Raw genomic sequence first — 144,179 nt, 5'->3', positions numbered from 1 at the left:
TTTAAATATCATAAGTGATTAATAAATAAATAAACAATTTATAAAAAAAATCAATATCATATTTTCTTTTTGTCATTTCATTCACTTTGACGGAAACTTAACACAGCCATTCCTTAACTGTCACTTAACAAAACTTCCTTAACAAAATAAAATACACTTGCCTTAAAATTTCAAATTCCAATATAAAATTAGTTGTGAACAAAACTGTTTGTGTACTGTAAAAGAACTTCAAAATGCAAAAATTCCACAAAAAACAGCAAAAAATTCAACAACCACAAAAGTAAACAAACCAGAAACGTCACAAATTGTACTTAAAATCTGAAAACATTCCTAAGCGTCTTTTTTTGTAAGTCTCTCTTTGCAATATACTGAGTCTAGAGCGTTCACAAAAATAACATGTGTTTTTACTTAAAGGGGAAAGGCGCAAAATGTCGCCTGTCAAAATTTTCAATGTGTTTTAAATGTATTTATTTTATTTTTTCGAATCCTGAGAAAACTAATAAATATTTTTGAAAAATTTAAACGCGGAATGAAAGATTACATTATTAGTGGGGGTCGAAAGTCCCTGAAAACTTCTATGTTTATTTAAGTTACAGGGGTGAAAATAAAAAAGAAAATTTAGTGTGATTTTTATTTCAAATATTTCATTCAAAAGAAACTTTTTATTTATTCTAAGGGACTTTCGGCCCTCTGTAATAATGTAGTCTTTAATTCTGCGTTTAAATTTTTCAAAAATAATGTTGAATGGGTTGCATATGTGAGTTCATATTAAATGAAGTAAATGATTGTGAGTACGTCTTTCTTTTACTTCATTTTTCAAAAATACTTATTAGTTTTCTCAGGAAACTAAAAAAAATGCATACATTTAAAACACATTGAACATTTTGACAGGCGAAATTTTGCGCCTTTTTCCTTAATAACAGGCGGTAGCTGGTTCGTCTTTAGTTTCATGCGTGGAAGATAATGATATTAGAGAAAAAGGATGTTTTATCCCGCCAGGTATTAATCACGCACGAGTAAACAACCCTGGACTCAAGTGTACATTATTTTATATTGATGTTAAATTTTCATGTAGGTACCTAAATCAGAACTACTTAATGAATGGTTTGAATGTGTCGTCCTTTTTTAACATTTTCAGTTAGGTGTTATACTAATAATGCATGCTCACGACTAAGAACCGAAAGCTCATTAGGCCTACCACATAGACGTCCCATTCACTTTTTAGTGTGGGTGAAAGGTTATCGATAAAATTATTATTATTAAGGTCTATTTCATAGTGAATGTTCTACTCGACGCGTTTAGATTAATATCAAATCTCGGCAGGAGACACTAGGCGAGTGTTCAAACTAAAATGAAGTGCAATGTGGTTTCGGTCCGACAGGAGTACCTATGCTGAGCGCGACCTATATATCATCATCACGTAGCGCTACAAACTTGGGTGGGTAATGGCTGACTGTACAACTTTTTTCCAATTTGTTCGGTCTTCCATCAACCTATAGGGTCAAATGGAATGTTCATTTTCCGGAGATCTGCTTGTACTGGATTTTATCTCTCAATATATTGCTATATTGGATGTTATCTCTCCATGGCATTCTGGGACGTCCGAGTGGTCTTTTGCCTGTAGGAGTCTCCTCCCATACCAGTTTTACAAGTTTCTCATCGTTATGAAGTATGTGCACGTGGCCTGTCCATCTTAGTCGCTGTGATTTAATTTCTTGGACAATATCGGTGTCATTGTAGAGTGCTTTTATATATACTGGTTTGTGTTAATGTCGTGGTGAGGACCGAAAATTTTTCTAAGTATTTTTCGTTCAAAACGTCTGAGTTTTTCTTCGTTTGCTTTGGTCATGGTCCATGTTTCGCATCCATATGTTAGTACCGGTCTGACGATGGATTTATAGATTTTGATCTTGGAACTTCTTGTAAGATTTTTGATTTTATAAGCTTATCCAGTGCGAATAGACAGCGATTTGCCGATTGGATTCTGTCTTTTATTTCTTCAGTAACATCGTTGTCAGCTGTGATTACGGCCCCTAGATACCTAAAACGTTGCACTCTTTCGAAATTGAAGGTGTTGACCGTCACATTTTGTCCTATCCTGTCTCTTCGTGTTGTTCTATTTAGACACATATATTTCGTCTTATCTTCATTAATCTTTAGCCCTACTTCACTTGTTGCTCCTTCCACCTTGTTGAAAATGTCTTTTATGGATAGGATGGAGTCTCCAACGAGATCAATGTCATCTGCGTATGCTAGTAATAGCTTGGAACCTTGAACCGATAGCAGCTCTGTTTTTATTTCGGCCGACCTCATGGCATTCTCTTATACAAGGTTAAAAAGTAGTGGAGATAACGCATCACCCTGTTTCGAGTCCACTATTGATTTCAAAGCTGCCAGACAGTTTATTATTTACACCTACTATATATGCAAAACGAGAAAAAATAATTATCCTCTTGGTAGCCCGGTCAATTGAAAATTCAAGCTTAACAGAAAGCGATGAAAGGAAACCTTTCGTCCGACAATACATCAGAAATTCACCATTCGATGCTACCGAATTCGTTCCTTCCTGGAGAATACAGTGAAATGAGAAATAGACGATTGCATTTAAATTCAGTTCGAATCTCACCGGTGCTCTACGCGATGCATTTCGATTAATATCAAATCTCCTCAGGAGAGACACTAGGTGAGTGAAATGAAATGCAATGCCGTTTTGGTGGTTTTATAAATATACAAGATATATTATATTATTATATTACAATAAATAGAAACAATATATATTAAGATGTCCGTCTTAATAAAGAAACAAGATGGACACATAGGCCATACAGTGTATCGGAAACCGACACATACCGACAGGTATCTACATGCTGCTTCACATCACAGTCATCAAAACCTTAATTACAAGATCCGAAAGACTGACAGACGAAGAACATAAAAAATGAATACATCCATAATGTGAAAACAGCGTAAGAAAAAACGGCTTCTCAACATTTACCATCGAAAAAGCTCAGAATGCTCGAAGAAGAATTAAGGACCCAATAGAAGACGAAAAACCGATTGCCAAAACCATTTTACCATATGTGAAGGTTACAACAGAAAAAATAGGGAGAGTGCTGAGAAAACACAAAATAGAAACGGTATTTAGCACGGATAGAAAAATTTTGACTATTTTACCAACAGCAAAAACCAAATTATCGTTAGAAAATTCCATGTGGCAATTGTGAAAAGTCGTACATCGGACAGAGTAACCGAAGAATCCAAGTTAGACGAGAAGAACATCGAAATGCCATCGAAAGGAGATAAACAACTATTGCACATCATGTCGCAAATACAGGACATACAATAAAACTGAACCAAACGACGATACTAGCTAACATAGAAATCAAAAGAAAACGTGCAATCAGAGAATCGATAGAAATAGAAAAAAATCCCAACGGTCTTAACCAAAGAGCTGATGCTTAAAGGCTTCCTACAACATGAAAAACGGTACTGAAGAAAAAGTCCAGAATAAATCAGGCAACGGCATCGGTGAGTATCACCCTTCCTGCCCCTTCAAGCTATACGTGGCCAACAACAAGAGCCAGAAACAGCGCGTGCGGGGAAAGCGCGTCAAGATCGACTATATATGTGACCGTATCGAGGATGGAAAGTGGAAAGTCAGTTTACTTCAAGCAGCAGCGAGAGGCGGAACTACCTGACTTGACAATGGCAAGCGTGATCTTGCCGAAACGTCGTCAGAATAATAATGACATACTAACATTATAATGTCATTCGAAAAGCCCTAGAAAGCACATATATATCGTTCTTAAATGGAATCTTTTTAAGTAAACAGAAACAGCCCAAGTAGCACCGAACGGGTTTATTAAGTCTTTTAAGGATGCTTTAAAACCGTAGAATAAAACTAAAATTAAAACCATTTGGTTTTTAAGTAAACCTTAAGGTTACAATAAAACCACTTTCAGCATAAAAGGACCCACTCTGAAAGAGGTCAATAAAACCAAAAATAAAATCTTTCTTAAAACTTAGTTTTCTTAGGCAACTGGTTTTAAAGCTGCTGTGAAGGTGCTTTTAAAACCATGTTAAAAGACACTTTAAGTGCAGGTAGTTTTATAGCAAACTTAAAAAGGTTTCTTAAATGGACACTTTTAAAGACAATTTAAATGATTCTTTAAACCCATATACCTACTCCATATAGGCCAACAAATTTTTACATGTGTTATGATAGGTAGATACCTACGTATTTGTAACCATAAAATAATAAAAAGTACTTGGTTATTTCAGACTGTCAATGTAGAAAAACACTTGCGCATTACTACGACTGTTTCGCTTTAAAACAAATGGCCGACCCTTTTGGACATGAAAGATAAGAGGGATGAGTTCAGTTTTATTGTTTCTAACAAGAAGCATAGTTTAGTCTTTACGATACCCAAATTGATTCAGTTAAGAGCGTTTGGTTTTAATATAGCCTACTAACTGCTTTTAAGAAAGCAACTTTAAAGAAAACTAAAAAAATAGTTTTAAGGCACATGTTTTACTGACATAATAGTCTTGAGATCAAGTAGTTTTAATAAAAGGTTTTATTAGTCAGATTAGGAGAATCTTTAAAACTGCAATAAAACTAATAAAAGTTCACAAACTAGAATCTAATAAAACCAAACAGTCCGGAAATTCTTCATAAAACTGATTAATTTTAAAGGGAACTGAGAATAGACCATTTTAAAACTACAATAAGACAAATTATCTATTAAGATTAATTGGCCTCATTTCATACTCTTATTAGATACTTTAAAACTAGTGACAAATGCTTAACAGGTTTATAGTTCTGGCAGTACATCTACAAGGTAACTTTAAAATCATTATCTTCTTATTTACCACAATAAAACCTTTATAAACCTTAAGTAAAACTAAAATGTTTTTATTGTGCTACTTGGGTACATAAAACAGTATGTAATACCGGGTGCTTACTTATATTTTCCCCCATTTTAACTGCTTATAACTTCTAAACGATTCAAGATAGAAATATGAGGATTTCGTTGAAATGTTTTATTTTAGTAAAAGTTTTGTTTGAATAGATTGAATGGCGGATTTTTGAAAAAAAAAACATTGTTGACTTTTTTTGAAACACTCAGTATATTTTTTTGTAAATTGAACGGTCATTTACCTATCCAGCGATATAAAGTTTTTTTAAATCGGTTGTCAAATGACTGAGCAATTAATTTTTAAAGGAGAGATGCAATGTGGACATCACATAATATCAAGTTATGTTATTTAGTTATGTGATATCCACGTTGCACCTCTCATTTTAAAAATTAATTACTCAGTCATTTGACAACCGATTTTAAAAAACTTTATATCGCTGGATAGGTGAATGACCGTTCTTCCAATTTACAAAAAAAAAATATACTGGGTGTTCCGTTAAAAAAAAGTCAACAAAGTTTATTTGAAAAACCCGCCATTTTTTTTTTCGTAATTGTAAGCGATATAAAAAACTCAATACATTCAGACAAAACTTTTACTAAAATAAAACATTTCAGCGAAAACCGCATATTTCTATCTTGAGCCGTTTAGAAGTTATAGGCAGTTAAAATGGGGGAAAATATAAGTGGACACCCGGTATATCTTTTAGGAATATCAACATCTTATTCATTACCTTACTCACAGACACGGGCGACATTTTACAATTTGACCTGGAAACAAAGAAATAAAAATATCATTAAATTCTGATTCAGTTTCTTTGCGAATTTCTGTTCAAAAATGTCCCCTTTTAACAAATCAGAAGAGTGTCACGCGAAATTTTTGGGGGGAAATTGTTCTGAAGCTATTTCTTTGTGGCATTAAAAAATGATTTTATTGACGTTTCGACTTTCACCTCGGACGTCGTTTTAAAAATACAAAATATTACTAAATTAAACAAAAATGGTGTTGCTTAGTAAAAAAATTCTTCTTATAATTTAATTTAATCTGACTCATTCATATCGGCAATTCAGACATATATTATACATTTTAAAGTAGAAGACTTGATTGATATTGCCAATATTTATGAGTTGCGTTCCTGGGACGACTTTACTGAAAGATAGTTCATTAGATTAGGTACAAGAAATCAATTTTAACTCAAGACTATTAGTCACAAAAAAATCATAGCATGTAATTTGTCTTTAAAAAGACAACCACAAAACGCTCGGACAGGTCGATTTTTAAAATAACCATAGTATATTATAGCATCAATATTTCGAACTTTACGCGATCCCTCTTCAGGTGACAGGCATAACTTTGATTTTTTTAAATGGGAAAGTACATCATGTAACACCTCATTTAAAAGCTTTTAAAATACTGATTACAAAAATGTATAATACTTTAATCCTGTTTGAGAGCGTAGGCGCAAAATTTCGGTCGAATTCTTTCTAAATGCAATAATTTTTTTCGAATCCTGAAAAAACTCTTAAATATTTTTGAAAATTTTAAACGCACAATGAAATATTACAGTATTCTCGATGGTCGAAAGTCCCTGAGAACTTCTATAGTGTTTATTTTAATAAGTCACAAGGGTGAAAAAAAGAGAAAATTTAGACTGATTTTTAATTTCAAATATATCACTCAAAAGAAACTTTTTGTTTACTCTAAGGGACTGTCAGCCCTCGGTAATACTGTAATCTTTTATTCTGCGTTTATATTTTTCAAAAATACGTATTAGTTTTCTCAGGATACGAAAAAAATTAATTTTTTTTTTTTGTAAGCATTTATTAACAATCAGAATTACATATTCTATGAGTTAATTTGATAACAAGTACAATAACTTATATCAATGTAGTATTGTACACTAAAATGGCGTTATGAGGTACATCACCCAGCGGTTTCACCTCAGTTTCAGCGAAGATCTATGGGCCATAATCTTCGCAATCTTCTGTTGTTTAGAAAAAAATTAAAAGAGTTCGACCGAAATTTTGCGTCTACGCTCTCAAAAAGGATTAAAGTATTATACATTTTTGTAATCACTATTTCAAAAGGTTTAAATGAGGTGTCACATGATGTACTTTCACATTAAAAAAAAACAAAATTATTCCTGTCACCTGAAGAGGGATCGCGTAAAGTTCGAAACATTGATGCTATAATATACTATGATTATTTTAAAAATCTACCTGTCCGAGCGTTTTGCTTATGTGCTAAAAATAAATAAGTTATTAAGGGGGGGGGGGGGTAACACTTATTCCAGCGCACTGTATAATATATGAAAAAATGTTTGTCCGAGAAATATGTTGGGCATTTTAATAAGTCCGAAATGTAGAACACGTCAAATGACAGGAATTAGGTATGTTGGTGATAAATAGCAGTCTGATTTTTGCATGAGAGTTTAATGAAAGGGTAACAAATCAATTGGAAGTTCTGTCCGACAAAATACATGGGACAATTTCGTAGTCTGACGTTCGAAACCTGTAACCTGTTCAACAATTAAAACTTCCCCTGTTCCAGTGTTCTCGTACATCAAAGTTTGCCCCACTAGACACCGTTAAGCTATTAACAAATTTTCAGCTTACTATAAATAACTTTTTTTAGTACCCAGGATCCAGGCCTAATAGGTAATATGTAAGTATGTATAAGTATGAAAAGATTTTCCGGAGCAAAAAAGGTGATCTTTTGAATTTCTTTAAAAAAATTGTGTAAATAATTTATGAAATGAGTGAAAAATAATTTCGACCACGAATCAAGTAATCTGTTAACCGAGGTACACAGTACCAAGCGGCGCCGCTAGGAGAACACTCAAATAATGCATCGCAGATTACTTATATGAAACGTGGGGTGTAAAGCTAGTTCGCGTCCGTAGTAGAATACTACACGTGCACCCTGGGTAATGCTAAATGAACTAGCACAATAGGCAGCCAGACAATCTAGAATCTCTAGATCTCCTGGCAAGGAACACATTAAAATAATTAAAATAATAAGATATGCCTCCAACCAACAACTTAAAGGGACATTCTCAGGACCAAGCAACAAAACGACTCGGACCAAGCGTCCGAATATGCCATTTAAATATAGAAGGTATTAGTAAATGTGAGTACCTTCAAAAGGTACTCATTGAAAATAATATGGACGTAGTCGCAATTCAGGAAACCCATGTAGAAAACGAGGAACAAATTCTCGCTAGAGGAAGAATTCATGGTTACGATTTACTGGGTGCAACTTACCATCCAACTTATGGAGTAGCAACCTATGTCCGAAAGAAACATAATAGAAAATGCACACATATGTTCTACATCAGATATAAATAACATTCATACGGTTACCATACAAATTGGCGAAATTACTGTCAGCAATATTTATAAACCCCCGGCAGTCCTGTGGCCTCCGCATGTTATTCACGCCCACCCACACCCCTCAGTGTATGTTGGAGATTTCAACAGCCATCACGAACTCTGGAAGTATAGACAAAGTGATCAAAACGGCGAGGCTTTGATAAACTGGAGCGAAGGGGCTGGCACGTATTTAGTCGTTGACGCTAAAGATAGGGGAACTTTTCGATCTGCAGCCTGGAGGCGAGAATACAACCCAGACCTATGCTTTGTCTCCACAAACGAAAACAATCAACCCCTGGCAGCTTCACGTACAGTGCACCCAGATTTTCCACATAGCCAACATAGACCAGTTGTAATAGAAGTTGGCATCAAAATACCAATAATAACATCTTTCCCTCGACCTAGGTGGAACTTTAAAAAAGCAGACTGGGCGACTTTTACTGCGAGATTGGACAAATGTCTCGGATGGATAACCCCAACACGTACAAACTATATGAGATTTGTTGGCGCGGTTATATCTACAGCGAAGAAAACTATATCCAGAGGATATCGTAGAGATTATGTCCCAGGATGGGATGAAAAATGCGAAAAATTGTATCAAGAATACAACGAAAACCAAGACCGAGAAATTGCAGACGAAATGCTGCACAATTTGGATGCAGCCAGACGGCAAAAATGGATGGAAACTGTGGAAAAACTAGACTTTAGTAAATCAAGCAGAAAAGCGTGGTCCTTACTTAGAAAACTTGGTAGTAGCAGACACTCAACTAGAGACAAAGTACCAATAGTTCCCAACAGAGTGGCCTCCCACATTGTAGCAAACTCAAGGGCACCTGGAGATCGTGACCACACCACCAAAGTAAAACAAGAACTAGCAATACTAAAGTCTGCATGCCCACCTACATCTGAATACTCTGACGAGTTTACTCCAGACGAAATTACCTCAGCAATATCAGAATTTAAGTCTGGAAAGGCACCCGGCTCCGATAAAATACATCCAGAATTTTTACTCCATTGTGCCAAATATGCTAGGAAATGGCTGGCTGATTTCTACACAGATATATTAAAATCAGGAGAAATCCCCCATTCCCTTAAAAAGGCCTCCATTATAGCCATATTGAAACCAGGAAAAGCAAATGATCAACCCCAAAACTACCGACCAATTGCACTGCTGAGCTGTGTCTATAAACTGTTGGAACGCTTAATCCACAACAGAATTAGTAACTACATATTGGGGGTGATACCTATTGAGCAAGCAGGACTCAGACCTAACCGCAGCTGCACAGATCAGATCCTATCCCTAACAACACATATTGAAGCAGGTTTTCAAAGAAAGCAAAAAACATCGGTTGCTTTCATTGACCTATCAGCTGCATACGACACCGTCTGGAGACAAGGACTAATCTGCAAACTGATCCGTGCCATCCCATGCCAAAAGGTAACCAAACTCATTGATAGCATGCTCACCGACATACCTTTTCACGTCACAATGGGCAACTTAAGAAGTGTCCAAATGAAGCTCAGCAATGGACTGTCACAGGGATCTGCTTTGGCACCCTTACTCTTTAATTTATACATCGCGGACCTACCTAGGACAACTTCGCAGAAATTTGGCTACTATGACGATTGGGCCATTGCAGCAAGACATAATAACATGAACGTTACAGAAACAATACTGACGGATGACCTTGCTGTTATGGGTGAATATTTTCGCAAATGGAGGCTACGGCCCAATGCAACGAAAACTGAAGTGTGCTGTTTCCATCTGAATAATGCCCAAGCCAACAAAAAACTCTCCGTTCACTTTGAAAACAGACTACTCACTCATAACTCAACACCAAAATATCTTGGAGTGACTCTTGACAGAACTTTAAGTTTTAAGGAACACCTACAAAGAACGGCAGAAAAACTGAAGACGCGAAATAATATAATCCAAAAGCTATGTGATACCACATGGGGGTCCTCAGCCTCCGTACTCAGATCATCCGCTCTCGGACTCGTATACTCGGCGGCTGAATATGCTTCGCCGGTATGGCTCAATAGCAAACACACGAAGATCATTGACATCCAATTAAACCAGACAATGTGAATGATCTCAGGTACAATTCGACCAACACCGAACTATTGGCTTCCCATTCTGAGTCATATTCCACCGCCGAAACTAAGAAGAAGTCATTCTCTTCTCAGAGAATATCGAAAAATCGAGGCTAACCATCAACTACCCATCCACCATGATAAGCTTGATATAGAACTAACAGACTGCGCTCCAGATATCCCCCATTGTTAAGGGCCACCTCCCTACGTCAGGAACATTTCGACCTCACCAACGCTTGGAGAAGACAATGGGAGAGCGACTCACCACAGGAATCACACCAAATGGCCTGTATCGATCAGAAACCGCCAGGCTTTGAATTGCCCCGCTATACATGGACGGCGCTGAACAGAATAAGAACAGGTACCGGTAGATGTGCTGACAGCTTGCATAGATGGGGAAAGGCCCTTACTCCTGAATGTCACTGTGGTGCGCAACGGCAGACCGTCCGCCACATTATTGAGGAATGCCCCCGAAGGCGGTACCCTGGAGTTTTCGATGAGTTCCTGAATACGACCGAAAATGTTTTACATTATATTAATACATTAGAATTGGGAACTTTAATAAACGAAACTGGAGACCAAAACAATGAAATAAAAAGACGTATCGAAATTGCCAGGGCCACCTTCATAAAGATGAGAAAATTCTTCTGCAACAGAGATATAAGCATCCCTCTAAGATTAAGAATGCTAAGAGGCTACGTATTTAACACGCTACTATACGGTGTAGAGGCCTGGACTCTCAAACAGAACAACATAAAAAATATTGAAAGTTTCGAGATGTGGTGCTACCGTCGAATGCTGAAGATAAGTTGGGTTGAAAGAATCACAAATTTTGAAGTAATACGAAGGATAGGAAGAGACCCAGAAATTTTGTTAACGAGAAAACGAAGAAAACTCGAGTATTTGGGTCATCTGATGAGAGGTCATAAATACGCATTACTTCGGAATATAATGCAAGGAAAAATAGAAGGAAAACGGAATCCAGGCCGTAGAAGAATGTCATGGTTACGGAATTTGAGAGAGTGGTTTGGCTGCACCACTAATGAACTTTTTAGGTCAGCTGTAAACAAAGTCAGGGTAGCCTTGATGATTCCCAATCTCCGATAGGAGTGGCACAAGAAGAAGAAGAATACATTAGATGTTCGTTTGTGATACTTTATGTAATGTTTTATATACTTTTTTTTAAATTATGTGTTCTTATTGTATATATGCCATACGATAAATAAATATATGAAACGTGGTCATTTTGTACTCTAAAACCGAGTAAGGTATGACAAAAAAGAAAATAATCGTTTCGTTTTGATTCAATTCGAGTCTCTTGCCATCCTCTGACACCTGATGTTTCGGAATCTATTCCTTGTCAAAGAGGCTTTGCAAGTAGACTGAATTGGACCATAACGAAACGAAGAAGTGCACATATTCAAATATTTGCACCGGAGTATGGTTAAACTATCCTCTAACGGGGAATGATGAAATGAGTGAAAAATAATTTCGACCACGATAATTTATGCCCAAAAATTTCGCCCAGCACCCTTTTGATTTGTTTCGAATCAGAAATTTTTTTCGTACGCGAGCGACCTCAACATGGACTATAGGTATGCATTGAATATAATAATTTGATAATACAAAAGCTAAAATGATGAAACAGTAAAATACATTTAAATGCAGAAAATAATTAACAATACTTTTTATTAATAAATTATGTTTATCAGAAATGTCATAAATAAAATAACTAAAAACGAAATTAAACTCATTATATGTCTTTTGCTTTTGTTTCTATTTTTGTAACATTAAAAAATATTTAAAAATATGCAAAATTCTTACCAATTCGTCTCAAAAATTATCAAAACTGGAACACAGACACTTCAATGAAGGTTCATAGGCAGAGAAGGCCTATGTTCAGCAGTAGGTAGCTGTATTACGATAAATGTTATCCTCATCGATAAATATCACGCATTTAATAGCAGAAGAAAACAGCGACCGCGCTATGGAAAGTAGAGGATATACCTAAGCTTTATTCCGTTAATAACATAAAATGAGTGCAAATTGAGAGAAATATTAAAGAAAAGTGTTACACTAAATTTATGTAACCCACGAGAGCCAATGTAGACAAAAAACTGTTATTTTAGCAACAATATGAGGAAATTACGTTAATCAGCATAGTGAGTAAACCCACAAAATAAAAAAGAGTGCTTATCAACAGAGAAAAGATAGCTAAAATACCAGAAGTGGGTCACATCCTATGAAATAGGACGTGTTTCGTATAGGTGTGAAATATTTGCCAAAAATATGAAATACAAACAAAAAAAACTTTATGGAATCATCTGACACTGTTTTCAACCAATTTTGAAAAAATGTGAAAACGTTGAATTATCCACGTCCGTCTGTCCTTCCGTCCATAAACACAACTCCTCCGTCAATATACCAGGTAGAATGACAAATGAGGTGTCGAATGAAAGCTCATAACCCAAGGATGGTAATAAAAGTGTGAAATTTGACCTAGCACTTCCGGTTTTAGACATGCAACCGGAAGTACTGTTTTAAAGTCGCCGGAATAGTACAAGCAATGTATTATTCGACGCACCTTAGCAAGACGGTAACAAATAATATACTTCCGGTTTCATGACTGTTACTTCCTGATAGAATGACAAATGAGGTGTCGAATGAAAGCTTATAATCCAAGGATGGTAATAAAGATAAGACATTTGACCGCAGACTTCCGGTTTTAGAGTTGCAACCGAAAGTACAGTTTTAAAGTCACCGAAATAGTCTTCTTTTTCTTCTGGTGGAGATCTTTCGATCTGTTTAATTCTGAAGTGCCGCTGGTTAATTTCCTGGGAGGTAGATTGCCAACTATCCCTCAATCTTTTAGGGGGTCTTCCGGAGGGTCTTGAACCGGGCGGGTTGTTTTCTAGGGCAATTTTTGGGAGTCTATTAGCATCCATTCGTCTTACATGGCACCGAAATAGTATAAGTGATATATTATTCGACGTGCCTTAACAAGATGAGAACAAATGTATACTCTTGGTTTTTATATCATTTCCGGGTAAAAAGTTCTAACCGGAAATGTCATATTATAGTCGCAGAAATAGTACATGTTACATTATCAATCAAAGCGTATTGAAAAGTCGAGCTTGAATCTTTCGTTTCAAGTGTAGAAATAGTATAAGTGCTATATTATTCGACGTGCCTTAGCAAGATGAGAACAAATGTATACCCTTGGTTTTTATGTCTGTATCTCGCGTACTAAAAAAATGTTTATTAATAGCAAGCTGAAAACTCCCATTAATTTTGTCGGACAAAGCTTCCAATTGATTTGTTACCCTTTCATTAAACTCTCATGCACAAATCAGACTGCTATGATCGTTTTATGAGTTCTTAAAAGGTTTTTTTAAATTTTTTTTCTCTCTTTTTGACTCTAATGACCTCTAGGTATAGACATTTTATTATTTAGTATTAAGTAAATTACTAGAATAATATGTATTTTAATAATTTGTATTAGCTTTAATAGTTTGTTTTTTGTATTAGTATTAATTATTATTATCAACATGATTGTACCTATCTGGCTAAATAGCTAAGTCCTAAAGCCACAAATAAAAAAAAATCAGACTGCTATTTACCACCAATATAATTCTTGTCATTTTGCATGTTCTACATGCTAAACATGCTGGACTTATTAAAATGGCCAACATATTTATCGGACAAATTTTTTTTCATATATTAGGTATTACTTGTCAAATATAGGAAAGAGTTTGAAAATCTTACAATCGCCATGCGGTTATGGCGATTGTCAGATTATCAAACTCTTTCCTATATTTGACAAGTAATATATAAAGTTAGCTATTGAATATAAACTTAAAAACAACCTGCTAGTTTTCACAATCATAAACTTGTCAGGATTACACGTTCCATATTTAAAACTTCCAGTGTTCCCATTCAAAGTTTGTCCGACTAGGCATAGTTAAGCTATTAACAAATTTTCAGCTTGCTATTAACTTTTTTAGTACGCGGGATCCAGGCCTAATACCAATTGAAGCGTATTAAAAAGTCGAGCTTGAATCTTCAGTTTCGGTTTTGAAGTCATTTCCGTTTAAACAGTTATGACCGAAAGTTTATAGGGTTGTGACCACCCCTAAGCCAGCTGTAGGACTGGATAGGTATAGTAAGGGTAAAACTTTTGGGTAAATGTATCTCAGGTTCAAATAGAGACAGGAAAATCGCAAATACACCACAAATCAATAGTGCTTGAGTTCAGCATTCTAAAGGGTCAGGATTGGACATACACAGCTCAGTAGCTCAGAATAGCCGAAGACAATATTTATCGTGGCTACCTAGAGTTCGAAGCCGAAAACTTCAACCTATCTATCATTATGTTCATTACATTACAGTCTTTTAACACCTATTTTTAATTTAGTTACGCCAAAACACTAAAAGACAACTACTTATAATTTATTTTTATTTATTACTTGACAATATAAACTTATACCTAATACACACTTCCTAACATCTAAACCGGTCCTAGATCCCCGTAGAAATTTCTGAATCTGCTTTGAGGCTGCTGTTAAATTCTCTACACTTCAAGAATGATTGGTCGTCGAACGCCAGACAGATATTTCGGTAGACAGGGCCGGAATTGGCAATATGGTTTTTCTCATTTTATGGTTTTTTTCAGTGCGTCACAGTTCTTCGATTTATTTCTAACGCATTAAATTGTATATGACAGAAAAAAAGGCACGTCGGTGATTACTTTGGTAATTATTCTAGTTCGGTGATTATTCTAGTTGTCGATAGATGGCGCTATAATAGAAAAAAAATTATTTACTAATTATATAATATATCTACGAATATAATCTGTACAATTTATAAGACTATACAAATAAAAGAAAATACCATTTTATAAATGCAATAAAGACAATTGATTTGTTTTTATGCCCAATTGCAAATAAAATTTGACAACTGTCAGATTTAACTAAAATGTGATGTTAGAATAAATGTTATAAAAATGTATATTATCACGGACTTACCTTTTTTTCTATCATTTGTGACGCACTGAAAAATCCTCATGAAAAGAACCATAGTACCACACAAGCTAATAAGACTCATGAAAGCCACAATGGATGAAACTCAGGCATGTGTACGAATACAAAACCACCGGACAGACTTTTTCAAAATTTCGCAGGGACTGAAGCAGGGAGATGGGCTGGCCCCAACATTGTTTAACCTGGCACTGGGGTATGCGGTTAAGCAAATGCAAACTGGACGAGTAAACCTACTGACCAACCGAACGTTCAACTGGCCGCTTATGCCGATGATATTAATATTATGAGTAGAACATCAACATAGGAGTACAGGAAACATAGGCAGAGTTAAAAACACAATCAAAAATGCTAGGTCTGGAAAACAAAAATAATGACTCAGACCAGAAGAAATATAGTTCCACAAAACATTATACATGAAGATGACATTGAAACGGTTGGAAAGTTTACATACCTCGGAGTAGAAATATATGCCGACGGATCAGAAGATGGAGAAATACGGAAGAGAATAACGCAGGCAAACAGAGGATTGCCTCTCGCATATATTTCGGTCTAAAAGTTTCCACCGAAATACAAAGATGAGAATCTATAAAACTTTAATTCGACCCATAACATGTTATGGCAGTGAAGCCTGGGTCCTGAAAAAAACATCCAAAAACAAACTCGACACATTCGAAAGAAAAGTACTGACGAGAATACTAGGACCTGTGAGGGAAAACGGAATCTTCAGAAGTCGATAAAACAACGAACTTTATCAACTTTATAAGGAAGCACCCCTGTCAGACTTCATTAGAATACAAAGATTGCAATGGGCCGGACATGTGATAAGAATGGGAGAGGATAGGCTACCAAAAAGAGCACTGAGTGCTAGAATGCAGGGAAAGACCAAAGGTTGGAAAGCCAAGAAACCGCTGGGAAGACACAGTAAACAGCGACGCACAAGCCCTTTTAGGAGTCCGAGTAACGAGAAGAGCAGCCACAGACAAGCAAGAGTGGAGGCTAAAAATAAAGGAGGCCAAGGCTCAATTTGAGCTGTAGTGCCTTAGAAGAAGAAGGGCCTGAGTAACAATTACTTGCCTATGTATAGGTCATTCAAGATAATCCCCTAAATGTGAAACTTGTGACGAAACAAAATTTAGAGTTAACATTGCTTCTGAGGATAAAAAAATTCACCTCACTATAATCACACCACACTAAAAAACACTTATTTGACTACGATGCTTCAAGGTTGAATCAAACTTTACGTTTTTTGCTCTATTATGATTAGGGAGCGGATTTATATGCGAGCAATTTTGATGAAATATGCGCATACATATGCAGTAAAAAAGTATGAAATATGCAAAAGATATGCACAAAAATTTTTAAAAATGCGCATATTGAGAAACCAAGTATTTATCTACAATGAAATGAACGTATCGATTTTCCACCATCTTGATTTTTTTATGGTATCGTTGTAAATTTCGGGTACATAATTTTTTTCAATGAACTTTCATCGGGCACCCTTTCCTTGCAATATATTTCCAAAAAACCTTTAATCATAGGATTTTCCAGTTTTTTTAAATCCGACTTAAATTTATATTGTTCATTGGATGAAGTCATCAACGATTGTCTACTGTCAATGGGTAACTGATCAAAACTACTTTCGATTTGCTCATCTTCTTGCATTTTGACTTATGTAGTTCTGTCCCGACCTGTTGTGTAACCGAAAATTTTCGCTAAGGTGGTATCTGCGACAATAACACATACTTTTTCAAATTGTTTAAACTTAAAATATTGAGGAATCAGAAAAATATTATTTATTAAAGAAAAAAGAGGAAGTAAGTAATCTTAAACTCACCATTCTATTATATGCTTTGCAGAATAATTTCCATTGGTGTAAAGAAGCTGGGGATTGATCCTGATCTGGGAATAAACCAGGATATTTCGGCATATTGCACTATTCACAAACAAAAGTACTTTTAAACAAAAACTAAAACATTCTCATTGACTGACTAAAGGTGACTAATCGTACTGATTTAAGAGATCTGCTTTAAATCTTATTTAAATTTCCGTTAGAGAATCGTAAAACTATGTTTAGAGGTGTAAATATTCTCTTAACAATAGGGTATTTAACATCCTACAATCATTTTATGACAGCGTACTAAACGCACATTGTGGGAAAGTGCGGTGTCACATTATGCGTTTTGATCGGATGCGGTCTAAACGCATCCGTTTCCAACGCAACCGGACCTATCTGTTACACTATGCGTTTAGTCTGGTGCAGTTTGTAAGCGCGTGGCGATGTCTCAAAACGCATCCGTTTCCAACGCAAGCGGACCGACCTGTCCCACTATGCGTTTTGACTGGATGCGGTGGAGACGCATCCGGTCAAAACGCATAATGTGGCATCGCACTAAAGATCAGGAGTTTTCTAAGAAAAACCGAAAAGATAGTGAATGAGCCGACTTCAGGTAGTTCTCGAAAAAATATGGCAGCATGTGCGAGAGAATATTTTGTTTCGATTTAAAAATTTTTAAAATTTTTTCGTTTGGACAAAAATGTTTTCAAAAAAGGCACATAGTATGCAAGTTTCTTTGAAAATATGCAAAATTTGGTAAAGTTCTCAAATATGCGAAATATGCAAGCAATATGCATTTAGCATAAAATCCGCTCCCTAATTATGATCATTATGCTGATTTAGTTTTTTGGACAAATTCCACAATACAAATTTGACATTGATAACTTTTTCCCCACTGTGTGTTCTAACGTGGTAGGCGAGGCAACGAAGCATTCTCTTCTTCTTCTTCTTCACGTGCCATATCAGAATTATCCGACGTTGGCGATCACCATTGCGAAGGTTTTTGGATCTTCTGCAATATGGAATATTTGTCCTGCATTTGATATCCGAGTCCATGTTTTTTAACCAAGAAACTTGTTTTCTTCCTACACCTCTACGGCCCTCTATTTTGCCTTTAAGGATTAGTTGTAATATTTTATATCGACTTCCCCTCACTATATGTCCCAGATAAGACATTTTTCGATGTTTAACAGTCTATAGCAGTTCTCTGTCTTTGTTGATCTTCCTTAGTACTTCTTCATTAGTTTTTCTTGCTGTCCAGGGTATCTTCAGCATCCGTCTATGAATCCACATTTCCAATGCTTCAATTCTGTTCATGATCCATACTTTTAGCGTCCACACTTCTGCACTATACAAAAGTACGGACCAAACATAACACTTGACCATTCTTTGTCTTAGTTCTAAACTGAGATGATTATTATTGCAAAGAAATGACTTCATTTTCATAAAAGTAGTTTTAGTCATTGCTATTCTACGTTTTATTTCTATGTCTGGATCTAGTTGGTCCGTTATCACAGTTCCCAAATATGTCATTTTGTGAACTTTCTCAACTTGGACTCCGTTTAATTGAAGCTTTGCACCGGGATGTGGGTCACGACTAAACACTAAAAATTTGGTTTTGTTTGAGTTTATTTTAATGCCAAAACGAAGCATTACACCTTGGAATTTTGTGCAGTAAGATGAATCGGCATGCAACTTTTTGCATTCGATTCGGGAGAGTGTCAGGAAATTTTGTGATCTCTAAATTCATCTCTGGGAGGTAAAAATTGCATTTTGGGCATAAGAAAAATGCATATTTAATGTGCATCTTGAAGTGATGAAAAATGAAAAATTTCGGGAAATATTGACGGAAATGAGTTCAGTTTTCATACACGGGACTCTTGATGTCGCTGAACACGAATTTTATGTCGACGATGGTGTCCAATGTACCTGGTGCCCACGGTGGAGCTTGGCACCTGGAGTTTTATGTTATAATCATTTAAAATCAGTCAATAACCATTACTCGGGGGGTTTTGAGGTCGCTGAGCACGAATTTTATGATGACGATGGTCTACGAGGTACCTGGTGTCCATGGTAGAACTTGTCGCCTGGAGTTTTACGTTATAATCATTCAAAATCAATCAATACCTAACCATTACTCGGGGGGTTTTGGGTGTCGCTGAGCACGAATTAATGTCGTGGATAGTCTCTAAAGGCGTAATTCCATTGAGGCAACACTGAACGACATGAAGCAAGATACACGTATCCACTTGCCGCCTGCTTCAAGGTTTCGACTTTGAGCCACAAATTTTAAAAGGTCGCATGCGTCATTTGTCTCCCTAGATCGCATGCGTCATTTGTCTCCCTAGATCGCATGCGTCTTGTCGCATGAGCTTGTAGCATGCGTCTAGACATGATTTCATTCAGGCGACTTCAGTTTAGTATGCTATGTCTTTGCAAAGAGTCGCAGCAACAACATATTTAGTAATTTATTTGAATGGTAAAAAGAAAAGAAGTAAACTTTTAGCTTATGTTATTGTCGTTAATAACTAGGAAAAATGAATATTCACGACAATGTTCGGTCTTTAACGCTAATGTTCAATTTACATTATTATCCGTAACATATACAGGGTGTAACAAAAATACAGGTTATAAATCTAATCACATATTCTGGGACCAAAAATAGTTCGATTGAACCTAACTTACCTTAGTACAAATATGCACATAAAAAAAGTTATAGCCCTTTGAAGTTACAAAATGAAAATCGATTTTTTCCAATATATCGAAAACTATTAGAGATATTTTATTGAAAATAGACATGTGGCATTCTTATGGTAGTAGTATCTTAAGAAAAAATTATAGTGAAATTTGGACACCCATAAAAATTTTATGGGGGTTTTGTTCCTTTAAACCCCCCCAAACTTTTGTGTACGTTCCAATTTAATTATTATTGTAGTATCATTAGTTAAACACAATATTTTGAAAACTTTTTTGCCTCTTAGTACTTTTTCGAAAAGTCAGTTTTTATCGAGATATTTTGAATACTTGTCAAATCCACCACATATTTGTATATGGCTAAGTAGGATTATGGAGACTTGGTAATAATATGAAAATTTATTTATGATTTACATTTTTAGGTATATTTTGAACCATTTTAAAAAAGAAGTAATATCTCGATAAAAAATGCCTTCTCGAAAAAATACAAAGAGGCAAAAAAGTTTTAAAAACACTGTGTTTAACTAATGGTACCGCAGTAAAAGTTTAATTGGAACATACACAAACATTTGGGGGGTTTAAAGGAACAAAGCCCCCATAAAATTTTTATGTAAACATATTAAAAAAGAAGCCGCAACTCGATAAAAACTGCCTTATCGAAAAAATACTAAGAGGCAAAAAAGTTTTAAAAATATTAAATTTAACTAATGGTACCACAATAATAATTTAATTGGAACGTACACAAAAGTTTGGGGGGTTTAAGGGAACAAAACCCCCATCAAATTTTTATGGGGTGTCCAAATTTCACTATAATTTTTTCTTAAGATACTACTACCATAAGAATGCCACATGTCTATTTTCAATAAAATATCTCTAATAATTTTCGATATATTGGAAAAAATCGATTTCCATTTTGTAACTTCAAAGGGCTGTAACTTTTTTTATGTGCATATTTGTACTAAGGTAAATTAGATTCATTCGAACTATTTTTGGTCTCAGAATATGTGATTTAATTTATGACCTGTATTTTCGTTACACCCTGTATACACATATTCATGTAATCGAATGAACTATATCTTTCAGTAAAGTCGTCCCAGAACTCAACTCATAAATATTGGCAATACCAGTTTAGAGTCTTCTACTTTAAAATGTATAATATAAATATGTCCGAATTGCCGATATAAATGAGTCAGATTAAATAAATTATTAGAATTTTTTACTAAGCAACAACATTTTTGTTTAATTTATTAATATTTTTTGTTATTTTGACAACGGCATCCGATTTGGACGTCGAAACGTTAATAAAATCATTTTTTAGTAAAATTGTAGCTCATTTCCCATTAAAAATAGTTAATTACAAAAATGCCACAAGAAAATAACTTCAGAACAACATACATACACTGGTTGGCCTAAGTCAGGCATTTTGCATTAAAAGAAAAAATGTAGCGTCAAAATGAATTTATTCAAAGAAATTAAAAAGGGATTCGAAAAAAGGTTACTGTAAGTGTCCATCTTAATTAATGCATTTACTGCAATGTTTCGCAACGGAGAGGCAGGTCCGGCGAAGCACGACAAGCTGTCCGCGAATATTTTCAAAAATTCTTCTTCAATTGCAATTCGGAGGTCAGGAACGGTGCGTTATTCCTCTTGCAAAAACGCGATTCTTGAGAAGGTCCAACGGGAAGAAATCACAGGGTGTCAGGTCACCGAACGTCAGGTCACATGACCGTGCGGGCCATTGAACGATTCCACGTCTGCGCATATCCATTCTCCAAAATGAACATTAAGGTACTCCCGAACATTATGCCTCGTAGCTCGACGCCTACGTGATACAACTGTCTGAAGCACGAACATGCTTCGCTCTAATCTTTTTCGACGGCTTTGCCACACTTATGAACGTTGCCGGATTTATGCCGATTTTTCGAGAGAGTTGCCTGATTTATGCCGACCCCCGCATCAGCTGGCATTTTATCTATGTTACAAATTTCTTTAAAAGCGTCAAATTTTAAAAATAATTTTTGGATTATTTTTTTTTAGATTTACTATAAACGCATTTTGAGAAAGTTTACTAATGAAAAATTTATATTCAGCTACCTCCAAAATCCCGAGTAATGATTATCGACTTATTCTGAATGATTGTGAATTGTGACATAAAACTCCAGGCGACGAGTTTCACCCTGTGCACCAGGTACCTCGGAATCCATCGCGGTCATGAAATTCGTGCTCAGCGACTTCCAAAACCCCCCGAGTAATGATTATTGACTGATTTTGAATAAGTATAACATAAACCTCCTGGCAACGAGTACCACCCTGAGTACCAGCTACCTCGGAGACCATCGTTGTCATGAAATTCGTGCTCAGTGACCCCCAAAACCCACGAGCAATGGTTATTGACGGATTTTAAATTATTATAACATAAAACTCCAAGCGATGAGTTCCACCCTGGGCACCAACTACTTCAGAGAACATCTCCGTCATGAAATTCGTGTTCAGCGACCCCCAAAACCCTGAGTATAAAAATTGAACTCATTTTCGTCAATATTTCCCGAGTTCTAAATTTTTCATTTTCCATCTCTTCGAGATGTACTTTGAAAATGCATATTTCTTATGCACAAAATGCAATTTTCATCTCCCGGAGATCAATTTAGTTCATAAAATTTCCTGACACTCTTTCGAATCGAATGCAAAAAGTTTTTTTTATTTATTTTAAAGTATTTCGCAATCTGTTGAGTGTCAAAAATAGACAAAATAATGACATTGACCAAGGACAAGAAGGATTTTACCCACTGGTAAAATCAAAGTACAATTTTTATAAAGTTGTATAGGAAATAATTACATTTTATAACTATAGTCGGTTCGCTAAACTCAGACAAAACTGGCTAGTGACTTTAGTCGGTAATTTTTTTGTTTTTGGCAAATTTTGCTAAAATTGGCAAAATTACTAACTATTTAGTAATTACTTTTTTGCCAATTTAGCAAATTGGCAAAGTTACTTACTAAAATCACTAGCCATTTGTGTCTGAGTTTAGCGAACAGACATACTAACTAATTAGTTCACAAGTTTACTCTAAATATCAAGTCCAGTGGTTCGAATCTCTTTAAAATACGTTGTTCTTGGGAATCGTCTAGGAGGTTAAGTGCAAACTGGTTTTCATGATCCTCCAACTTGGCAATGTATGCAGCGCTACGTTTTTTGATAACTTCTTGTACCATATCCATTTGATCTCGATGAATAATTCTGTTGTTGATGTACCATGGTGCATTAGCGATGGTTCTGAGACTTTTTGAATGGAAGCGTTGGGTTGGATGATTTCGATGTTGCGAGTGCCTGGCTGTCCCTCTTAGTTCCAACTCATATGTACAGATTGGCATAAGTATTGCCTTATAAAGAATACCACTAACCAATATATATTTCTGTATTGGAGACCTAGTTGCTTTCTCTTGATCCAGATATGTTTCCTCCATGTGAGACTTCTGTCTAAATGAATACCAAGATATTTTACCTCGTTGGCTGATGGTAATTGATGATTGTTTAAAGTTACAGGAGGACTGGTTCCTCTTCGTGTTGTAAATGTAACATGAACAGATTTTCTTCTTTAATTTTCCATTCCAAAAACCAATCTTGTATTCTGTCTAGATACGCTTGAAGGAGTTGCGAGGCATAAACAGGGTCAGTATGTGAGGCTAGGATTGCAGTATCGTCGGCAAAATTTTCCTAGCATGATTTATTTTGTAGGTAATTTCTCCTCTAGTGGTTCCTGGAGAGTTAAGTATAAAATGCAGAAAGTTGCATGACGATTCATCTTACTGCACACAATTCCGAAGTTTTGGACTTTTTAGAGCTTCGTTGATTCGCCTATGCTATCACATCACCTGCCTGAATAGTTGAACAGTTTAAAACAAAATAAAAATGTGTACCAGTTTTATTCAGTTGCAATGCGATGCCAAAACTGTCTTAATTTCTACTTAGTTCAGAGAGCACAACCGCAACTCCTATCGACGATTTCGTCTCTTATTAGGGGCTCATCAGAGAATGCATAGGCTATCTCTGCTACTTATAACAAATTTTAGAATTTGTGAGATTTTTGTCCAGTATGCAATTTCGTACCTTTTACAGTAAAGTGCTTACTACAAATTTCACATTTGTGAGGTTTTTCACCAGTGTTAATTCTCATATGATCCTTCAAATTACTTACATTAGTAAATTGCTTATTGCAAATTTCACATTTATAAGGTTTTTCACCAGTGTGAATTCTCATATGATCCTTTAAATGATGTAGTTTATTAAACTGCTTACTATATACAAATTTCACATTTATAAGGTTTTTCGCCGGTGTGAACTATCATATGACTATTTAAGTTGCTTAAGTGAGTAAACTGCTTACTACAAATTTCACATTTATAAGGTTTTTCACCAGTGTGAACTCTCATATGAACATTTAAATAACATTTTTGGCTAAACAACTTAGAACAAATTTCACATTTTTCCCTTCTCTTGGGACCAGAAGGGAACATGTCACTAAACAATATTTTTGAGAAAACATCATTTTAAACTTATTTTCAAATCCTGAAATCCAATTTTTACATTTTTCTCTGAAGTAAGGTCCACAATCGGTTGGAAATATGTTATTAAATACACAATAAAAGTAGCACACATGTTTATTTAACGGTTTTTGAGTTTTTGAACATTTTTTGAAAAAATATGAGGCTTATCCCCTTTTGTATAAAAAAATTATATTCTAAAAAGTGAACATAAAATGCAACAATAAAATAATTCAGTTGTGAATTTGTCTTTGTCATTTTCGCTTTTATTTAAAAGCGGATCTTGGTCACTGTGTTCAGAATCAAACTCAGAAAAGTCTATTTTCCGTTTACATGCACACTAGTGTTCCGTCGCCATGTTGGTTACTAATGTGGCTTGTCTCCTTCTGTTGCAATATAAAGCAATGGCGACACAACGGGACCTACTACAACGGCGCCATCTATAAGAAAACAGCTAAAATTTTCTGTTTGGGACATTAATATGGTCTTAAAGTGTGAGATTTCTACTTTAACTCATTTTTGACGAAATTGTGGTTTGTCCCCTTCTGGTCCCAAGGTCTTCATTTGTGAGGTTTTCACCAGTGTGAATTCTCATATGATCCCTTAAATTACTTAACTAAACTAACTCAGTAAAATAAAGAAAAAAAAATAAAACAAAACAAGAAACTGAAAAACAATTCAACATAGAACTATTAAAAGATAATAACACACAGAAAAAGTATGAACAGGAATATCCAACAGATTAATCAGGAACAAGAGACGTCAGACCCAGACAAACAATGGGGAAACATAATAGAAGCATAATCCTGAACACAAGTAAAGTAATCCTAGCGAAAGCCAAGAAAAACACAAAACAAAAGATTGCTATGATGAAGAATGTCAAGAAGTAGCAGAAGCAATAAGAAAGGTAAGACTTAAAAATCTCACAAATAACGAAGATATCAATAGAGAAGAATATAGAGAATTGAAAAAAATCATAAAAAGAAAATGTAGAAGCGAAAAAAGAAAATACACCGAGAACAAACTGAAAGAAAAAAGAGGATATCAGAAAAACAACCCATACATGAGAGATTATAAAGGGATACTGCTAAATGAGCCCGAAAAATAATGAGAAACTATCAAAGCTATTTCACAGAACTGCTAAATAAGAGCGAAGTATAAAATGAAACAAACCATGAAATTTAAAATGATCAGATAGCAATAGAAATACCCGCAGAGCAAGAAATAGAAACCGAAATAAAGAGCCTGAAAAATAACAAAAGTCCAGGAATAACAGAAATATCGGCCGAAATGATAAAATCAGGAGAGAAAAGATTACAAAAAGAGATATATGAACTGATAAAGAGAATATGGGAAGTAGAAAAAATGCCATAAGAGTGGACTATAGTAAGGGTATGCTCTATACACAAAAAAGGTGATAGAATGCTATGCGAAAACTCGAGGCATAGAGGCATCGCACTACTAGAAATAGTTTACAAAATCTTGGCACAAAGTATAAGAAAAAGGCTAAATCAATATTAGGAAATATATTGGCAGAATATCAGGCAGGATTCCGAAACAACAGATCAACGACGGACCAAATATTTGCCTTAAAATAAATACAGACTACCTGTTATGAACATAAAACAGTACTAGGTATATGCTTTGTTCATCGACTTTAAGCAGGACTACGATACAGTAAACAGACAGCAGATGTACGAACTGATGAAAGAATTTATTGGGATACCAAGTAAAATTGTCAGGATGGTAAAGATGACGATGGAAAACACAACAAATTAAATAGCATGGAAAGGGTATACATCCAAAAAGTTTGAAACCAAGAAAGGATTACGACAAGGAAACCTACTATCAACAACTGAATTCAATCTAACAATCAGGAAAAGCAGAATAAACATACAAGGATCGATATTTAAAAACGTCCACCAATGCATAGCATTTGCAGATGATCTGACAATATTAACAACAAGCAAGAAAGAACTACAAAGTTAATGAAAAACATAATAACAGAAGCCAAAAAATTGAGACTAAAAATAAATGAAGAAAAGACAAAATATATGATAATGGGAGAGATCCAAAACAAAAAACATACTCGTTCAAAAGAGCAAAAGATATTATTTACTTGGGAGCCAAAATAGATGAAAATGGTCATGAGAAAGGGGAGATAAAGGCAAGAATAGCTAAAGGAAATAAAAAGTATGGAGCATTACGCACATTAATGAAATCCAAATACGTATCAAAAAAAATAAAAATCAGAATTTATAAGACTTATCAAACCTACAGTAACACACGCATGCGAAACATGGGTGTTGAAAAAGTCAGAAACAGACGTTTTAGAAAGATGGAAGAGAAAAAACCAAAGAGCAATATATGGTGTGAAAATAGGTCAGTGAAGAAGAAGACAAAATAAAAAACTGGAAAAACTATATAAATAGCCAACGATCACAACGATCAAAGTACAGAGAATACATTTGGGGCACATCGAGAGAATAAGAAGTAAAAGAATGCCAAAAATGGTACTCTCACGAAGACCAATACAAAAGAAAAGGAACGACAGGCCAAGCAAAATATAGAAGGACAGTGTGTACGAAGACCTGAAGAAAAGTAACATTGAGAAATGGAATGAACTAGCATTGGACAGAAGGAGATGGAGGGAGGTGGTGAAGGATATAACGTTTACGTTTTCCCAGTGTAGATTTTGGTCTAGTCCCCCTCATTTCACGCTTTTATCTTAACTGATTAGATCTTAGAGTCCCTATCGGCGTTGTTTTTCTTAGAAACACATATGTGCTATCGATAGAGTCGAACATTAGACTTTAATAGCTTTCTGGTGAATGATATGGGCCTTGCATCCCATAACTCGTCTTAAGTATTAGGTTCGCTAAGCCCTTTTACGAGTGGTAAGGAAATCTGTTCTTGAATATCTCTCACAGTTTCCCATAATTTTCATTGGTTAAAACCCCACCACTCTCAAAGGACGCCAAAGATTCATAAAAACCACAAATTCTTAAAATTCTGCATCATTTGTGAGTTGAGTTAATATAGTCATTATGTGAGATCAAGTTTGTTCGTGTATTGTGGGCCCCGCCGATTAGGCAGGTAAGAGTATTAATGATTGTTTATTGGTATGTACAATAATTGTACAATTGCGTTTTCTATTTTTTTAAAGGGTCCACCTTTCACCTTTCACCTTCCACCTATGCATTATGTTGTCCAGCTGCTATTTTATGAACACTGTTAAATACTATTATTCTTTCGACTGTGTCGTAAAGTTGAATTTCTTCATGGCCATCTTCCACACCTTGAGAGCCTGCCGGCTTACAAAGGGCCATCCTACCCTCTAACAGATGTTTTAAGTAAGTCACTCATCTTTTACTTATTGAAGAAATTAGTAGAGACGCCTTTGTTATGTCCAGGGCAAGGACAATTTTGTGTTCTTTCGTGAAATAAGTTCAAAAACCAAAAGTTTTCGCCCAGTTTGTGATAGTGACATTCTGAAAAGTAGGTCATACTTTTAGTATGAAGTTGATGATTATCTTTTTATTTTTAAATGGGTGATCATTTAAACTATAAACATTTACATTATGTAGATATTTTTCTGAGTATTATTAGAGTGTTATTAAGTATTGTTAGATAGGTATAAATATAAACAAAGAGCTCTTTCTTTTTTTGTTGTAAGTGAACGGTAAAATTTCTAGTTTTTATTTAGAGTATGGATTTTTTATTGTTTCGAGTAACTACAGTTCATTTTTTTCTTGAGTTAATAATTAATAGTTATATTCGTTCACTTACATTCCATTTTTTTAGTATTACTGTGTTGGTGAATACACCAATTTATATGCAGTGATTGTTATTATGTCGCCAACTTTTGTCTTATAGATTAACGGTTTAGGTATTTTTTGGTTTCTTAATTTTGTTGTTGGCGATCTTATACTGCGTATACACTGTACGTATTGTGTAAATATTGAGATTTGGTGGAGTATTTTAATAAATGTTACATTGAAACTTACGATGTCGTATTTTATTTAATTTTTTTACAGCTCAAGATTAGTACATTGATGTCTTATCGTAGCATTCTTGCTAATTTGTTATTGTTGTGTTATGTTTCGTTAATTATTGTTCCTTTGAGTATTTTTTGGTCAAAATACCTGGCGCCCTATATTTTCGTTTGAGTATTAAGTATTTCCGTTTCCTTAGAGTCCAAGTGTCAAACCATCAGTTAATGTTATCTATTTACCTTTTGTCTATCTTCGTTTCATTAGCTCTATTCACATACCATTGTTTATTCATTTAACACCTTTCATTGTAACAGAAGCCCAACCCAAAGAACCATGCCCACATCTCTTCCGACTGAGCAACGTGGCCTTTGTTTCGTCAATGTAAGCGATTGGACCTTTCCATCTTCGGTCATTCCTTATTCCATCCAAGGATAATATCGTCTTGATCCTTCTGGTTCAGCCTTCGTGACCTCTTGTCCATCTGATCGTTATACAAAATGGCGCCCCTCTCGTGGAGCCTTATACAAATTACGTGGGACTTCTTCTGTTACCTATGGTTGCCTTATACATAATTTCGTAGAGCTTTGTCAATTGCCTTTTCGCGGGCTATACAAATTTTCATGTCTATGCGTGAAGCATGATTTTCTTTTTTATCATGTTCCTATTAGACCTGATTTTCTTCTTTTTTTGTTTTGTTTAAGTTTGGCTAATTTGTAGCTATTTTTATTGATAAAATATTTTTTGAGTTATTTTTCGCTAATAGATAATAATATTTTGACACATTTTAGTTTGTTTATTTCCGTTTTTAGTATTTAAATGTCAGTGTAGTACCTTACACTTTCATTCCTGCCTTTTCGCATTCTAGAGTACCATTCTGTGAAGTATATAGTATAGTATCGATCTTTTTTCTTTAGATATGTTTTTAGTTGAGTAGATTTGAGCATTTTTATTACTTTTCCTTATGTCAAAGGGATACGTCTTTTGTTATGTATCTAATTAAGGTAAAGGTATCTAGATCTTGAGCTGTGTATTTTTTGTAGCAAATCACAAAGAAGTTGTAATTGTTTAACTTTTTGATTTTTACGTTTATTTTGTGCCGTACTTTGCAACTTTTGTGATTTATTGTAGTTTGCTTTATATCGTTTTATTGTGCATTTTACTTTTTATATTTTTTGTATATGTATTGTGTTGCGGTATATTTTTTGTACTGTATTGCGTTTATTTTATTGCATTTAGGTACCGTTTTTGAGTTATGAAATGCTTTGTAACTGTTTTTAGAGGTAGCAACTATCGCTATTATTATTGCGTTGTCTTCTAAATTTTCGGGTACATGCTTCTTCGTCGTTCAACGATATTGTTCTGTCTGGTTTTATGACCAATCTTTTCTGACCTTGTAGAATAGTATTGTTGTAATGATTTCTGTGCAGTATATTTTTGGATTTTTATGTGGTTATGTATTTTTGATGATATCCTATTTGGTTGATATCGTATGTTTTTCAGTACCAGAATGTTTTGAGTGGTTTTAGAGAGTTTTTAGTCATGGCGTGGTGTTAGTCTGGAGAATGAAAGAGTCCTGCAGCTTTCCGTCATGCTATTGTTTTAGGTTTGTGATTTAAGTCTTAAATGAAAGAAGTTAAGCTGTCCATTCCAGGAATTGTTTTTTTACAATTAGCTATTAGTCGCGAGTGAAAGACCTCGGCGCATGCTGTTGTGAAATATGTTTGAGAAATTATGTTTTACCATTCCAATATCAGCATTCTAAAATCTATTCGGTACAAAACTACTTCCAGTCCAGAAAATATTCCTTTTTTCAGTGTAGAGTCTTCGTTTACCGTTACGTAATCTTAATATTTTTCGACTAGCCTACGATAAGGTGGTTGACATTTCAAAATTCTTGTCCCACCCCCAATAACATCTGTCAGGGCTAGAGGTATTTAAGTGTGTTTTTGACCCTAATTTCAGATAAAGAGGCGTAATGTTTTTATTAGCTTTTATTTAGCATTTGTCGCAACCGCAAAAGCTTGTAACATACACTTATTTTGATAGTAGATATTTTTAAAGGGCTATGACCCTATTTTAGATATTAATGAGATGTAAAAAGTAGCATCTTATTGCTTGTTTATATTTCACAAGTAGTTTGACTCGTGAATATAAATTTTCTATGTTTAGTTAGCAGATAATGCAAATATTTTTGTTTAGAGTTTAGAGTACAATAATTCGAGTAATGGTTTAATTGTTCTGTCGATAGCTTGGGTGAATTAGGATAATGTTTTGGCAATTTTGTGTCGGCTAATAAAGGGTGAAATTTTTTTGTTAAATACAGGCACGTACTAGGCCCAGATGTATTTACGGAATAAATTTTATTCTTGCGGCTTACATAAAATACTATTTCGATAAAATGTCGTATCTATTTAGGACATCAGTCCCTACTAAATTGTGACACTTCCCTACCTGTGAGCTGCCTGTGATTTAACCTAACGATTTAAGTACCTTTATAATAATATATTATCATATATATTATAATAATAAGGCGTCTAGTATGCGTAATTACTTCCGGTCCTAATTAAAGGTAGATTTCGACAATTATCTGAACTTTCCTTTGTTCATTTCTTTCTATATTTCTTTGTTGAGAACTCCTTGGCATGTTTTACTAACTTCTCTATTCCTTTTGTTTGAGTTCGAATTTATTCGTTACGTGAGATAGTAATTGTGCTTTGGTAATTTTATATATTACTCGTGTTTATTTGCGTTTGTATTCTGTTTGCTGTTTGTATGTGTTTAGGCTCTTCCGGTACATGTTGTCGGGATAGAAGTAATTTTTTTGAGATAGTGTTCTGTGAACATTATACCTACTTTGAGAATGTTTGATTGCGAAATGCTTTGTCCTAGACCGGCAAAGTGAAATCAAATAAGCAAACCACTAGCTATAACTAGTGTGTCTGTTATTATTGAAGTCCCGAATGAAAGATTTCGTGGCAATTTTTGAGTGTAGCTCATAAAGTCCTGGATGAGAGACTCCAAGGCACTTATGCGTTTAGTCGAGTTTATTAGAGCTCGAGTTTGTTTGTTGTTAGTGGACGCACTATGACAAATATTTTTGTATTGAGTTTGCTTGTGCTAATTTTGCGTTTGGTTTTGAGTTAATTCCAATGGAGTTGACTTTATTTGAGTTGAGTAGATAGTATTAAAGTTATTTATAATAATATCTTATAATGTATTCAGACATATCTTGTCCTGATTACATTCCTTGTTTTTCTGGGAGTTTCTCGATTGAAAATTTTCTGCCGTGGTTAACCCCAGAAGATTTTTATGGAACTTTTGGCCAACCTGTTTTCTTTCCCTGTCATAAAATTTCGACCAGCTGTTGGAATTTCGACACTTTGTTTGCTTTGATCTTGCAGTCCAAACCTTAGCATTGCTTGACGCTTACCTAGTTACCGGTTGAGGGGACAACCATAACGAAGTTTGCCTACGTTACCTTGTTGGCCAATCGCCTTTGTTGAGCTGGAGCAACTTTGATTTTCGCGTCTAAAACTTCAACATTGGTATGTTCTACCTTTTTAGTTTGGCTAGAGCCATTTGTGTAGATATCTGCCATTGATTGTTGTACTTGCGAGTCAACGAACCATACTTTGAGTCGACTTTCGAGTTGAATGTTTAGTTTTATACTAAGGATTTAAGCAACACTGTAGGTGTTTGCTGACTTAGTCGTTTAGAATTAGAGTAGTCCTTGTATATATAGTTGATAGTTTTTGTGTTTTATTTGCGTTTAGTTTATCATAGAGATAACCCTTTTTAGTTTGGTGTTTGAGTTTTATTGCTTATTAGCTGTTTCCGATTTGGTCACTTGTGTTCAAGCACCTCAAGTACCAAAACCTATTTTAGTGTGTCTAGATCATTACCAACTGTGTCAGGCTACTGCTTGATGGTCAGTCTTTTGTTTATGGTGCTTATTGCAGACTCCGATTGTAAACAGTGGTATTGCACCACAGTTTAAATCGTGGGGGGAAGCTGTATAACGTTTACGTTTTCCCAGTGTAGATTTTGGTCTAGTCCCCCTCATTTCACGCTTTTATCTTAACTGATTAGATCTTAGAGTCCCTATCGGCGTTGTTTTTCTTAGAAACACATATGTGCTATCGATAGAGTCGAACATTAGACTTTAATAGCTTTCTGGTGAATGATATGGGCCTTGCATCCCATAACTCGTCTTAAGTATTAGGTTCGCTAAGCCCTTTTACGAGTGGTAAGGAAATCTGTTCTTGAATATCTCTCACAGTTTCCCATAATTTTCATTGGTTAAAACCCCACCACTCTCAAAGGACGCCAAAGATTCATAAAAACCACAAATTCTTAAAATTCTGCATCATTTGTGAGTTGAGTTAATATAGTCATTATGTGAGATCAAGTTTGTTCGTGTATTGTGGGCCCCGCCGATTAGGCAGGTAAGAGTATTAATGATTGTTTATTGGTATGTACAATAATTGTACAATTGCGTTTTCTATTTTTTTAAAGGGTCCACCTTTCACCTTTCACCTTCCACCTATGCATTATGTTGTCCAGCTGCTATTTTATGAACACTGTTAAATACTATTATTCTTTCGACTGTGTCGTAAAGTTGAATTTCTTCATGGCCATCTTCCACACCTTGAGAGCCTGCCGGCTTACAAAGGGCCATCCTACCCTCTAACAGATGTTTTAAGTAAGTCACTCATCTTTTACTTATTGAAGAAATTAGTAGAGACGCCTTTGTTATGTCCAGGGCAAGGACAATTTTGTGTTCTTTCGTGAAATAAGTTCAAAAACCAAAAGTTTTCGCCCAGTTTGTGATAGTGACATTCTGAAAAGTAGGTCATACTTTTAGTATGAAGTTGATGATTATCTTTTTATTTTTAAATGGGTGATCATTTAAACTATAAACATTTACATTATGTAGATATTTTTCTGAGTATTATTAGAGTGTTATTAAGTATTGTTAGATAGGTATAAATATAAACAAAGAGCTCTTTCTTTTTTTGTTGTAAGTGAACGGTAAAATTTCTAGTTTTTATTTAGAGTATGGATTTTTTATTGTTTCGAGTAACTACAGTTCATTTTTTTCTTGAGTTAATAATTAATAGTTATATTCGTTCACTTACATTCCATTTTTTTAGTATTACTGTGTTGGTGAATACACCAATTTATATGCAGTGATTGTTATTATGTCGCCAACTTTTGTCTTATAGATTAACGGTTTAGGTATTTTTTGGTTTCTTAATTTTGTTGTTGGCGATCTTATACTGCGTATACACTGTACGTATTGTGTAAATATTGAGATTTGGTGGAGTATTTTAATAAATGTTACATTGAAACTTACGATGTCGTATTTTATTTAATTTTTTTACAGCTCAAGATTAGTACATTGATGTCTTATCGTAGCATTCTTGCTAATTTGTTATTGTTGTGTTATGTTTCGTTAATTATTGTTCCTTTGAGTATTTTTTGGTCAAAATACCTGGCGCCCTATATTTTCGTTTGAGTATTAAGTATTTCCGTTTCCTTAGAGTCCAAGTGTCAAACCATCAGTTAATGTTATCTATTTACCTTTTGTCTATCTTCGTTTCATTAGCTCTATTCACATACCATTGTTTATTCATTTAACACCTTTCATTGTAACAGAAGCCCAACCCAAAGAACCATGCCCACATCTCTTCCGACTGAGCAACGTGGCCTTTGTTTCGTCAATGTAAGCGATTGGACCTTTCCATCTTCGGTCATTCCTTATTCCATCCAAGGATAATATCGTCTTGATCCTTCTGGTTCAGCCTTCGTGACCTCTTGTCCATCTGATCGTTATAAGGAGTGTATAAAAAGACTGAAGTATAATTAAATAAAATTTATAAGAATAAAATAAAATGTAATTAGAAATGTAAACCTTTTAGTCCTAGGCCTACAAGGCCTGTTGAGCTTAATAAATATAGTGATTCGTTGATTCGTCTATGACCTATGATATCGCATCACCTGCTTGAATAGTTGAACAGTTTAAAACAAATTTAAGATTTGTGAGATTTTTGTCAAGTGTGCAATTTCATATGTGTATTTAAAGTACTTTTTACAGTAAAGTGCTTACTACAAATTTCACATTTGTGAGGTTTTTCACCAGTGTGAATTCTCATAATATGATCCTTCAAATTACTTATGTGACTAAATTGCTTACTACAAATTTCACATTTATGAGGTTTTTCACCAGTGTGAATTCTCATATGATCCTTTAAATTACATAGTTTATTAAACTGCTTACTACAAATTTCACATTTATAAGGTTTTTCGCCAGTATGAACTATCATATGACTATTTAAGCTACTTAAGTGAGTAAACTGCCTACTACAAATTTCACATTTATATAAGGTCTTTCACCAGTGTGACTTCTCATATGACTATTTAAATTACATTTTTGGATAAACAGCTTAGAACAAATTTCACATTTATATGGTCTTTCGCCAGTGTGAATTCTCATATGCACCTTTAGCTTAATTTCTGAAGTAAATTGCTTAAAACATGTCTCACAATTGTGAGGATTGTCTCCAGTGTGAATTCTAACATGTTTTTTTAACTCATCTGCTCGAATAAACGATTTTAAGCAAACCTTACACTTGTGAGGCTTTTGTCCGCTGTGCAATTTCATATGCATATTTAAACTAGAATTTTGTGTAAACAACATAAAGCAAATTTTACATTTATAAGGTTTTTCACCTGTATGAACTCTCATATGCAGTTTTAGATTATTTTTTGAAATAAATCGCTTAAAACAAATTTCGCACTTGTGAGGTTTTTCCCCAGTGTGTATTCTAACATGCCTTTTTAAATCACCTGCTTGACTAAACGGTTTTAAACAAATCTCACACAAGTGAGATTTCAGTCCAGTGTGCAGTTTCATATGTGTATTTAAATTACCTTTTTGGTTAAACAGCTTAGAACAAATTTCACATTTGTGAGGTTTTTCGCCAGTGTGAATTCTCATATGCAGTTCTAGACTATTTTTTGAAATAAATTGCTTAAAACATATCTCACAATTGTGAAGTTTTTTTCCAGTGTGTGTTCTAACATGCGTTTTCAATTCACCTGCTTCATTAAATGGTTTTAAACAAATCTCACATTCGTGAGATTTTTCTTTTCTTCTTTTTGTATGGAAGGAATCTAAAAAAAAATTAAATTTATTTTTACTACCAAAGAATATTCAAATGCTATTTCAAACAAATCTGAAAAACAGTCCGTTTTAAGCAGTAATCGAGTACAGTCCTTATCAGTGCGAGAACGGTAGTGTTGTTTATAGTTTTTCGATTGCAATGAACGGTGATTTGGATGAAAAATGTGAGCCTCCTGATAGGGGGAAATCTATTGTCATAGATGAAGTGGATATGGAATGTATTTAGCGTAAATGGAAAAAGCGACGAAACAGGTGGTACCGAAAAAATAATAAAACAAAAAATAAATACAGTTCAACGGATCAAGGTCCATATTATGTGTTTTTGCAAAGTCGAGAAATGAACATTGGTAAGTATCACTAAATATCCACGGCTGGGGTTATTTTACATGCACACATTTTTTATCAATACCTAAGAAAAAAATGACGATCAATAGTAAGTTTACTAAAAAATGGTGAAACCCAGAATGTGCACAACTTTAACGGAAATAGTAGGTACATATGAAAATTATATAAAATATCAGAAAGCGGAGGCAATTAAGAAAAAAACAATATTACAAAGTAAAAAAGCTTCTTGGCGAGAATTTTGTAGTAAATTAAATAAAAATACTCCGGTCCAAGAAATTTGGAAAGAAATTTAAAAAATCAAAAATACTTATAATGTCCCAAATAATCAAGTAAAGAAAGATAATTGGACTGAAGAATTTTTCAACATAACAAGTTAGTTCCGGCCTGGGTTTCACAAAATATAAATGTAAACCTTCCTAAAGAAGTGAACAATAATAATTAAAGTTTGTTAAATAAGTTTACTCTAAAAGAATTAGAATAAGGTTTAAAGTGTCATAAATTTATTACTTTTTCCCATCCAAAAAGTGCACAACGTCCCTAAAGAAGTTTTTACTTCAAAAATTTATTTCGCCGAAGCGATAACGGTCGCGATGACAGTCGCTAATTTAATACTTTTTAACCACCTAAAAAGGGCACAACGTCCCTAAAGAAATTTTAACTTCAAAAATTGTGCATAACGTCCCTCAAGAAGTTTTCACTTCAAAAATGTATTTCTTCGAAGCGATGACCGTCAAGACTTTTTTCCCATCTAAAAAGTGCACAACGTCTCTAAAGATATTTTCACTTCAACAATTTGTTTCGTCGAAGAGATAACGGTGGCTAATTTAATATTTTTCCCAATCCAAAAAGTGCACAACGTCCCTCAAGAAGTTTTCACTTGATAAATTTATTTCTTTGAAGCGATGACGGTCGCCAATTTAATATATTTTCCCATCCAAAATGTGCACAACGTCCCTAAAGAAGTTTTCACTTCATTAAATATACGTACAAAATTTATTTCGTCGAAGAGATGACGGTCGCGAAATAAATCCTTTTTCTCTATCAAAAAATAGGTTTTACATTTATTTTAAATTTTAATACTTTTATACAATTTATATATACATACACATAATATAGATACGTACAAAATATATTTCGCCAAAGAGATGACGGTCGCGAAATAAATCCTTTTTCTCTATCAAAAAATAGGTTTTACATTTATTTTAAATTTTAATACTTTTATACAATTTATATATACATACACATAATATAGATACGTACAAAATATATTTCGCCAAAGAGATGACGGTCGCGAAATAAATCCTTTTTCCCCATCCTAAAATATGTTTTACATTACATTTATTTTAAATTTAAATACTTCTATACAATTTTTATATACAAAATAATATATAGCATAAGCGATGACGGTCGCAATAACGGTCGCGAATTCAATGCTTTTTCCCCTATCCAAAAATCTCACAACGTCCCTAAAGAAGTTTTCACTTCAAAAATCAAATATGGTGCATTCCACGAATATACGACTGTTTTAGATTATCGCGACAACGAATATTTTAGTGTGCAACATAAGAAGTACGAAAGTATTTTGTTCTAATAATTACTTCAATAAACAACAATATAATTTGCAATTTAATTTCGTTCTTCATATCTTGCACAGTAAAATATTCGTTGTCGCAATAATCCAAGAGGGTCGTATATTCGTGGAATGGGGTATATGTGATATTTTCAAATGTTTTATTGCTGTTTATTATTAAAGTTATCATATTTAATAATTAACAACAATAAAACATTTGAAAATATCACATATTTATATTTTTTAGTTATTTTTTGTTAAGCCCCCTTTAACTTTGATTACCGCTTGTGCCCGTCTTGGCATACTTTTTTTTTATTATTTATTTATGCCTCAACCTCAAAGGGTCATTGGCGCAATACAGTTAAAAGGTTTACAATTTATTTAGTACATTTATAGAATATAAGTATGATGTCAAATTGTTCATATCAGTTCCGTCACTTAATTTTGCTTGTAAGGTGTCTTGTAGTTTATACTGAAGTCTCTCCATGCAATAGAGAGGACACTCCAGTAAAATGTGGCGAACACTGAGCACAATATCACATACGTAGCACTGTGGTTTTACTTCACTCTCCAGCAGATGTTTATGCGTGATGGCGGTGTGACCTAGTCTCAGACGAGAGAGAATGGTTTGATGTAATCGCTTATTTGGGGTTGATTTCCAAGATAGTATTGAATGTTTTACTTCTCGCAGTTTGGATGTTGATTGATTCCACTTCGTCTGCCAAGCATTGATTATCAAGTTCTTGATTACAGGTTTTACATCTAGATGTGGAATGTTTCTGATTCCGTGCTTATTACTGCTAGTTTTGCCAATGAATCTACTTCTTCATTACCAGCAATTCCGATATGTGATGGAATCTATTGGCATACTTTGAATGCAGTTAAATTCACTTTGCTTCAATTTGTCATTGGGGTTCCAGTGATATATCAGTTCTTCGATCAAATAATTATTTTGGTGACCTTCATTGGAAATTTCTCATTTTAAAAGCTCCCAAACATTTTCTATGGGATTAAGGTAAGGAGCTCAACAAAATAATAAAAAATATATAAAATATGTAATATATTCAAATGTTTTATTGCTGTTTAATATTAAATATATTATAGTTAAGGGGGGGTATGGTTTGAAATATTTAATTTTTTTTATATTTCAAATAAAAGTGCATACTTTCAAGAATACTCTCTGAAAATTTCAGATTGATCGGAGTAAAATTACCAGAGATACAGGGTGTTGAATATCCCTACCTTCGACTCGCGTTGCCGCGGCTTCGCGCCAGCACGCTTGAGCGTAGTGAGAAACGTTAAACAACTGTTCGCCTTCTCTTTTGTAGATTACTCTGCAATTTAAAAAACATATTCCAATGTTCATCACTTTACGATTTGGCAGACAAATAAGAAGATGAAGATGCAGTTGTCAAAACTTTAAACGCATTTTTCTCAAAACTTGTAACTGAAAAACTACTTGACCGATCTACCTGAAATTTTGCATAATTTTCTTTAGACATTTCGTGAGGTAACAACGTCGAGATATTTTTCGTTTTGTGCTTATGTTTTGTTCAACAATATTAAATCTGTTGGTTTTCACAAAAATTTTATCAAAAATTTCGTATTTTTGACTTCTGAGTGATACCAAAAATTCAACAATCATTAAAAATAAAAAAACTCGACGTTGTTACCTCGTGAAACTCATAAGCTAATTAAATCTTTTTGAATTTTTTGTTTCATATGATCCAGAGTGATGAGTTCTGATGTCCACCGCAAAATCCATTTTTTTTTGAGCTGCCTGCCAAAATTTGTCGCTAGAAAATCTGGATAGAAGGCGGATTTGTATCTTCGCGTTTATCCTGTGTAAGCTAGCATCAGGTGATGAAAAACTTAACACTCGTTACAATGATTTATTGAAATAAAATTAAAAACGAACAACTTCAAAAATGAACTAATTATTTTAAGGGCAGTCCGGTTAGACAAACAAATATAATTACAATTAGATATTATACGACGTTACAAAAGGCCGGTAGCTTCGCGTAGTGATGTGTCTCTTATGTGATGTGAATCTTACGAATGCGAAAAAACGAATCCCTCGTCTGGTATGATCTCATTTTCCTATGGTCTGACTTTTGACCCTGAATTCGAGCCTCGCCATGCACTTGCTGGCTGGATCATACGATAACGAAGGTTAATCCCGGAATGCGCTGAGTGTGGTAAAAGCAGCGGCGTAGTTAACACTGTTGCACAATAAAAAACGAAGCAAAATAAATCTAAAAAGTTTGCTTGAAACTCTACAGTCGCCAATGGTTTATTTTTCAATATTTTGGATTGACTTTTTTCTTAAATATTCTTTGAATTGTACTTAGTATGTTTATTTAATTTAAAAATAAAATAATTCTACCATAGCTTCGAAAAAAATTCACAAAAATGTGCTTGATATGTTGATTTAAAACCATACCCCCCCTTAATGTATACATTCATATTACATAACAAAATTAAATTTAAAAATGATTTTTAGCAACAAAATGTACCTTGTGCTCTAGTTGCAGGCGGTTTTTCGCAAATAACTCAAAAAGTATTTTATCAAAAAAATATTATTTGCAAAAACATAGCTTATAAAAAAGTGAAAAAAATGGTGTATGTATAAGGTCTGTAGACCCAGTAGGAGAACAGTTGTAGCTAATGAAAAGTGAGTTCTTACTAGTCAAATTCCAAATCGAATATTTCACCGTGAAATAACCAAAAAATCAAGCACTTTTCGGGGAAAACTCCAATTTTTTAAAGTATTCGAAAAAGCTTTATTTTTGTTTTTTAAAAAAGTTTCTAACATCAAAAGTAAGTAAGTTACGATCAAAAGAATGTTGGTCCATTTTTTTTTTGGTAGGTAAAAAAAAATCGTGAAAATCACTCCCAATTAGCATCCAAAATTAAATTAATCGTTACCGCTTCAGAAATTACTTTTCTTTTTATTATTTATAACATCTGTAAGATTCATTGGTTTAAAGTAGGTACTTATTTTTTAAAAGGCTGCAGTTAAATGGGCTTAAACGAGTCAATAATCACGAGTGTATGCAAATTTTGAACAGCCATATCTCAACCAATTTTTGTCTTCATGAAAATACAAAGTCCAAAATACAATAGCAAAACCTGTAATAAAATAATTATATTATAATAAAATAATTATATTTAAAAAATATTATTTTTTTGCTACTTGAGATTTTTGGTATCGCCAATAGATTACAAGGGACCAAATTTATTTTGAGCGCTACATACTTAATTTTGGGGCTAGAAACTTTCATAAAAAAAAACCAAAATAAAGCTTTTTTAAACACTTTAAAAAAGTTGCGATAAGTTTTTCCCAAAAAGTGCTTCATTTTTTGGTTTTTTCAAGTTGAAATATTCGATTTGAAATTTGACGAATAAGAACCTACTTTTTGTTACCTACAACTCTGCTCCTACTGGGTCTACAGACTTCGTATATGCAGGGGTGGCCAAGCTCCTTGATAGTCCGAGCCAATTTTAAAATTTGAAATTTTTCGCGAGCCGCTATTAAACAATTATCTACAAGTGTAAAAAAGGTATTAAATTTTTCTCTCGCTGTTTGGATTTCACGATTTTTAAAGTGAAATAAAATGGTTTACATCGTTGTTTCAAATATGCAAATAATTCTACAAGCAGCCTTTACTAATTCAGGATAAGGATAGTTCGATTCTTCATCATCCTTCCATTTCTTTCTGGGACGGCGTACTGATCTTCTATCGTCTCTCAAAAACACTGTCTTTCTCTGATCTACCACATGACCTGCCCATCCTATCTTAGCGTTTATATATGTCTGACAATGTTTTTAGTAGGTACCATACAAAGTCACCAATTCAATTCTGCGGCGCATTCTCCACGCTTCTGTCAATTTACCTCTTTGAGGACCAAATATCATTCTGAGAACTTTGCTTTCAAATACCAGCAGCTTATTTATTTCCCGCTGATGTAGAGTCCATGTAGGGCGAATAATTGGCTGTACAGTCGTAATTTAATGCTCTATTCCACGCAGCTATTCTTGCTGAGACTTCTTTTATATGTGCTTGTCATCTGTGATTACCGCCCCTAGATATTTAAACTCTTTTACTACTTCGAAGTTGTGGTCATTAATAGGTATGTTCTGCCTAACTCTTGGATTTTTGGTTACTAGCATGTATTTCGTCTTCTATTCATTTATTCGAAGGCTCAGACTACTTGTTTCTTCCTCGAGTTGTAAAAACACCTCTCTCACGTCTCTTGAGAATGAGCGACTACACCTATATCTTCAGCAAAGGCCAACAATAGCTTTGATCCTGGATTCGCAAATCCTCCTCTCAACTCAGATGATATTTTACTGATTACATATTCTAAGGCCAAATTGAATAGCAACAATCATAAGGGTTCTCCTTGTCCAAGTCATGATCTTACACTTAGTCTTTTATATTTGTTGTCAGTAATTTAAGACATTTCGCAACAAAAAAAATTAAAAGTAAATCAGGTACATTTATTGCGAGCCACAAATAATCCTTCAAAGAGTCACATGTGGCTCGCGAGCCACAATTTGGCCAGCCCTGGTATATAGGTACACCATTTTTTATATTTTATAAGCTATATTTCTACTAAGAAAATTTTTTCGATAAAATACTTACTTTTTGAGTTATTTGAGAAAAACAGTCTAAAAACGTTTTTTTTTGTTGAAAAATAACCATATTCACCCGGAAATATCTCGAAAAGTATTGACTTATAGTGAAAAAACACTACAGAATTAAAGTTGCTTAGAATTATTAGTCAGTTTATTCAATTCCTGACTTATCTTAAACGTATGTTTTTTCACCCCCGAGACTAGGTGAAACTCACCCCACGGCAAAAGTACAAATCGGCACAATATCACTTTTTTCTTTGACATGTTAGCCATGTGTACGCCAAATTTCATGTCAATCCAAACGGTTGTTTAAAAATTACCTACCGCAAAAGTTCTGAGTAAAATTATATTTATAAAAGTAGATCAATATTTTTTTAATGGTAGGAGGTAGGGCCCCCACACCAATTCTGCCCAGGGGCCCCCACAGGCTTAAATCCGGCTCGGACTATAAATTAGTTTGAGTTTTTATACATATGTATATGCTATATATTTTATGATATATGCTCATTTATATTTAATGTTTATTAAAAACTTTGATATCCAATGTGTGTTTTTATTGTGCGAGCGGGCCCGCATCCCAACTGGAACCCTGGCCCGCTGATCTATCAGTACGCCACTGGTTGGGGTGCTGATCCTAATGTTACGCTTACTTTTTATAAAGCTTATACATATATATATATATATATATATATATATATATATATATATATATATATATATATATATATATATATAAGCTTTATCAAAAAAACATACGTTTTATGTTATTTAATAATAATGAGCGGTAAGATCGTATTGACGCGGCTGTCCAATCGTGCATCTTACTCGCACTCACATTTACAGCCACGTCAATACGACCTTACCGCTCATTATTACTACTTAAAAATAATACCTTAGTAATAAAATAATGACAAAGATTTCTTCAGGATCTTGTAACTTTGTCTCAGGCTTTAAACTTTGATTTAGTTACTTTCTGACTTTCATAATAATAACTTTTAACCGAAATATTAAGCCTTGAAAAACGCCATTTTCCGTTTTTTGTTTAATTTTAAATTGCCTATAACTCGAAAACGATCAACTTTAGAGAAAAAATATGAGAGATGTTTTTTGTCTAGAAAAATCTAAAAAAAATGTCCGGGCCGAAAATATTGATTCTTGCAAGTTGAACAAAAAAAAATTGTTCAAAAAAATTTGGGTCACTTTTCGTGTGGGCGACTTCTTGAACCTTATTCTGGGATGTCTCACGAATGTGATTATGTAAAAAAATTTCATGGGAATATTTTTCCAACGAACCCGCCGTTTTCGCCTTGTCTAGAACTGTTCTCGTGACTGGCTTGTTCTAAATTAAACAAAAACTGTCTTATCAGTATAGCACCAGAATATTTCCACTGAACCACTGTTCAGCCTTGCCCAGAGTTTTTTGTGCCAATGTGACGAGTGTTTTTAATGTTTTTCCCAGAAGAGCACATTTGAGATTTGAGGAACCACTAACCACAGCATTTGGCAGGTAATTTATATAGATCAAAAAGAGAAAAGGCCTCAAGACGCTCCCCTGTGGTATGATGCTTAATTATAAGTTGATTGGTTCAAAGTAAAAAACGCTACAATATATTGTAGCGTTTTTAAACTATCAGTTTGAATTTACATACGAGTATTTATTTCAAAAGTTTACAACTCTACAACACAATGTTATTTTTATAAAAGTCCATCTTTATTTCATCGCGATACCATCGTAAATTCTGGAATACTCCTGTTATATATTTAGTAGTTAAGATCTAAGGCTACTAATATCTACCTTAGTTACTAATGTTTTTATGTTTCTAGATTAATATAATGCTGTCACTGTCATTAATTATAATTGAATAAATACTGTTAACATGTCCATTTCTTGTATATAATATTGGCGACGAGATTAGTAGAATGGACATTAAAAAGCTAAAAAAAGTACGAGCCTGTTTACGAGGCACTCTGACAAAAACTGAAAACTGTTTACATGAACGAGAAATCACAAACGAAGAAATTGAATCCAGATTACATACGTTAGACGAAACCATAAGGAAATTTCAAAATATACAATATGATATCGAACAAGAAACTGAAGACGCAGATATAGAACAAGAAACACAAGAAAGATTTGAATTTGAAGAAAAATATACAGTGATAAAGACCAAACTCCTAATTTTGCGAAAGAAAAATGGATCAAACGACCAAGATGTTTTATGTAGTAAGAAAATTCAAAACATAGACCATAAGATACAATTACCAAAAGTTAATTTTCAACCATTACAAGAAACAGAAACAATTAATAACTTTACAAGGAGATTGACGGTATTTTTCCTATTAAATAACATCACAGATGAGCAAAGTAAAATTTACTTTCTATTATCTACGATCTCTCCACAACTTTATGATACTGTACATAATCTTTGTTCTCCGGAGGATCCAATAAATAAAAGCTTTGAAGAATTAATTAAACTACTTGATGACTTTATTGATCCTAAACCTAGTTTGTGGGCTCAACAACATAAATTTGTTACACATTTACAACGACAAAATGAAACTGTTGCAACATACGCTGCAGAACTCAAGAAACTTGCTTCTAACTGTGAATTTAAATGCCAGAATTGTTGTAAGTCCACAATAGATGGATTTTTATCGTTACAGTTTATCAGAGGATTGCATGACAGCGAAATTCGAATAAAAATTCTGCAAGACAGAGAAATACACACATTCTCAAAATTAGTTCAGATAGCTACATCAATTGAAATGGGAAAAATAGAAAACAATAAAATATCTACAGACATACGTAATGAAATTGAAAAGGTAAACAAATTATCGACATCTGTAAAAAAAAAGATCCCTCAAAGATCATGTACTTACAAGAAAAAACATGATAATATAACATTAAAAGACTTAAGGGGAAAATGTTTCAGATGTGGACAACCAGATCATAGGTCCAACGAATGTTGGGCCATTAAAAGAACTTGCCACAAATGTCAAATAGAGAGACACCTAGCAAACGTTTGTTTAAAAAGAAACAATGCACTCCAGATTAATGATTGTACCAGTAATACAAGTGAAGAGTCTATCGGCGAAATAAACCTTGTTAAGGATGAACGATCTGAAAAATATACAATTACAATCAGTATTGAAAATAAGCCAGTTACTATGGAATTTGATACAGGGGCTACACTGTCTCTTATATCACTAAAATTGTACAAACAACTGAACATTCCAAAGAAAATTTTTAAAACAGACTTAATATTAAGAACTTACACAGGAGAAGTAATCAAACCTACTGGAGTTGCTTATGTTAAATGTAACTACAAAAACCAAACCTTCTTCAGCAAATTATACATTATAGCTAAGGACGTTGATCCTTTATGCGGACGTAACTGGATGAAAGAAATAAATATTGAATTGGCAGATGTACGAAGACTACAAACTGTTGAAATACCCAAATTAGACCAACTTCTTGAAGAATTTGCAACATCAGTAATTAGGTCAGACCTAGGAAAAATACCAAATTTCAAAGCTCGTTTAAACTTACAGGAAAATACACAACCAATTTTCATTAAGTCTAGAAGAATTCCATACGCTTTAAAATCGAAAGTAGAAGCAGAAATAGAACGGCTAAGTTCTGAAGGTATTATAACAAAAATCGACCATAGTAATTGGGGTACACCCATTGTACCTATTGTTAAACCTAATGGGAGTATCAGACTATGTGCCGATTACAAAATAACTTTAAATAGAGTTATTAAAGACGAAAAATACCCGATACCTATCATAGAAGATATTTTTGCCAAAATGAATGGGGGTAAATTATTTTGCACATTAGATATTAAACAAGCTTACCTTAATATGGAGATGGACGAAGACAGCGCCCAAATACAAACTTTAAGCACTCATATGGGAACATACAAAGTAAACAGACTGATGTTTGGTGTAAAAGTAGCTCCCAGTTTATGGCAAAGATTCATGGATAATTTACTTAAAGGTTTAGAAGGCGTACAATGTTTTTTTGATGATATAATAATTCAAGGATCAACAGAAGACCAGCTATTACTAAGATTAAGAGAGGTACTTACCAAGTTAAAAGAAAATAACCTACGGGTGAATAAAGAAAAATGTCAATTTTTTAAAAAGAACATAAACTATTTAGGACATAAAATTGATAAAGATGGGCTCCATAAGAACAAAGACAAAATTAAAGCTATAATAGGTATGGAACGGCCTTCTAATATAAACGAATTGCGAACTTTTCTGGGTATGGCTAATTACTACAACAAATTTATTGCTAATCTTGCATCTATATCAAATCCTCTAAATCAACTCTTGAAGAAAGATAACAAGTTTACCTGGACTGTGAAATGCGAAGAAAGTTTTAACAGAATTAAAACGGAAATGGCAAGTGAAAACGTATTAACACATTTCGACCCGAGAAAACCTCTAATCATAGCCACGGATGCTTCACCAACAGGACTTGGAGCAGTCCTTTCACACATAGTTGAAGACGGCTCAGAAAGACCGATAGCTTTTGCGTCAAGAACCTTAACCAATGCCGAAAAGAAATACAGTCAGATTGATAAGGAAGCGACTGCGATATACTGGGGTATAAAGAAATTTTTTCATTTTTGCTATGGGCGAAAATTTACTCTGATTACTGACCACAAACCGTTAACATCAATCTTTCATCCCCACCATAATCTACCAGAACTGAGTACAATGAGACTTTTTCATTATGCTCATTTTTTATCTGGATTTGATTATGATATACAGTACAGAACAAGCACAAAAAATGCTAACGCAGACTTCTTGTCGCGGTTTCCTGTTGAGAACACAAATACATATGAAGTAGATCAACATGGTTTATACCAAATACAACAAATTCAGATATTAGAAATTAGCCCAGATATAATCGCTAAGGAGACAGAAAATGATATCGAATTACAGAAAATAATTAAAGCACTAAGAACAGGTCAATCTCTGAAACAATATGGATACAAAGACAATGAATTTACTTTACAAGATGACTGTATTTTAAGAGGAACAAGGGTCGTAATACCACATAAATTTCGTAAATTTATTCTTAACGAACTGCACGCGGGACATATTGGTATATTAAAGATGAAACAACTAGCACGCAGTCATGTCTACTGGAAAAATATTGATAAAGATATTGAAGAAAAAGTGAAATCATGTAGATCATGCCGTTTAGAACAAAATGAACCAGCAAAGACACATTTACATCACTGGGAAGAGCCCACAGGTCCCTGGCAAAGAATCCATATTGACTTCGCTGGACCAATTTCTGGTTCTCAACTATTCATTGTGGTAGATGCATATACAAAATGGGTGGAAATTATATCTACAAAGGTAACAACTAGCTCGTGGTGTATACAAAAACTAAGACAAATATTTGCCACGTTTGGAAATCCATATGTGCTGGTATCTGACAACGGCCGACAATTTGTTTCAGCAGAATTTAACAAATTTCTATCCAATTGCGGTATCACCCATAGAACTATTGCTCCATATCACCCAGCAACGAACGGTCAAGCAGAACGATTTGTACAAACTATAAAAAGGACCCTGCGCAGCTTAGCGGGGGAGAGCAATAGCTTAACTGATAAACTATTTAAAGTACGAACACGTTTACGTCGTACACCAGGTGTTAACGGTTTCACCCCGTATGAGCTTATGTTCGGACGAGAAATTAGAACGGATCTTCATGCAATGTTAAGAAAACCTTGCAAACACACAACTTCCTTTCCATCAGACAGGCCTACACCTGGTAGGGAATTTGCCTTGGGAGACAGAGTTCAGGCTAGAAAGTACTGCAGTGATCAACGATGGGTATTTGGAAAGGTAATCAGACGCATAGGTTACTTACATTATGAAATACGAACAGATGATGGTCTACTTTGGAAACGTCACTTAGATCAGCTGCTGCCAGCACCTCTAGTCTTGTAGTTGGGAATTGGGGCGGAGGACTGTTATATATTTAGTAGTTAAGATCTAAGGCTACTAATATCTACCTTAGTTACTAATGTTTTTATGTTTCTAGATTAATATAATGTTGTCACTGTCATTAATTATAATTGAATAAATACTGTTAACATGTCCATTTCTTGTATATAATAACTCCTTATCCTTCGCACCAAGCCTCATTCTTCAACAACAATGTTCCGATACATTCGAGTTGAAACTGTTATACGGGAAGGTCCGAAATAACCTTATTCTTTACAATATAATACTTTCCTGGGCATAGTTTTAAATTAACTGCACACAATACAAATGTCTTAGTACCTACCTAGTTATAAATACTAAATTGCAAACATTTTTTGGAACACTTCCCTAAAATGTTTGATATGATAGTCACATAATCTTCATCTAGTTCAGCCGACATCTACGAGGGGTCGTCTTTGTGACTTAAAATCACCAATCAAAACTGACTTTTTTCAACACCATAATAAAAATACAATTTTAGTAATTAGATGTATATTGATAATTTCATTTTATTTGGTTAACTTTGAGTAACAGTATGTGTTATAAACAAAATTTAGAATTAAAATGGCATTTTTTACTTTTGCTTATAAAAAGTTCACCTCACTATAATCACATCACAGTGAACAGCTTAGAACAAATTTCACATTTGTGAGGTTTTTCACCTGTGTGAATTCTTATATGCACCTTTAGCTTATTTTCTTTAACAAGTAAATTGCTTAAAACATGTCTCAAAATTGTGAGGATTTTCACCAGTGTGTATTCTAAAATGTTTTTCCAACTCACCTACTCGATTAAATGGGACCTATAGGATCAAAACCTGCTAGATCCATTTTTTTTTTAATTTTACAGGAGACTAAAAAAACAATAAAAATATAAATTTCCCAAAAAGTATCCGGCATTTCTTAATCAAAGTGGCATGAATAAATGTCATAAAATGACACATTAATTTGTTATAGTCATTTTTCTGCATGCCCCTTACATCTTGAGAAATTTGTACTTTTAGTTTGGATTTAGCAGATTTTGATTCTAATCCCACATAATATTGATAATTTTCAACTGTTTTTAGGCGCAAATGATGCCCTTAAAGTAGGTATTGGACCATTTTGATAGGGACACATACAAAATATACAAGAAAAAGAACTACAGTTAAACCTTGATAAGTCGAATTAATCGAGACCGCGGCCGATCCAGGTTAGCCGGAGAATATGGTAAAAATTAATAAAACACGGTATACTTACAGATAAACTCAATTATAGTAGGGAATTGCATAAAATTTTAAATTCGAAAAAAATGGTATAAATCACAACAGAACATAATTTAGAACCTGCATCAAAAATAAAAAAGTTTTGTTTGTCTTTCGTTTGGCCCCTAAAGACGACTTAAAATTCAACTTATACCAGCCACCCCAACAAGCGTCGTGACGTTACAGGGTTGTATGTTTACATTCTACACCAAAATTGTATAAAAGTTGGAAATCTCATTTTTATACAAAACTGAACATTATTATGTAATAAAAAAATGTGCAAGTTCCTTATTGCAAAAACATGAAATACATATGACCAGTACATCTAAATTACGTACAGATACAGTATTGTTTATTTCTTGGTAAAAAACTTGGTAAAAGTAAAAATTGGTTGTTTTTTCTGATGTTGTTGTTCTGATGAACATCGGTCCGGGTTAGCCGGACTTCCGGATTCTGTTTCTGTTGTTCTGATGAAAATCGGTCCGAGTTAGCCGGACTTCCGGATTATCGGGGTTCCACTGTATTTTATTGATAATAAAACTATGGACATAGCAGGGTTTGATTCTACATTAACATTCCAGTGGTATTTTGAAGAGGATTTAGAAGGTTTTGAGCCTAAACCTTATGTTTGTAGATTAATAGATGCTTGAAATTGAAATTGTGTCAAAAAAGGATAAACGAAAAATTTAGGATTTGGCAGGTTTTGATTCTGACGGGCTCAAATGGTTTTAAGGAAATCTCACACATATCTAAATACGATTTTCAGGTAAACAACTTTTTACAAGCAAAGTAAACAGCAAATTTTACATTTGTAAGATCTTTCACCTGTGTGAATTATCATATGCACTTTTAAAAGTGGTTTTGAAATAAATTGCTTAAAACATGTCTCACAATTGTGAGGATTTTCTTCAGTATATATTCTAACATGCTTTTCCAACTCATCTACTCGATTAAATGAAGCCTATAGAATCAAAACCTGCTAGAGCCATTTTTCCATTTTTTGAAATTTTTCAGGAAACTAAAAAAACATTAAAAATGTAAATTTCCCAAAAAGTATCCAGCATTTCTTAATCAAAGTGGCACGAATAAATGTCATAAAATGGCAAACTAATTTGTTTTAGACTCATTTTTCTGCATGCCCCTTACATGTTCAGAAATTTGTACTTTTAGTTTGAATTTAGCAGATTTTGATTCTAAGCCACATAACGCTCATTTTCAACTGCCTATAGGAGCAATTAATGCACTAAAAGTAGGTATTGGACCGTTTTGATAGGAAAACATACAAAATATACAAGAAAAAGAAGTATTTTATTGTTCATAAAACTATGGACATAGAAGGGTTTGATTCTACGTTAACATGCCAGTGGTATTTTGAAGAGGATTTAGAAGGTTTTGAGCCGAAATCTTATGTATGTAGATTAATAGATACTTGAACTTTGAAATTGTGTAAAAAAAGGATAAACGAAAAATTTAGGATTTAGAAGGTTTTGATTCTGATAGGCTCAAATGGTTTTAAGAAAATCTCGCACTCTTAAGATTTCTGTTCACTTTGCAATTTCATATGCATATTTAGATTCGATTTTCGGGTAAACAACTTAGAGCAAATTTTACATTTATAAGGTTTTTACCAGTGTGAATTCTTATATGCTCCTTTAGCTTATTTTCTGAGGTAAATTGCTTAAAACATGTCTCATAATTGTGAGGATTTTCTCCAGTGTGTATTCTAAAATGTTTTTCCAACTCACCTACTCGACTAAATGAGGCCTATAGAATCAAAACGTGCTAGATACATTTTTGAAAATTTTCAGGAGACTAAACAAAAGGATTAAAATGTAAATTTATCAAAAAGTATCCGACATTTCTTAATAAAAGTGGCATGAATAAATGTCATAAAATGGCACACCAATTTGTTACAGAGTAATTTTTCTGCATGACCCTTACATCTTCAGAAATTTGTACTTTTCGTTTGGATTTAGCAGATTTTGATTCTAAGCCACATAACGCACATTTTCAACTGCCTATAGGCGCAATTAATGCACTAAAAGTGTGTATTGGACCATTTTGATAGGAAAACATACAAAATATACAAGAAAAAGAAGTACTTTATTGTTCATAAAACTATGGACATAGCCATAGCCACCTTTACTTAACAAGCCATGAAGTTGAAACTTGGCAACATCTATTGGTAGACCGATTAATTCTGACAGTTCTCATTTGTTTTTAAATAATATTCACCGTATTTACAGAGAAACTGAAACATTTTACAATATTTCGTGCTCCAAATTATAAAGAACATCAAAAGGTGTGTTATTAAGATGATTTTATTTCAATATAATATATTTTTATATAAACTTGCGTGCATATAGAAATCCGTCCACTTAAAAATTTTGTCATTTTTAATGTCTTATATTTCCTAAACCTGTTGGTCGATTTAAGTGATTTTTTTTAATATGTTATAGCCTAATTCTTTAATAATACCGCTGTAATAATATTGTTGCTAACTAGTTAAATTTTTATTGTGTACCGGGCATTTATAAAATACTGATATTAAAACCCAACTATAGACTCCCGTTTTCTTAACATTCTGTTTTTTTGATTAATTCGCTTATGTTGGATAATAAAAAAAGTTAGCTACTTTAACAACTAGATTTGTTCTTTATCACTTCAGGGTGTTTCTAAATAAGTGCGACAAACTTTAAGGGGAAAGGAAAAAAATGCAAAATGTTGACGCCTGTCAAAATTTCAATGTATTTTAAATGTATAATTTTTTTCGAATCCTGAGAAAACTAATAAGTATTTTTGAAAAATTTAAACGCAGAATGAAAGATTACTTTATTACCGAGGGCCGAAAGTCCCTTAGAATTAATAAAAAGTTTTTTTTGAATGACATATTTGAAACTAAAAATCACACTAAATTTTCTTAGTTTTTCACCCCTGTAACTTACTAAAATAAAGATAGAAGTTTTCAGGGACTTTCGGCCCTCGGTCCTAACGTAATATTTCATTCTGTGTTTAAATTTTTGAAAAATACTTATTAGTTTTCATAGGATTCGAAAAAAAATTAATCCCATTTATATTCTTGTTATTGGTTTTTTTTTATATAATAAACGTTACTTACAAGGAATTACTTTTAATTTTATTTTCTTTAGACTTCTAATTAATAATATTTTCTTGTTCGACTCAAAAACTGCAATAAATTTTAACAAAATTTGTACTTTAAAATCGTAGTTTCGAAGCCGGTAGTCCGAAAGTCAGACTACCGACGCCATCAATTGCGACGTTGCCTTTTTCTCTTCATGGCTTGTAAAGTAAAGGTGGCTATGACATAGCAGAGTTTGATTCTACGTTAATATTCCAGTGGTACATATTTTGAAGACGATTTAGGTTTTGAGACGAAACCTTACGTCTAAGATTAATAGATACTTGAACTTTGAAATTGTATAAAAAAAGGATAAACGAAAAATTTAGGATTTAGCAGGTTTTGATTCTGATGGGCTCAAATAGTTTTAAGCAAATCTCACACTTTTAAGATTTCTATCCACTGTGCAAATTCATATGCGTATCTAAATTAAATTTTCGGGTAAACAACTTAGAGCAAATTTCACATTTATAAGGTCTTTCACCTGTGTGAATTCTCATATGCACTTTTAAAAATCTTTTTGAAATAAATCGCTTAAAACAAATTTCGCACTTATGAGGTTTTTCCCCAGTGTGTGTTCTAATATGCAGTTTCAAATCACCTGATTGACTAAACGGTTTTAAACAAATCTCACACACGTGAGGTTTCAGTCCAGTGTGCACTTTCATATGAGTATCTAAATTCGATTTTCGGGTAAACAACTTAGAGCAAATTTCACATTTATAAGGTCTTTCACCTGTGTGAATTCTCATATGCACTTTTAAAAGTCTTTTTGAAATAAATTGCCTAAAACAAATTTCACACTTGTGAGGTTTTTCCCCAGTGTGTGTTCTAATATGCAGTTTCAAATCACCTGATTGACTAAACGGTTTTAAACAAATCTCACACACGTGAGGTTTCTCTCCAGTGTGAATTCTCATATGTCGATATAAATTAGATGTGTGGATAAACAGCTTAGAACAAATTTCACATTTGTGAGGTTTTTCACGAGTGTGAATTCTCATATGCAGTATTAGACTATTTTTTGACATAAATTGCTTAAAACATATCTCACACTTGTGAGGATTTTCTTCAGTATGTAGTATAACATGTTTTTCCAAATCACCTGCTTGATTAAACCGTTTTAAACAAATCTCACACTCGTGAAGTTTCTCTGCAGTGTGAATTCTCATATGACTATTTAAATTCCATTGTCGGCTAAACATCTTACAGCAAATTTCACACTTATGAGGTTTTTCACCTGTATGATTTCTAACATGAGTTTCCAAATCATATGCTCGATTAAAACGTTTAAAACAAATCTGACATTTGTGAGGTTTTTGATCAGAATGCAATCTCATATGCGTATTTAAATGAGTCTTTTGGGTAAAGCACTTGAAGCAAATTTCACATTTATAAGGTTTTTCATCTGTATGAGTTCTCGTATGCACTGTTAAACGTTCTTTTGAAATAAACTGCTTAAAACAGGTTTGACAATTGTAAGGTTTCTCACCAGTGTGTGTTCTAAAATGCGTTTTCAAATTACGTGCTTGATTAAACCGCTTTAAACAAATCTCACATTCGTGAGATTTTTCTTTTCTTCTTTTTGTATGGAGGGAATCTAAAAAAACAAATTAAATTGCGTTTTGCTACCAAAGAAAATTCAAATGTTATTCAAACCAAATCTCAAAATATTGGAACTAAATGTTAAAGCGGATCCACATCAATAAAAATTTATGTCGTACCAATTTAAGTTGTAAAATACTTGACCAGATTTAAATTTGTGCCGCAAAATATTTTTTCTATATTTTAAAATACAACACACACAAATTTTTATTGATGGGATCCAGCTTTAGAGTAACAAGCAGAAACGGTTTTGTTAAAAAAAACTAAATAATCGTTCTTACATCACACCTTCCCCCTGACAATACAGGGTAATTGATTAATGTGATGAAGCTCAGTAGATCCGCTATAGTAATAGATTGCAATAAAACTTAATAACAAAAACTGTAGCTAACTTTAAGCTTCACATTACAAAATTAGTTAGAATGTTACAGGGTATCCGATAACATAGTGGCAGACCAAACTTATGTTTTTTCAAATGAACACACTGTATTTTATTTTATATTCGAAATCTTCTTAACATCCCAATCACAAAAATATAAAGTTTTGTTATTTTATACAGGATATCTACAAAGTTATAACCAATTTTCTATAAAAATCATTACAACTCCCTGTATAAATAAAAATAAGCACAACAGCAATGGTTTGTTGGTGCCATATTTTTTTGTTGATTGTCAAAATTTTTAAGAATGGTTGATATTGCTAATTTTTGTTATATCGAATACAGGGTGAGTCAAAACACAAGTATATTATTTTCTCAGTATATCTATTCATAAAAATATAAACACTAAAAGTAGGTATTGGACCGTTTTGATAGGAAAACATACAAAATATACAAGAAAAAGAAGTATTTTATTGTTCATAAAACTATAGACATAGCAGAGTTTGATTCTACGTTAACATTCCAGTGGTATTTTGAAGAGGATTTAGGTTTTGAGCCGAAACCTTATGCCTGTAGATTAATAGATACTTGAACTTTGAAACTGTGTAAAAAAAGGATAAAAGAAAAACTTAGGATTTAGCAGGTTTTGAGTCTGATGGGCTCAAATGGTTTTAAGCAAACCTCACACTTTTAAGATTTCTGTTCACTGTGCAATTTCATATGCATATTTAAATTCGATTTTAGGGTGAACAACTTAGAGCAAATTTTACATTTTTGAGGTTTTTCACCAGTGTGAATTCTCATATGCACTTATAAACGTTTTACTGAAATAAATTGCTACAACATATCTCACAATTGTGAGGATTTTCTCCAGTGTGTATTCTAAAATGTTTTTCCCATTCACTTACTCGATTAAATGAGGCCTATAGAATCAAAACCTGCTAGATCCATTTTTGAAATTTTTCAAGAGACTAAACAAAAAGATTAAAAATATAAATTTCCCAAAAAGTATCTGGCATTTCTTAATCAAAGTTGCATGAATAAATCTCAAAATGGCTCACTAATTTGTTATAGTCATTTTCGGCATGCTCCTTACATCTTCAGAAATTTGTACTTCTAGTTTAGATTTAGCAGATTTTGATTCTAAGCCCTAATAATATTGCTTTTAGGCGCAATCAATGCGCTAAAAGTAGGTATTGAACCATTTTGATAGGAAACATACAAAATCTACATGGAAAAGAAATATTTTATTGTTCATAAAACTATGGACATAGCAAAGTTTGATTCTACGTTAACATTCCAGTGGTATTTTGAAAAGGATTTAGAAGGTTTTGAGCCGAAACCTTATGTCTGTAGATTATTAGATTCCTGAACTTTGAAATTGTGTAAAAAAGTTTAAACTAAAAATTTAGTATTTAGCAGGTTTTTATTCTGATGTGCTCAAATGGTTTTAAGCAAACCTCACACTTTAAGATTTTTGTAAACTGTGCAATTTCATATGCATATTATCTAAATTTGATTTTCGGGTAAACAACTTAGTGCAAATTCCACATTTGTGAGGTTTTTCACCAGTGTGAATTCGCATGTGCAGTTTTAGATTCTTTTTTGACATAAATTGCTTAAAATATATCTCACAATTGTGAGGATATTCTTCACTATGTAGTATAACCTGTTTTTACAAATCGCCTGCTTGATTAAACCGTTTTAAACAAATCTCACACTTGTTAGATTTCTGTCCAATTATGTCCTCACACTTATGAGGGTTTTCACAAGTTTGAATTCTCATATGCACCTTTTGACCCACCGTATACATACAACTTTTAGTCAAACAACTGTTTAGTTGTGTATCATAAGTCTGTAGGAATATATTGAAGTGCGCATATTGTCAACTTGATAGTCGCTTGACAAAAAAATCAAAAGACCTGCTCGAGCGCCTTTTGACTGAAAAGTCGCACAAATATCGATAAGCAGGTTAATTTCTACGGCGTAGATGGCTGTGCGCATACATTCGACTAAACATTTGTTTGACCATCGTTCAGTTGGGAGTAGAGACGTTCAAAATCAATAACGGTTGTTTTTACCGGAAGCACTCATTAGTTTTTGAAGTTATACTTCTTTAGGCGCGATTGAGGGTGAAATTTTATTAATCTGCGCGCATGCGCACACAGACAGTATGGAGTTCGTTACTAAATGTTTTAATTTATGTATGTATCAGTCCAGAAAAGGTATGGAAAGGATATATTAGTGTTTTTAAATATATTTTTCTATAATTGTCAATTTATAGCACTCCATAGGAGCGTTAAAAATGCTACTTTAAAGCACCAGTGCTTTAAAAATTTTAAGGCACTGCAATTAAAAGTGAATTGTCAAATTGTGAAACGTCAAAATATTTATTTTTCATTTATTAACATTAATATTAATAATACAACTTGCGCAATTTGAAAAAGGTGGTTTAAAAGGTTTTTTTAAATTTAATTTAAACTGTATTATTGCATTTTTAACACGTTTGTAGAAAAGAAAAATATTAAAATTTGTTAGAATATACAAAAATAAAAGTAGATGTTATTCTATAGTTGTTATGATTTACGTATTGACGTATTAGAGTTTTGATGTAATGTCAAGAAAAATATAAAAATGGAATGTCAGTCAAGTTCAAGTAAAAGTTTTTGTAGGTATTGTCCTGTAATTGAGAATGAATAAATTATAATTGTTGATATATTAGACGTTTGTAGAAAAAATATTGTATGATATAGGTGTTAAAAAGTACATTTTTAAGGCACTCATGTGAATTGCAGAATGAGCGAAGCGAATCTTTCTCATACGTGCCTTAAAATTGTGCTTTTAACATTTATATAATAAATAACTATTATTATAATTTTTGTGTATTTGGACTTATCTACCTCGGGAATAAGATAATAAGTAATATTTAAAGTATTTTATAATTCACTTCGTATGTTTGTCACTATGTCTGAGAAATCTTGTAGCCCATATAAACAAAAGGGTATAGCTCAGTGGTAGAACGTTGGGCTGAAGATCAAGAGGTCCCCGGTTCAAATCCTGGTGTTTTCTAATCTTTTTTTAATTTTTGGTATTGTTTTATTAAAAATTTTTGGAAAGTAGTAAGTAAAAATTAATCTAATCTTTAAATAAAATACAAATAAACTGTCCGAAAGTATATTTATTTCATTGAAATCATATTTAGAAGTATAACTTCTTACGTGCGTACAAAGTACACACACATTCTTTTTTTTTTTCGTATCTTTATACAGTGAAAGCCGGTAGGAAGGCGAAAAAAGGAAAGGCCCAGTACGAGGTGGTTGGATCACGTGGAAGACGACCTGAAAACCATGAATATAAGATCATGGAGGAGAAGGGCACAAGAGAGATCTGAATGGAAGGACATAGCCAGATAGGCAACGACCCATCCAGGGTTATGATTCCAAAAGAAAAAGATTCATTATTTTATTACTATTCAAAATTCAAAATAATTTTAGTAAAAACTATAAAAAATGTACATTGGTAAAAAGATTAGCAATAATATGAAAATATAATTTTAGCTTATAAAAAAATACATAATTACACTTTTATAAAAAAGAACTTTTTTATAATAAACCCTTTTTATTATTTATAGGAAAGAATATAAAATAATTTAACGATAAACGATAAAATGCTTAAAATTCCAAAAATTACACTCTAATAAAAATAGTTATTTATGAAACAGTTCGTGAAGTATGCTTTTTGCGAACGCACGCGATATTTAGAGCACGAGCGACAACGAAGCGAGTGCTTATACATCGCGTAAGTTCGCAAAAAGTACTTCACGCACAGTTTCATACAATATTGCGTCTACGATAAACAAATATAAAAAACTGTAACTCTTCGTCATTGGAATTCATTTCTATTCTACAATTTTTAGAACTTTGACATTTAAAAATCCTAACTACTTTCAAACCACAGTAAGTCATTGCTCATATTGTCATCGTCATGACAACGCGAAAGTTAAGGAAATTTGATTATATGAAAGTGTGCCAAAAAACCCATTGAAAGTGTGCGAAAAAGTAAATCCCATTTAAAATACATTGTTACTTCATGCACACTTTAAACTCTTCACGCACTGCTATCTATAATGATGGTTTCACAAACTAAAAACTTATACATAATATGACATAGAGTAGATAAAGTACTTTTTATAATATCACGGTTTTGTTATTTTACATGTACATATGTAGGACACAACATGTTTGGAAAGAATAATTAACTTATAAAATATGAATTTTTAGTAGGTGTATTTAACTGTTATTTATAATAATGATTCCAAAAATTACACTAGTATAAAATAGTATTTTTCATAATACCACGGTTGTTTAAAATGGTATATATAATTTTAAGTATATAAACTTTTAATTATTTATTAAAACAATTAAAAAACGATACGCAACAGCCGGGTTCCAACTGGGGACCTCTCGATCTGCAGTCTATGCCACTGCAGCACCATCAATTTGTAGATATGGATTTATTAACGTATGTACTTTAAAATATCATTGCATTAGTCACATTTTTAAAATAGTTTGAAATTAAAAAAAAATCGATTTATCCATACAGTGTGATTGGTCAGTGCGGTAAAGCTTTGTAGATCCGTTATAAGTAATAGATAGTAATAAAAGTTAATAACAAAAATTGTAGCCAACTTTGATTACAGATTGATAATCAGTAATCGTAAATTGTAAGTTTTAGACAATTATTCAGCCATGGCTTATTTAAAATTTGGAAAGATTTAGACCCGTAATTCTTAATAATTTTGCTCTGAAAAATGTAAATATCTCGAAAACTAATAAATTTACACATATGGAATGTTATACAAAAATTATAGTATGGTAATGGTACTTTTCGATAATGATATAAAATACAGGGTTTTCTATTTAAAATTACTGAGAAAATAATGTACTTGCGTTTTGACTCACCCTGTATTCAATATAAAGAAAATTAGCACAACAAACATTTACGAAAATTTTGATAATAAATAAAAATATTATGACGTCAATAGACCATTGACCTTGCTTTTATTTATACAGGTAGTTAAACTTGTTACGATTTACATATAAAATTGGTTAAAATTTTGTAAATACCCCGTATAACATACCATACCTTTATGTTTTTGTAATCGAAAAGTTACGAAGATTTCGAATATAAAATAAAATACAGGGTGTTCTATTTAAAAAACCATAAGTTTGGTCTGCCACTATGTTATCGAAGACCCTGTAACATTCTAACTAATTTTGTAATATGAAGCTCAAAGTTCGCTACAATTTTTGTTCCAAGTTTTATCGCTATACATTACTGTAACGGATCTACGGAGCTTCACCCCACTATATAATTAATCACCCTGTATAATAGCAGTTGAATATTGCATTGTTAGCTAGTTCTAAGCTATCATGAAAATTTCAGGTATCTAGGTAGCCTAGAATAACTATTTTTAAAATGGATTACAAAATTTGCGGAGTCCGTGACACCAACCAAGCCAAGTATATAATAATTACACTTTTATAAAAAAGAACTTTTTATAGAAAACCTTTTTATTATTTATAGCAGAGAATATAAAATAATTTAGCGATATAAAATACTTAAAATTCCAAAAATTACACTGTAATAAAAAATTACTTTTTCTAATATCACGGTTTTGTTATTGTATATTATAGGATACAACATGTTTCGAAAGAATAATTAACTTAGAAAATAGGAATTTTTAGTAGGTGTATTTTGTTATTTATAATTATGATTACAAAAATTACACTAGTATAAAATATTACTTTTTATAATACCACGGTTTTTTAAAATAGTATATATAATTTTAAGTATATAAACTTTTAATTATTTATTAAAACAGTTAAAAAAAGATACGCAACAGCCGGGTTCCAACTCGGGACCTCTCGATCTGCAGTCTAATGCGACTGAGCCACCATCAAGTTTTATGTAGATATCGATTTGTTAAGGTACTTTAAAATATCATTGCATAGGTCACACTTTTAAAATAGTTTGAAATTTAAAAAAATCTATTTATCCATACAGTGTGATTGGTTAGTGGGGTAAAGCTCCGTAGATCCGTTATAGTAATAGATATTAATAAAAGTTAATAACAAAAATTGTAGCCAACTTTGATTATAGATTGATAATCAGTAATCGTAAATTGTCAGTTTTTAGACAATTCAGTCATGGCTTACTTAAAATTTGGAAAGATTTAGATCCGTAATTATTCATAATTTTGCTCTGAAAAATGAAAATATCTCGAAAACTAATAAATTTACACATAGGGATTGTTAGGTATATAAAAATTAAAGTATGTTATTGGTACTTTTCGATGATATAAAATACAGGGTGTTCTATTTAAAATTACTGAGAAAATAATTTACTGGCACTTTGACACCCTGTAATTCAATATAAAGAAAATTAGCAATATCAATCATTTACGAAAATTTTGACAATAAGTAAAACAATATGACGTCAATAAACCATTGCCCTTGTATTTACTTTTATTTATACAGGGAGTTGAACTTGTTACGATTTTCATATAAAATTGGTTATAACTTTGTAAATAGCCTGTATAACATACCAAACCTTTATATTTTTATAATGGAAAAGTTATGAAGAGTTCGAATATAAAATAAAATACAGGGTGTACTATTTAAAAATAACATAAGTTTGGTCTGCCACTATGTTACCGACCACCCTGTAACATTCTAACTAATTTTTTAATGTGAAGCTCAAAGTTCGCTACAATTTTTGATATTAAGTTTTATCGCTATACATTACTATAACGGATCTACGGAGCTTTACCCCACTAATTAATCACCCTGTATAAGAGCAGTTAAATATTGCATTGTTAGCTAGTTCTGAGCTTTTCTGAAAATTTCAGGTGCCTAGGTAGCCTAGTACTATTTTTAAAATGGATTACAAAATTTGCGGAGTCTGTGACACCAACCAAGCCAATATATAAAAAGGTTTGAATATTCAATAGTTTTCACAAATAAAATATGAAATTAATATGACATATAAAGTAACGCCATCTACTAAAACTAAACATCAACCGAGTAAACTAGTAGCGCCATCTTTTGTATAAAGCCACAGCGAAATAACAAGAACCAACACATTGCATTGGTGTGGTGATTGGTACTGGTGTGGTGCGACGATATCTCGCAGCGATAGTTACTGCATGCATTATTTTATTAACGCAGCCGGCTGCGGTTTCTGTCGTTGTAATATGGTCTTTCAACCGATTATGAGATATATCAGATTTTTATCAACATCCTAAGTGCTCTTAACTTTGTTGCAAACACACGTTAAAAACAGTTACTCGAAATAATATATAGTGTAGTTTAAACTCCGAGGTCCAGATTATAATTCCAAAAATTACAATAGTATAAAAAAGTACTTTTTATAATACCACGGTTATTTCAAATGGCATATATAATAATTAACTTATAAAGTATGAATTTTAACTATATTAACTTTTAATTATGTATTAAAAAAATTAAAAAAAAGGTAAGCGACAGGCGGGTCTCGAACCCAGGACCTCTGGATCTCCGGCCTAACGTTCTACCACTGAGCTATCAGGCCTCGATGTATTATGTTACGTTAAAATGGAATTTAAATGTCATAGCCTTAGTCACATTTTTAAAATAGTTTGAAATTAAAACAAAAAAATTATCCATACAATAGCAGGTAATGGTTTTTCAACCAATAATGGGATATATCAGATTTTTATTAACATCCTAAGTGTTCTTAACTTTATTGCAAACACACGCTAAACACAGTTACTCGAAATAACATAGTGTAGTTGTTTACCTCCGAGTTCAAGATTATTTTCCAAAAATTACACTAGTATAAAAAAGTACTTTTTATAATACCACGGTTGTTTACAGTGGCATAATATAATAATTAACTTATAAAATATGAATTTTAAGTATAGTAAGTTTTAATTATTATGTACTAAAAAAATTAAAAAAGTTTAGCGTGAGGTAGGATTTGAACTCAGGACCTGTAGATCTCCGATCTAACGCTCTACCACAGAGCTATCAGCCCTCGATGTGTTGACTTACGTTAAAATGGAATTCAAACGTCATAGTTAATACAAAATTTCATAAAAATCACATTTTTAAAACAGTTTGAAATTTAAAAAAAATCCATTTATCCATACAATAGCAGTTAAATATTGCATTGTTAGTCAGCTCTTAGCTATCCTGAAAATTTCAAGTACCTAGTTAGTCTAGAACTATTGTTAAAATTGATTACAAAATTTGCGGAGTCTGTGACACCAACCAAGCCAAGTATATAAAAAGGTTTTAATATTGAAACAAATGTTTCTTTATAAAAGAATAAAACGTCTAATTATTTTAAATAACGAAACATAAACATTGTGGTTTAAATTATACTAAATATAAAAAAAATACACTCAAACATATATTGTTTTTAAATAGGTTACAGACATTAGGCTAGAACAAATCGCAATACCCTCACGATTCGACTAAAAAGTTGCATGCATGCGGGGACCCTTAGCTTATTTTCTGAAGTAAATTTTGCTTAAAACATGTCTCACAATTGTGAGGATTTTCTCCAGTGTGTATTCTAAAATGTTTTTCCCACTCACCTATGTCATGATGACATCATTTAGATGGCTGGCATTCGCTAGAAATTGCCTACTTAATAAAGTGAAAAGAGAAGAGGGAGGGAGCACCCCTCTCAGATGTTAATTTGAACCATGTGTTTTGTTAATTTTATTTCATGCTATAATTACCCAATTAATCGAAACAAAAGTAAGTAAGCACACAAATATTATATGGCGCAGTCATATTTCGTTGTCTTCGCACCCTAAGGAGAATTGATAAATAATAATACTTTGTAAATAATTGTTAAATTTGACTTGACCTCCAAAATGAACGACCACATTGTTCCAGTAACAGAACTGTGTTTTGATGGTAACATGGGAGATAATTGGAGTTTTTTCGAACAAAAATTTAATATATTTTTGGAAGCCAGCAAGCTTAATGAAGAGACCGACAGTTTGCAAGGCAGCGTACTGTTGAATCGAGTTGGAGATCGGGCTCTTCGTATTTATAACAATTTAAAGTGGTCTTCAGACGAAAAGAAAACGTCTTGTAAAGCTATTCTAAAAAAGTTTAAAGAGTACTTTACACCCTCAAAAAATGTCACATATGAGCGATACTTATTTTTTACTCGAGACAAGATAGGGTTAGAGACATATGACTCATATGTAACAGAACTGAGACAGCTTGCAAGTAGCTGTGAATTCGACACTCTAACTGACAGTTTAATACGTGATCGTCTAATCCTTGGAATCTCGGATGTTTCGTTAAAGGATAGATTGTTACGAGAACAAGGTTTAACACTGAGCCGAGGATTAGAAATATGCAGAGCTGCTGAGGTGGCAGCAAGACAGTTGAGCGTTATTAGTGGGACCAATAGTAGTCAATCATTAGAAGTTCTAGAAATACAAAAACAGAAAAAACATCAATCAAATAGAAACCAGCAGCCGAAATCTGCTGATACAGCTGATCAGTATACAGCTGATCCTGGTCAAGTCTTACCGAAATCATCCCCAGACGTCAGGAAATCAAAAGATAAGTAACAATTTTATAAAAAACTGTTATAAGTGTGGTTCTAATCATAGTTTAAACAAGTGTCCGGCTTATGGATTACGGTGTAAAATTTGTAATAAGTTTAACCATTTTGCAAAAGTTTGTAATGCTAATAGTTATAGAAACAGAGTCCATAATGTAAATGTCCATCAAAGTGATACCGATTCAGATTCTGATTTTTCGCCAGATCAGTTTTTTCTAAATAATATAAATGAAAAGTCTTCAGAAAAGTGGTATGAAGACTGTTTTATAAATAATAAAATAATTGTATCTTTTAGATTAGACTCAGGAGCAGACTGTTGTGTTTTGCCATACACTTATTTTAAAAAATTAAATATTCAAACTTCTGAACTTACTAGTAGCACCAATAAAATTACTGATTATAATGGAAAAATAATAAATACAGTAGGAAGTGTATATTTAAAAGTCAGGCAATGCAAAAATAAAGAAAATATAGCTAAATTGAAATTTTATATTGTTAAATCACATAATGATGCAATAGGTACTTGGCCTTGATGCCTGTATAATGTTAAATTTAATTCAGAAAAATAATATTAATGTAATAAATGATTATTTACACAATGATATTGAGAGTATTAGTCAAATAATTCCTGAATATGATGATGCTTTTAGGGGTGTAGGATATTTGAAAGGTAAACATACCATAAAAATTGATGAGAAAGTAGCCCCCAGAGTCCATCCACCTAGAAAGGTACCATTTGCAATGCATGACAAACTGATGGAGAAACTGAAGGAGCTGGAAAGACTTGAGATAATTAGAAAAGTGACAGAACCAACGGATTGGGTAAATTCTCTTGTAATAGTTAATAAAAAAGCTAATAATGATATAAGAATTTATATGGATCCTAAAGATCTTAACAATGCTATTAAGCACGAGCATTTTTATATCCCTACACTTGATGATATTTCTAGTCGACTAAAAGGTTCTTGTCATTTTTCTGTCTTGGATCTTAGCAACGGATTTTGGCATATCCAGTTAGATGATAACAGCAGTAAACTATGTACATTTAATACCCCATTTGGTCGATATCGTTTTTTAAGAATGCCAAATGGCATAGCTTCAGCTCCTGAGGTTTTTCAAAAGAAAATGCAGCAATTATTTGAAAATGTAGAAATAGGGTTATATTTTGATGATTTATTAATATATTCTGATACTCTTGAGGGTCACAATAAAAAATTAAAACAGGTTTTAGATATTGCTAGAAAAAATAATATGAAATTTAATAGAGATAAATGCAAGTTCGGGTTAGCTTCTGTAAATTATATGGGATATAATATTTCTAAAAAGGGTCTGGAACCTGATGAGAAAAAAATTGAAGCTGTTACTAAGATGCAAAGACCAAGATCTGCAAAAGATGTACAACGATTCTTAGGTGTTGTAAATTATTTATGTCGTTTCATACCTAACTTTTCTAAGCTTACAGAGCCATTAAGACTTCTGACAAGAAAAAATATTTCTTTTCATTGGGAAAACCAACAGGAAACTGCTTTTCAGAAATTAAAAAAGCTGTTAGTTGAAGCACCTATCCTACAGTTTTATTCAGTAAAATGTCCTGTAGTGATTTCAACAGATGCCAGTCAGTTTGGATGTGGTTCTGTTTTACTACAAAATAATAAACCTGTGGCATATGCCTCGAAGGCTTTTACACCAACTCAGAAAAATTATGCAGTAATTGAAAAAGAGATGCTGTCTATTGTTAATGCTTGTTTGAAGTTTCACCAGTATATTTTTGGTCGTGTTGATGTGACAATCGAGACGGATCACAAGCCTCTTGTTGGAGTTTTTAACAATCCTCTAGTGGATGCTCCAGCTAGACTTCAAAGAATGCTTGTCATGTTACAACCATATAGTTTTACTATTGTTTATAAGAAAGGTAAGGATATGTTTTTTGCTGATGCCTTAAGTAGGGCTTTTCCAAAATCATATGATGAAACATTTGAAAATAAATTCAGTGAAATTGAATCACAGCTTCTAAGCATTACAGAGAGTTTCCCAATTTCAAATTGTAAAATTAGAGAGTTTCAAAAACAAACTGCAGAAGACCCTCATTTAATACAACTCATGAAATTAATTACAGAAGGATTCCCTGATAGTAAATACATAAATCAAGAATTTCAAAAATACTTGCCATTTAAAGATGAACTAAGTGTAGTTCAAGGTATAATTGTAAAAAATAATAAATTGCTTGTACCTAAACATCTAAGGGAAGAAACCCTGGATAAATTACATATGTCACACCAAGTAATACAGAAAACAAAATTATTAGCTGGCAATATTTTTTTTGGCCAGGAATGTCAAGAGATATAGAAAATGTTGTGAAATGTTGCAATATTTGCCTATCAGAGAGAAAATGTAATCAGAGAGAACCTTTACTGCCTCACACCATTCCTGACCTCCCTTGGGATAAAGTCGGAATTGATTTATTTGTTTTTAATTCACAAAATTATATTTTAGTGGTTGACTATTATTCAAAATTCGTGGAAATGTCTGCTTTAACGTCACAAACTAGTAATAGAGTAATACAGTTGTAATCCCTACAGTTGTGTTTTCTGATAACGGGCCTTGCTTTTCTTCTATGGAGTTCAGTCGTTTTGCTGCAGAATGGGGGTTTTCTCATAAAACATCTAGTCCCCATTTTCCTCAATCCAATGGTCAGGTAGAAAGATTTGTACAAACTGCAAAGTCAATGTTAAAAAAGGCATTCAAATCTAATAAAGAACCTTATTTGTGTATATTAGATTTAATGAATACACCAATATCAGATAAAGTTCCAAGTCCTGCTGAATTGCTATATAGTCGCAAAGTTAGAACAACTTTTCCTGTATTAAAATCAAATTTGAGACCACAAGTGGTAAAAAACAATGTACGGAAGGAATTAGCACAAAGGCAAAATCAATATAAAAAGTACTATGATAAAAATACTAAAGAATTGCCTGTATTAAAAATTAATGATCAAGTTAAAGTAAAAAATTTTAATGAATCTAACAAAGAAAAATGGCTAGATGGTATAGTAGTTGAAAAACTGTCTAATCCGAGATCATATAAAATAAGATTATGTGGAACTAATAATGTTTTAGTAAGAAATAGAGCTCACCTAATAAAAGTAGAGTTGAAAAATGTAAATTCAGGTGAAGTTTCATGTATTTACAATCAGTTTCAATATGATAATGCACCTTCTGCAAATAGCACACACATACGCGACACTGTTGAAAATTCATTAAATTCAAGTGTAAGTTCTAATCACTCTTCCAGATGTGATACAGATTTATCAGATCATGAAATAAATAATTCAACTGTAATCTCTGAGCATACATCTTGTAGAACAAGAGCTGGGCGAATTGTTAGACCTCCTGTTCGACCTAATTTATAATGTGTAAGCAATGTATTTTATGATTTTATAATTTGGTAATTAACTTTCTGCTAAACTTTAATCATAGTGTATAAGCTGTTTATCTGTATATGTGTGTATATATGTGTATGGGTCTACATATTTATTATTGTAATAGCTTCTAAGTTCTTGACATGTTCTTTTCTAGCGAATGTTGAATTATTATCTTAGAAAGGGAGATGTCATGATGACATCATTTAGATGGCTGGCATTCGCTAGAAATTGCCTACTTAATAAAGTGAAAAGAGAAGAGGGAGGGAGCACCCCTCTCAGATGTCAATTTGAACCATGTGTTTTATTAATTTTATTTCATCCTATAATTACCCAATTAATCGAAACAAAAGTAAGTAAGCACACAAATATTATAACCTACTCGATTAAATGAGGCCTATAGAATCAAAACCTGCTAGATCCATTTTTGAAATTTTTCAGGAGACTAAACAAAAAGATTAAAAATGTAAATTTCCCAAAAAGTATCTGGCATTTCTTAAACAAAAGTTGCATGAATAAATCTCAAAATGGCTCACTAATTTGTTATAGTCATTTTTTGCATGCTCCTTACATCTTTTGGTGAAAAAGGTTTTACCTTTTATAATCAATCCTTTAACTTATCTTACCAATTTGTCTTTTTGCAATGGGGATTTTCCTAATTACTTAAAGACAGGCAGGGTAGTGCCCATTTTTAAAAAAGGAGATCCAAAACTGGTCAGCAATTATAGGCCTGTAACAATTCCCAGTATATTTTCAAAGGTATTTGAGTATGGATATTTAACGAGATTAAACGGGTATCTGACAAACAATAATATCATAACTATAAATCAACTTGGTTTTCAAGAAAATAAATCTACTAATACGGCAGTCCATGCATTTTATGCTCATTTAACCAGTTTGATTGATGCAGGTGAGTGTCCCATTGGAATATTTTGTAATCTCAGTAAGGCATTTGACTGTGTCAACCATGAAATATTATTTAAAAAACTAAAACAGGTAGGTATTACAGGAAATTCTTTACAGTGGATCATGTCATTTCTAAACAATAGACAACAATTTGTGAGCCTGCAAATGAGGAGCGAGGATTGTGTGACCAGTTGTAGATCTAGTCTTGTTACTACAAACATGGGTGTTCCCCAACGCTCTATAATAGGACCAATTCTCTTTGTAGTCTACATTAACGGCATCGTACAAGTGGACAGAGCGGTAAATTTCACTATGTATGCGGATGATACGTCAATTATTTTATCAAATAAATCCAACGTAATCCTACAACATCAATGTAATGATTTTCTTTCATCTTTATATTCTTGGTTTTGCGATAACTCGTTGCATCTTAATGCAGAAAAAACGCAAGTTATACATTTTCACAATAAACAAAAATACCTGGAAAATCTTCAGTTTATTTTTAACAACATGCAATTAGCTACGGTGTCGTCAGTCAAGTTTTTGGGAATAACGATTGACGAAAGTTTTGATTGGAAGTTGCATTGTGGAGCGGATGTTTCGAAGTTGAGTTCCATTAACTATCTAATGAGAAATTTAAAATATGTTTTGACGGAAAATCAGCTAATTACGATATATTATGCACTTGTGGAGTCCAAGCTAAGATACGGGATATGTTTTTGGGGTATGTCTGGTTATGCAAATGGTATTTTCGTCATACCAAAGAAAATATTGCGTTGTGTCGCTGGTGTCTCCCGACTTACTAGTTGTAGAGAATATTTTAAAAAATATAAAATTTTAACATTGGCGTGTATATACATTTTTGAATTATGTGTTTTTATTTTTAATAACTTAGATCAATTTAAAACGAGTGCATTTTGAATTAAATATGCATAATTTAAATGCTAAATATTGTAATAAACTCTATATACCATTTTCAAAAGGTAACATTAAATTTAAATCGCCCAGGGTATACGAGCTACAGGTATTTAATCATTTGCCCACAGTTGTAAAGTCCACCAGCTCAATAAATGTATTTAAGAGGAACCTTAGGAAATTTTTATGTGAAAAAGTGTTTTATACAGTCGAAGAATTTTTTAGATCTTAGATGTATTTCTTTTAGCTTTTAAATTCATTTTTTTATGTCTTGTTTAGTCTAGTTGAGTGTTTAGTTTTTAGCAATGTATATTTATGACTAATTCTATACAAACTATGTTTGTCAGAAAGAAAATAAATAATTTTAATTTTGAATTTGAATCTTCAGAAATTTGTACTTTTAGTTTAGATTTAGCAGATTTTGATTCTAAGCCCTAATAATATTTCTCATTTTCAACTGCTTTTAGGTGCAATCAATGCGCTAAAAGTAGGTATTGAACCATTTTGACAGGAAAACATACAAAGTCTACATGAAAAAAAGTATTTTATTGTTCATAAAACAATGGACATAGCAGAGTCTGATTCTACGTTAACATTCCAGTGGTATTTTGAAGAAGATTTACAACGTTTTGAGCCGAAACCTTATGTCTATAGATTAATAGATACTTGAACTTTGAAATTGTGTAAAAAAAAGGGAAATCGAAAAATTTAGGATTTAGCAGGTTTTGATTCTGATGGGCTCAAATGGTTTTAAGCAAATCTCACCCTTTTAAGATTTCTGTCCACTGTGCAATTTCATATGCATATTTAAATGAGCTTTTCGGGTAAACAACTTAGAGCAAATTTCACATTTATAAGGTCTTTCACCTGTGTGAATTCTCATATGATCCTTTAAAAGTCTTTTTGATATAAATCGCCTAAAACAAATTTCGCACTTGTAAGGTTTTTCCCCAGTGTGTGTTCTAATATGCAGTTTCAAATCACCTGATTGCCTAAACGGTTTTAAACAAATCTCACACACGTGAGGTTTCTCTCCAGTGTGAATTCTCATATGGTCCTTCAAATTACTTATGTGACTAAACTGCTTACTACAAATTTCACATTTATGAGGTTTTTCACCAGTGTGAATTTTCATATGATCCTTTAAATTATTTAGTTTATTAAACTGCTTACTACAAATTTCACATTTATAAGGTTTTTCGCCAGTATGAATTCTCATGTGCAGTACTAGACTATTTTTTGACATAAATTGCTTAAAACATATCTCACACTTGTGAGGATTTTCTGCAGTATGTAGTATAACATGTTTTTCCAAATCACCTGCTTGATTAAACCGTTTTAAACAAATCTCACACTCGTGAGGTTTCTCTCCAATGTGAATTCTCATATGTGTATTTAAATACCATTGTCGGCTAAACATCTTAGAGCAAATTTCACACTTATGAGGTTTGTCACCTGTGTGATTTCTAACATGGGTTTCCAAATCACGTGCTCGATTAAAACGTTTAAAACAAATCTCACATATGTGAGGTTTTTGTCCAGAATGCAACCTCATATGCGTATTTAAATTAGTTTTTTGGATAAACAACTTGGAGCAAATTTTACATTTATGAGGTTTTTCACCTGTATGAATTTTCAAATGCACTGTTAAACGTTGTTTTGAAATAAACTGCTTAAAACAGGTTTGACAACTGTAAGGTTTCTCTCCAGTGTGTGTTCTAACATGCGTTTTCAAATGACGTGCTTGATTAAACCGCTTTAAACAAATTTCACATTCGTGAGATTTTTCTTTTCTTCTTTTTGTATGGAGGGAATCTAAAAACACAAATTAAATTTCTTTTTACTGCCAAAGAATATTCAAATGTATTCAAAACAAATCTCAAAATATTGGAACTAAATGTTAAAGCGGATCCACATCAATAAAAATTTATGTCGTACCAATTTAAGTTGTAAAATACTTGACCAGATTTAAATTTGTGACGCAAAATATTTTTTCTGTATTTTAAAATACAACACACACAAATTTTTATTGATGGGATCCAGCTTTAGAGTAACAAGCAGAAACGGTTTTGTTAAAAAAAAACTAAATAATCGTTCTATCACACCTTCCCCCTGACAATACAGGGTAATTGATTAGTGTGATGAAGCTCAGTAGATCCGCTATAGTAATAGATACCAATAAAACTTAATAACAAAAATTGTAGCTAACTTTAAGCTTCACATTACAAAATTAGTTAGAATGTTACTGGGTATCCGATAACATAGTGGCAGACCAAACTTATGTTTTTTCAAATGGAACGCACTGTATTTTATTTTATATTCGAAATCTTCTTAACATCCCAATCACAAAAATATAAAGTTTTGTTATTTTATACAGGGTATCTACAAAGTTATAACCAATTTTCTATAAAAATCATTACAACTCCCTGTATAAATAAAAATAAGCACAACAGCAATGGTTTGTTGGTGCCATATTTTTTTGTTGATTGTCAAAATTTTTAGGAATGGTTGATATTGCTAATTTTTGTTATATCGAATACAGGGTGAGTCAAAACACAAGTATATTATTTTCTCAGTATATCTGTTCATAAATATAAACACTAAAAGTAGGTATTGAACCATTTTGATAGGAAAACATACAAAATATACAAGAAAAAGAAGTATTTTATTGTTCATAAAACTATGGACATAGCAGTTTGATTCTACGTTAACATTCCAGTGGTATTTTGACGAGGATTTAGAAGGTTTTGAGCCGAAACCTTATGCCTGTAAATTAATAGATACTTGAACTTTGAAATTGTGTAAAAAAGGATAAAAGAAACATTTAGGATTTAGCAGGTTTTGATTCTGATGGGCTCAAATGGTTTTAAGCAAATCTCACACTTTTAAGATTTCTGTCTACTGTGCAATTTCATATGCATATTTAAATTCGATTTTAGGGTAAACAACTTAGAGCAAATTTTACATTTTTGAGCATTTTCACCAGTGTGAATTCTCATATGCACTTATAAACGTTTTACTGAAATAAATTGCTACAACATATCTCACAATTGTGAGGATTTTCTCCAGTGTGTATTCTAAAATGTTTTTCCCATTCACTTACTCGATTAAATGAGGCCTATAGAATCAAAACCTGCTATTCTTTTTCTCATGATCATCTTTCAGTGCGTCACAGTTTTTCGATTTCTCTCTAACGCATTAAATTGTATGTGACAGAAAAAAAGGCACGTCTGGGAATACTTCGGTAATTATTCTAGTTCGGTGATTATTCTAGTTGTCGATAGATGGCGCCATAATCAAAAAAGAATTATTTATTAAATAAAATAATAATATTATCAATATAATCTGTACAATTTATAAGACTATACAAATGAAAGAAAATACCATTTTATAAATGCAATAGACACAATTGATTTGGTTTTATTCCAAATTGAAAATAAAATTTGACAACTGTCAGATTTAACTAAAATGTCACGTTAGAATAAATGTCATAAATATGTATTATCACGGACTTACCTTTTTTTCTATAATTTGTGACGCACTGAAAAATGTTCATGAAAAGGAGAATAGATCCATTTTTGAAATTTTTCAAGAGACTAAACAAAAAGATTAAAAATGTAAATTTCCCAAAAAGTGTCTGGCATTTCTTAATCAAAGTTGCATGAATAAATCTCAAAATGGCTCACTAATTTGTTATAGAGTCATTTTCTGCATGCTCCTTACATCTTCAGAAATTTGTACTTCTAGTTTAGATTTAGCAGATTTTGATTCTAAGCCCTAATAATATTGCTCATTTTCAACTGCTTTTAGGCGCAATCAATGCGCTAAAAGTAGGTATTGAATCATTTTGATAGAAAACATATAAAATCTACATGGAAAAGAAATATTTTATTGTTCATAAAACTACGGACAGCAAAGTTTGATTCTACGTTAACATTCCAGTGGTATTTTGAAAAGGATTTAGAAGGTTTTGAGCCGAAACCTTATGTCTGTAGATTACTAGATACCTGAACTTTGAAATTGTGTAAAAAAAGTTTAAACTAAAAATTTAGTATTTAGCAGGTTTTTATTCTGATGTGCTCAAATGGTTTTAAGTAAACCTCACACTTTAAGATTTTTGTAAACTGTGCAATTTCATATGCATATTATCTAAATTTGATTTTCGGGTAAACAACTTAGTGCAAATTCCACATTTGTGAGGTTTTTCACCAGTGTGAATTCTCATGTGCAGTTTTAGATTATTTTTTGACATAAATTGCTTAAAACATATCTCACAATTGTGAGGATTTTCTTCACTATGTAGTATAACCTGTTTTTCCAAATCGCCTGCTTGATTAAACCGTTTTAAACAAATCTCACACTTGTTAGATTTCTGTCCAATGTGCAGATTCATACGTGTATTTAAATCTAATTTTTGGCTAAACAGCTTAAAGCAAAGTTCACACTTATGAAGGTTTTCACAAATTTGAATTCTCAAATGCACCTTTTGACCCACCGTATACATACAACTTTTAGCCAAACAACTATTTAGTTGTGTATCATAAGTCTGGAGGAATATATTGAAGTGCGCATAGACTAAGAGGCGCTATAGGTGAAATTTCTTAATCATTTTAGGCACGACGGGACCCTATAACTTAAATAGTAGAACCTAAAAGAAAACGTTTGAGCACTGTGCCGTCACTTTTTAGTGGCACATGCGTCTACAGTGGCGCATCAAACTTTCTACTTATGGACGGGATACATAAATTAAAAAATACCCTCCCTCATTACCAGAATTTAATTTTTTTCATTTTTTTAAGTTCTATGTGATTAAGACATAAGATTCATCGTATTTTTTACCCACCACCCCCTTCTCCCTGCCCCCACCATCAAAAACTTTATTTTTCGATTTTATTTTTTTTTGTGGGATGCAATCAATTATAAAATTTCAAAAAATTCACACGCATAGTTAAGGCTTTTATAAAACACGTCTATTTTTTATAGACCTGTAGGTTGAGTGTACATAACCTCAAAAAATTAAAAAAAAAATGTTTTTGGAAAAAAGTATATAACTTTCTTTTGGGGATAGCTGCAGATCTAATTTTTTCTTAGTCTTGTGTATTTTATCAAACACTATATTTCTATTTTTTTTTCAGATTTTTCTGTAACGCTGGTCACCTTCAAAAATCCAAAAAAATGTTTTTTTAAGGGGGTTTGGGGGGGGGGGTTGAACGTGTTTTTCTGATTTTTAAATATTCTCAAGGACTCAGCTACTTCAAGCTACATACAACCTATAAAAACAAAATTGATTTGATATATTATGAAGTCTATAAAATAGATAAAATTCCACAAAACCACCCAAAAAACAGTTTTTCGGATTTTTGAAGGTGGGGAGCCTTACGGAAAAATCTGAAAAAAAATTAAAAATATAGTGTTTGATAAAATACACAAGATTAAGAAAAGATTAGACCTGCAGCCATTCCTCAAAAAAAGTTATAGGCTTTAAAAAAAAATCTTTTAATTTTTTGAGGTTATGTACACTTTACCTATGGGTCTATAAAAAAAGGCATGTTTTATAAAAGCCTCAGCTATGCGTGTGAATTTTTGAAATTTTAAAATTGATTGCATCCCACCAAAAAAAAAATAAAAACGAAAAATTAAGTTTTTGATGGTGGGGGCAGGGGGAAGGGGGTGGTGGGTTAAAATTACGCTGAATCCTATGTGTTAATCACATAGAACTTAAAAAATAAAAAAATTTAATTCTGTTAGTAAGGGAGGGTAACTTTTAATTTATTTATCTCGTCCATAAGTGGAAAGTTTGATGCGCCACTGTCGATGCATGTGCCACTGAAAAGTGACGGCACAGTGTTCAAACGTTTTCTTTTAGGTTCTACTATTTAAGTTATAGGGTCCCGTCGTGCCTAAAATGATTAAGAAATTTCACCTATATCGGCTCTTAGTCTAGCATATTGTCAACTTGATAGTCGCTTGACAAAAAAATTAAAAGACCTGCTCGAGCGCCTTTTGACTGAAAAGTCGCACAAATATCGATGAGCAGGTTAATTTCTACGGCGTTAGATGGCTGTGCGCATACATTCGACTAAACATTTGTTTGACCATCGTTCAATTGGGAGTAGAGACGGGCAAAATCAATAACGGTTATTTTTACCGGAAGCATTCATTAGTTTTTGAAGTTATACTTCTTTAGACGCGATTGAGGTTAAAATTTTATTATTCTGCGCGCATGCGCACACAGACAGTATGGAGTTCGTTACTAAATGTTTTAATTTATGTATGTATCAGTCCAGAAAAGGTGTGGAAAGGATGTATTAGTGTTTTTAAATATATTTTTCTATAATTGTGTTAAAAATGCAATTTATAGCACTCCATAGGAGCGTTAAAAATGCTACTTTAAAGCACCAGTGCTTTAAAAATTTTAAGGCACTGCAGTTAAAAGTGAATTGTCAAATTGTGAAACGTCAAAATATTTATATTTCATTTATTAACATTAATATTAATAATACAACTTGCGCAATTTGAAAAAGGTGGTTTAAAAGGTTTTTTTTTAAATTTAATTCAAACTGTATTATTGCATTTTTAACACGTTTGTAGAAACAAACTATTAAAATTTGTTAGATTGTACAAAAATAAAAGTAGATGTTATTCTATAGTTGTTATGATTTATGTATTGACGTATTACAGTTTTGATGTCAAGAAAAACATAAAAATGGAATGTCAGTCAAGTTCAAGTAAAAGTTTTTGTAGGTATTGTCCTGTAATTGAGAATGAATAAATTATAATTGTTGATATATAAGACGTTTGTAGAAAAAAATATTGTATGATATAGGTGTTAAAAAGTACATTTTTAAGGCACTCATGTGAATTGCAGAATGAGCGAAGCGAATCTTTCTCACACGTGCCTTAAAATTGTGCTTTTAAAATTTATATCATAAATAACTATTATTATAATTTTTGTGTATTTGGACCTGTCTACCTCGGGAATAAGATAATAAGTAATATTTAAAGTATTTTATAATTCACTTCGTATGTTTGTCACTATGTCTGAGAAATCTTGTAGCCCGTATAAACAAAAGGGTATAGCTCAGTGGTAGAGCGTTGGGCTGGAGATCAAGAGGTCCCCGGTTCAAATCCTGGTGTTTTCTAATCTTTTTTTAATTTTTGGTATTGTTTTAATAAAAATTTTTGGAAAGTAGTAAGTAAAAATTAATTTAATCTTTAAATAAAATACAAATAAACTGTCCGAAAGTATATTTATTTCATTGAAATCATATTTAGAAGTATAACTTCTTACGTGCGTACAAAGTACATACATTCTTTTTTTTTTTCGTATCTTTATACAGTGAAAGCCGGTAGGAAGGCGAAAAAAGGAAAGGCCCAGTACGAGGTGGTTGGATGACGTGGAAGACGACCTGAATACCATGAATATAAGATCATGGAGAAGAAGGGCACAAGAGAGATCTGAATGGAAGGACATAGCCAGATAGGCAACGACCCATCCAGGGTTATGATTCCAAAAGAAGATTCATTATTTTTATTACTATTCAAAATACAAAATAATTTTAGTAAAAACTATAAAAAAATGTACATTGGTAAGAAGATTCGCAATAATATGAAAATATAATTTTAGCTTTTAAAAACAAAATGCATATTGAAACAAATGTTTCTTTGTAAAAGAATAAAACATCTATTTATTTTAAATAACGAAACATAAACATTGTGGTTTAAATTATACTAAATATAATAAAAACACACTCAAACATACAGTCGGAAAAATGAAAGAATACCCATGAACGAACATATAAAACATTCTGTATTTTCCTGTCACCGTGTCACAAAGAAAATTGTCCAGTGAAAATACATGTAATAATTATTGTTACATGTACTTGCACTGGTCAATTTTCTTTGTGACACGGTGACAGGAAAATAGAGTGTGTTTTATATGATCGTTCATGGGTATTCTTTCATTTTTCCTACTGTATATTGTTTTTAAATAGGTTACAGACATTAGGCGAGAACAAATCGCAATACCCTCACGATTCGACTAAAAAGTTGCATGTATGCGGGGACCCTTGCTTATTTTCTGCAGTAAATTTTGCTTAAAACATGTCTCACAATTGTGAGGATTTTCTCCAGTGTGTATTCTAAAATAAATTTTTCCCACTCACCTACTCGATTAAATGAGGCCTATAGAATCAAAACCTGCTAGATCCATTTTTGAAATTTTTCAGGAGACTGAACAAAAAGATTAAAAATGTAAATTTCCCAAAAAGTATCTGGCATTTCTTAATCAAAGTTGCATGAATAAATCTCAAAATCGCTCACTAATTTGTTATAGTCATTTTCTGCATGCTCCTGACATCTTTTGGTGAAAAAAGTTTTACCTTTTATAATCAATCCTTTAACTTATCTTACCAATTTGTCTTTTTGCAATGGGGATTTTCCTAATTACTTAAAGACAGGCAGGGTAGTTTCAATTTAAAAAAAAAGGAGATCCAAAACTGGTCAGCAATTATAGGCCTATAACAATTCCCAGTATATTTTCAAAGGTATTTGAGTATGGATATTTAAAGAGATTAAACGGGTATCTAACAAACAATAATATCATAACTATAAATCAACATGGTTTTCAAGAAAATAAATCTACTAATACGGCAGTCCATGCATTTTATGCTCATTTAACCAGTTTGATTGATGCAGGTGAGTGTCCTATTGGAATATTTTGTGATCTCAGTAGGGCATTTGACTGTGTCAACCATGAAATATTATAGACCAGGAACTCAAGCTTTTCACCTCGCAATTTTTACAGAATGGATCGATTTGCTTGAAAATTTTAGAATAAGTAGTGGATAGTCCAAGGATCAAAATCTATATGATGCCGAAAGGCGCTTTTATCATGGGGGCGGTTGCCACCCCATCTCGGGGGTGGAAATTTTTAATTATATTTTGACCGGAAAAGTTGATAAAAACGTTCATTCTAAGCAAAAAATGTTCTATACATTTTTTTCATAAAATTAATAGTTTTCGATTTATTCGCTAACGAAAGTGTTAGCTTTGTATAGAAAAAATCAATGTTTTTCGATATCTACTCATTTACAATACACTCAGTTTTTGCCGTAGAAAAATTTTTTTCAAACCGAGTTCTTGGGAATTAAATAACCTACAATTTTATATGGAAACATTTTTTCGTATCTCTGATGCTAATCTTTATATTCTGAAGAAAATAGCATTTTTTACCAAACTACAAAAATTCCTTAATTGCTTTCAACTCCAGTTTTTTTAAAACTAATCATTCTAAGCCAGTCAAACTTCTAGAATCTATCAATAATACATAAATAAATAAAAATGAATAAGCCCAATGACTAAAAATACCGCTAACTTACATTATTATGCTTCCAATTGGATTTCTCCTTTTTTTTTTTCAAAAATATATATTGATTTTTTAACCGTAACTTTTTTATTTTTATCTTAGAAAGTTTTGTAAAAAATAATTTTGTAGGCTTTTACAAGATATATAAGTCAATTAATACTAAATCTTTTTGTAATCCTCAGTCGCAAAAAGAGGTGACTTTTAGAGGGATGGTAAAGGTGGTTTTTGCATGTTATTACAAGCTTTAATTGTCAATAGCTCACTAAATTTTTACCGTAGAAAATATTTTTGTAAACTGTGTTATTGGGAATTAAACAAGCTACAATTTCATATTTAAACACTTTTTCGTATCTCTGATGCTAATTTTGCTATTCTGAAGAAAACGACATTTTTTTCCAAACTACAAAAATTCGTTATTCATTTTTAACTCCATTTTTTTTTAAACTAATCATTCTAAGCCGATGAAACTTCTAGAACCTATTAAAAATACATGAATAAAAAAGACCAAATAAGGTTAATGACTAATTTTAATTAGGGTGGTGATTAGGGGGTTGCTTCTGATCACTTTTTCGCTGAAAAAAATGGCGACTGAGGTTCTTTCCATTATAAGTCACTTCATTTTTGAGCTAGAGACTTCTTTTTAATTTCATGATAGATATTTTTAAGTACTTTATATTAGTTCGAATAAGTTGTCCTCGAAAAATGCATAGTTTTCCCGTCTTTTGACTTTGAAACTAGAATATTTAGCATTTGACGAAGAAGAGCCAACATATAATAAAGTATAGCTCGATTACTATTGGTCTCTAAGAAAATTTAAAAAAACGGTTTTGTTTATTTTTTATAAAGGTACATTTTTGTTACATAAAGTTGTTTTGAAAAAACGAAATCTTTTGGAGTTATTAGCAGAAAACTCATTAAAAACATTGATATTTTCGATATAAAACTAACACTTTCGATAGCGAATAAATTGAAAACTATCAATTTTAGCAAATAAATGTATAGAACGTTTTTTGCTTAGAATGAACGTTTTCACCAACTTTTGCAATTAAAATATAATAAAAAATTTCCACCCCTCAAATGGGGTGGCAACCACCCCCATGGTAAAAGCGCTTTTCGGCCTCATATAGATTTTGATCCTTGAACTATCCACTACTTATCCTCAAATTTTCAAGCAAATCGATCCATTCTGTAAAAATTGCGAGGTTTTGTCCTATTTTAAGCTTCACTACTTGGACTATTATTTAAAAAACTAAAACAGATAGGTATTACAGGAAATTTTTTACAGTGGATCATGTTATTTCTAAACAATAGACAACAATATGTGAGCCTGCAAATGAGGAGCGAGGATTGTGTGACCAGTTGTAGATCTAGTCTTGTTACTACAAACATGGGTGTTCCGCAACGATCTATAATAGGACCAATTCTCTTTGTAGTCTACATTAACGGCATCGTACAAGTGGACAGAGCGGTAAATTTCACTATGTATGCGGATGATACGTCAATTATTTTATCAAATAAATCCAACGTAATCCTACATCAATGTAATGATTTTCTTTCATCTTTATATTCTTGGTTTTGCGATAACTCGTTGCATCTTAATGCAGAAAAAACGCAAGTTATACATTTTCACAATAAACAAAAATACCTGGAAAATCTTCAGTTTATTTTTAACAACATGCAATGGCACCTATGTACGCCGTTGCTGCCGCTTGGCGGCGCTAGTGTAGTTGGAGGTCAAAGTTTTGACTATTCGTGAAGTTTGTATATGGTGTTTTTGATTACGATTTAATAAATAATAAATTATGGCCGAAATATACGGATCTTGGAGACTGTTTGTGCGTTGAAAAACGAATTGAGAAGGGATGCGAGAGTTACTGGAAAAAGGAAATACTTATCGAATGATAAACTATATTAATCATCGTCTCAATGTTTTATTTCTATAGCTCAGAGGGTATTTATTTGGTATTGATTAACTCCCCACACGAGTCTGACAACTGTGTATAATATGATATGTGCGATCTGCCTTACTTTTTTTTATCAATTTAAAAGTCACAATTAAGTGCGCTCAGCATTAATTTTTGTGTTTATCTTATTTAAAAATGTGATATTTTCAAAATATGGCTGCCATGACAGTTGCGCATTTGGTGTAAATTTGGTTTAAGCATGGGGTGAGCGCAGTTGATTCTGCAATGTTGTCTTATTTAAAAAAAAAATATATAATTCCTTATGGAAATATAGAATGTGTTAATTTAATTAAGTATAATTATTTGGGTGTTTGTCTACGTGAAAGGCGACCTTAAATTTAAGGTGAAATTAGAAAAAATTAGGGTTAGGTTTGATCAGGTTATGTTTTAGTCACTAAAGAATATTTGAATGGTACTAGGTCACTTTAATTTTCAGTTATTAACTTATTTATATTATTTTCGATTAAATTAGGTTTGCTCAGGTTATGTTTTAGTCATTTTAAAGCATATTTTAAATTTAATATAAGTATCGCTAAAATGTTAAGTTATTAACTTTTTTATATTATTTTCGATGACGCTAGGTTAGGTTTGGTCAGGTTATGTTTTAGTCACTAAAAATATTGAGAACTTGAGAAATATTTAAAATTAGTAAGTATTTCAACTTTTTCTATATTATTACTTCAAATATAATTTTTTTACATGTTCACTCCATAAAAAGCGATTGTAGATGTGGCAACAGTGTGAATGTATATAAAATTGCATATCTTAATCCGTGCGTCTATAATAAATTTTGATCTGAATTTTATAGTGAAGTATTCTATTTTTTACAGTCGAATCTGGGGACAATACTTAATCTGTTTCAACAAAATGTTTATTCCAGACACGTGCATTTATTCTCGGCACATATTTATCCCTTCTTATTGCTACAATCCACTTTTTTCTCATCAGAATATCTTTGGGAAACCTGTGTCCTGATGTTCTCGATGAGCACAAATGCACAGCACAACATTGAGGGATTTTATTTTCTCAAGTTTAATTCACACAGCGAAACAAATATGCAATGTTTACTTGGAAATAGATTGATTTGAAGTATTGACGTAAGTTGACATGACCTCCAACTACACGAGCGCCACCTACGTTGAGCTTTCCAGATTAGCTGCCATTAGCTACGGTGTCGTCAGTCAAGTTTTTGGGAATAACGATTGACGAAAGTTTTGATTGGAAGTTGCATTGTGGAGCGGATGTTTCGAAGTTGAGTTCCATTAACTATCTAATGAGAAATTTAAAATATGTTTTGACGGAAAATCAGCTAATTACGATATATTATGCACTTGTGGAGTCCAAGCTAAGATACGGGATATGTTTTTGGGGTATGTCTGGTTATGCAAATGGTATTTTCGTCATACCAAAAAAAAAATTGCGTTGTGTCGCTGGTGTCTCTCGACTTACTAGTTGTAGAGAATATTTAAAAAAATATAAAATATTAACATTGGCGTGTATATACATTTTTGAATTATGTGTTTTTATTTTTAATAACTTAGATCAATTTAAAACGAGTGGTGATATGCATAATTTAAATGCTAAATATTGTAATAAACTCTATATACCATTTTCAAAAGGTAACATTAAATTTAAATCGCCCAGGGTATACGGGCTACAGGTATTTAATCATTTGCCCACAGTTGTAAAGTCCACCAGTTCAATAAATGTATTTAAGAGGAACCTTAGGAAATTTTTATGTGAAAAAGTGTTTTATACAGTCGAAGAATTTTTTAGATCTTAGATTATAGCTGTATGTAGTTCTTTTAGCTTTTAAATTAATTTTTTTATGTCTTGTTTAGTCTAGTTGAGTGTTTAGTTTTTAGCAATGTATATTTATGACTAATTCTATACAAACTATGTTTAAATGGGAAATAAGCCACAATTTTACCTAAAAATGATTTTATTAACGTTTCGACGCCCAAGTCGGGTGTCGTTGTCAAAATACAAAATAATACTAAATAAACAAAAATGTTGTTGCTTAGTAAAAAATTCTTCTAATAATTTATTTAATCTGGCTCATTTATATCGGCAATTCAGACACGTATTATAACATTTTAAAGTAGACGACTTTAAAATGATATTGCCAATATTGATGAGTTGCGTTCCTGGGACGACTTTACTAAAAGATAGTTCATTCGATTACATGAAATCAATCCCAACTCAAGAATATCCGCCACAAAAAATCATAGCATGTGATCTGTCTTTAAAAAGACAACCAAATGCAACGGTGGCACTTTAATATGGTTACCCATATTAAAGGAGGAAATCAATAGAAAGAAAATACCACAATTAGTAAATCAGTAACATATCGAGTTAGTACATATTTAGTATTTTAGTATTATTTAAAATTTAAAATATCAAGTCAGAATTTGGTATTAGTTTTGAGAGTAAACTAAATGTAAACCCAAATACTTACGATGTCGGCCGAATGGGACGTTTCATCGCCGCCGTTTCGATGCCGCCGGTTCATCGCCTGTCCATTTCATCGCCGGCCGTTTCATCGCCAGTTAGTTAGTTGATCTTGTATTATGGGAGATGACACGACACGACGTTAAATTCAGTTCAAAACTTATGACAAATAAATAGATAAAAAATATTATTATATTAATTTACTATTCTATTTCTACTTCCCCTAAATTTGGTACTAAACAGTATTAAATTTGTAGTGTTAAATTATATTTTATATTATAAAAGTTTAAAAGTCTATTAAAAGATTAAGTATGGCAACGGGAATGGTCATATCTCGCATTTCCTAGAATTCCTAATTAATACTAAAAATAAATAATCAATATAACTGTCGAAAATTGGTCGAAAATTCGGAAATATATCAGTTAGCGATTAACTGAATGGCGATGAAACGTCCTAGACCCCGATGTCGGGATAGTATCACGAGGTTTTTCCTGGTTTTCCCTCGTGATTTACTATGGAATCTCTAACGCGAGAATTTCAGTGCCACCGTTGCATTTGGTTGTCTTTTTAAAGACAGATCACATGCTATGATTTTTTGTGGCGGATATTCTTGAGTTGGGATTGATTTCATGTAATCGAATGAACTATCTTTTAGTAAAGTCGTCCCAGGAACGCAACTCATCAATATTGGCAATATCATTTTAAAGTCGTCTACTTGCCGAAACTGAATTGCCGATATAAATGAGTCAGATTAAATAAATTATTAGAAGAATTTTTTACTAAGCAACAACATTTTTGTTTATTTAGTATTATTTTGTATTTTGACAACGACACCCGACTTGGGCGTCGAAACGTTAATAAAATCATTTTTAGGTAAAATTGTGGCTTATTTCCCATTTGAATATACGTGATTATAAAAATGCCACAAGAAAATAGCTTCAGAACAAAACTATGTTTGTCAGAAAGAAAATAAAGAATTTTAATTTTGAATTTTAATCTTCAGAAATTTGTACTTTTAGTTTAGATTTAGCAGATTTTGATTCTAAGCCCTAATAATAATGCTCATTTTCAACTGCTTTTAGGCGCAATCAATGCGCTAAAAGTAGGTATTGAACCATTTGGATAGGAAAACATACAAAGTCTACATGAAAAAAAGTATTTTATTGTTCATAAAACTATGGACATAGCAGAGTTTGATTCTACGTTAACATTCCAGTGGTATTTTGAAGAAGATTTACAACGTTTTGAGCCGAAACCTTATGTCTATAGATTAATAGATAATTGAACTTTGAAATTGTGTAAAAAAAGGGAAAACGAAAAATTTAGGATTTAGCAGATTTGATTCTGATGAGCTCAAATGGACTCACCCTTTTAAGATTTCTGTCCACTGTGCAATTTCATATGCATATTTAAATGGGTTTTTCGGGTAAACAACTTAAAGCAAATTTCACATTTATAAGGTCTTTCACCTGTGTGAATTCTCATATGATCCTTTAAAAGTCTTTTTGATATAAATCGCCTAAAACAAATTTCGCACTTGTAAGGTTTTTCCCCAGTGTGTGTTCTAATATGCAGTTTCAAATCACCTGATTGTCTAAACGGTTTTAAACAAATCTCACACAAGTGAGGTTTCTCTCCAGTGTGAATTCTCATATGTTGATATAAAGCAGATTTGTGGATAAACAGCTTGGAACAAATAATACATTTGTGAGGTTTTTCACCAGTGTGAATTCTCATGTGCGGTACTAGACTATTTTTTGACATAAATTGCTTAAAACATATCTCACACTTGTGAGGATTTTCTTCAGTATGTAGTATAACATGTTTTTCCAAAGCACCTGCTTGATTAAACCGTTTTAAACAAATCTCACACTCGTGAGGTTTCTCTCCAGTGTGAATTCTCATATGTGTATTTAAATACCATTGTCGGCTAAACATCTTAGAGCAAATTTCACACTTATGAGGTTTGTTACCTGTGTGATTTCTAACATGAGTTTCCAAATCACCTGCTCGATTAAAACGTTTAAAACAAATCTCACATATGTGAGGTTTTTGTCCAGAATGCAACCTCATATGCGTATTTAAATTAGTTTTTTGGATAAACAACTTGGAGCAAATTTTACACTTATGAGGTTTTTCACCTGTATGAATTTTCAAATGCACTGTTAAACGTTCTTTTGAAATAAACTGCTTAAAACAGGTTTGACAACTGTAAGGTTTCTCTCCAGTGTGTGTTCTAACATGCGTTTTCAAATGACGTGCTTGATTAAACCGCTTTAAACAAATTTCACATTCGTGAGATTTTTCTTTTCTTCTTTTTGTATGGAGGGAATCTAAAAAAACAAATTAAATTTCTTTTTACTGCCAAAGAATATTCAAATGTATTCAAAACAAATCTCAAAATATTGGAACAAAATGTTAGAGTAACAAGCAGAAATGGTTTTGTTAAAAAAAACTAAATAATCGTTCTTATTATCTAGAACTGGAAGGTGTCGACACCTTCATATACTTAGGCTCGCTGCTAACTAAAGATAGCAATGTCAGTGAAGAAATTAAAAAAAAAAGAATAGTGTTCGCCAATAAGTGATACTATGGTTTAAGAAGACAGATGGCCTCAAAAATACCTAGAAAAATTAAATTGACTGTCTACAAAACACTAATAAGACCAGTGCTAACATATGGCTCAGAAACTTGGTCACTTACTCAGAATGACCAAGAACTGCTCAAACGTTTTGAGCGAAAAATTCTAAGACAAATATATGGTGGCATAAAAGAACAAGGTTTGTGGCGCAGGCGTTACAACTTTGAGTTGTATAGAAATTTTGGAGAACCTGACGTTGTACAATTCATTAAGGTAGCACGCCTTAGATGGACAGGTCATGTAATCAGACGAGAGGAAGATGCCATAGCCAGAAAAGTTTTTGACCGAAGAGGGCCGATAGGACAACGAGAAAGAGGAAGACCGAGACTTAGGTACCAAGACAACATAGAAACTGATTTAAAATCTATTGGGATTAGAGCATGGAGAAGAGTTGTTAGAGACAGGGGCGAATGGAGGATTGTTCTGAAGAAGGCTTTGGCTCATAAAGAGCTGTAACGCCACTGATGATGATGATGAATGGTTCTTATTACATCACACCTTCCCTCTGACAATACAGGATGATTGATTAGTGTGATAAAACTCAGTAGATCCGCTATAGTAATAGATAGCAATACAATTTAATAACAAAAGTTGTAGCCAACTTTGAGCTTCACATTACAAAATTAGTTAGAATGTTACAGGGTGTTCGACAACATAGTGGCAGACCAAACTTATGTTTTTTTTTAATGGAACACACTGTATTTTATTTTATATTCGAAATCTTTTTAACTTGCCCATCACAAAAATATAAAGGTTTGTTATGTTATACAGGGTATCTACAAAGGTATAACCAATTTTCTATAAAAATCATAACAACTCCCTGTACAGGGTGTCTGCGTAACTTGGAACCATATGGGAAACTTTTTTAATATCAATTTTACGAAAAAAAGTAATTCTTTATAAAGTGCTCTGCATAGTCTAAAACCTAAAATGCAATTATCAGATATCAAATGTTGTCAACAGTATACAAGGTATGTCAAAAAATATGAATTTCGCTCAAGAGCAAACTACCTTTATATTTCAAAATATCAAAAAAATTTATTATGAAAAGTTATTTGTAATTAAAAATCATATTCAAATATGCAATAACAGCAATCATATAAACATCGTTAAGCAATTCCATAGGAAATCACCGACCACAGTCCATCAAAACACGAGGCCATAAATAAGCCCACACCTGTTTACCAGCAAGCATTCATCTACCAGACGTCGCTCCGTCCAAATCTAATTCAATTAATTATTATTGTTAGTAGTTCGGTAGGAAATATTATAAATGTATTTTTAAATAAAAGTTTTTAAAAAGAAAGTTTCTTCACAAATAAACTTAATTGGAGCAGTCAGTAGGATACCTGAAGGTTTCTAGCAGTTCCTGAGGGCAATTTAGCAGAAAAGTTCCCGCGAAACGCAGTTCAACCGTTGGTGTCTACCATTTGTTGGAAGAGTCTACAGTTCCAGTTCCAGTTCAAAGTAAGTTACTGAGAAATTATTTTCCTTTCCTGTCTTACTTTACCTTTACTGGCTATTCTCTTATATATAGAATTTTGAAAATTAATTAAATAATTTTGAATTTTGAATTTTACCGAACCTAACATTTTAATGCTATTTTATATAATAATTTAAATATATTTAAACTCTTTGTCAGAGATTTCGATTTTGTAAATCTTATTCGATAGAGTAAATCTTATAAACAAAAAATTATATATATTTGTAAGAATATTTAATTTTAATGCAAAAAGATTTTACTATTGATAATTTAGTTGCAAATCTTAATGAAATGACTTTAAACCAAGTAAATACTCCTACTATACAAGCGGCTAAAGCACTTGCCGAATTTTTACCCACATTTAATGGGGATTCTTTAAAATTAGAAAGTTTCTTACAAAGATGTGAGAAATATTATCAAACATATGGACAAACCATAGATAATACATTAAATAATTTTACCTTTAACGTTATATGCTCTAAATTACAAGATAATGTACTAAATTTTATTATGTGCCGACCAGATTTAAATACCTGGCCTTTAATTAAAGTTGCTTTAAAAAATAATTACGGAGATAGAATAGACAGGCAAACGCTTACTAAAGAATTTTTACAATTAAATAAAAATAGAAACGAAAATATTCTTGACTTTATTGCTAGAATTTCACAACTTAAAGTTAGAATAGAAGTAAAAATAAATTCAGAAACAGAAATATTTGCAGCTAGAAAAGAAATCCTAATGGAACAAAATGAAGGCAATGCAATCGATATTTTACTAGCAAACGTAGATGAAAAAAATAGAACGATTTTAGAAATTAGAAATCCAAAAACATTTGTCCAGGCGTCAGACATTACATCTCGTCAATTTTATAATGATCAAAGAATACAATCTTTAAATCCAATTAATAAATTTAATAAAATTAAACCTAATTTCCAAAACCCTCAAAGACAAAATAATCCGAATCATAATCAATATTATAATTCTAATTCAAATAATTATTACCAACAAAATCGACCTAATTTTCAACATATGAATAATAATTCTTATTTACCCAATCAAAATTTTAATCAACAATATCGAAATACAAATCCATTTTCTCAAAATCCCAATTTCAACCAACCAGGTACTTCAAAACAACAATTTCCTAGCAAACCAATAAATATCCAATCGAGACCAGTTCCTCGAAAATTCTTTACTAATGAACAAGTTTTCGACAAACCAAAAAACGTATTTGATCCAAAAAATGCTCCAAAAAATAATTATCAGCCAACCCCAATGTCCACCACATCTAAAATATCTTCGGCTAAGCAAAGATTCCCTTTTCAACAAAGAGCTCCATCTAATTTCCGAGTAGAAGAACTTTACAATGTCTCTGAAAACGATGACTATAATTCATCTGTATATTCCCAAGATATTTCAAATAATTCCATGGAAAACTACAGACACGATTACGACCAAAACTACGGACAAAATTATGAGCAAAACTATGACCCAAGCTACGAACAAAACTACGAGCAAAACTACGGACAAGATTATGAGCAAGATTACAAACACAATTATGAAGAAGAACCTCAAATCCAAAATCACCCAAATTTTCACGAAGGTCTTCAGAAAAATACGAACGATTAGCAAAACGGATTGATCTAAATAATATGATCCCAAATTCCTTACCATATATTCAAATAAATTCCCCAACGCCCATAATAGTTATTTTCCTAACAAGTGCAGAAAGTCATTCTTTTCCGCACGCGATTGCAGTTTGCCGAACGACGCGAAGCGGGAGTTCGGCAAGCAGTCGAGTGCGGAAAAGAGACTTTCTGCAAGAGTTAGGAACAATATTTTTTCTAAGAGTCTTTAAAAAATTACCAAATCTTAATCAATTAATTTAATTAATATGAAAATACATACACAAATTAATTCTTTGACAAGGTTGTCAAAACCAAACTTTCAATATAATTAGTGAGCATGACGACGATGTTGGTTTCCATGACGATGATTCAAAACGACTGTTATTGTCTACCGATTTGACTTTCGAATATTATGTCAAAATAATTTTATTTCATCGAATTTTCGCGTTAATTTCATTAAAACAGGAACACAATAAGATATGTTTGAAATAAATTAGTAAATAATATCCAAATATTAGTTTATTGCATGTATTATAATTACTTTAAGGCCATATTAACATATCTAAATTAACACGCGTGCGGAAAAGTAAAAACCGCGTGCGGAAAAGTGAAACTTTCTAAACTAAAATGCGTGCGCGAAAGTAGACATTTTTGCACGCTCGTAGAAAAAATTATTAATTGACACAGGATGTCACCCATCTCTTTTAAGGCCCTATTTTGCAGAAAAATATTTACCTGAAAAAATAATAAGACATAATACTCCCATAATTACTTGTGCCGGATCTCGAGAAGCACAATTTAAAGCAAAAATTCCCCTTTTAGAAGAATATAATTTATCAGAACCCTTAGATTTTGTTTTATTCGACTTTCACAATTATTATGATGGCATTATCGGGATTCGTGATCTTAGAAGGTTGAAACTAAATTTAAATATAAATAATGGAATTTTATTTAATCAAACAACAAAATTAAAATTCGAGTATCGAAAAAATTTTAATATTCAAAAATTTGAAATTCCTCCGCTATCTATTATTGTTAAAGAAATTTCCACTACTTTAAACAACGGTAATATGTTTTTCAATGAAATGGAAAATCAAGACAAAACAATAATTATTCCTTCCAGCCTAATACATGTAAACAACGGAAAAACTAAAATCAAGTTTGTAAACAAATCTAATCACACAGAACTAATTAGTATAAATGAAAATTTCCTAAATGATCATGTGGAAAACTTAGAACCTAATAAATATAATTATTTTTCTACGGAAGAAATTATGAACATTTCCACAAATATAAATGACCTTAACGATAAAGAAATATTCAATAATATTGACAATAAATTAACTTTAGATAATTTCCGAACGGAACATTTAAACAAAGAAGAAATTTCCTGTCTTCAATTATTAATAAACGAATACCGCAACATATTTCCTGAAAGTAAATTAACTTTTACAAATGAAGTGAAACATAAAATTAAAACTACTGATGAAATTCCTATATACTCCAAAACATATAGATACCCCTTTGTACATAAGGAAGAAATAAGAAAACAAATAAACAAAATGTTAGAAGATGGAATAATACAACACAGTCAAAGTCCATTTAGTAGTAGCTTATGGATAGTCCCAAAGAAACTAGATGCTTCTGGAAAACAAAAATGGAGAATTGTAGTAGACTACAGAAAACTTAATGAAAAAACCATTGATGACCGATACCCTTTACCTTCGATACAAGATATTCTAGATAAACTTGGACGATGCCAATATTTCACAACATTGGACTTAGCGTCTGGTTTTACTCAGATAGAAATGGATAAGGACTCAATTGCAAAAACAGCTTTTAATGTAGAAAATGGCCACTACGAATATCTTCGCATGCCATTTGGTTTAAAAAATGCACCTGCCACATTCCAAAGAGTAATGGATAATGTACTCAAAGATGTACTAAATAAAATATGCTTCGTATACATGGATGACATAATCATTTTTTCAGCTTCTCTTCAAGAACACATTAATAATATAAAACAAGTTTTTAAAAGATTACGGAAAGCCGGTCTAAAAGTCCAACTTGACAAGTCTGAATTCCTTTGCAAAGATGTAGAATTTTTAGGACATGTTACAACTCCCCAAGGTATTAAACCCAATCCAAAAAAAATATACGCGATAAAAAATTTTCCAATTCCTAAAACAGCAAAACAAATTAAGTCCTTTTTAGGACTTATCGGTTATTACCGACGATTCATAAAAAACTTCGCTAAACTCACCAAACCCTTAACTTCCTGTCTTAAAAAAGGAGTCCAAATTAAACATACACCCGAATTTATCGAAAGTTTCGAACTTTGCAAAAATATTTTAATGAATGATCCTATTTTACAATATCCTGATTTTGAAAAAACCTTTAACGTAACAACCGATGCCTCAAATTTCGCAATTGGTACTGTTCCTTCCCAAGGTCCCATAGGTAATGATTTACCTGTCGCTTTCGCATCCAGAACTTTGAACCCTGCCGAATGTAACTACAGTACAATCGAAAAAGAACTATTAGCTATAGTATATGCTGTTAAATATTTCCGACCCTATTTATATGGTACAAAATTTAATATTGTTACTGACCATAAACCCTTACAATGGCTTTTCTCTCTAAAAAATCCAAACTCCAAACTAATACGATGGAAATTAAAATTAGAAGAATACGATTATAACATTATATATAAAAAAGGAAAATTAAATACAAACGCTGATGCCCTTTCCCGAATAGAAATCCATCCTCTCGAAACCGAAGATGATAATCTCTCACTTTTTATGAATCTAGACCCTAGCGAATTTTTCGGATTCAAAAATCAAAATGAAACACAACTTAGATGCTTAGACTCCCAAGAAATTATTTCTAAATCTCCTTTTAATTATGATGATATTTTACCTGATAATTTTGACATTAATCCTTATCACGACATAACTCAAGAATTTTTAGATGAAATACTATAAAGAAATACCGACATCAACTGATGCCTCAAAAAATATTGAAAATACAACATTAACACCTGAACAAACACCTGAATCAAATTCAGTTCCAAAAATAAAAATTCTTCAAAATATTGTCATTCCTGCCATAGAAGAAAACCAAAACGATTCAGACGACTTAGAAACAGTCCATACAAGTTTAGAAGACCCTATATTAAAAATACCTTACACAGAAAAAACTATAAATGTTTATAAAAATCAAATTATAATATCTTCGAATAATATTACACAACCAAAGAATATATATCAAAAAATATTTGATAAAAATAGATACTATTGGGAAATACCAAAAAAAAAACTTTAAAGAAAATCAATTTTTAAAATTAATCAAAGAAATCATAAGACCTAACAAAACTTATTGTATATTATTTAAGGCTATGGGTACATAATTCGCAAATATTTTACGTGTATCCCTACTTTTTCTGTCTTTACACGGCAAATTACGTGTAGTAAAATTCACACTGGTGTGGATATGTAAACATTACTAGAATGTCATTCTACTTGAAAATGTCATAATTAATTTAAAGAGATGGCTTTTGAATGTTCTTGGATAACTGTTATTTTTATAATTGCAAATTATTAATTCAGTTAATAAATGTGATAATTTTTTCACTATGTTTTCAGTGATTGTAATAATTTATTTGTACAACAAAAACTAATAATCAATCGAGAAAATAGGAAAAGTGTTAAAGTGATTTTTTAATAATATGTTGTTATTTTGGAACGCTTACAATTTTGAACATCTCTAACAACAAAATACTTGGATCACAGGATATATCTGATGTATTCTCTGCTTGGATCTTCCACAAATAATACACAATAAATAACTTTTTATTAAGTTCACGTCTTAAATCAATTATTTATCAAACACACTATATATCAATAATATTTAATCAATTTCTCAAAATATTCCCGATGCAATGTCAAATATTTAAAATTGTCACTGATTGTCAGTGTCTGACTGACAATATATGCTGACAATATTATATTCGGTTGAGTGCGTTGTAAGACAAAGACAGATTTGGAAAATATTACCACGGCATTGTGTTCATTTTTTTCAAATCCTGAAAAAACCAATAAATATTTTTGAAAATTTTAAACGCAGAATGAAAGACTAAATTATTACCGAGGGCCGAAAGTCCCTTAGAATAAATAAAAAGTTTATTTTGAATGAGATATTTGAAATTAAAAATCACACTAAATTTTCTCTTAGTTTTTTCACCCCTGTAACTTATTAAAATAAACATTATAGAAGTTCTCAGGGACTTTCGGCCCTCGCTAATAACGTAATCTTTCATTCTGCGTTTAAATTTTTCAATAATACTTATTAGTTTTCTCAGGATTTGAAAAAAATGAATCCCCATTTGAATAGCATTGCAGCCGAAAATACGTACCGATCCTCTTAAAAATAAAAATCTAGAAATACCATTTATTCGTTTTATGACAAATAATTTCAAAAATAATGCATTTTTCCTTGTTATTTCAAAAAACACACTCTTAACAGATATAATAGACGAAGAAGAAAAAGCAGAAAAACTAAAATTTTATCACGAGACAAAAACAAATCATAGAGGAATTAATGAAAACCTCACTGCATTGAAAAAACATTTTTATTGGCCTGATATGGACAAAGATGTTACAAATTATATTAACACTTGTGAATCATGTCAAAAATCAAAATATGAAAGACATCCCACTTCTCCTGTCTTAAAACCCACACCAATCGGAAATTCTCCTCTAGAACATTTATATATTGATACATTCAAATTTAGTAATCAAAATTTTCTAACAATCATTGACAGTTTCTCTAAATTTGGTCAAGCATACCCTATCACTTCTATAAACGCTATTGAAATTGTAAATAAATTAATATTTTTTATTAGTCATTATGGAATACCTAATAAAATAACATGCGATAATGGTATAGAATTCAAAAATAAAACCTTTCAAGACCTATGTCTTTTACATCATATAGATATCCACTATACCACCGCGTATAATCCAAATAGTAATTCTCCCATTGAACGATTTCATTCTTCTATAATTGAAAGTTTAAGAATCTTCCGAGAAGAGAAAGAAAATATTCCAATTATCATTTTAATGAGTTACGCAATCCTAGCTTATAATAACAGTATACATAACAGTACAGGCTATACCCCTTTTCAAATTATGCGAGGAAAACTAGACTATAAAAATCCCTTTGAACAAAATGAAAATGGAAGAATCTCTCAGTATATCCATGAACATTCAGATAATTTAAAAATACTCAATGAATTTGTAAAAAACAAATTAACGAAAACTCAAAAACAAACTTTAGAACGAATCAATAAAACAAAACAAAAAGAAATAAAATTAGACACAAATCGCCCTATATATCACTTAAAAGGCTCAGAACCAAGATTAGCAAAATCAGATCAACCATATAAAAAATTAACTGATGCCAAAATAATCGGAGATAATAAAATAATATCCGAAAACAAAACATATCATTTAAGAAGTGTAAAACCTCAACGTTTTGTTACAGATACCAATATCCAGCATGAAGTTGATAGCGACGACGATACTCCTTTATCTATAAGGATATCAAATGCTAGAAATAAAAGAAATAGATAACCCCATCTTACCTGTTCAAATCGGCAAAGTAAAAATTATTTTATCAAAACATACATTTATTTATATTAATCTTACTCAACCATTAGAGATAAGTAATCAAATATTAGACGAACTATTAACCTTAAAAGATTCTATTACCATAAATAATAACTTTTCCATATTAATATTAAATAAAATAAATCACGCTATAAAATTAAGTCAAACCATAAAAATCAATTAGCGGCTTACTCCAAAAATAGAATAAAAAGAGCTCTAATTAATGCAGTAGGCAAAGTTTCAAAATGGCTTTTTGGAACATTAGATTCTGACGATGAAAATTACTATAACAACTCTTTCCATTCTTAACGAGAATCAAAATCAATTAAATTCAAGTTTATATAAACATCACACTCTTTTAATCGAAATGTCAAAATCATACGCAAAAAATTTCAATATTCTAAAAGAAAATCAAGACCTCATTAGTAAACAATTAACATTGATGACACAAGAAATGAAAGAAAATATAAACGTCGAAAGAGCTTTCTCATTAAATATTGTAACAGATAATTTAATAAATCAATTACATGATTTACAACTTGTTATTAACAATGTGAAACTGCAATATCATTAGCAAAATTAAATATTCTTCATAACTCTATTATCAGTCCATTTCAATTAGAATCAATAATTACAAACCTAAATAAAATATATAACACACAAAATATTCCAAAATTAAAAATTTTTATGAATTACTATAATCTATTTTCTACTCAAGTACAAATTCATAAGAATTTGGTTATTTTTAAAATTCATGTTCCAATCGTCAGTAATTCCTTCAAATACTTCCAAATTTACCCTATACCTCTCAACAACCTTACAATTATTCCTGACCCACCCTTCTTACTTCTCAGTAACACAGAAAATTGGACAACAGCTAAAAGATGTCCAGAAATTGAAAATCATTATTATTGCCTTAAGAATTCTCTTCAAGAAAATCCACAACCTTGTCTAGCCACCCTAATTCAACACGGAAGAAACGAATGCAAAAGTACAAGTATACACTTAAAGAAAACAACTATAACATCCATTAATTCTGATCAACTAATAATCATTCCAGCCAATTCAGCCACAATAGAAACAAATTGCGACCAAAATGGTTTATATAAGATAGACATCCATCAATCTTCACTATTGGAAAATGTAAAATAACAATTGATAACCAAATATACCAAAAAGAAGAAACTATACATAAAGAATATATATTCGACTTACCAAAATTTGAATTCAAAAGAAATAAGACGAATTTACCCATATTAAAATTAAAAACATTAGATAGCAGCGAAATATTCAAAATTTAGCAGAAAACATCGAAATTCCTAAATTGAAAGCAGCTCCTACGTATCACAATTGGACCAATTCAAGCTTAATCATTATAATCATATTAATAATTCTTACTGTAATATTTCTTAAGAATTTCAGCTATTTCAAAGAAAACTGTTACAAAAGAAAAATAAAGAAAACAGAAAATGGTTCAGAAAAACGAAGTCCCTTGTTTTCTGAAATTAATGATGGAGGAATCATATAAACATCGTTAAGCAATTCCATAGGAAATCACCGACCACAGTCCATCAAAGCACGAGGCCATAAATAAGCCCACACCTGTTTACCAGCAAGCATTCATCTACCAGACGTCGCTCCGTCCAAATCTAATTCAATTAATTATTATTGTTAGTAGTTCGGTAGGAAATATTATAAATGTATTTTTAAATAAAAGTTTTTAAAAAGAAAGTTTCTTCACAAATAAACTCAATTCAGCCTTCTACTTGAAAAAAAAAATTCTGAAATTTTCCTAAATTACCGATTCCGAACATCATTTTTATTTATTAGACATGTAATAATCTCTTTTATTAATAATTTTAGGAAAAAAGTTATTGTTCATAAAAATCTGTGCATGGTCTAAAGCTCAAGATGCAACCATCAGTTATCCAAGTTTGTTAATTTTATACGAGGTGTGTCAAATGATATGAATTTACAAATAATTCTTTCTAAATTCTTTCTAAATTCATATTATTTGACACACCTCGTATAAAATTAACAAACTTGGATAACTGATGACATCTTGAGGTTTAGACCTTGCACAGATTTTTATGAAGAATAACTTTTTTCCTAAAATTATTAATAAAAGAGTTATTACATGTCTAATGAATAAAAATGATGTTCGGAATCGGAAATTTAGGAAAATTTCAGAATTTTTTTTCAAGTTGAAGGCTGTTATTGCATGTATAAATATGGTTTTTAATTACAAATAACTTTTCGTAATAAAATTTTTTGATATTTTGAAATATAAAGGTAGTTTGCTCTTGAGCTAAATTCATATTTTTTGACATACCTCGTATACTGTTGACAAAATTTGATATCTGATGATTGCATCTTAGGTTTTAGACTATGCAAAGCACTTTATAAAGAATGACTTTTTTTCGTAAAATTTAAAAAAAAAAAGTTTCCCATATGGTTCCAGTTACGCTGACGTAGACAGTATAAATAAAAATAAGCACAACAGCCATGGTTTATTGGTGCCATATTTTCTTGTTGATTGTCAAAATTTTTAAGAATGCTTGATATTGCTAATTTTCTTTATAACGAATACAGGGTGAGTCAAAATACAAGTATATTATTTTCTCAGTAATTTTAAATGGAACACCCTGTATTTTATGTCACTATTGAAAAGTACCATTACCGTACTTTAATTTTTGTATGATATTCCCTATGTCTAAATTTGTTAGTTTACGAGATATTATTCAGAGAAAATAATAAGGTGTATAAATTTTTCCAAATTGTAAGCATGAGTGAATTGTCTAAAACTGATAATTCACCATAATTGTTTGTGTATTGTGTTATTAAATAGTAAAGATGAATTTTACTGTTGATGAAATGGTATACATGATCTGGAGTGCAAAAAAATGCGTTATTATCAGTAAGAATTTATAACGAACGCTTCCCTGAAAGACGACAACCTATAACAGCAAGCTTTAAAAAAATAAGGATTGGTTTTTAACCGCACTGGTTCGGTTACGTTGTTAGATATAAAAAACACGGACGAACAAAAAGTACTGTAACAGAGGAAAACGAAATAAGTGTGTTGCTGGCAGTTACTGAAAATCAACATACAAGTATACGAAATATTTCCAAAGCAAACGAACTAATTTACTACTCTGTTCAAAGAATTCTTGCAAAAAACAGATTGCACCCTTACCGCATTCAATTGTACCAATAATTAATTCAGGAAGATTCTCAAAAGAGAATATTATGTTGTGAATGGGTCTTAGATAAAATCAATTGACAGAGAGATTTCTTCAATAATGTACTATTTTGAGATGAAGTGTGTGTGAGTGTGAAAAAATGGCTTGGATGCGAGTCCGTTAGCCACAGATTTTTATTTTATTTTTACCTCAATTTATTGGTTTACTCAATTTACCTCAATTTTGAGATGAAGCTTACGTTTCATAAAAACGGTTCAGTTAATATGCATAACTTTATTATTAGGTTAGACACCTAATTAATAATATGCTCTGAAAAATGAAAATATCTCGAAAACAAACAAATTTGGACATATAGAATGTTATATAAAAATTAAAGTAGAGTAATGGCACATTTAAAATTTCTGAGAAAAGAATGTACTTGCATTTTGACTCACTATAGTTTATTTTTTAACCAGGAGGTGTAAACTAAAAAGACAGATTCACACCCAAGAATGTCACTAGAATAATAACCAAATTCATCTTCTTTTTTTGGTTGATCTAGTCGGCCCTCATAAATATTATATTAAATTAATATGTCGCTATAGAGTTTCAAAAACAACTGATTTTTATATAAAAGCAGACTGATAATCTAAACATTAAAGCAATAACACAGAAAACACAAAAATCGCCGATATAACTTAATTAACCTATGAAATGTCATTAGTATCAAAATTTGATAAATGTCATTAGTGTCAAAATTTTATAACATTATTGGAGTAAACTTGGCTGCGGTTGGACCAATTACAAACAAGCAATACAGTGCGGTAAAGGCTATAGCGGGATAAGATGGTCAAAATTGCACCAGGCTCGATTCAGTTTTGGGTTTAGCCATTCGAAAATATATAACTGAAAACTCACTCAGCCAAATTTTCAAGTCCCTAGGTGCTCCGGGGGGTCCGCTATGGAAAAAAACGTGTTTTTTTGAAAACATTTTTTCCAGACGCTGTATTGCTGCAAAAAATCTGAAAAAATTAATGAATGCGTATCTTAATAACACAAATCTGTCTGATTTTTTTCAGATTTTTAGCTTTAAAATTGAGCGCAGGAAAATTTTTTGAAATTTTCAAAAAAATTTTAGGTTATGTTGTAAATTTTTCGCCAACTTTAAAATATTGTTGTTTTGTCTATTTTTTTCCATTCTTTCGAATGGCATAGGCCAAATTATCATTTTCGACGTGGAAAATACCTAAAAAACGAAAAAACTGTTTTTTTTTGGCATTTTCTGAAGTTTTTGACTCATAAACTCAACAACATACAGCTAAATTAATCATCATTTACATTTTTATATATATTGTTACATTTAAAATCAAAATCAGCTATTAGACCTTATTTTTTTCCTACAGCATGCTCAAAAACCCCGTTTTTCAGCGTTTTTACTAAATAGCCTCAGAAATCAGTAAAAAAATAATTCTTTTAACGTTTAAAAAATTAAAATTTTGTTGTTCTCGATAGAATGTAATACAATTAATACTTAAATAAATTATTTTTTTGTTTTGCACGATTTTTTTAATTTCATATATAATAATATCGTCCCATTAAGGGTACCCTGCCATAGGCTTATAAAAAAAATCAATAAATTAATTTTTTTAACGTTTAAAAAATAAAATTTTTGTAGTGTTCGATACAAAAAAACCACTTCTCAAGTACTGCCGTCGAAGTCACTAACTACTTACGTAATAAAAATGGTGTTATTAAACGTTAATGAGGAAAATTTTTTAACATTTAAAAAATAAAATTTTTGTAGTGTTCGATACAAAAAAACACTCCTCAAGTACTGCCGTCAAAGTCACTAACTACTTCGTAATAAAAATCGTGTTATTAAACGTTAATGAGGAATTATTATATAAATAAATTACTAAATTATTTGAATTATTTAATTGCTTAAATAGTGCAACCTAAAGGTTTTAAGGTGTTTAAAGTGTTTAAAGGGATTAATAAATGAATTATTAAAAAGTTACTACGTACTAATGAAATTACAAAATTCAAATTCAAATAATTAATATACAGTATGATGCAAAGGAAAGGAATAAATTCGTTATTTATTAAACTGTCGACTCTAAGGAAAAATCCCGAAAGAGGTCGATTTTTTAATTGTGATTATTTGGCATATATATCATACTAGTAGTGACGTCATCCATCTGGGCGCGATGACGTAATCGATGAATTTTTTAATGAGAATTACGGTTAATTGAAAAACCATAGTAGTAAAGAACTTTGGTTTGTATAGGTACAATTTTATTAAAAAACTTTTAAAAAAGTCATCCAAGAACATCCAGAATGTTTTCGATCTAGTCAAATCATCTTCAGTGACATTCTGTGTAGTAATTGAAACTAGCCCACTAGTTGATATATAGTTTTTAAAATTACATAATTTTATTAAAATAAAATTTTTATTAAAATTATACTTTTGGAATGACAAGTCAAGACGAGTGACACAGACTGAATTCCGTCTTGACCTCCAACTCGTTGTGACAAGTACCCCTTCAGTTTTTCGAGCAGGGAAACCATGCTGCTTTTGAGCTTTAGTAAAATCCATTAATATCGACATTGTGCCGCATTTTAAAAGTATAATTTTAATGTTGTTCTGAAACTATTTCCTTTGGCATTTTTATGATTAACTATTTATATGGGAAATTTTAAAAAATAATTATGTAATTTTGAAGACTACATAATAATATATCAACTAGCGGGCTATAGTTTCAGTAACTAAACAGAATGTCACTGAAGATAATCTAACTAGATAGAAAATGTTCTGATGTTTTTCTATAATCTATTTGGATTAATTTTTTTAAAAGTTTTTTAATAGAATTTTATACCATTATACAAACCGAAGTTTTTTATTTCTGTGTAAGTTTTTTAACTATGGTACACAGCCAATCACTGGGACTTTACTATAATTTGGTTATTCGAAAGGTTATTCAATTCTCTATTCAGTAGTATAAACATTACTATTATTAGAAAGGACTAAGTTTTACCAGATTGAAAACAATGGAAACATTACCCTTATTATTTATACAGAGTGACTAATTTTTTTTTAAATAAATTAATTTACAAAAAAAAATGTATGTAATTTATTTAATTCAAAATATATTTTACTTTCAGAAAACGGAAAAAATTGTTTATTCGAAAAATAAACATTGCTTTTCGCTTAAATAAAATGTTCAAACTTCCAAGAGGCAGGTGGCTAGCAGGAGCTGGCTTGAACATTGAATTTAAGTGAAAAGCAATGTTTATATCTCAAACATTTTCTTCTGTTTTCTAACAGCAGTAAAATATATTTTGAAGTAAATACATTACTTAAATTCTTCTTTTTATGTCAATTAATTTAATTCAAATTTTTTTGGTCACCCTGTATAAATAATTGTGTTAGTGTTTATATTAATGAATAGAGAACTGAATATCCTTTGAAATGAGTTGCCACACGATCCATATTCTAATTTAAAAAAATCATCGATTACGTCATCACGCCCAGATGGATGACGTCACTCGTATCACACTCGACCCGTTTCGGTATTTTTCCAAAAGTCGCCAGTTTACGAAATAACGAATTTATTTCTTTCTTTGCACCATGCTGTATATTAATTTGAATTTTGTAATTTCATGATTGTGTAGTAACTTTTTAATAAGTAATTTATTAATCCCTTTAAACACTCTGCACTCTTTAGGTTGCACTATTTAATCAATTAAGTAATTCAAATAATTTAATAATTATTTATTTAAATAATAATTCCTCATTAACTTTTAATAAAAATATTTTTTTTATTTTTTAATCAAAACAAAACCGTAGATTTTCTTATTTTATTATTTTAAAAATATTTTTATTACGTAAGTAGTTAGTGGCTTCGACGGCGAGTACTTGACGACTGGTTTATCCTGAGTTTTTTTCCAAAAACGTGGCTAGAAGCGCTTCCTTGCGTACGGCACCAAAGTGCCGAGCTCTTTTAACCTTAGCGCGCTTTGAAAATCACAACCGCAACAAGCATTTTTATAAAGGGGCAGCATTTTCTATCGAATACTACAAAAATTTTATTTTTTAAACGTTAAAACGTAAAAAAAAATTATTTATTGATTTTTTTTTATAATCCTATGGCAGGGTACCCTTAATGGGACGATATTATTATATATGAAATTCAAAAAATCGTGCAAAACAAAAAAATAATTTATTTAAGTATTAATTGTATTACATTCTATCGAGAACAACAAAATTTTAATTTTTTAAACGTTAACACGTTAACTGCCGGTCCATTCTGGGTAGGCTTTCACCAGGAGCCGCTTACTGTTTTTGATACAAAGACGTTTATTTATTAGTTTCTGGAAAAGTCCGAATAAAGTAAGTATTTTTAAACTAAATGCACATATATACAAGAGGGGTTGGTGGTGAACGCGCCAGAGCGTCAGTGGCGCTCGACTCTAGTATTTGTATACATACGCCGTTCGACGCGCTGGTGCGTTTTGTAAATAATATTGATAAAAATCAGTAGGAACATTTATTTACTAATACAAAACAAAACAAGAAATACAAAATAACATAAATTATAGGTAAATAAAACAACATTAAACTTTGTGGGATATTTGACAGCAATCCAGACAAAATCCAGGGGTATCGGGACAGGCTTTGCATTCGTAAATTGTATCTTTACGAATATTTTGTTGACTGCAAGTTTTACAGCGTTTTCTCATAACTTTTCCCTTTACATCCTTTACCTCTCGTTTTGTTACTGAATGATCTTTTGGAACAAGTTTGGCTTCAGAATTAATAACTTTTAAAAGGGATCTAACGAGTTGTAAACGAAATTCGTAAAGACCAATCTTTTTTCCAGAGTACTTGTTGTATAGTATGTGGGCATTTATAGCCATCATCTGTATAACATGTATAAATATTTTTGTTGGCCATCGTACAGTTTTTCGTTGACTCGGATAATAGGCAAGCATCTGGTCTTGCCGGTCAATACCAGACATATTTTTATTATATCTGATAATAGGCTCTGGTTTTATTACATGTTGACCTCTTCTTGTTGTAACTTCTTGTAAAGTGTTTTGACATTCTGTTGTTATATAGTAAACGTCCCTTTTATCCTTCCATTTGCCAACTAATACCCCTTTTCGGCAACGGGCAATTGTTGCACCTTTAGCAAGTTTTTCTTGCCTTACTGCTGCCGGATTATTTTTACGGTCAATTCTAAGAGTTCCTGTGCAGTAAGTGGAAAATTCAAGTAAATTTTTAGCTAAATCAAAGCTGTTGTAAAAATTGTCCATGTAAACGCAATGGCCTACATTTAGTTTCCCTTCTAAAAGGTGCAAAACCACTTTATTAACATGTCCTTTTCCACCTGAATCGTCAAACATTCCAGAATAAACTAAAAATTTTAAAATTAGACCATTTGGTTCGGTCAACATATACAACTTAATCCCATATTTATGTTTTTTGTTTTTTAAGTATTGTCTAAAATTAAGTCGTCCTCTGTGTAATACCATTGACTCATCTAAGCTCAAATTACGATCAGGATAATAAACTTCTTCCATTCTCTTATTGAAAAAGTTTATCATCGGTCTAATTTTATAAATTCTGTCTTCAGGTACTTGTTCTCCCTCTTCTGGATTATTATTAAAATGCAAACATCGCATTATGACCATAAATCTGTTCCGGCCCATAAAAGTGGAAAAAATTGCATTAGCAAAAAGAGGATCTTTCTTTTTCCAATAATCCTCAATCCTAGGCAACGAAATATGACCCATGTGTAGAACTAATCCTAAAAAGACTAGCAGTTCTTCGGAAGTCAAAATTTTCCAATCGAAAATCCTAGAATGTGTCGCCCCTGCATTAGATAAGAAAATGTGCTCGGCATACCTGTTTGTCTCATCACATACTTGCTGCAAACATTCATCTGTAAGTAGCATCCGAAAAAAGTCAACTGGATTATTATCGGAAACTTCTACTAGTAACTCTTGGTGTTTTAAAAAAGGAAAATTTTTCATACCATCAAAATTTTCTTTCCATTTATCGCTTTCATCAACATCAACGAGTAGATTAGGCTACAATTAAATAATATGTTTTAATAAAAAGTTAATATTTGCATTTAATTTTGTAACATACCGTATCTTCCGTATCCTCAATAAGTGCTGTAGGTAAAGTATTTTCAATTTCATCCTCAGATTCTGGTAAATATTCACTGTCTGAATCAAGAAAGTCACTAAATTCTTCATCGCTTGTTTCTAATAATCTCAAAAGTTCTTCCTCTGTTAATTTTTTTTTCATATCTAATTTTATTTTTTTATTTGAATTTGAGCCACTTTGTAAAATATCGTCAGTGTTATTCATTTTTGCACTTCCGTATGCTTACCCTATGCCATTCAAATATAAAATAACCAAAGGAGATGTAAAAGAACTCAAATAACATTTAGGGGAAACACCGAAATTATCCGGGTATTACCAAGCTTTACGATTAGCGACTCTAGAAAATAGGGGAAATACCGAAATCTGGGAATGTTTAATTTTTACACGGTTAGTAATCCGATAAATTAATAAGCATTTGCAGAATTATATGTGCTATTACTGATATTTACACTTAATACAAAGCCAACAGATATACACATCCTATCGGGACAAAAAGTCGTAAATCGAAAAACCAAGAACAAAATTAGAGAATTGATACCTCTAGTTACCTGCCTTTAAAATATAAAAAGCCCTGTTGTAGCGCCAGTGAAATAATCCAAGATAATAATCGATGAAAGTCTGAACGCGCGAGAGCGTCGTCGGCACCTAGCTAAAGTCATGTATCGACGCGCCAGCGCGTTATTGGCATTGAACGTGTTAAAAGAATTATTTTTTTTACTGATTGCTGAGGCTATTTAGTAAAAACGCAGAAAACGGGGTTTTTGAGCATGCTGTAGGAAAAAAATAAGTTCTAATAGCTGATTTTGATTTTAAATGTAACAATACATATAAAAATGTAAATGATGATTAATTTAGCTGTATGTTGTTGAGTTTATGAGTCAAAAACTTCAAAAAATGACAAAAAAAACAGTTTTTTTCGATTTTTAGGTATTTTCCACGTCGAAAATGATAATTTGGCCTATGCCATTCGAAAGAATGAAAAAAAAAATACATAAAACAATAATATTTTAAAGTTGGCGAAAAATTTACAACATAACCTAAAAATTTTTTGAAAATTTCAAAAAATTTTCCTGCGCTCAATTTTAAAGTTAAAAATCTGAAAAAAATCAGGCAGCTTTGTGTTGTTAAGATACGCATTGATTAATTTTTTCAGATTTTTTGCAGCAATACAGCGTCTGGAAAAAAATGTTTTCAAAAAAACACGTTTTTTCCATAGCGGACCCCCCGGAGCACCTAGGGACTTAAAAATTTGGCTGAGTGAGTTTTCAGTTATATATTTTCGAATGGCTAAACCCAAAACTGAATCGAGCCTGGTGCAATTTTGACCATCTTATCCCGCTATAGCCTTTGAATCACTCCTCTTGGTTAAAAAAACAAACCATAGTGATGTTGAAAAAGTAACTATTCGTTACAAAGTACTTGTTACTTACGAATACCAAAAGTAAAGATTACTATACGAAGAGACAAATCGTTACTTTGATTACTTTGGTTACTCTGATTACTTCCTACTTCGTATTCGTACCAATCGTACCAACACAGCCGTATATCTACAACCGATTGATATTGGCGGGACCAGTATTCCACGAGTTACGGCGAGTGTTGCATCGGTATGCAAAGGGCACAGATTACAGATGCCACCCTTGCCACAGATGTTCAGCAGATAATTTTATGATGACCACTTTAAAGATTTTGGGACTAATGTACCCGAACCACCCTGAACTATTTACAAACTAAATAAAAAATTAGAAAATTACATATATAAAAATCTTAAAACAGCAGAATTTAACTTATTTTGCTCTTTTTAACTTCATTATTTAACTTCATATTAAGGTTTTAAGCATATTAAATCCAGTGGCGTCCAATAATTTTTTCTTCTAGTTTTCAAAGATGTCTGGTAAATGTTGCAATTGTTCTACCAAATGTATCTAAAGAACCTAAAAATAATGGGAGGTTTTTGGTTATCCATGTGATTTTTGTAAAAAAGTTTTATGTAAAAGTTGCTCAGGTGTCAGTGCTACAGAGATTCGTTGCCTCGTGTTATCATCACGCATTTTTCCTTACCTTTGTGGAGATTGTGTGTCGATAATAAAGTCAGCAGTAAGTCAGGATAACAGAGTCAGAGCCCTGGAGGATGCCTTAAGTGAGGTCAAAATTGACAACAGCCAAAAAATCGAGGAGCTCGAGAAACAAGTTGGTGTAATAGCAGACGAAGTTAAAGAGTATGAGAACTAGTTTTTCATCATGTCTTGATGATATTAAAAAGGAGTTACATTATTAAAAGGAGGTACATTATTAAAAGTTCCACCACCTCGTCGTCTACACAGGGTGGCTCCGGGAATACTGCACCAGTGGTACATAATAATGTGATGTTTGAAGTGTCTGAGAGGCAAAAGAGAGCATGTAACCTAATGATGTTTAATTTAATCCAAAACAATGAGGAAACCGATTTATCTAGAGCCAACGACATCCTCTTGGGTCTGTCAGACTCCTCAGTCAACATACTTAGCTCAGCCAGAATTGGGAAACGCAATAAAAATGGACATCAATCATTACGCCTAACCCTTGAGTCTCCTGAGATTGTTCGTTCAATCTTGAGGAACAAAAGAAGACTCGATAGAAGCTTAAAAGTGTTTATTGAGGCTGACCTAACTAACGAACAACGTGCAAAGGTTAATTCTCTGAAAACAGAACTTAAAGGAAGGCAGCGTAATGGTGAACCAAATCTCATTCTAAAATATGTAAACGGTATACCAAAATTGCTCACAAAAAAACATAGAAAATCAACAAAATTAAAAGTTCAAGCCACTTCGTCAACACCTGTTTATTTTCAGAACGTCAGAGGTCTGCAAACAAAACTTATCTACTCTATGAGAATATATCATACTCACAATACGACATTATAGTGCTAAATGAAACATGGTTGACTAGTGACATTAACAATTCTGAACTACAAATGTTTGACTACAACATCCACCGAAAGGATAGATCTTTATCAACAAGCATTTTTTCTCGTGGAGGTGGGGTGCTTATAGCTGTCCGTAAAACAATATCTAGCACAGTTTTGTTAGCAAGTAACAGTGTTGAACATTTGTTTGTTAAAATTGAAGTTGGAAGCAATAAGATCATCATTGCTACTGCTTATTTTCCACCATGAAGTGAACCAGAGAAATATTGGGAGTTTACGGAGAATGTGGAGAAAGTATCGCATGAAAATCCGGATCACAAGCTTTGTATCCTTGGGGACTTTAACCTTCCTTACTGTAACTGGTCCAAGGATGGAATGTCTTCAGTGGGTACCCCTTTGACAGGAGCTTCACCTCGTGAAGTTGAATCCGTACAGATTCTTTCACCTTCATGTTCATACCATACCATAACCTTTATCAAGTCAACTCCGTTAAAAATGCACACAAGAATTTGCTGGATCTGATTTTCATGGACGATGGCGAAACTAAGATATCAACAGCAGAGATAGTCCTACTTAATTTGGATATTCATCATCCACCTATATCTTTTGAAATTAAGTGTGAATCATGTGTTAACAACCCTGGACTGACTGGTGACGCTTTTTATAGAGATTACCATGCGATGAACGTCCCACATGTTACAAGTTTTCTTCCTCATTTTAATTGGGATAATTTGTTTAAAAATAAGTCTCTTGATGACATGATCAGCATTTTTTACGATATTATATACTTAACAATTGATCTTTATGTTCCTGTTAAAAAGTATTCAGCAAAGAAATTTCCGGTGTGGTTTTCTCCATATCTCAAAGTTACAATTATTCAGAAAAAGAAAGTTCACAAAGAATATCTGAGAACTAAATCTCCCACTCTCTATAATGAGTTTTCTGCATTAAGGGCTCAATGTAATCGCTTAAAACAACAATGTTATCGTGATTACATTGCATTAACTGAATCATCTCTCAGGGATAATATTAGAAATTTTTGGAAATTTGTTAGTAATAAAAATAGCAAACCTAATACACCATCAGTTGTACACTATAATAATATCACTGGTTCTAGTGGTACAGAAATTGTTAATTTGTTTGCTGAATACTTTTCAAAAACTTATAGTGATAGAGATTGTGTTTTGCAGGATAATATTTTAGATTCTGGTGACATCAACTTATCACAATTTACTATATCTCAATTTGGCATTTCTACTTCGTCTATATATGAAAAACTTTCCATTTTGGATAGCAACAAGGGGCCAGGTCCAGATGGTCTTCCACCTTCTTTTCTTAAACACTTAAGCTTTTTACTTTCTAGACCTCTTTTTCACATTTTTAACCTGTCATTAAAGACCGGGATGTTCCCAGCCTACTGGAAAACTAGCTTTATTACCCAAATACTAAAATCTGGAGATAAGTCTCAAGTGAACAATTACACAGGCCTAGTGTTTTTGGTGCCAAAGTGTTTAGAGCTGATTTTAGGTATATTTGGGGTGCTGATTCCGAATATTGCTTTAGTTTTGCCCTACCAGCTCTAGTTTTCAAGATAACGTAGGTCGTGCCAGCTATTATGCATTAAAATACAAATATGCTGATATGGATTTACTAAATTGGAATAAAAATCACACAATTAGAAAAAAGTATAGTTTAAGGCATTTAACTACAACCCTTTGTACAATGAAACTATATATAAATACAATTAGTTTTGAGCAAAAAACTAGCAAAATAGAAAAAAAACTTTACTTGGCGTAACAATAGAGTCTGCTGCGCGATTTCCTGGAATGAACTTTTAAACAGTATTTTTTCAGACTCCAGCAAAAACCTGCCATCATACGGGTGTCCCATCTTCCTTGGTACGGGTCCTCCATGGTTTTTATGTCTTGGTGAAATTTCTCACCTTGCTTTTCACTTGTGTCACCTAAGTTTTCAGAGAAACGGTCCAGGTGGCTGTAAAGATAGTGGACTTTGATGCTTATATTACATCCGTAATTGGAAATTATTCAGCAAACGGTTTACCAGCTCAGCATAGTTTTCACTTTTGTGATTTCCCAGAAAATTTTTCATAATGTCTACAAGCCAAGCTTTTTTCTCTACCTCATTCATTGACCCCACAAAAGACGGATCCTTTGTAAGAATTCTGATCTGTGGTCCATCAAGGATACCAGTTTTAAGTTTTTCCGTACTTATCTAGGGGCAGCTTCCTTCCTATGTAGGCGAAGCATGGTCCATTAGAATCAAGTGCCTTAACGAATTGCTTCATAGGCCTAGCTTAATATGGAGGAGTGGTAAGATTATTTTCTCTGGTTCGACTAAAGACTGGGCAATAATGTTCTTTCTTGCATAAATAAAGCATAATACATTGAGAACAACAAATATACCGAGGAAGAAGTTTAATTAACAATGTATATTCCTTTGAATAACATATTCTTCATTATCCCACATATTAAAACTACTAATTTCGGAATGTGCCATATCCATAAAACTATACAAAAGAACGGAATCCATATTTCGATTTATCGCCCCTAATATAGTAAAAATCAGCTTAAAGATTCACGGCACCAAAACAAAAGTTTTTTTCTGTAGGCGTGTAATGGTGTTATCGTCCGATTAGCATTCTGAGTTGTATTCCCAAAGTTTTTGAGAGTCTTGTTTGTGACTATTTGTCAGCAAGTTTAAAATGCTGTTTTATCGACCAGCAATTTGGATTTCTCTCTAGCCGCTCCACTGAACTTAATTTATTGACATTTACTGACTTCCTTGTGGAATCTCTTGAAGGTGGCTTCCAGGTTCATGCTGTATACACAGACTTTACAAAGGCGTTTGACCGGGTAAATCACAAGATTTTAATCAATAAGTTGAGAGGTCTGGGTATCCAGGGTGAACTTTTAGAATGGTTGTTATCCTACCTATCTGAAAGAATACAAATAGTATGTGTTCAGGGTTTTCAATCGTTTGAAATTAAGGTACCTTCAGGAGTGCCACAAGGGTCACATCTTGGACCCCTTCTGTTCAATATCTATGTTAATGATATTGCCTCCTGTTTCCACTTTGCTTTTTTCCTAATGTTTGCTGACGATTTAAAATTATATTTGAAAATCGAGAATGATGGTGACTATCAAAAATTACAATCTGACTTGGATCGGTTGAGCTATTGGTGTGATAGCAACGGAATGGAACTTAATGTTAAAAAGTGCCACTTAATCGTTTTTGGTAGTAATAGAACTCCTACAAATCATATCTATACTATTAAGGATTGTCCTTTAGACTCTCAGATAAAAGACCTAGGTGTTGTGCTCGATTCCAGCTTATCCTACATCCCCCATACCTCATCTATTGTCTCAAAATCACTTCAACTTTTAGGGTTTATCAAACGTTGTGCAAAAGGCTTTCTAAATATCCCATCCATAAAAGTATTGTATTGTTCACTTGTGAGACCTCACCTAGATTACTGTTCATGTGTTTGGTCTCCACACTATAACACCCATATTCTAGCTATTGAGAGAGTTCAGCACAAGTTCTTAAGATTTGTTGCATTTAAACAAAATCAGAGGGTTGATAAAATGAACTATTCTAATATAGAAAAGTCTTTCAACATAACCTCTCCAAATCTGATGCATGCATAAGGATCTCACAATGTTTAATAATATACACTCCAATAATTTTGGTCCTCAACTATTGGAGAAAATTAGCCTCCATGTTTCCAGTAGACAAACGAGACTAAATCAACCTTTTTACATTAGACCCCATCGCACTAACTACAGACACAACTCCTTCATGTCCAGAACACCTAGGTTTGCCAACCAATATTCGGAGGGTTTAGATTGTTATAGTTTTCCAAATGAATTTAAAGCTCAGCTTAAAAACTGTGTGTGATAACTTGATATCCTTGTGTTTTGTACATTTTTTGTTAATGTTTGTGATTTATTGAATGTTCCTAGTTTGTATGATTAAAATTTTTAAATTTACTTTAGGTTAGGTTATAAATCTCCTGTGATTAATGTTTATACTGTATTTTAATTGGGTGATTGCCCGTTGATAAATACAATAAAAAAAATAAATTATTTATACTGAAATCTTAGTACAGTAGAGTCTCGGTTATCCGCAGGGAGCGTTAAATGAAACACAAGTTTAGGCCTTGATAATTTCCAGTCTCCAATAGGAGTGGCACAAGAAGAAGAAGAGAATCAGTTTAATTTTGACTGACATTGGACAGTGTAGATAGAATGATTTAGGATGAACGAAAAAACTAGCGATTTTCATCTACCTTGCCGATGTATCTCGTTTTGTTGCTGCCAATACTCGCCATCTTGAAGCATCATAATATCGACAGCTCTGGCTTCTTGTTGCTCGGCGTATTTTATCTCATCTCAAAAAATTGTTACTTATTCTTTAATATTTTCAAAGGTATATAAATTTGAAAAAAAAAATTTGCTTAAATGGTGCGGCAGATAAAACGGAACGGCGGATAACCGAGACTCTACTGTATTTCGAGATAATTAAAGAACATTAAAAAATTTTCTCGTTATTAAAATTAATTGCTTCAATATCCGAAATAACAATTTTATTTCCAAATTTAGTTAAAGAGCACAGAAGAAATTAAATCCTTTTCAGATGAATTTGTACCGTTTTGGATAGACATTCAAAATTTAAAATTGGGAGATAGAATACAAATGTTCAAAACTAACTAACAACTTTTGTGTTTAACCGGCTTTGTATTCCTCATTCATCAGCCAATTTCGAAAAAATTTAGGCCAGAAAAAATGTGGAAATGATAATGTTTCTACACTATTTACTTACTTATCCCCTTCGTTCCCACTGGAACATAAGGCATCTACTGTCATTCTCCATTTTTGCTGATCTTGTGCTTTTTCTCTAACTTCTTTCCAGGTTAGGCCGACGTTTTCTGCTTCTTTAATAATTGTTTTCTTCCATGTATTTATCGGCTTCCGCTGTTTCCGTTTTCCTGGAGGTTGGAATTCCAATGCTTGTTTTGTTATGTCTGTGTCTGGTTTCCGCAGAGTATGGCCCACACATTTCCTTCTACACTAAACCTAATCAAAAACTTTCATTTTACATGTATGACATTGTTTTTATTTATTTTGTTGTTTCATTATATATTCTTCTTAAAGTGCCTTCTACTACAATTTGATGTTGGATGTTGGCTACTACAATTGCAAACTGTTGTCTGTCTTCAGATGTTCTTATTAGCTGTTCAAAATTGAACCCTTTCATTGTCAGATGATTCTTAGTCACGATAGTCTTTTCCTTCATATGCCTCTCTTTCTCTCGATCTTTCCTTTCACTAATAGTTGAGCATATTGGTACTTATTGTTTCTCAGTATATACAGTATATATACATATGTGGCCTAGGTATGATGTTTTTCTAAATCTAGATCTAAAATCCTAATACATAGATATCTGCATGGGCCGAAAAAAGTTAAGTAGAATTTATAAAAAAGTCATGTCATATATCATTTTTAACCTAATAAATTTCATATATTCGATCATTCAACCATCTCCTATTTTACATATCAAATCATTTTTATCCCTTACAAATCAGTGAAGGTCGTTGTTATATCGGATCTTATATACCTACTAATACAAATACCAAATATGTACTGAGAAATGCGATTCTCGATATGATTACTGGTACTAAAATACAAAAGTAATCAAAGTAACGAATACCGTAAATGATTACTTTATACAAAAGTAACGATTTCTAACAAATACTCGAAAGTAACTATAATCAACATCACTATGACTCACCCTGTATTCAATATAAAGAACACTGTATTTGATATAGTTGGGTTTTATTTTTAGTATTTTATAAATGCTAGAATATTCCACAGGGTGTGGTGAACTTTGAGAAAGAAACACAGTTTGATTGGTACACCCGGTATACAGTGACAATTTACCTGTCTAGCAACAATTTTATTACAGCGATATTGCTAAGGAATAAGGCTATAACATATTTAGAAAAAATCAGTTAAATCAGACAACACGTTTAGGAAATTCAATACATCAAAAATGCCTTATTTTTAAGGTGGTGTGTTAATTTCTTGGAGTAGTGTACTTGAATGGTGAATAGAGGTCACTGAGGCAATTCTAGATATACAGTAATCCCTCATTATCCGCGGACTCATCAACCGCGGTTTCACTTATCCGTGGTTGAGATATCTGTTGAATCTTTAATGAGAATGTTTTATTAGAGAGAGAGAGAGAGAGACATACTTTATTGATACAATGTACCAAAAGGTCATCGACCGAAGTCTTTCAGCCAATTTACACAATTAATATACATTATTACAATATATGTTTTTTGTTAATATTAATACAATACAATAATTAAAAAAAAATATTTGTATGTGGCGGTAATCACAATATCACTGACAATTAGTTACAATACAGATGATGATTTGAATAGAGTTGTTTATTGTCTTGATGTGTAGCAGATTTCTTCAAAAAGAGTTCTTCCTGGATATCTACGGGCACTGTCCTCTGGTATCTTCACAATGTGGGGCTCAATCAAATTTTTGTTATTGTCATTAATAAAGAGATATTTAAACAGCTTATTGAGTCTCTCATTAATAGGTTCAATTCCAGTTTTCTCGTACAGCATTCTGTTGGAGGATTATGAAGTGGATTATCAGGATGACGCATTCTAGTAATTTGTCAAAGGCTAGTTGTTTCAGCCACTTTTATATTACTTTTGGCAGGACCTTTAGAATTATAGAAAATTGTAGAACCATACTCCAGCATGGGCCTGCAAATCATTTTATAAATATTAGCTGCTGTTTCAATCGTAATTCCCTCATTCTTGTATGTTAAACTTCTGAAGTGTTTTGCTCTAGTTATAATTTTCCTTTTTATAACTGCTGTGTGGTGGTTGAACTTCAATTTGTTATCTATTTCTATTCCCAAATACTTAAATTGCTTTCTTTACACGAATTAGGGAAAATAGTAAATTCGCTTGATAACAAATGTTCCATACACAATGTCTTGAATGCAAAAGTTTTAAAAGAAGTATTTCAAACGATTGGCCACGTTATTTTACATTTATTTAATACATCGCTCGATATTGGTAAAGTTCCATCGGAACTTAAAACTAGCACAATTACACCTATTCAAAAAGTTCACAATACAATAAAAGCTAACGAATTTAGACCAATCAATACTTTACCTCCAATTGAAAAACTTTTAGAATTGATTGTATACGAGCAACTACTTGACCACGTTACGAACAATGCTATTCTACTTGGTAATCAGTCTGGTTTCAGAAAAAAATACTCATGTGAGACAGTTATTCAATTAACAATAAGTAAATTTAAAAATGATAATAATAAATATGTTGTAAGTGTATTCTTAGATCTTAAAAGAGCTTTCGAAACTATAGACAGGAATATTTTATTACAAAAGCTTCAGCAGTATGGTATTGGCGGAAAGGTATATGATTGGTTAAGTGACTATCTTCGAGGTCGTAAACAAAAAGTATGTTACAATAATTAAGTATCATCAGAGATTGAAATTAACACAGGAGTGCCTCAGGGAAGTGTCTTAGGACCTTTACTTTTTATTCTTTATTTAAATGACATAGAACTCTTTGTTGATTGTGAATTTATTAATCTTTTTGCCGATGACACTGTGTTAGCTTTAGCTGACACAGATTTAAATTCAGCAGTTGCAAAAATGAAAAGGGTATTGCAAAAAGTGGATATTTTTCTTAAAAGCAATAAACTAAAGTTAAATGTCAATAAAACAAAAGCAATTATTTTTACAACCAAATATAAATTTAATCTGTTGAATTTAATTAACGACAGGATAGCGATTGATGGTGAGCAAATTGAAGTAGTATTAACTATTAAATATTTGGGTTTTCAATTGGATAACTTTCTCAATTTCGATGAACATTTTAATTACATTAATAAAAAAAATTAGTAAAAAATTATACTTTTTTTCAAGAATTGCTAAAAACTTGTCAACGTTCGCTAAAATAACGGGGTACAACACCATCATCCAACCTCACTTCGATTATTGTGCTTCTGTTCTACATCTATTTAATCTAAATAAAATGAACCAACTTCAGAAACTCCAAAATCGTGGTATGCGTATTATATAGGGTTACCATAATTTATTAAGGCCAAATCCGGACAGTGGTAGTCCAAGGAAAAAAACATATCCTTGCCCTTGCCTTTTGACACCCCCAAAGTTAGTATTAGTATTATCAGCACAAAGACAAACTACTTTTGAAGCAATAGAGTACTTAATATATTTTAAAACATGTTCTACTAAAAGATCAGATGTTTCACCCGGAAGTTCATCAAAAAATAAAAGTTTCACGTTTTTAGTAAACATTTTCACATTTTTTTTTAGTAAAGAAAAAATCCGGACATTTCTCATATCCGGACGCCAATCCGGACGTCTTTCAAATCCGGGCTGTCCGGACGACATCCGGACGTATGGTAACCCTAGTATTATATTAAAAACTAATCGTTATACATCTACAGTAACTATGTTAAAGACGCTTCAATGGTTTTCAGTAAAGCAGAGACTGTACTATTTTACAATGTTGTTAATTTATAAAATAATTAACAGCTTAGCTCCACCTTATTTTCACCAGTTTATTTGTTTTCATAGTGACATACATGACCATGACACAAGAAATAAACAGAGTTAATGTCATCTGAGTTAAAATAACTCAATGTCATCTTTATTATTTCAAGAATATAATGAACTGCCCATGCATTTGAAGGATTGTAAGTCATTTTTATTATTTAAAAGTGAATTAAGGAAATATATAAAAGATTTGTGAAACTATAACTGCAAATTTTGGATTTATCTTTTATCAATGTATGTGTCTTTGTTGTATGATGTACCTTTTTGTTGACTTTATGTTTTATATATATGTTTTTAATTTTATTATATATTATATTACCTATGATTTTATGTCTTAACTTTAACTTCATATTGTAATTTTTGTTTTAAATTTATGTATATTAGGTTTTTACTATTTCAAATAAAGATCTATCTATCTACAGTTTGGGAGGGTTTAATAATATTGTCGCATATGTTTATGGTTGGAGAGTGATCTTGGATTCTATGGTTAAATATTATTAGTTTTGTTTTAGAATTATTGTTTTATGTTTTACATGTTTTATTATTTTTATATATTTTTTATAATTTGACCAGTCGCGTTAAATTACTCATGATACACCACTGGCGCTTGTTCTTAGTTTATACTTTATATGTTTAGCTTGTTCATACTACCGCAATTAGTTTATAGTTCAGAAGGTTTAAAATACCCGTGAATGTAGACGCTGATCTCAGCGTCTTTATTTTTGTTGATATGATAATACATATTTTACAGATACGCAATTTCATCATATTTATTTCTATGTACTAATATACGTATCCAAATTGGGATTATGTCATATTCTTCTTTGGATCGTGGATCCCTCGCCAACCACGGTTTCACCAAACTGCACCTTTCTCTTCAGAACGTAACCCCCGCTGTTGAAGAGGGATTACTGTACTACATTTATAACTCCATCATTTATTATAACCGAATTACAGGGTGTTTTATTGATTTTGTCCATTTCTTGCTGCATGCTTACCTTTAGAACCACCTTGTATATTTTTTTGATATTTGGTACACATATGTCTCATTTAAAACCCAACAGAACCAACTACTAATCACAAGAAAAATCCAGGTTCGGATTAACAAAAATTATAAAGACGTTGTGACCTTGAAACAACACCCTTTATATTGAAATTTTCAAAATCTGTTTACACATTTGAAAAGAGCATACAAAATTAAGTTTAATGGTTCACTTCAATTTTTTGTGCAGACAATTTTATGACTTTAACACATTCACTGTGTACCTACAGTATTTCTCATGATCATCTTTCAGTGCGTCACAGTTTTTCGATTTCTTTCTAACGCATTAAATTGTATGTGACAGAAAAAAAGGCACGTCGATGATTACATTTCGTCAGTGACATTTTTATAACATTTATTCTAGTTATTCTAGTTGTCAATAGATGGCGCCATAATAAAAAAATATTTTTTTTTAAATTAGATAATAATGTTACAAATATAATCTGTATAATTTATAAGACTATACAAATCAAAGAAAATACCATTTTATAAATGCAAGAAACACATTTGATTTGTTTTTATTCCAAATTGAAAATAAAATGTGACAACTGTCAGATTTAACTAAAATGTCATGTTAGAATAAATGTCATAAATGTATATTATCACGAACTTACCCATTTTCCTATCATTTGTTACGAACTGAAAAATGATCATGAAAAGGACTGTATATTGCATGTGTTACTCATCAGCGATATCAGCACTAGAGAGGGAAACTGAATGTCGCTGATGAGTTCAATCAATGATGAATAGTTCAAACTCATTCAAATCACGGTATACGAAAAATGGTCTACATGCAGTATTTACAAAAAACTGAATTTCGGATGAATTTCTTCATATTCCATGTGTGAAATATGCTCAAATGACTTATTACAACCCCTATAATAAGCACTGATGATGGAATTATTATTCTAAAAATGTTCTGTGATGTAGCCGTTTTTAGGGATTTTTTATAAATATACCTTTTACAAAGGAATTTAACTATTTTGTATAAATAAAAATAATTGAATATCTGGGTAAAATCAAACTTTTCTCTATTTTCCTATGTTGATTTTTTAACCAAGAGGAGTAAACTAAAAAGACAGATTCACACCCAAGAAAGTTACTAGAAAAGTCACCAAATTCATCTTCTTTTTTCGTTGATCATATCAGCTTTCGATGATAATCCATACATATTATATTGTACTAACACATCGCTAAAGAGTTCTAAAAACAACTGTTTTTATATAAAAGTAGACTAAAAATCTAAAAATTAAAGGAATAATTCAGAAAGAGCAAAAAATCGCTGATATACTTAATTAACCTATAAAATGACAGAAGTGCCAAAATTTTATAAATGTCATTAGTGTCAAAATTTAATAACAGTGGAGTAAACTTGCCTACGGTTAGACCAATTAGAAACAAGCATTACGGTGCGGTAAATTTGAATCACTCCTCTTGGTTAAAAAACAAACAATAGATAAGTCGGAGAAGAAGTTGTAAGTCATTTAAGTTAAGAATGAAAAATAAATACTAATTTGATGACAAGAAATACAATGGTTGTGAAACCTTCCTATAGTATTTTTACTACAAAAACGTTATTACGTAGGTCAAAATTTTTGACGTAAGAGAACGGTCAAAACATTAGAATGTGACTTTTCATTATTGCTATGTTTATTATAAACACGGCAATATGAAAAGTCACATTCTAATGTTTTGACAGTTCTCTTACGTCAAAAATTTTGACCTACGTAATAACGTTTTTGTAGTAAAAATACTATATACATTATAATATAGTTGGTGATGCACTGGATCTTAGGCAGGTTTACATGTATCCAGTAACTGGAGCCAGTCACACTGAAAGACAGTGCTGATAGTGGCTGGTGGCAGTGGCATCACATAAATACTTTTGTACACTGGTCCAGCGCTATCTTAAATAAAAAGTTGGTCTATTTTTCATGCCAGTGGCTCTCATCGGCGTAGCCCCTAACCCTCTGCAAATGGTTTTTTTATGGCCTTGGCATAGCCAATTAGCCAGCACATGCAAATGGTTGTAGACACATACAAACACAGTGTTCCAGTTGCTGGTATATCTGTGAAGAGTAAAGTTTGAGATGCAGTGTTTGGATTTTTAATAAGAGTATCAGTGAGTAAACCTACCTGTCCAGTGCTGTGCCAGTCAAGCACTGCACTGGCACGTCAATGAGACTGGCGCCATTTACTGTAAACATGCCATAAACTTGAATATCTCTATTTATTATAACCATGGGTTAGAATATTAGATAATCATTTGATTTTACCCTAGATGTAGACATTCAATCTGAGAAACATACCATTTTCACCATGAATTAACTCGAACTTATCCTCCTCTAATTTGATGTCTTCAGTTTCAGTATTAACTTTTATATCTTTTTGGTCTGAAGAATTTCTGTCATCAAAAAAACTGTCGGCATCATCATTCATAGAATTGGATGGACAAAAGTCGTTATTTATCTCAGTCTTCACAGGATAATCAATAATTTCTATTTTAATCTTACACTCTTCTTCCACAAAACTGTTTCTTTCTTGTTTTACCTCCATTGAATTATTTATAATTATTTTAATATAACACCTGAAAATAGAAAATAAACAAAAACCTCAAAAACGGTTTCACGGTTTGATTCTTTGATTTTGACAGGTGACATCTGACAACTAACTGGTTTTAAAGCATACACCAGAAGCTCTCAAAATGTTAGTTAATCAGAAAATTGTCTAGGGTACAATTGAAGTTGAAGTTGAAGGCCAGTTGCAGTTTCTAAATCAAGTGAAGAAAAGGAAATTAACGGAATTTCTTCGACTATTGCGACATATTCGTACCGAAAGGAACTACCGTTGTCAAACATAAAATTGACACTGGTAACTGTAACGTTAGAGGAGGAATTCTCCTATTGGCTCCGTGCGTCTCCCCTCTACTTACAGTCACGTGACACGCTGTCAGATTTTGTAAGGACGTTTTAACATTGAGTCTTATGGGATTATTTTGTTAAACTTGAATATTTTATTTTGTAGTAATAATAACCGAAAAAAATTGTTAGAATTCATTAGTTATTAATTTATACTGTAATTTATAGTGCAACAAAAATATTTTCTTTTGCGTTAATAAAGATTTATTGACATAAACTGCGATAGTGAGGTTATGTATACAAAATCGAACTGATAATCAATATTGGAAAGTGAAGAATTTATATCAGATTAAGTGCGTTTTTATTTTCTGTTTATATTAATACATAGTATCACTAGCGTGACACGGCATTTTTTTTAAATATCTCATTTAAACATACACAAAGCGTCCTTATAAAATTTCAAAAAACCGCCACCATGAGCAGGTCGGTCGATTTTGCTTTGACACTTTGTTAACGCTCGGGGCGAATAGTAGCAATAGAACTTTTCATTCACAGTCATTTGTTTCAAGCCATTTTATATAATATTAACCCGCGAGTAGTCGCGCGGTGAGATAGAATCTCAATTTTTATCCTTTTTCGCGATAACTTGATGAAAAATTTTGAAAAAATTTCGTAAGTGCCTCGAGGAAGGGTGTAGTAATGCGTAGGAATTTTTTTTCTTCTTCTTCTTTTTGTGGAATTTATGGCTTTGGGGAGAGCCAATTAGCTTTAACCCGCGAGTAGTCGCGCCGTTAGATAGAATCTCACATTTCATCCTTTTTCGTAATATGTACAGTAAAATTTGTCAGTAACGGCCACTAAAAATGAAAGAACTATTGGCCGATATAGAAAGATGTCTTTGTAGTCTATATATAATTGGTTTGGGAAATTTTTAAACTGGCCGTTAGAACAAGTGGCCGATGTTGGCAGGTGGCCGTTAACACAGGTTTTTTTAATAAAATTGTTAGAAATATATATTTTCAATATAAAAAGTAGATAAAAATAGTACAAAATAAAAATTTGTTTTAAATTCGTATTTTGAGATATATTCTAACACGCGACTATCGACGTTACAGAAGTGAGCGCGACTACTCCCGGGTTAATATACACGGATTATAGGACATATGACAGAAGCTCGAAACAAATGACAATCGATGAAATGCCCTATTTGTCAAACAGCTCGACGATTACCACAGGCGAAGAGGGAGGAAGCTGAAAGGATTGCTCAAGAAATGAAGAAAGACGGGTGATAGAACTTTCTACTAGCCCATGCATGGGTCTCCCCGGTCAAGATTCAGTAGAAATAAACAAACCAATACACGTTAAATACTACTAGGAGCACTCCCGAATCATAATTTATAATATATAAATTTTAGAAATTATGATTTGGGATTTACAATGTATATACATTGTAAATTATGATTCGGGATTGCTCCTATAGTTGATTTTTTAACCAAGAGGAGTAAACTAAAAAGACAGATTCACACCAAAGAAAGTTACTAGAAAAGTCACCAAATTCATCTTCTTTTTTCGTTGATCTTATCACCTTTCGATGAAAATCCATACATATTATATTATACTAACACATCGCTAAAGAGTGCTAAAAATAACAGTTACTGTTTTTATATAAAAGTAGACTAAAAATCTAAAAATTAAAGGAATAATGCAGGAAACACAAAAAATCGCCGATATACTAACTATCGCCGATATACTATCTAATAATAAAACACTGAAAACGTTTGTTTTCTATACTTCCACAGAATTTATTATAACTAAGTGACTACAGCTGTTTCGGCAGAGTGCCTTTCTCAAGTGATATAGTTTACAATGTGTTTGCCTTTTTAAGTCTTCAACTGAAGAGGTTGAGGAGTGGGGAGCTGTTTGTCTCGAGTTGGTCATTCAGAATTATATCTGTATTTTTCAGTTTATTAATTTCCATAGATTCTAAAAAAGATAGCTTAAGGCCTTTATTTTGAATATGCAGAATTTGAAACTCTTCATTGAAAGCTTTCAATTCAAAATACAAAATAATACTGTGTATTATTTTGTATTTTGACAACGGCACCCGATTTGGGAGTCGAAACGTTAATAAAAATCATTTTTTAATAATATTGTGGCTTATTTCCCATTATAAATAGTTAAAATTATACCTTGGAAGGTAGCTTGCTTAAATAATGAGTACTGGAAAATGATGATGATTCGGCGAGGAGAACAAAGTTGATGATTCCAAAGAGCAGAATAGCCGAGGCACTTCGTCAGTTACACGACAGTATATATCAGGAGGACATTTTGGTGTAAAGAAAACCCTTCAAAGAATTCGGGAACGATTTTATTGGATGAATAGTTCAGACGATATAAAGGACTGGGGTAAGAAATGTACCTGTGCTACAGTAACGGGCCTTACCGGAAAAGAAATGCTCCTATGAGACAGTACAATGTTGGAAGTCGGTTTAAAAGAATAGCTTTGGATATTGCCGGGCCATTTCCAGAAAGTGAAAATGGATGCAAGTAAATGTTGGTCGTAATGGATTACTTTAGGTTTGTTCCAACACAACGAGAACCTTCATGTAACGATCATGTTACTATAAAATAATACTCATAGTTCGCTATCTCAGATACTCAGTCATTCTAGATTCTCCATTATATATAGTCACTAATACACAATTTAACCTATATTAGTTAGCTCTCATTCCATTACTCACCCACACATTAACCACTTCTGCTGGAAGCCTTCATGGTATTTTTCCTTGAATTATTTTATTCCATCGTAAACAACATAACCCAAACAGCGCACTGGCGTCTTTAAGTCGTCTATAAGATGTCGCAATCCGGCAAACTAGACGTCTTAAAGATGTCTGTTGTCTCCTGAATGGCGTCTTTAAGACGTCTTAAAGACATCGAATGTTACAAAGTAAGATGTCTTAAAGACATCATCTTTAAGATGTCGTAAAGATGTAGATTTTAGAACGTCTTAAAGATATCTATCAAAGGACGTCTTACATATATCTTGCTTAGGCCATTTTAAGCCATACTTACTCATTCCCTTTGATACAAAAGTAAAAATAATACAAAAATTTATTATATTTTTATGTATATTTTAACTACAAACCAATGTGTACCTGCTTAATCTACTACAAATATAAATAAAAAAATATAAGTAAAATATAAAATAAAAATTTGTTGTATATTTCACAAACGTTGAACTGTATTCTCAATCATAGAGTTTATAAGTGACGGGTAACATTAAAAAAAAATATATTATTTTATAACTTTAAACAAAAATCAATTAACTCTTATAAAATGTTATAAATTAAAAACTTTGTTATAATACCAAGAAAACCCAAGGGAAAACTTTTAACTTTTTTCCTATTTTTTAAAAAGTTTTATTTAACACTGTTGCCTTCCTGTCACTTGCCCTTCTCAACCAAGTTTGAATTGCACATTCACTTGTTTTTTGAGAATCTGCTAGTCCTGTAACATCTGCGGCTCCTAAAATGTAAAAATATTTATACAAATATAAATATATAAATAAGAAACTCGAAATAAAACAAATACATTTAAGTGACTCACTTAACAACAGCGTTGCTAAACGGGTATCATTAAATTTTCTGTTTCCTTTCATGCCCTTCCAACTATATTTTAGAGCTTGGTCATTTGATAGGATAAGTTGAAAAGCCCTTTTAATAAAATCATATACATTGCGTCCACCCAGCTTAGATATCTCTTGGAGCTAAAATTAAATATAAATAAATAAATTAAAATATATAAATTAACTATAAATTAAAAAAAACAAGTTTACAGTTCTGAAATACCCCCGTTTTGCAAAACTGTTGACTTTTCATATATTAGGCAATATTTTGTAACATAATGAAAAAAATTTACCCCTAACTGCTACTACCGTCATTCATTATTGTTATTTATGTTATTTATATTCGATAATGAGTCACTTTACTGACTTAGTACATAAATAACTATTTTTTGAACCTTTTATTGTAGGTAAGTAATTGATATTTATTCAATGTAGGTAATTGATAGGTGGACTATTTCTATTCATACTAATAATTTCTAAAGAACAATAGATAAGCAAAAAAGTATTACAATTGGTAGAAAACACAAAGACAGGTAGAAAAAACAGTTGCAATTTTCTATTATAAATTACATTATTAATTACCTGCATAAGATCAATAGTGGGCACAGCATTATCTCTTAATCTAACAAGAGATCTGGAGGTTCGGTCAATGTATTTTTCGGAGAAATGCTTAGAGCATAACACACTATATGTTGTAGGTACCCAAGCTCCTCTATTTACAAAAGTAATCCATTTTTTTCTATGTTCTGGATCCTTTGGAAATCTAAAATTAAAATATGGGACTAATTATTTACCTACTAGGTACAAAGCAAGCCTAAAACAACATTTTATCTAGTTATTATTTAAGTTTTAGATTATTTAACTTAATCTTTAAACGCCCAAGGTAAAAAATATGCACCTATGCATATTCCCTAGTAACATATTTATTATGTGTTCCAAAATTTTTCAAAAATTATTTATTGTTATAAAGATGGCACTTTATCAAATGTTAATTTGATTCTACGGATATTTTTGAAAATAAAAGTGATCTCGTAAGTTGGGTTATCTTAAAGATGAGTTTGCACAAAATGTCCAGCCTTGGTAAAACTTTATAACTCTATAACTAAAGGTTTTTATATAATTTATCGTTAGCAGTTACATAATCCACATTATGTTTTTTAGGAACCAGCTGTAAACGGTAATTTTTTTGAAGACTTGTACATCCTTTATATTATTAGTTTAGAAAATGCTGTGTTTACTAAGCATAAGATCCTTAAGTTTAATCTATTTCTAACATTTGTAACAACTCTTAATAAAATATATTAGCTATTTTCGAGGTGAACATTGTTTACCCACCTTTTGAGCATACATGGAACCTACATTGGGCATTTAAGGGTTAAGACAAAGCCAAAACTATTAATAAAGCAATTGTTTTAATCTTTAATTATAAAACTTTCCAGGTAGTTCTGTACTTTAAACAATTTGACCCCAGCTTTTATAAGCTGATTTTTATCTATAAAAATTTGAGTGACTAACAAGGCATCCACAACATCAACCCATTATTCTAAAGAACCATACAAAACCAAATGTTATACCTAAATAAATGAAGAACTATAAATACTTAAAAAGTTTTTATAATATACAATGTTATTTTAAGAGAAAAAAATTTAGTACAGCTCTGTTAGTTGTTTATACTAACCTATGAAATGTTATTCCAGACGTTTTCTTTTTATCCACACCAGCTCTATGATTACAACTTCTCTTAGCGCACGATACCATTGTCTTTTTTAGTTTGTAACACACAAAAAACAATAAAACTTAAATAACACTGCGAAATAAACGAATTCAGTAACCCAAGCACAAACAAGTATTTGACGTGGTATGACTAAAATGTAGTAGCAAAATGGCGGAGTGATGAGTGATCACATTTTTGGTCACGTGACATCTCCTCCACTCCACTCCTATCTCGATGGTTTATATAGTACCTACTGAAAAACTTTATATACTTTTCAGTATATATAATGGTATATACTAACTCAATGATTTCTACATAGGTATTTATATAGGTATCGGTAGACGCGTGACCTTCAATGCTTTCGCTTTTGTTCTGGAGGGCCAACCAAATTGTTCTGCGCGACCATTCCAGTTTTCGAATCGAAAAAAAGTGGAGTTTTTGTTTAGATTCTATGTTAGTTTTTATGTTTTTCTTAAATCGGATTAAAAAAAATATTACACATTTAAAGAAATACCTTTTCTTAAAAAATTTGATCTTATATAGACTTTCATAAGACGTCTTAACGATGTCTGTCATGAGACTGAATAGCTCACAAATGTAAAGTCCTGTGATCATAGATCACTTGAAGTGATTGTTGACAGAGCGATGACACAGGACAAGGGACATGAGGCCTCATGGCAGGGGTTAGGTCAAGTAACGATAATAGAGCAATGACTTATAATTATAAAGTATGATTATTGAATAAAGTACTACAACAATTCATAAGATTTTAAACATTATTACATGGCGCAGTCTAGTGGAAAATAAACCAAAATCATGGAAGTGAGGTTACCAAATACATTGTCATTTGAAGGAAATGTGGCCGAAAATTTTAAAAGATTCAGACAAAGTTTTGAAATATATCTGATGGCCTCTGGAAAAAGTGGTAAAAGTGATGACGTTAAGGTAGCAATTTTACTCAATCTAATTGGAGAAGAAGGCATTGAAATCTATAACACTTTGGAATTAACGGAGGCCCAAAAAGGCAAGCTAGCAGATGTATTGGAAGCATTTGAGTCTTATGTCACGCCTAGAAAAAACGTGGTCTATGAAAGATATGTGTTTTACAACCGCATTCAAGAAGAAAGAGAGCCGTTTGACCACTTTTTAACAGATTTAAAAAACAAAGTAAAAAATTGTGAGTTTGGAGCAGAAGCATCTTCAATGGTAAGAGATAGAATAGTATTAGGCACTAATAGTAAGGATGCACAACAAAACATGTTAAAGACCATTAATTTAGATCTGGCTAAAGCTATTGAAATATGTAAAATGCATGAAATATCCCAAGCTCAAATAAAAGAAGTTCAGAACAGCTTGGAGAAGGTTAAAATTGAATCAATTGGGAGTAAAGCCAAGCAGGGGCAAAATTCAGTCCAAACATTCAGGAGTGCAAATTCTAGAGATGAATATAGCTGCAGAAACTGTGGGAGAGTCCATGGGCCAAGGAGGTGTCCAGCATATGGAAAAAAGTGCAGAAAGTGCGGTAAAAATAACCATTTCGATAAAGTGTGTTATCATAGCAGGTTAGTGAGAGAAGTACAAGTGGAAGAAAGTGAAAATAACGAGGTAGGTGATTTTATGATATCATCAATCACTGTTAATGAAATCAAGAATAAAAATAATAAAGACTGGATCGAAAATTTAAAAATTAGTAATGTTGATATACCTTTTAAAATAGATACAGGGGCACAGGTTAACATTTTGCCTAATGGTTTTGTTCAAAAAGTTTGCAAAATTAATGATTTAAAAGAAACTAAAGTCATACTTGAAACATATGGTGGTTTTAAGGTCGTTCCTATTGGTACAATAAAACTTGTCTGTAAATATAAAAATATTGATTATTTATTAGAATTTGTTGTAGTTAAAGATAGCCTTACACCAATTTTAGGGTTAAAATCATGCTTAGATTTAGATTTGATACGAAGAGTAGATAACATAGATTTAAACATAACAAAAAGTGCCTTTATTAAACAAAATAGTGATGTATTCATTGGATTAGGCAAATGTCCTCAAAAATGTAAACTAAAACTTAAAGATAATTGTGTTCCTGTAGCTAAACCACCACGAAGGGTCCCTTTAGCCATTAAAAAAAGATTAGAAAACACACTTTTAGATTTAGAAAAACGTGGCATCATATCTAAATGTGAGGGTCCTACTGAGTGGTTGAGCAATTTAGTTATCGTTGAAAAGCCTGATAAAACGTTAAGAATCTGTTTGGATCCTAAAGATTTAAACCAAGCGCTTGAAAAGGAATATTGCTTAATACCTACTATTGAAGAGATATGCAATAAGTTAAAAAACAAATGCTATTTTTCTGTTTTAGACTTTAAAGAGGGATTCTATCAAGTTCAGCTAGATGAGGAGTCCAGTAGAGTTTGTGCATTTGGAACTCCCTTTGGAATTTGGAAATTTGATAGACTTCCATTTGGACTAAATATTGCCCCCGAATTTTTTCAAAGAATTAACTTAGAGAATTTTGGTGATATTGAGGGCTGTCTTATATATTTTGATGATCTTTTGATATTTGCTGATAGTCTTAAAGAACATGATAGAATCCTTAATGAAGTATTGGAACGTGCTAGAAATATTGGGGTAAAATTTAATTCTAATAAGATACAATATAGAATGTCTGAAGTAAAATATTTGGGAAATACATTTGATAAAAATGGTATGAGACCTGACTTAGATAAAATAAAAGCTATTATTAATTTAAAAGAACCCAATAATAAAAAAGAGTTACAAAAAATATTGGGCATGATCAATTATCATCGCAGTTTTATACCAAACTTATCGGATGTATCAGCCCCATTAAGAGAATTGTTAAAAAAGAATACACTTTGGGTGTGGACTAAAAGTCACACAGACGCATTAAATTTAATAAAAAAGTTAATTTGCTCACCACCAGTTCTTGCAAATTTTGATGAAAATAAGTCAATAATAATTCAAACAGATTCAAGTCAAAATGGCGTGGGATGTGTATTACTGCAGAATCATAAACCGGTATCTTTTGCTTCTAGGTCTTTAACTGATTGTGAAACTAGATTTAGCCAGATTGAAAAGGAACTAAATGCAATCCTATTTTCTTGTACTAAATTTCATAATTATATTTATGGTAGAGAAGTTAAGGTATTCACAGATCATAAGCCATTGATTTCGATAATGAAGAAAGGCATAGCTGAAGTAGATTCTCCTAGACTACAACGTATGAAGGTAAAATTATTAAAATATGACTTAACTGTGGAATATATGCCAGGCAAGGAAATGCTAATAGCTGATTTGTTATCTCGTAATTTTGTGAAGGAAAAGGTAGAGGATGATGCTTTTGTAACAGAAATAGTGCATACAATAAATATAACAGATGAAAGGAGAGAGGAATTTATAGCTGAAACTAAACAGGATAAAAAACTTCAATTGATCAAAGAATTTTGTGAAAAAGGGTGGCCGTCATGCTCTTCGAGGGTACCTTATGTAGTAAAAGACTATTTTAGTATTAGGCATGACATCTACATATTGAATGATTTGATATTTTATATGGACAGAGTTATAGTTCCGGATTCTTTAAGGCCTAGGATGTTAAAGTTTCTTCATGAAACACACTTTGGAGTTACAAAGACACAGCAAAGAGCAAGGCAAGTGTTGTTCTGGCCAAATATGAATAAGGACATAGTGGATTTGGTTAGAAATTGTGTTGATTGTGAGAAATATCACAGAAGTAATGTTAAAGAGCCATTAATACTAAGAGAAATTCCAGAACTTCCATTTCAAATGCTAGCGGCTGATATTTGTGAGTTCGGAGGAGCATCTTATTTAATTGTAATGGATTATCTCACAAAGTGGATTGAAATTGTTCTGTTGCCGTCCAAAACATCCCAGTCAATAATAAAATCATTTAAGACCATGTTTGCCACTCATGGGATTCCTTTGGAAATTGTATCTGACAATATGCCTTTTGGCTCTAAGGAATGTAGAGAATTCTCTAGAGAATGGAATTTTAAATTTGTGACATCTAGCCCTAGATATCCTAGATCAAATGGGCAGGCGGAACGAGCTGTTCAGATAGCTAAAAATATTCTCAGAAAGTGTGGTGATCTTCAGTTAGCTTTATTAGAATATAGGAACACACCACTGTTAGGATCAGACAAGTCCCCAGCACAACTCTTGAATAGTCGTAGACTTAGAAGCAAACTTCCAGTCTTACATGAAAAATATTTACCAGAACAAGTAGACCTAACAAGTGAAAAGAATAAATTGGATGACAAAAGAAAATTGTACAAGCACTACTATGATAGAAATACAGCTGCAAGAGAAGAATTAAGTGAAGGCGATAACGTTGTTATAAGGGAAGATGGGCAATGGAAACCTGCTGTGGTCAGGCAATGTTTACAAGAGCCAAGATCATATGTTATTGAGAAAGAAAATGGAACATTGGTAAGAAGAAATAAATATCACTTGAGACCATCTAGTAATACGCCTAAACATCACATTAAATTAGAAGATGATCTTGATGATAATCAGAGTAACAAACCTTCAACATCAATGGCCTGTGAGAGTGAAGTACCGAATCAGTTTCCTACCAGAGGTAAAAGAGTAATTAAACCCCCAACTCGATATAATGATTTCGAGATGTACTAGTTTTGTAATCACTTAATATTATTGTTAGTCGTAGGTAGTATTAGTATTTTATAATATTTTATTCTGAGTTTATTGTTGTAAGTTCTCTGCTTTATAGGAAGGGAAAGATGTCATGAGACTGAATAGCTCACAAATGTAAAGTCCTGTGATCATAGATCACTTGAAGTGATTGTTGACAGAGCGATGACACAGGACAAGGGACATGAGGCCTCATGGCAGGGGTTAGGTCAAGTAACGATAATAGAGCAATGACTTATAATTATAAAGTATGATTATTGAATAAAGTACTACAACAATTCATAAGATTTTAAACATTATTACAATGTCGACATTAGATATCTTTACGATGTTTAAAAGAAGACATCTAGAAGATGTCTGCTTTAGGTCTTTAGGCGTCCAGACATTTAACAGACATAAAAAAGACGTCTTTACGATCTTGTGTGCTGTCTGGGAAAGTAATAAAGTGTAATTAGATTTTGCTGTCACATATTTTATTTCCCTTTTCGTTACTAAGTCATTACCTATTTTATTAATTCCATTGTTTACAATTATTTCTTTAATATTGTCATTTACTCCTGATCTGTATTCTTTTAGTTACTATAACTTTAATTTTTCCACAATTTCCTTTCCAATTTTAACAGACAGAATCATCATTACAACAGTATACGCTGTGAGCGCGTACGTAGAGGGGATATTTACAAATTCGCGAGCGCCAGTAGCGGCAAGTCTGTAAACGTTTACCGGAAATTTGACATAAATGTCAAAGCGATTAATTTAAAATTAAAATTAAAAACATTAATTATAAAAAATATTAGTTGGTCAAAGCTGTGGTATATATTTTTACCTTAAATATATTTACGTTTTAAATACTGAATTTAAGTTTTTTTAATGTTCCATAATGTAATTATAATTTAATCTATTAATCTTAGCGCCATCTACACGATAATTGTGAAAGTACCCGAAGTAAGAAATTCATATTTTATCAATAGAACGTCAAAATGATTAGCAAAATCTTAAAAAAATCGATTACAATTTAATTATTTTTTTGCGTTGTAAATGTTAAGCGATAACAATTAAATAATAAATTTAAAAATTACCGGTGAAAGTTGAATTAGTAATCCGCTAGGAGCGCCACCAGCGAAGCTCAGAGCGTATACAGGTAAATTTAAACATTCTTCATCATGTTAGGCAACCAACAGTACATATATCTATAACATTTAAAATTAAAATCTGCTTTATTTACCATCCAATCTCTCCACTCCAGGTCATTTATTGTTTATTATATAGTATATATCTCATTCTATTATACTAAATTAAACTTTCACCTTTTCATTTTACAATCGATGACGTCACGCTTCTAACCATGAAATATACCAATCTTATTTCCAACAAACCAAAAGTTTTTTCTAGATTAGAGAGTTGCTAATTTAGACTTTACAATAGATTCTCCAAATATTTTTAAAACAGTTTTAATTATATTTTCAATCAGTTATTAACAACCTTTACATTTTAATTAAAATCCAAAAATTAAAACTACACTTTTTGAAGTTCGTAACCAAAAATTTACTTTACCTTGTCTTGTCATGTCACTCTTTGTCATTCCAGTTCCTTTTATATCATAATTTAATTTTTTAACATCGACTAGTAGTCACAATATTTTATTAAAATTTATAATGTAAGCCATATATTATGAAGTTACCACCTTCATTGGTGTGCTAGTTACAACTACTTTGCGGAATTTAAGTATTCTCCACATATTTTTCTATTAACAGTCACAATTTTAACCTTTTTGCCTTAATCTAACGTGGAAATACTTCACTCTAGGCACTGAAGATGTTTTGATTAGAACGAAAACGTTTTGCAATCCATGTGGATGACTTTTAGATAGTTTTTAAATAAACAATTTTATACCAGAATACAATTTGAAGTTCTTACTTCTGTATAAGTTTTTTTATAAAATAATACGTTCCATGTGTTCTGTGTCTGTATATCGTGCGTTCCATGAGTTATTTTGTTTACCGCCTAGGGCGGTGGTCGTTACATGGACGGTTTTTTGTTGTGCTGGAACAAACCTTTCATGAGACGGGTTGAAATCTATGCAATTCCAGATCAGAAGGTCGCCACTATTGCAGATGTGTTAATCAAAGACTGCATCAGCCGATTTGGGGTACCTCTGGAAATCCATAATGACCAAGGAAGGAACTTTGAGAGCGTATTTCAGGGAATCTGTGATATACTAGGCATAAAGAAGACAAGAACTACGGCCTATCACCCGCAGTCCAATCCCAGCGAGGCTGGGACCAGTACCTTCCATTCTTCGCAATGGTCTATAGATCTGCTGTTAGTGAATCAATGGGCCATAACACCAACAAAAGTCCTATTTGGATGCGAGATGCGTCTACCCTGTGATCTAGAGTTTGGATGTCGACATGGAGAAGATGTGGCTGCTGAGGATATGAATGAATTGCGAAGAAGAATGGACAATATACACGAGTTTGTCCGTTCACATCTTCAGATCGCTAGCGACCGAATGAAGAAACGGTACGATCCCCAAGCCGAAAAGTAATGTTACAAGGAAAACGACAAAGTCTGGCTTTACAGTCCAAAAAAGCGAACGGGTTGCTCTACCAGTTGTTCAAGTTACAGCAGTTCTGGGAAGGTCCGTACCCCATTGTGAAGAAGATTAACGACGTAATTTACCAAATAAGTAAGATTCCTAGGGGTAAGCCGATGATAATCCAACCGTCTGGTGCCGTTCGAGGAAGACCACGACGTATATGAAGAAGTAGAAGTAAACCAAGTCCGAGAAGTACCTAACCTCACGTTTGAGGAGTTCATGTGGGCCTATGGAGGTACCGGTAAAACGAGATATGGGCCCTGATTCTAATTCATTTCGACAGTCGCAATTTCATTTCGACACCGCCATGACAGCCGCAGAATATAGCGATTCTTATTCATTTCGATATTAGTTACAACTGGGGATATTAATCTTATCATGTTGAGACTGCTCAGAATTTGGGTTGGCGCTCCCGTTTATTGGAACTTGTTGATAGTCTGGGAAAATTATCGAAAAAATGCCATTTTTGGGAAAAATTATTTACCAGCTATTTTATTGCTAAAATCGAATCTTAAGATTGCATATACAGTGCGTCCATAAAGTAACGCATAAATTCCTTATTTCGTAAACCAGCGACATTAATGAAAAATCCTGAAACGGGTCGATTTTTATTTTTAGGTTCAGATTTTTTGGCATATATATCATACTAGTGACGTCATCCATCTGGGCGCGATGACGTAATCGATGATTTTTTTAAATGAGAATGGTCATGTGATAGCTCATTTGAAAGGGTATTCAATTCTCTATTCACTAATATAAACATTTACCTAATTATTTATACAAGGTGTTCAAAAAACATTTTTTTAATTAAAATAATTGAAACAAAAAGAAGAATGTACGTAATTTATTTAATTCAAAATACGTTTTACTGTTGTCAGAAAACAGGAAAAAAATGTTTATTTGAGAAATAAATATTGTTTTTTGCTTAAATTCAATGTTAAAGCTGCCACCCACCTGTCGCTTGGCAGTTTGAACATTTCGTTTAAGCGAAAATCAATGTTTATTTGTCAAATAAAATTTTTTTCTGTTTACTGACAGTAGTAAAATGTATTTTGAATTAAATAATTACATTATATTCTTCTTTTTGTCTCACTTATTTTAATTAAAAAATGTTTTTTGAACACACTGTATAAATAATTATGTTAATGTTTATATTCTTGGATAGAGAATTGAATACCCTTTTAAATGAGCTATCATATGACCCCTATTCTCATTTAAAAAAATCATCGATTAAGTCATCACGCCCAGATGGATGACTTCACTAGTATGATATATATGCCAAAAAACCGTAATTTAAAAATAAAAATCGACGTGTTTCGGGAATTTTCCTTAAAGTAACCACTTTACGAAATAACGAATTTATGCGTTACTTTATTAGTAATATGGGGTATGACAAGTCCGCAGAAAGTGTGTTATTTTATTTATAAACAAATTAGCACTTCTAAATCTTCTTTATTTTTCAATTAGTGGTCTGTAACTCCTAAAATTTTTCCTTTGAGCCAAAAACACTCGAATAAAAATTCACCGTAATTTAGTTCTGCACAAAGTTATTTTTTTTCCGATTTCCTTCAACAAAAATTTTACTCAGAAAATCCGAGTTTTCCCAAAAAATCTGCAATTTTCAATTAAAATTTTAGGGAAGTACCTAATTATTTATCAATAATTAAATAATTGATGACATGAAAGATTTATTATAGTAGATTATACAGAGGGGCTAAATTATGGAATAAATTCATTTCTTTAAAACGGACGATTTTGGAGCAAAATCCCGAAAGAGGTCGATTTTTATTTTTAAATTACAATTTTTTGGCATATATTTCTTACTAGTGACGTCATCCATCTGAGCGTGATGACGTAATCGATAATTTTGTTAATGGGAATAGGGGTCGTGTGGTAGGTCATTTGAAAGGGCGTTCAATTCTCTATTCAGTAATATAAACATTATTATCATTAGGTATTTATACACGGTTGCCAAAAAAATTTTTTGAATTAAATTAATTGGCGCAAAAAGAATGTATGTAATTTATTTAACTCAAAATACATTGTACTGCTGTCAGAAAATAGAGGAAAAGGTTTATTTCACAAATAAGCATTTCTTTTCGCTTAAATTAAATCACAAACAGCCTCCCTCCTACCTATTGGCAGTTTGAACATTTAATTTAAGCTAAAAGCAATGTTTATTTGCAAAATAAACATTTTTTTCTATTTTCTGACAGCAATAGAATGTATTTTGAGTTAAATAAATTACATGCATTCTTCTTCTTGCGTCAATTAATTTAATTCAAAAAATTTTTTGGCCTCCCTGTATAAATAATGATATTAATGTTTATAATACTGAATAGATAATTGAACGCCTTTGTAAATGAGCTACAACACGAACCCCTATTCCTATTTAAAAAAAAATAATCGATTACGTCATCACGCTCGGATGGATGACGTCACTAGTTTGAAATATATGCCAAGAAATTTAATTTAAAAATAAAAATCGACCTGTTTCGGGATTTTTCTCTAAAATCGTCCATTTTAGAGAAAATGAATTTATTCCATAATTTAGCCCCTCTCTGTATATCAGGAGACCGGCGACAATCTAACCAATAGTTTAGCAATAATTAAAATGTTAATTAAAAAATTTCGGTCGAAATAATAACCAGAAAGATTATGATACACCAGAATAACTATGATTTTCGTATAAAAAAGCACTATACCTATTCAACGTTCCTTACAGGATTGAAATTGGACCATTTGAGCGGTCTCAGGAATGTTATAAAGAAACAATTTTTTGGCTTATAAACAAATAGAACCCCTCAGAAAATATTAGATTTAATTAAATTAAGTTAACGCTGTTGAAAAGGGCACGGCTTCTGTGTCCTTTACGAAGAAAAACAAATTGAATTGCGAGGAGTGATTCCAGGTATAACCGGTCAAATTTGACCGGCATTTGCGACAGAGTTATAAACAACAGGATTTTAATCTTTGAACCATTAGATACCTTTTAATTCCGGTCCTCTTTGTACATACAAATTTTCATATCTTCAAGACACTTATAACAAAAAAGATTTATGTCACTGTCACCAAATTATTTAATTATTGATAAATAATTACTTCCCTCAAATTTTAGTTGAAAATTAAAGATTTTGTTTGGAAAACCCGAATTTTCCGAGGAAAATTTCCGTCGAAGGAAATTGGAATAAATTATCAATGTGCAGAATTACTGTCAATTTTTATGTGAGTGTTTTGGTTTAAAGTTAAAATTTTCGGAGTTATAGAGCAATAATAAAAAAAGATTTCGGAGCACTAATTTGTTTATAAACAAAATAGCACACTTTCTGTGGACTTTGCACAGCTATATTACTAATATAGGAAGTCTTAAGATCTGATTTCAGCATGTCCAGCAATAAAATAGCTGGTAATTAATTTTTCTTGTTTTTTACTAATTTTCCCAGATTATTACCTTACATCTTTCATTGAGTTGATGATTCATGTTGTGGACATTCTCAATTATTATATTTCTAATTTAATACTCTTCTATCTAATTCCTCAAAACAAGCAAATTTCAATTAAACCCAGCTATATTATAATACCTTTTGCTTTAGTTTTCCTTGCAAGAAATAAACAAAACACATCTAAACTAAACCTAACCTCGCTTTTGGCCAATCATTCATCTCCGTGTCAAATAATTTCGACAGTCGAAATTATAATATCAACACCCTTTTTAAAGTCGCTATTAATTTCGATAGTCGCTATTTCATGACGTCACTTCGTTAGTTCAACTAAAATCCACAAGGCTCGCACAATCGCATTTCAACCGTCGCCATATTGAAAGCGACTTGTTTAGTGTCGAAATTTGATTTAGAATCAGGGCCCAGGGCCCTGATTCTAATTCATTTCGACAGTCGCAATTTCATTTCGACACCGCCATGACAGCCGCAGAATATAGCGATTCTTATTCATTTCGATATTAGTTACAACTGGGGATATTAATCTTATCATGTTGAGACTGCTCAGAATTTGGGTTGGCGCTCCCGTTTATTGGAACTTGTTGATAGTCTGGGAAAATTATCGAAAAAATGCCATTGTTGGGAAAAATTATTTACCAGCTATTTTATTGCTAAAATCGAATCTTAAGATTGCATATACAGTGCGTCCATAAAGTAACGCATAAATTCATTATTTCGTAAACCAGCGACATTAATGAAAAATCCTGAAACGGGTCGATTTTTATTTTTAGATTCAGATTTTTTGGCATATATATCATACTAGTGACGTCATCCATCTGGGCGCGATGACGTAATCGATGATTTTTTTAAATGAGAATGGTCATGTGATAGCTCATTTGAAAGGGTATTCAATTCTCTATTCACTAATATAAACATTTACCTAATTATTTATACAAGGTGTTCAAAAAACATTTTTTTAATTAAAATAATTGAAACAAAAAGAAGAATGTACGTAATTTATTTAATTCAAAATACGTTTTACTGTTGTCAGAAAACAGGAAAAAAATGTTTATTTGAGAAATAAATATTGTTTTTTGCTTAAATTCAATGTTAAAGCTGCCACCCACCTGTCGCTTGGCAGTTTGAACATTTCGTTTAAGCGAAAATCAATGTTTATTTGTCAAATAAAATTTTTTTCTGTTTACTGACAGTAGTAAAATGTATTTTGAATTAAATAATTACATTATATTCTTCTTTTTGTCTCACTTATTTTAATTAAAAAATGTTTTTTGAACACACTGTATAAATAATTATGTTAATGTTTATATTCTTGGATAGAGAATTGGATACCCTTTTAAATGAGTTATCATATGACCCCTATTCTCATTTAAAAAAATCATCGATTAAGTCATCACGCCCAGATGGATGACTTCACTAGTATGATATACCGGGTGGTGAATTGGAAAACGGGACATAGGAAATTCAATGTAAAATCCTAAACTGTTGAATTCCTGCTTCCCTAACTATTTTACATCAAAACACCTAAGAAACTATTTGTAGAGGATTTAAATCTCTATTGAAAACAACTGTTAAAATTGTTCTGCGAATTAAACATATTCCAACATTTTGTAAAAATATAATAAATTTTTAGACTGTGACGCCAAAGTTAGGCCACACACAATGTCATGATGTGTAACGGTTGCGTTCGGTCACAATGAAGTTATTAATATTAACAATATTTGAACTGTCAAATTTTTTATTTTATCGTTTGTTGTTTAAAAAATAATAAAGTTGATAGGATACCCTCAGTTGAGGAGAAAGTATTAATAATAAAGATGTTTTATTCAATCAATAATGTGCGCACTGTTAGTTAAATAGTAACGTGGGCCTAAATTTTACACACATACCTACTGTGGCAAATGTATCATAATTTTCAAAATTTTGGAATGTGTTTAAATCATAGAACAATTTTAACTTTTGTTTTTAATACAGATTTCAATCCTCTACAAATATTATCTCACGACTTTTGATGTAAAATAATTAGGGAAGCAGGAATTTAACAGTTTAGAATTTTACATTGAGTTTCCTATGTCCCGCTTTACGATTCACCACCCTGTATATGCCAAAAAACCGTAATTTAAAAATAAAAATCGACGTGTTTCGGGAATTTTCCTTAAAGTAACCACTTTACGAAATAACGAATTTATGCGTTACTTTATTAGTAATATGGGGTATGACAAGTCCGCAGAAAGTGTGTTATTTTATTTATAAACAAATTAGCACTTCTAAATCTTCTTTATTTTTCAATTAGTGGTCTGTAACTCCTAAAATTTTTCCTTTGAGCCAAAAACACTCAAATAAAAATTCACCGTAATTTAGTTCTGCACAAAGTTATTTTTTTCCGATTTCCTTCAACAAAAATTTTACTCAGAAAATCCGAGTTTTCCCAAAAAATCTGCAATTTTCAATTAAAATTTTAGGGAAGTACCTAATTATTTATCAATAATTAAATAATTGATGACATGAAAGATTTATTATAGTAGATTATACAGAGGGGCTAAATTATGGAATAAATTCATTTCTTTAAAACGGACGATTTTGGAGCAAAATCCCGAAAGAGGTCGATTTTTATTTTTAAATTACAATTTTTTGGCATATATTTCTTACTAGTGACGTCATTCATCTGAGCGTGATGACGTAATCGATAATTTTGTTAATGGGAATAGGGGTCGTGTGGTAGGTCATTTGAAAGGGCGTTCAATTCTCTATTCAGTAATATAAACATTATTATCATTAGGTATTTATACAGGGTTGCCAAAAAAAATTTTTGAATTAAATTAATTGGCGCAAAAAGAATGTATGTAATTTATTTAACTCAAAATACATTGTACTGCTGTCAGAAAATAGAAGAAAAGGTTTATTTCACAAATAAGCATTTCTTTTCGCTTAAATTAAATCACAAACAGCCTCCCTCCTACCTATTGGCAGTTTGAACATTTAATTTAAGCTAAAAGCAATGTTTATTTGCAAAATAAACATTTTTTTCTATTTTCTGACAGCAATAGAATGTATTTTGAGTTAAATAAATTACATGCATTCTTCTTCTTGCGTCAATTAATTTAATTCAAAAATTTTTTTGGCCTCCCTGTATAAATAATGATATTAATGTTTATAATACTGAATAGATAATTGAACGCCTTTGTAAATGAGCTACAACACGAACCCCTATTCCTATTTAAAAAAAATAATCGATTACGTCATCACGCTCGGATGGATGACGTCACTAGTTTGAAATATATGCCAAGAAATTTAATTTAAAAATAAAAATCGACCTGTTTCGGGATTTTTCTCTAAAATCGTCCATTTTAGAGAAAATGAATTTATTCCATAATTTAGCCCCTCTCTGTATATCAGGAGACCGGCGACAATCTAACCAATAGTTTAGCAATAATTAAAATGTTAATTAAAAAATTTCGGTCGAAATAATAACCAGAAAGATTATGATACACCAGAATAACTATGATTTTCGTATAAAAAAGCACTATACCTATTCAACGTTCCTTACAGGATTGAAATTGGACCATTTGAGCGGTCTCAGGAATGTTATAAAGAAACAATTTTTTGGCTTATAAACAAATAGAACCCCTCAGAAAATATTAGATTTAATTAAATTAAGTTAACGCTGTTGAAAAGGGCACGGCTTCTGTGTCCTTTACGAAGAAAAACAAATTGAATTGCGAGGAGTGATTCCAGGTATAACCGGTCAAATTTGACCGGCATTTGCGACAGAGTTATAAACAACAGGATTTTAATCTTTGAACCATTAGATACCTTTTAATTCCGGTCCTCTTTGTACATACAAATTTTCATATCTTCAAGACACTTATAACAAAAAAGATTTATGACACTGTCACCAAATTATTTAATTATTGATAAATAATTACTTCCCTCAAATTTTAGTTGAAAATTAAAGATTTTGTTTGGAAAACCCGAATTTTCCGAGGAAAATTTCCGTCGAAGGAAATTGGAATAAATTATCAATGTGCAGAATTACTGTCAATTTTTATGTGAGTGTTTTGGTTTAAAGTTAAAATTTTCGGAGTTATAGAGCAATAATAAAAAAAGATTTCGGAGCACTAATTTGTTTATAAACAAAATAGCACACTTTCTGTGGACTTTGCACAGCTATATTACTAATATAGGAAGTCTTAAGATTTGATTTCAGCATGTCCAGCAATAAAATAGCTGGTAATTAATTTTTCTTGTTTTTTACTAATTTTCCCAGATTATTACCTTACATCTTTCATTGAGTTGATGATTCATGTTGTGGACATTCTCAATTATTATATTTCTAATTTAATACTATTCTATCTAATTCCTCAAAACAAGCAAATTTCAATTAAACCCAGCTATATTATAATACCTTTTGCTTTAGTTTTCCTTGCAAGAAATAAACAAAACACATCTAAACTAAACCTAACCTCGCTTTTGGCCAATCATTCATCTCCGTGTCAAATAATTTCGACAGTCGAAATTATAATATCAACACCCTTTTTAAAGTCGCTATTAATTTCGATACTCGCTATTTCATGACGTCACTTCGTTAGTTCAACTAAAATCCACAAGGCTCGCACAATCGCATTTCAACCGTCGCCATATTGAAAGCGACTTGTTTAGTGTCGAAATTTGATTTAGAATCAGGCCCCAGGTGTTACCATTGAGAAGAAGCAAGATCTACTCGTACTTCTCGATGACTATTCACTCGTCCATACCATCTCGGCCAGTATTAAAGACGCATGTGGGATAGCATCCGCCTTTCAAATGAAGTTTGGTCGAGTTGCAGAATTTCAATGCCAACTGCCAGCTCCTGGCAGAGCGTTGAAACTCCAAGGTGCATCACGTTACCTTCGCAAAAATTAGCCATGTCAAAGTTAGAATGCCGCCAATTAGACTAGAGTGTTATTCTAAATATGGTGGAAGAAATCTTAAAGGCCGTATGACACTATGCATTTTCTTGTATCATTTCTAATATCGTTTCTGATATGTCAAAAACATGCATAGTGTCAAACACAGATACAAGAAACGATATAAGAAACGATACAAGAATTTGTGTCAGATACAGATTCAGATTCTTGTATAAGAACTGCCCCAATAATTTCTGCGCAAAGAGCAAACACGTAAAACCTGCTGGTACAACATCTAAATGTCATAATGGCGGCTGAAAATGGAATCATATGATTTATGTCTTGATGAATGTATTTGTGTTTTTGTAGGTATTATTTATAAATCTTTTATTGATACTTATATATGGACTACTGTTCTACTAATAACCATATATTTAGCTCCTAGTAATAACGGACTAATTGGGGAGGCGGGGTGTTCGTTAAAGTCTAAAGGTTTAAAACACTTTTTTGAAAATATGTACACTGTATTTAGATATGTATATGTATAATTAAAAAACATACAAAGCACAAATTGAATTGTCTTCGCATATTCGTCGTAAAGTTATGTTGCTGTTAACTTGCTGTTTTTTATAGGTTTTTTCCAACACGACGAGAAACCGTCCATGTAACGATCACCGTCCTGTGCAGTACCATGAAACATATTAATTCCTTCCCATGGAACGTTAATTTTATAGTAACGTAACGTGATGGTTCTTCATCGTGTTGACTTCATCTTTGGCAGTGTTGCATTGGGGTCCACGTGAACCCGTTGGTATCCGATGTATCTTGGAATGGGACGGATTACGCATGTTTAATATTAATAGGACGTTTTTAATTTTTTTACATTTGACCGGATTTTTTGTCCGTTATATCTGAAGTCCGTTATATCGAAGTTTTACTGTATTTAATTTATGTCATTTGTTTAAGTATTAGTTCGAGACTAGATGTGTCGGCGTAGATAATTCCAGAAACAGGATAGGACTATAAATACGGACAAGTTAATTTAATGAGTTCAGTTGTTGTAAGTTGTTGTACGCGATCGGTAAAATATAAAATAAATTGTAAATTATAAATTAGATGCGTTTTAGTTATTTGTTTTAATTGTTTTGTAAACATTAAAGTGTAGCAAATAAAATAATATGAAGTAAGTCTTTTTATTTAAATAATATAAGTGTTCATATTTAAAAATAAATAAAGTAAATTCAAAATAAATATTAGCACCTAAAAATTAAATTAGTAAAGAAGTCAGTCATTAGTCAAACAGCCATTGTCAATAACAATAATACATGACAAAACCTGAAAAAGAGCTGAAATAGTAAGTAATCATGGATGATCTAAATGTTCAATGCTCAATTGAGCAAATTCGAAATTCGCAAAAGAGTAGTAGGATTAAAAAAAGGTACCATACATCAATAAACTAAATTGATAGTAGGAAGAAAATATACCAGTTTTCAGAAATAATGAACTTATAACTACTAAAGACAGTTTTAGATTATGCTATTTTCATGCTAGGCAAGATAGTGACAAAAAATCTCAAAGGAAGTAGTATCCACAAAATCGAAGAAAGCCGGAGAAGAGAGATAGCAGAAAAGCTATTCCCACAGAGAGAGATTAGGGAATTCACACCTTGGCATGTAGAAACGCCGGCAGAAGATTTCACTATGGAGGAGTTGATGGAAGCAGGGAAAGCACTCAAGGACAGGAAAGCACCCGGACCCGACAGAGTTCTACCAGAAATTGTTAAGATAATCATAGAGGAAAAAGCTTCGTGGGTGAAAGATATCATGAATGACCTCCTCAGAAAGCAAAACTTCCTGGAGGCATGGAAAACGGCGAACCTCTTACTTATTCCCAAACCTGGGAAGGAACTTAAGGAACCGGGAGCTTTCAGACCGATATGCCTATTAAACACGACGGGCAAGGTCTTTGAGATACTTATAAAGAAGAGATTAGAAAAAGAAGTAATGGAGAAAGGGGGCTTGTCTGAACGCCAATATGGATTTAGGAAAGGGAAGTCCGCAATCGATGCAGTCAGTAAGATCACGCAATTAACTGCCACATGTAGGAGCAGGTGGTTGGTGGCCTTCTTTCTGGACATAAAAAATGCCTTCAACTGTGCAAGCTGGAGAGTAATAACTGAAATACTGAAGAATTTGGAAATATCCCCATACCTACAAAATATAGTGAAGGAATACTTCACAAGTAGAAATATTAACATAGCGAGGGGAGATGTTATGCAGACATCGGCGGGGGTGCCGCAAGGCTCGGTCTTAGGACCGTTGCTGTGGAACATCCTCTACAATGACATACTAGAAGAAGATCTAGGAGAGGGGACACAGGCTATAGCATACGCGGATTACCTGGTCGTTCTAGTAGAGCAAAACGAAAACAGGCTTATAGTGAACACGGCGAATGCTGCACTGGAAAGGGTGAAAACGTGGCTGAATGATCGAGAGTTGACACTCGCTACGCATAAAACGGAAGCCTTGATATTAAAAGGACCTAGAGACAGAGAGCACATCTCCTTCACCCTCGAAGGAGAAAGAATAACGCCGGCCGAAAAGGTTAGATACTTGGGAGTGATGCTGAACAGTAAGCAGATATTTGGCGAACATGTCAAATATGCTGCACATAACCCACATAACAATGATGTTCGCATCATGTTCTAAGCATATACTACCAACATTCGTCGGAGTATATTCTTTTTAGTATATGTGTAGTACAAACATAGCATCTACCTTAAAAAACATTCTAAATTTCATGTTCTTTGCATATACTTCAAAGTATATTCTCGTACCGAATATACTAAGTATATTCGTGTACGTAGGATCTCGGAATATTCCTAAAAGTTTATTCTTAGAATATACCTTTATCGAATATTCTTAACACATACTTATAAGTACATTCTTAACACATACGTATAAGTAGATACTTTTAAAATATCTTAAAAATAATTTGTATGTATAGGAAGTATAATATTAGCCTTATAGATTATCAATTTCGTTATTTTTTAGAATACATAATTAATAAAATTTATGTATGTAGGTAGTATTGGACGAATTTCATTTCAAAATTGTTGTAGGGTAAAAAAGTTTAAACATTAATTGTATTAACGTTTACATAGATACTATTAAAAATTCGTTTTCATAATTGAAATGACTTTACCATTTCGAGTTTATCATGAATCATTAGTATTTTTACATCCTTGGAATTTGAATTTAGGTACATTCAATTCAGTAGGCCATTTCGCAGAACCAAAACGTGCCAAACTGCACAACCAAAGCAACCAAAGGCTTTGGCGTTGCCAACCGTCGAGTAAGCTTTTTCCGTCAACTTACCTTAAAAATTCCCACTTTTATATAAACATTGTATGTTCACAACTATGCTCCTGTTTACAAAATCTGAGAAGATATGTTGAATTATTTTCAAATATTTTGATTTTTTCTTAATATTTTACAATTTGGACTGGAACAATAATTCCCTTTTGAGTTAACTTTTTCCCTTTATCACCGTTTATGTTGAAAATTCCCGCAAAAAGGGAAATTTCTCTCCGTTTGGCAACACTGACCACCGATTTTGTTATTCCACAATACATTCATAACCCCCCCCCCACCCCCCATCATATTCTGACCATTTCTATTCTTACCTGAATGGATCAGGGATAGGA

General features: G+C 32.2%; 3 protein-coding genes across 6 annotated transcripts; all 3 read right to left on the bottom strand.

Annotated features, from left to right (window-relative positions):
* Positions 1–34,370: 34,370 nt before the first annotated feature.
* LOC114337357 (zinc finger protein 239-like) lies at positions 34,371–119,510 on the bottom strand. 4 transcript variants are annotated; one of them, XM_028287770.2, is made up of 2 exons: positions 118,954–119,508; positions 34,371–35,662 (listed from the first exon to the last, which is right to left on the bottom strand). In XM_028287770.2, the coding sequence occupies exons 1-2, from the start codon at positions 119,198–119,200 to the stop codon at positions 34,830–34,832; spliced, it is 1,080 nt and encodes a 359-aa protein (XP_028143571.1). In that variant the 5' UTR covers positions 119,201–119,508; the 3' UTR covers positions 34,371–34,829. The 4 variants fall into 4 exon arrangements, with proteins under 4 accessions (XP_028143571.1, XP_028143567.2, XP_050510059.1 ...); XM_028287766.2 differs by lacking the exon at positions 34,371–35,662 and adding an exon at positions 48,742–54,223 and having other exon boundaries at positions 118,954–119,510; XM_050654102.1 differs by lacking the exon at positions 34,371–35,662 and adding an exon at positions 70,007–71,294 and having other exon boundaries at positions 118,954–119,489.
* On the bottom strand, positions 102,399–104,734 carry LOC114341152 (piggyBac transposable element-derived protein 4-like). Its single transcript, XM_028291935.2, has 2 exons — positions 104,019–104,734; positions 102,399–103,957 (listed from the first exon to the last, which is right to left on the bottom strand). Exons 1-2 carry the CDS (start codon positions 104,241–104,243, stop codon positions 102,479–102,481), a joined length of 1,704 nt encoding a protein of 567 aa, XP_028147736.2. The 5' UTR covers positions 104,244–104,734; the 3' UTR covers positions 102,399–102,478.
* Positions 119,511–122,611: 3,101 nt separating the features above from the next.
* LOC126886940 (THAP domain-containing protein 2-like) lies at positions 122,612–125,114 on the bottom strand. The gene is made up of 4 exons (XM_050654101.1): positions 124,809–125,114; positions 123,713–123,893; positions 123,112–123,271; positions 122,612–123,030 (listed from the first exon to the last, which is right to left on the bottom strand). The coding sequence occupies exons 1-4, from the start codon at positions 124,886–124,888 to the stop codon at positions 122,915–122,917; spliced, it is 537 nt and encodes a 178-aa protein (XP_050510058.1). The 5' UTR covers positions 124,889–125,114; the 3' UTR covers positions 122,612–122,914.
* Between the last annotated feature and the right edge of the window lie 19,065 nt (positions 125,115–144,179).

This window comes from Diabrotica virgifera, chromosome 6, assembly GCF_917563875.1.
Source record: "Diabrotica virgifera virgifera chromosome 6, PGI_DIABVI_V3a".
NCBI lineage: Eukaryota > Metazoa > Arthropoda > Insecta > Coleoptera > Chrysomelidae > Diabrotica > Diabrotica virgifera.
This window is presented reverse-complemented; position numbering and strand designations above follow the sequence as displayed.

Coding starts and splice junctions, on each gene's coding strand:
- LOC114341152 (XM_028291935.2), bottom strand. CDS start 104,243: ATGAATAACACTGACGATATTTTACAAAGTGGCTCAAATTCAAATAAA. Junction 103,958..104,018: donor TTGAGGATACGGAAGATACG/GTATGTTACAAA, acceptor ATTTAATTGTAG/CCTAATCTACTCGTTGATGT.
- LOC114337357 (XM_028287766.2), bottom strand. CDS start 119,200: ATGGAGGTAAAACAAGAAAGAAACAGTTTTGTGGAAGAAGAGTGTAAG. Junction 54,224..118,953: donor GTTAATTCATGGTGAAAATG/GTATGTTTCTCA, acceptor TTGTTTTTTTAG/ATTCCCTCCATACAAAAAGA.
- LOC126886940 (XM_050654101.1), bottom strand. CDS start 124,888: ATGGTATCGTGCGCTAAGAGAAGTTGTAATCATAGAGCTGGTGTGGAT. Junction 123,272..123,712: donor CCACTATTGATCTTATGCAG/GTAATTAATAAT, acceptor ATTTAATTTTAG/CTCCAAGAGATATCTAAGCT. Junction 123,031..123,111: donor TTTAGCAACGCTGTTGTTAA/GTGAGTCACTTA, acceptor TTTACATTTTAG/GAGCCGCAGATGTTACAGGA.